Consider the following 121,896-nt stretch of genomic DNA (forward strand, 5'->3'; position numbering starts at 1 on the left):
ACATTGACTAAAGTGGACAGGATGCTGGCTTCAGTGAGGCTGACCACATGCTCACTAGATCCCTGCCCCTCATGGCCACTTAAAATGGTTGATGAGAAGATTGGGGTCCCTCTCTGATCAACCTCTCCCTCTCAATAATCAACCTCTCCCTCTCAATGGGAGTTGAAAGAGGCAGTGACAGGTCTGCTGCTGAAGAAACCATCTCTGCATTCCCGGGAACCTTCCAACTACCACCCCGTCTCACTTTTAGCAGTTTCTAGGGAAAATGGTGGAAAGAGCTGCTATGGACCAAATATCAGCATTTCTGGATGTAGCTTCAGTTCTAGATCCATCCCAGTCAGGGTTCTAGCATGGCTATGGGGTGGAAACAGCACTGGTTGCCCTGATGGAAGACCTTCATTGCCAGCTGAACTGGGGTAAGTAAGCGCTGCTTGTGCTACTCAACCTCACAGTAGCATTTTGCTTAATCTACCATGAGTTCCTAGCTTACCACCTCATCAACACCAGGATATGGGTGATAGGTGGCCAATGGCTGATCTCCTTTCTCTGGAGTCATGGACAAAGGGTAGCAATCTGAGACAAACAATTGAACCACTACCAACTCACATGCCAAGTATCGCAGGGGGTAGTCCTCGCTCCAATTTTATTTAACTTCTTTAAGTGCCCTCTTGCCCAGCTAGTGCAGATGTTTGGATTTGGATTTCTGACAGAAATGCTGATTTTATGAATTTAGGCAGATTGTGAGTGGCTGGGCAGGAAGAAATGTGCCAGTGTTTGTCTCTTGTAGCTTTTCCTTGCATACCCAGGGAATTGTTAATTGCTGCCGTGGGATGGGAGGTGAATTTCCTCCAGGCCAGGCTGGATTCTGGAGATCTTAGGTAAAGGAATCACTTGGGCATGAAATTGGAGTCACTGTGGATGGGCAGGTAGTTGTGAGCATTGTGCAGGGGGTTGGACTAGATGACCCTGGAGGTCCCTTCAAACTCTATGATTCTATGATTCTAACATCTGTTGGGCCCCCAAAACCCCTCCTACTCAGATATGCCTGCTCCATAGTGTACAGCTGTAATGTTACCTGTTACCTGTGAACAAATGTTCTACTGTTGCTTAAGTTATGGTTATTGTCGAGGATGCTTCATCCTTGATGATGTAATTAGTTACTGTACTTATATTGTATTCTGTTGTATTATGCTATTCATATTCTCTAAACCGCCCTGAGCTGCAAGGGTGGGTGGTATATAAATGCAATAATCAAACAAACAAATAAGTAAATTGTAATCATGTGCTTTGATACCAGTCCTTTTAAGCTTGCAATGTCAGTGGCACTGAGTTCTGCTGAGTATTCTGCATGTGATAAGTGGTTGTGCTGGCCCAAAACCCCCAATTGGATTTCCTGTGATATCAGTCATTTTAAGTTTGCAGTGCCAATTAAGCACTGGGTTCTGCTGGGCATTCTGTTCAGTGAATTGGTTGTGAATTACCCCCATTTTCAGCTTGTATTTCAGGGATTCTCAAGTCTGACCTTAGTTCTCTTGTAGTTGCATCACCACAGTGATACTGGGTTCTTCTGGTCATTCTGTACATTGAACTGGTTGGGCTTGCAATCCCCTCCTTGCTAGGATCATGATTCTGTAGTTCACATCAGGACTGTTGAACTGACTTTACTACAATGACTGTGTGTTCTGGTGAGCACTAGTACATTGCACTGGTTTTGCTGGGCTTATACTCCCTTGCTGGTAGAGTGATTCCGTACTTCACATCAGCCCTATTGAGCTGGCATTGTACAATGGCATTAGATTCCGCTGTGCATGTGTCCCCCGCTTGTAGAGTGATTCTGTGCTTGGCAGTGGATTCTGCTTACCACCTTTTGCTTGCACTGGTACTGCTGGGCACTCTGTACATTGCAGTGGTCCTGCTTGGTTTGCAAAAATGTGTGCCTCTACCTTCAGTTTCTACTGCAGGGTCTCTGACATAACCTTGTGGGGTTTGCATTGCCACAGTGGCATGGTTCTGCAGGACTTACAAAAATACCCCCACCTTCAGTTTCTAATTTAGAGATTCTCTGGGACTTCTGCAGGGCTTCTATTGCCATTGCTATTTCTGCTGTTGATTTTTCTCCATTAGAAACTGTAAAAGATGCGTGTACTGTGAGGTTATAACACAGCCCCCATAAGTCCAATCCTCAACAAAACCTTCACATTCAGCCTTGATTTTTACCATCCTGAATGATTGTGTGTAATTTGAAATATTGGCGATTAGACTATTCACCCTATTTCCAGATCATTTATAAATCAATTAAATAGTATCAGCCCCAAGACAGATCCTTGTGAGACCATATGGCTTCCTTCCCTTCATTGTGGGAACTGTCCATTAATTCCTGCTCTTTGTTTCCTGTCATTTAACCAGATTTGAATTAATAAGAGAACCTGTCCTCTTATCTCATGACTGCTAAGTTTACTCAGGAGTCTTTGGTGAGGTACTTTTTCAAAAGCCTTTTATAGTCTAGGTATATAATATCTACTGGGTCACTATTGTTTATATGCTTGTTCACTTTCTCAAAGGACACCAAAAGGTTGGGGAGGCAGGATTTCCCTTTGCAGAAGCCATGCTGATTTTCCCTTAGCATTATTCCTCTAGGTGTCCAATTAGTTTCTACTAGTTTGCCTGGGATAAATGTTAGGCTGACTGGCCTGTGATTTCCTGGTTTCCCTCTGGATGCCTTTTAAAAATTTGGTATCATTCTCGCTACCCTCTAATCTTCTAGTACAGCAGCTGAATTTAGTGATATGTTGCATATACAGGTCAGAAGATTATCTTTTTCACATGTGACTTCCTTAACAATTCCCGGATCTGAAGACTTACTTGGTTTTTAATTTCCCCAGTAGTCTAGAACTTCATCTCTGGTCACCTCAGTTTGGCCTAGTTTTTCAGTTTTTCAGACGGCTGTAAGCATGTCCCTCTTCTTAAAAAGAGAGGCTGCGGCCCACACTTTCAACAGAGAACACAGAAGCAATCTCCCCCTCCCCCCCAAAAAAAAACCCACTGAGCTTCTCTGCTATCTTCCCATCTTCCTTTAGCAATCCCTTTATTCCTTTGTCATCCAGAGGTCCCACTGCTTCTTCAGCTGGTTCCCTGCTCCAGATATATATTTTAAAATGTTTGTCTTGATGCTTGGTGTAGTGGTTAGGAGTGCGGACTTCTAATCTGGTGAGCTGGGTTCGATTCTGCACTCCCCTACCAGCTGGGTGACCTTGGGCTCTCCAAAGCACTGATAGAGCTGTTCTGACCGAGCAGTGATATCAGGACTCTCTCAGCTTTACCTACCTCACAGGGTGTCTGTTGTGGGGAAAGGGAAGGTGACTGTAAGCTGCTTTCAGACTCCTTCTGGTAGAGAAAAGCAGCATATAAGAATCAACTCTTCTTCTTCTAGCAACTGACTCCTCAAAATCTCGTGTGCCTAATTATTGCCTTACATTTCTTTTGCCAGAACCTGTGATCCCTCCTGTTCAATTCATTTGAACAGACCTTCCACTTTTCAAAATAAGTTTCTTTACTTTTTCTAGCTTCCTTGACTTGCATTGTTAACCATGCAAGCCTTCTTTTAGACTCGGCAGTGCCTTTCTTAACCTGTGGAATGAATTCTATTTGGGTTTCAAGTAGTGTGGTTTTAAATAGTTCCCAAGCATCTTCTAGAGATTTGACTCTCTTGCATTTCCTCTTCAGCTTTCCTTTTACTGTTCCCCTTATTTTTGTAAAGTTCCCTCTTTTGAAATGAAATGTTATGGTTTGGTACTTTAGGGGCAATTTTCCATTGACCTGAATGCTGAACTAAATAGCATTGGGGATTATTATTATTATTATTATTAGATTTATTGCCCGCCACTCCCTTGCGGCTCGTGGCGGGTTACAACATTCTAAAACCCCATAAAATCCAGTTAAAACAACTACAGTCCAGCAATTATTAGTTAGCAAGCTAACCCGGCAAGATTGGCTAATCCACTACCCTTTTCCCCTACTAGCAGGTGGAGAGGGGGTATTGGTGGTACCCATCTCTAATCCCAATCCCAAGTCCCGAGTCCCGGGGGGGGGGATAGATGTTAGCCTTGGCCTCAACCGTAAACCTGGCGGAAGAGCTCCGTCTTGCAGGGCCTGCGGAACGATGGAAGATCCCGCAGGGCCCGCAGCTCACCCGGGAGTTCATTCCACCAGGCAGGGGCCAGGACTGAAATGGCCCTGGCCCTGGTCGAGGCTAGGCGTGCTTAGAATCATAGAATCATAGAGTTGGAAGGGGCCATACAGGCCATCTAGTCCAACCCCCTGCTCAACGCAGGATTAGCCCTAAGCATCCTAAAGCATCCAAGAAAAGTGTGTATCCAACCTTTGCTTGAAGACTGCCAGTGAGGGGGAGCTCACCACCTCCTTAGGCAGCCTATTCCACTGCTGAACTACTCTGACTGTGAAAAACTTTTTCCTGATATCTAGCCTATATCGTTGTACTTGAAGTTTAAACCCATTACTGCGTGTCCTCTCCTCTGCAGCCAACAGAAACAGCATCCTGCCCTCCTCCAAGTGACAACCATTCAAATACTTAAAGACGGCTATCATGTCCCCTCTCAACCTCCTTTTCTCCAAGCTGAACATTCCCAAGTCCCTCAACCTATCTTCATAGGGCTTGGTCCCTTGGCCCCAGATCATCTTCAGCTTCCCTAGGGCCGGATCACTATTCCCAATTGATGTAACAACCTCTACTAATCCTTGGCATGTGCCGTCTATAGAGTTATCAGTTTTCATATTTTGCATTTTTAGTATTTGTAGAATACCCTGCCCCAAGACATCATAGTGAGGGATGTTATATACATTAAATGAATAAATTAATACTATTACTGTCATGTCATAGATTCAAGTGCTAGTTGTGTTGGTCTGAAGTACCAGAACAAAGTTTGAGTCCACTGGCACCTTTAAGACTAACAGAGTTTTATTCAAGGTGTAAGCTTTTGTATGCACAGCTCACTTCATCATAGAATATTACTGTGTTATGATCCATTGTGTGAAAATAGAAGCACCAAGATTGTCAGGGAGGGGGGATATTAGAGTTAGATCTGCAGTTAGCATGAGAAAGCTGGTATTTGTTCTGGTGTGTAGTGGTTTCTCAAGGCCACATAGCTGGAAATAAAGAGTTTATTATTTGTGCTTGTGTTTAGATTTGGCTACACTTGTCACTTAGAAAACCAGTACAATAAAAGCATGCTTTACTTTGGCAACCATTCTCTTTGTCTTGGCACATCAACCTTGGTATTATGCCAAACTGCAAGTAGCAAAGTTGCCAGTTCTTGCATAGATTTAGGGACTTAAATAGCTCCTTATTTCTTTAATCCCTAGCCGTTGAATATTGGCATCATATTGGGGTCGGGGGGAAATTCTGTAGAAATAGGTATTGTGGGTGAAGTAAGGGAGCAACTAAATTTGGCTTTCAGATGCAGGGATTCTCCCTTCCCTGATTACTTTGCATAATTATATTTTCACAGGGCTTACTCAAAGATGGTTGCCATCTGTTATGTTTGAGGTTGGCTGCAGCTGCACCCTGACAGATTCTCTTTTGCCTCTCATACACTGTCTCCAGTCATTCTTAGAGGCCAGCTTGTTGTGAGTACAAAAAAGTTAGGCTTAGCATTATCATTTTAGTACAATATCTAAAGTAGAACATTATGAACACAAAAGTCCTGAAGGTACCAGAGATGGCCACAATCGGGTGTGTCAAGGACCGTTCATGCACTGGAGGTTTCATGCCAAGCTGCAGGCTGGAGTTTTAATCATGGCAGGTTGGCCCACCTCTTCCTGCACCCACATGGGGGTGGCCTGGTGTACCACATCCACCCCCGATTTGTGCTCCTGCACGGGAGCTGGGGCAAAGTTCCCAGTGCGTAAACGGTCAAGGTGGGTGTAGGCCTAAATAGATAAAGAACAGTTTTCTCTGGGGTAGCATATTCTTCCTTGTTACCATGGCACTCAGCAATGGTGGCGTCCCAACACAAGTCCATGGCACATCTCAGTGACATCACTGGGGTACAAAGCTTAGATATCAGAACTCCCACAAAGTTCATTAAACCACATGTATGATCTAGATCAGGGGTAGTCAAACTGTGTCCCTCCAGATGTCCATGGTCTACAATTCCCATGAACCGCTGCCAACAGTTGCTGGCAGGGGCTCATGGGAACTGTAGTCCATGGACATCTGGAGGGACACAGTTTGACTACCTCTGATCTAGAGTATATGCAGAATTTCTGGGCCTCGCCATCTGATATCAAAATGTAGGCAATTCCTATTTTTATGACAGCCATCAGTTCCAATAAGTTTGAACTGTGGCTTAACTCAGCAGAAGTGTCCTGAAATGAAATAATGGGCTGATGCTGCAATGTTGTATGCCTCTAAAGAACTTCAGATAATTGATAGGTATGAAAAATTTAGACATCAATTCCGGAGGGTGGGGGTGGGGGAGGAATCAAGCATGCTCCTCTAAGAAATGATCAGCCAAGGTTCATAATGTTTTGTGATTTCACAAGACCCATTGAGAAATTCGAAACATTCCAGTTTGAATGTAAACAACAGCAGAAATAGTATTTTAGCATCTGTACACACAATTTTAACTTCTGGTTAAAAAAGAAAACATTGCCAAATCAAAACCACAGCTTATATACAGTGTAATACAAAACAGTTTAAAATTAATTCATAGGTTAATTTTCCTGAAATTGTCACTTTGCAGCTGTTGAAATGAATCATAAATTCAAGCCAAAAGACATGTATACACAGGAGACATGACCTAACCACAGTTAAGAACTCCAAAAGCCTTACTGATTTCAGCAAAAGAGTTATGAATGGGAACTCATCTCACCTCTTGAGATCTGTGGGCCTTATTCAATATCAATCTGTGCATGTTTACTCAAAGTCCCTTGAGTTCAGTGAGGCTTACTCCTAGGATCGAGGCCCGATCGAGGGCTTAGACTGCAGTAACTGCATAGCAGAGCACAGCAAATTGCTTGACTTTGACAGGAGTTTACTAATTTTTTCATACCTCTGAGGTGCGCACTGCACAATATCTATACACAACCTGAATAATTTTCCTAGAGGAATTATATGATAAACTGAGATGTGATGGTGTGGGAAGGAATTGCAGAGTTAACATGTGAAGACCAATCTACCCACAATAAGAGAACACACAATTCTGTTCCAAAAGTAGCACTTCTTGCAATTCTTATATTGCACTGAAGTACTGAACCAGGAAGTTTCTCCACAGATGTGTCTTTAGACTTCCTCTGACAGCAGCAAGCATATGAGATGGCATCAATCTAAGTAATGCTGAGTAATTATTTTGGATTTGTATACTTGTACCATTTTTAACACTAGAGTGCCATTTCTGTACATGGTTACTGAATGCTTAAAGACTGCCCTCCTGTTGCAAATTATTATCATTTTAATTCTGTGAAATGGATGGATTCAGCAAGCATGTATCTGTATGCCATAGCATGTTCTCCCCCTTTCAAATAGTTTCACATAAACCTCTCCCCACGTAAACAAGACCAATTTGTTTAACAAATATTCTTTGTCTAAAAACGAAATCATCTGTTTCCACACTCCAATATTTTAGTTAAGAGACAGGAGATGCAGCACCAGGGTGTCCTTCCCAAGTGCTGCTATTTGTAAGTCCTTTTACAAGCAGTTCCTTGTACATTTTCATCCGGATCTCTGGGCTTGACAAAAGCGCCTTTATCTGATTCAGTGTGGATAACAGGGCCAACAGTTCTTTGTGCAAAGCTTCTTTTACAACATCAGCTTCATGGCTTTTCCCTAAAAGAAAAAGGTGGCACAATTTTGCATACAATTAATTGTTGTCTAAAATAATAGAACCAAAGTATCAAAAAAGATGGCATCTTTTGAGAAACACAGTTTATCCATATGTGCTTCTTATATAAAATGTAATGTTTACTCAAAAATATATGATTTGTGTATGCAGAAGTTATTTCACAATGAAACATGATGATAGGGTATCAGGAACAAATTCCCATTTTGTAACACACTGGATAACAGCAGAAGTGACTGATATTTGTAACCACAATTCTAGCAATATTTCTTTTTCCAGTGCAACAAAAATGTCTTCATTTCAAATACACTTCAAGTAAACAGTTATATTCTGCAATTCTGTGCAACAAAATGAATGGCATCGTTTTCAGTTTGGCTATCCCATCTTCCTTGGTGATTTGTTTTCATCACATAAGCTCTGTTCCCTTCAAATGCAATGAAGAGATTTTCTGCAGCTGAGACTGACTGAAGCGGACCTCTTTGCTGGTCAGGTCTGTTCATCCCTCCCTCTCTTTCTGTCTTGTCTTTCTTCCAAGGATTCAGTAATGTTTTTATTCTTAGCAGCATTGATATCCAACTCATGAAGCTCTGCAAGATAGGACCTCCTGTTCAGATGAGGTGTCTGATACCAGACAATAACAAACTCAAGTTGGCCGTGGCAATTTGCCAGAGCTGACCTAAAGGGCAAAGACATGGATATTTGTGGCAGAGTCCTGCCTCTTGGCTCCCAAAGTACTCATTTGCTATTGTCGTTCTCACTTTCATTGCTATTGCCAATGGCTGCCTCCTCAGTTTTCACTGGGCTTTCGCAATCAGTCTGCCTATTTTTGTTTTGGGTTTCTTCTAGATACTGCTGCACCGCCTTGAGGACTGCATTCTCCACCAGTCTTTTGCTGAGGCTCAGCAACTCCGCATCATCTGGCTCTGGCCCTCTCTTTTCACCTACACACCACAACAGACAAAAATCAGTAAACCAGTACAGGTGGAGAAAGAGCACTCAATACACAACTATTAGGAACAACTCTTCAGTCCTCCTTACCCACCTCGTCTTGAAAAGCAAGCTCATCTGAGGCCATCTGGGCACTGGCTTCATTTTGCTAGCAGGCTGCTTAAAGGGAGCAGGAAGGAGCTGCCAGGAGGCAGCTCCTTGGCCATAGCTTTCTGGCGCTTTTGTTGCTCACCTGTTTGCCAAGTCCCCAACTGATGGTCACTGAGTTTTCTCCCCGCTCCACTTATAGCACATTAAGCCATACATATTGGACCCATGGCATAATCTGGGAGCAAGAAATGCTGTAGCATTGCTAAAGTTCAGTGTAGGTGGGCATAAGCCGGGATGGTAGATCCGTGTAAATCCTGAAAATCTTAACTAGCAGTTGTTGTTGATGTTTACTTCATAGACCAGTTACATTTCCTCAGATGACTTGTACCGAGCATCAAGTTCCCACAGACCCCTCCTAAACTAATATTAATTTCGTATTAAATCATTATGTATTTTGTAAGTCAACGACTCACAAAAGAATCCATACATAGCTGGCAACTGCTGTAATAAAATTTGATTGCATAAAACACGCTATTAGCAGTGTTTTCTTTTGATGACATAGTGCATAAATTTAAAAACCAACCAGTCTACTGAGCATAACGAATCTGTATGCTAAAATTTGAATCCTATGACACCTTTAAGAGTAACAAAGATTTATTCAAGATGTGCATACACAATTCCTCTGAGATTGTCTAGGGAAGTGTGCATACATATGAAAGCTCACGCTTTGAAGACATCTTTGTTGGTCTTAAAGGTGCTACTGGACGGAAATTTTGTTGTGCTACTTTAGAGCAATACGGCTATCCACGTGAAAAAAAAATCTGTACTCTGCAACACTGTCCATGTATCATCTCTGATTTTCACACACATTTCATGAAATGTAATGGTGTACAGGGCCCTTGACTGCTCATTTAAAGCTGGGACTCAGGAAGACAGAGGGAGGGAAGGGAATAAGAGAACCACAGTTTGTTACTGCAGTCTTTGTAAAATGATGTTACAGAAGACTTGATACTGAGCTACTCATACTATAAGCAGATCTGGTATTTCCCCAGACATGTTTCCTTCTATGCACTCAACTCATGATACACTTTGGTTCCTACAATAATTACAGACAGAACTAGCCATCAGAAAATGAGTAACGCTACAGAGAAAGAGCACCACCAGTCATGAAAGGAGGGCAGTGGGGTAGGAAGTATACTTGGGTGTTCAAGCAAATGTAGCTTTTTGTTCTACATGATGTGAAGGGGGGGGGGGAGGAGAGCTAGTGTTAAACATCTTTTCCCACCGCTAGAAGGAAATTAATCATCCTGCATTCCTTTACCCAGCAGGTTTTGGGTTTTTATCTCTGATCAAGGCTGCAGAATCTCTCCGTCCTCCTGTCTGCCTTTTAAAATGAACCTTTTCACTACACCCAGTTTCCACCTCTCTTGCCTTGCATGGAATTGTGAGCAGACCCTTACTCCAAAGTAACCTTTACTAACAAGCCACTGTTCTCTTGACCAAGCCTCGCTGCAGGGTAAGGGAAACAGTTGGCTTAAAACACCTATCATCCACCAACACTGCAAGTGAGGGTACGCTCTCTCATGTAGCTCCATGCCCTGCTCCACTTTCCATCTTCTGATGGTGTCCCCTGAACACACACTTCCCGCAAAACTAGCACATTAAATGGTTCTTGTGTGAGCAGCCCTGTCAATGCATTCCACGGTATCCATCTTTAAATAGGACAGGGTCCTATTAAATAAAAGAGTAAGGCCACATGGGGAGGAGTTAGGGCGGGCCCTGTCCAGGATAAAAACTCAGAGGGCCCAATCAGGAGCTGCAACGGCTCCTGATTGGGCCCTCATAGTGTCCATCCAGGACCAAGCAGCCAATGGGGAGGCGCGCAAAGTGCCTTCCTATTGGCCCCTCACCAGGACAGACCAAAATTCCATTCACCCAGCCCAGTCTGGCTGCCAGTCTGCTCCTGACCACCAAAGGGAGAGGAGGTCAGTAGGGCTGCCAAGGGGGATGAGAACAGAGGCTGCGCCAGCCCTTTTCGCCCCAAGGCTGTCCTAACTGTCACGTCCAACTGTCACTTTGCCTCATAACCCTGACAGAGCTGGCAGGAGGCCCCCCCCCCCTTTCAGGCCTGCTGCGAAGGAGCCTCTGACAGGCCCTGACTGAGGGGAGGGAGGCATTTTCCTTCAGAGAGCAATGCAGGGGAGCCTGAGGGCCTTCCTTTTTAGGAGGGGGGGCTTTCCCCTTCTGCCAAACAGTTGCCTGACAGGGAGGCCACAGAAAAGCCCCTTCTCACTTGAAATACTGCTCTTCCCAGAGGTTAGACACAGCCAAGCCATGTGTCTTTCTTCTTTGCAACTGTCTGCAGATTTGAGGCCACTGCACAGCGTTATTCTGCAGAGGAAGCTGGCTCTTTTGTCTCCTGTTTCATCTGCACAACAACCCTGTGTAGTAGGCCTCAAGTCTTTTAATTCAACAACACCAGAGGGGCATTTCGGTGAATGTGGCCTAATTCACACAAGAAGGGAAATGACGCAGAACTGGGGGGAATTGGTTGCCATGTAATCTTCCCCTAAGAAGAGTCTCCAGTCTGATTTCCCCTTCACATATCTGAGGACATGGCTCTGGAAAGCTCATCTGTAACCACTATGCCACAATTCCCAAAGGTCAGTCCTCTCCCACACTCAACGAATATTCCACACCACAGGTTCTTGACACCCATATCTCCACACCCATGCCCTCATTTGCCACCACGCCACCACAACCTCCCACACAACACACACATTCAACCCCATGCCCTTACAGACTGGACAACTCCTCCCCTTCCTCTTCCCACTGCCAAGCTCTAGCGCCCGTTGTATTCTTGGAGACAACGGGCTTTGCCCCTAGTTTGGTATAAAAGAAAATTTAGTCTATTAAAAAAAAGAAAGAGCCAAAGATAAAAAATATAGGATACAATTACACAAGCCATACAACTATAATTATTCATCAGGTGTTGCCACATGCTTTTATTATGGCAGTGTAAACCACAGCAACAATAATCAGACCAAAACATTCAGATCTTGGCTCTAACGTGCCTTCATTGTTCTAAAATTCTGCTTCCATTTGCTAAGCACTGACCCCCAACAGTAGACATGCTTTCTTTTAGTAGTTAATATTATATGAAAAGCAACAACATACTTCTTAGGTGGCCAGATCTATGGATTCAAATTGCCTTGTTTTCAGCATACTTATTTAGAATTATTCAAAAACTGGGATTACTAGCTTGTTTGTTTAACAGATTAACATGTCACAGATGGCCATATGGGTGTGAATGAAGAGAAAATTAACAGTAGACAAATAATATTTTAAAGCTATGTTTTTCTACACATGCCTAAAGCTCTAAATTTAAAAGTCTAATACAAGAACTTTAAGAGCACTCACCAAGTCAGAATATTCTTAACGCCTGTTCATTCAGCTTTCCAGCAGACTGTAAAGCCCTAGGGACACTATTAAGAACTGATAGTTCTAGATCTAAATCAGCATAAGTCAGAGGGCCCTTAATCAGATCATAATTGTGTGGTCATTGCATACTCTTGCCCATGTATGTAAAGCCATAAGACTGTCTCATTATGGCAGAATGACGTGCCTCAGGAATGCATGATACAATAGATTTGTAGTTATCAATAAGAAACATATGGCAGATTTAGCTTATATTCTGATGAAGAGCACTGATGTTGAAATATTGTGACTCATCTTGGAGCAATAAGGACTTATGGTTCATTTATTTATTTGATTCAACTTTCAAAAGTCAGTTTAATTTACTCTGTCTCTCTCCCTCTCTCCTGTGTGTATCTTGCAGCAGGCAGTTTTATGTGATTTGTGCTTGTGTACAGAGGAAGCAGTTTGTACAGTTTAATCCTGTACCTCCAGGCTTTGTTGCAGTAAAATAAGTGAATCACAGAATCCTTATATCTAATGGCCAAGTGCTGAACCCCATCACCCAAGGATATTAAAACTCCATAGGGGGAGGGATGGGATTTTTAGCTGCCATGTTAATTAGTAGATTGATATTTTAATGGGAATTTTAATGGGATTAGTTGTTGTGACCCGCCTCGAGCCTATCGGGAGAGGCGGGAAATAAATCTAATAATAATAATAATAATAATAATATAAGAGGGCCAGTCACAACTGCAGGTTAGGGTTCTGCAAACTGGTAGTATAAAAAATCCCTGTAAAAAACAATGTCTACATATATGCAGAATCGTTTTTTTTTTAAACAGAGTTCAAGTTGTGGAAGAAACACAAAATTGTGCCCAAGACTGCTGCAGTGGCAAACTCAACTGCCAGAGGATCCAGAGCAGGAGCCAGCAGAGGGAAGAGCCAGCAAAAAGGATGGAAGGCAAAATGAGACAGAGGAGGCTGCAGGTGGTGCAAGGGGATATGATTTGCCTTCTCCCTTGAGTCCCTTTGGTCCTCTTCTTGTAGGTACTGCACTAGAAGAATCACAGTTTTCCTTAATATTAAAAGCTGTAATTCGAAGCTTTCCGCAATTTCATCCAACCTACTTTAATTAGAAGATTTTTCTTTTTATTTGGTATAGACAACTTCAAAATGGAATTTTTGAAGACAGGGTGGAATATAAATCCCAAAATAAACATTTTTGGTTCTGCTCTCCCTTATCCCAAACACAAAGTCCTTTGGCATTCTCACCCTTAGTCTCCATCAGCTATTCTGCTGGGTGTCATTAACACAGCTGTCCAGAAGATGGTTCATTAATACGCAGGGGAATGAAATGTGACTGTTTCTGGAAATCGAGTGTAAAATGAGAAACATTCACAACTATTCTAGAAGGATGCTGCTATGGAAGCCATGCTATGAGTGATCCTGCAACCTGCTATACTATATCCGTAGTGACCTAATGAAATATATCTGTATGCGAGGACACTGCCATTCGTCTACCCTTTTTTTGTCCATGCAGGTGATTGTATGAGTGGGAAACATACATAAAACTCTGCCTTAAATATGTATATGCCTAATAAGGAAAGCACACAAGTACCAGTCTTGTTCAGACAACTGATGCTGCAATGGAATTTGTTGTCACAGACAGACGGTTAATTGATATAGTTTTGACTAACATGAATACAAGGTCTTTATAGGGGCACAGGACTGATTAGTATGATCTGCCCTCAGAGAAGGATGGATTTGAGTAGTTTCCTGGGGACTGGGAAGATTTTCCTGATAATAGGACTTTTCTGCTAACAGCATGGCAGATTTAGTAGAAGGCCTGATGTGCAATTGATACCATTGCTCCTAAGCATCTTCTTTCTCCCCCTGGAGCTTGCTTGGCTGCCTAGTTCACAATGGAACCAGGGCATCTAAAGCATTACAATTAACGGAAGAAAATTCAGACTTTGCATGACCAAATGCACTTGAAAGCTATTCTGTAGCATTAATGGCAATGAAGACATGACACATTCTGCTGCCACTGCATCTGCACAGAACCATCAAATGATCCTATTTAGTACAGTAAGAAATCATTCAGAAGTTGGCCCCTGGGACAAAACAGTTCTGGTGACCAATATGCGTGGCATTTTGCAGATAATTTTACTCAAGTCTAAGTCAACTTGGACTCCGCATTAGTAACAGTTACACTGAATGTTTCCGAGATTACTACTTCACATGGATAATTTTCAGTTAACTTGTCCATGGGACGTGAATAGGATACTTGGGAGAGATGAAGCTTATCACCTGTACATTAGACTATGTCCTTCATGCCTAGTGAAATCAGCCAGGAAGTGACTGACAAATTAGACCGTGCAAAATATTACTCATTCACTTCATGAATGCACAAAGCCTGCATAGGCATCCTTTGCTGAAGAGCTCAGCACAACATGAGGAAGCAGGTGCAATACAACTTCAACAGTGTGGAATGAATTACACTATGATGCACTGGAGATGTGAATTATCAAGACTGGTTATTGGTCCTTGTCTTGCAAGCTCTGTCTGTATTTAAGCAGAACAAATAGCTCTAGTGACAAAGGAGTCTCTGTCTTATGCTTGCAACATGAATCTCCAGAGCCAGCTGGATAGAGGTGGTTCAGTACTCCTTGTGTTGCTCGATCTGTCAGCTGCATTTGACGTAGTCGACTACGGGTTGCTAGTCTACCACCTCGCTGGAACTAGTATTTGGGGGACAGCTCTTTAGTAGTTGGTCTTCTTCCTCCAGAACCAGACGGTGGTAGTGGAAGAGAATCAATCACAGTCTTCCTTGTGGTATATTCTCCCTCATGCTATTTAACATCTTTATGTGCCCTCGGGCCCATGGTCTGGAGTTTGGGCTAGATTGCCACCAGTATGCTGATGACACCCAGCTCTATCGCTGGATGGAGGGCAACCCTGATTCCCAACCCCCCCTCCCCGTATAATTTGTCAGTTGTTTGGAAGCAATGATGGTTTGGCTCAAGCAAAGCCAGCTGAAACTCAATCCTTTCAAGATGGAGGTCTTGTGGCTAGGCAAAAAAGGCCAGATGAGGAAGCATGATTGCCCTGCCTGGGCAGAGTGTAATTGAAGATCTTGCACTCAGCCAGGAATCTGGGTGTGATCACAGATGCCTCCTTATCAATGGAGGCACAAGTCACAAAGATAGTCTACCAACATCACAAAGGTGTTCTACCATCTACACCAAGCATGGCTACTAGGACCCTTTCTGATCCCAGAACGCCTAGCAACAGTGATCCATCTGATGGTCATCTCCAGATTAAATTTCTGTAACTCACTCTATGTGAGCCTTTCCTTGTCCTTGATATATACAAAATGCAGCTGCTAGGATTCTCACTAGAACTTTGTGGATAGCCCATATCCAGCCTGCACTGAAGCATCTGTACTGGTTGCTGGTTGAATTCTGGATCAAATTCAAAGTTTTGATACTTACCTTTAAGGCTATTTACAGTCTGGGCCCATTACATCTTAGGGACCACTTAATTCCCTATTCTCCTCACAGGGCCTTGTGCTCTGTGAGTACTAACAGGTAGGTAATTGCTAGCCCACGTGAAATCTGTCTGGCTTCAACCAGGGCCTTTTCAGCCTTGGCCTGGAGGAATGAACTCCCAGAAGAGCTGCGGGCCCTGCTGGAGCTAATGCAATTTTGCATGGCCTGTAAGATGGAGCTAATCCGCCAGGCTTTGGGTTGAGGCCAGACTGCTGATTAAGGAAGATCATGGGTTCCGTCTCTGTCACTCTCCAATCAAACCACCATGCCCTCCTGGGTTGCTGGTGGGCAGATGGAGGAAAGCTTTTAGGGGAGTGGGTGGGTATGAGGGGTTACTGTTTTAAGTTGTATATTTTAAATCTTTACTCAATCTTCTTGTCAGCTGCTGCAAGCTGGCTGTGACAAGAGCGGTGGCATACAAATCACTCTATCAATCAATCAAATAAATAATACTGACCTTGATGAATCAAGAGTATGATTCAGTATAAGGCAGCTTCATGTGTGTATTCATGAGTGTATTCAAGTGTACTAAAATGCAGTAACTACTAACAAATACAAGAAACCAATATAAACAACAGCAGCAACTATGCCATATCAAAGCAGAGGCTGTGGCTCAGTGGAAGAGCCTCAGTTTTGCATGCAGAGGGTCGAAGTTCAGTTGCTGATTCCTCCAATTAAAAGGACCAGGCAGTAGATAATATGAAAGGCCTCTACCAGAGACCCTGAAGAACCACTGCCAGTCTGAGTATACCCTGATGGTTCAACCATCTGATTCAATATAAGGAAGTTCCACATGTGCAGGAAGCTCAAATAAATTATAATATATATATGTAGCCTCCAAAGGAAACTAACCCATTCCACCAATGGGAGGGCAGTATATAAATCTAACCTAAATAAATAAATAAGTAAAATATGGTTTTGCAGGATGCAATGTTGAATACAAGAAAAAAGAATGAATTAGATCTAAAGAATGAAGTTGCACACAAAGGTTCTCCTCTGCAGACAAAAACTGTTCATCTCACAGAAGGACACCTTTGTCAATCCAATTCTGAACAGTGGAGGGTAACCCAAAGTATTTCATTACAGTAGATACAGTTAGGAAATCAAAATCAAAGGATATTGTCCAAAGCAATGGGAGGATACTGGCGTACAAGCTTCAACACAATGACTGGTTTCCCCAGAGATGGTTTAAAATCTTTAGGAAAAATCTGTTTTTTAATTCCATACAAATGTGTTTCTTCCAGAATATTCTGGCCTGGGGATTGAATTAGATGAAACCATCTAAATTGTAGTGTATATGCTTTAGATCGGTGGTCCCCAACCACCAGGCTGCGGCCTGGTGTCGGGCCACAGCTCCCTCTCCCCACCCCACCCCCGCAGTAAGAAACTTCCCAGGCTGCAAACAAATCAGCCACAAAAGCGTCCAATTAGCTTGCGACCCGGCAAGCTTCTTTTTTTTGGGGGGGGGGGAGAGGGAAGCAGGGCCGCACATGCGCATTTGCGGCTGCTCATGGTGCAAACGCACATGTGTGGCCCGGCTGCGCATGCACGGCCGGGCGATTGCCCTCCCCACCGCAGGCGGTCCGCCACCTTAAAAGGGTTGCGGACCACTGCTTTAGATCAGGGGTAGTCAAACTGCGGCCCTCCAGATGTCCATGGACTACAATTCCTATGAGCCCCTGCCAGAAAACACTCACTGGCAAGGGCACATGGGAATTGTAGTCCATGGACATCTGGAGGGCCACAGTTTGACAACCCCTGCTTTTGATAGATGTGTAACCAGTTCAGAATTTGTGATTCAATGAAAGCTTAAATGAAGTAGTTGAGCATAAAGTTTTAAAAAGAAAACATAACGTGAATACAGAATGAATGTTTTAAGTACAGAAAGAACTCCATTCAGTTTCCTTTACCATACATGGTGGGTTTGTCAAATTACATGCAATTACATGTTTTCATATGGATGAATCCATCAACCCAATTTCTACTACCTGTAGGCTATCATAGCAGCACTGCCTCTCCCAGCTATGCATTGGTTTACTGTGCACTTTGAATTTTATATCTAAGGTCATCTAGGTTAAAAACAGTAATTAAGGAAAGTTATTATTGTTGTTAATATGTTTTGTTCTGTTGGACCCAGGAATACAAATCGGAAAGCCTGCAACTAATGGTAATCGGTTTTACCACAAACTGGTTCCGCTAGCAAAACTAGAAGAAGAAGAAGAAGAAGAAGAAGAAGAAGAAGAAGAAGAAGAAGAAGAAGAAGAAGAAGAAGAAGAAGAAGAAGAAGAAGAAGAAGAAGAATTGGTTCTTATATGCCGCTTTTCCCTACCCGGAGGCTCAAAGCGGCTTACAGTCGACTTCCCTTTCCTCTCCCCACAACAGACACCCTGTGAGGTGGATGAGGCTGAGAGAGCCCTGATATCACTGTTCTGTCAGAACAGTTTTATCAGTGCCATGGCGAGCCCAAGGTCACCCAGCTGGCTGCATGTGGGGGAGCGCAGAATCGAACCTGGCATGCCAGATTAGAAGTCTGCACCCCTAACCACTACACCAAACTGGCTCTCAAAACTAGCTTTCATATTGGGAGAGAGGGAACTAAAGTAGGAACAGCACATTCAGCATTTTATGTTTTATTATTATAAGGATGATGGAATTTCTCAGAAATGTATCATATTTAACTGAGATGATTTTAGCTGCAAATCACTTTTATCAGACTCTAATAAGCACCCAAACACAGAATGAGGGAATTCAAGGACAGTGGTAATTTTATATACAAGGCCGGTGGCAGTCAGCTTGCACAGCAAAACAATGCAGGAGATGATGAAAAACAAGATATTTTTTCTTTTTTAAAAAAGCATAGAACTTGTACTGTGAATATTGTATTGCTTCATTGAAGAGGGTCATCAGATATTCTCATCTAGGCCAAGGAGAGCTAATATACTGCTAGCAAGGAGAAGAGTAGAAGATTTAAGGCTAATCATTATACAGACTAGAGCTAGCCTTGTTTTAAAATGTATGATAAGCTATTGAATTAGGTACAAATTAGTTTTTTGCCAGTAACTGGTCCTTATAGAAAAAGATAAGAGGTATAGTTCCTATCAAACAAGAACAGCTGAAGAGAATGTATCATTAATCATTAAGGAAGAAGTGGCAATAGCAATAATTTTTGATCTAGTAATAATTAACTTGCATCTGTATAAGACCTAGGATACAAACTGCAAAGTCATAATAAAAATGTAGCTGTGCTTATCAGTGTTAGCACAGTTGCTCAAGGCTATGGTTTTCTCATTTGTAATTGTAGAGTCTCGTCTAGGTTTTGAGCATAGCCTTTTACAGTTTGTTTTTATTTATCCTGATATGTGTGCCAGAAGTTTCTAGTTGCCTCCTGCCAGCTGATGAATTCTGCTTTTATGCCAAAAGAAACTGCTATCTCGTATGTAGCTGTTGATGAGGCTGCTAAAGGATTCACTTAAGACAAAGCTAGCTACAGTTAGCACGTTTGTGACCTACTTCTTCTATTGTCTTGTGGGTAGTGATTCCACTTAGGCTTTCTTTATGGACCCCCATTACATGCGATGCTGACAGACCAGCAGTGCCATCCTAAGCAGACTGGCACTCTTCTAAAGCCACTGACTTCAATTGACTTAGAAGGATGCAATTCTGTTTGCAATTTCACTGTCAGACTCCTTCTAACCTCTTGGTTGTGTGTAAGGAGTGCTTACTGCACTGCCAGTTAGGTTCTCCATTTTTTGAGGGACATCTTTGCTCTATTTGGCAGTTTGTTCAGTAACTTCCCTAGGGTCCAAATTAATATGATAGGTGTGGGTACAAGTTGGTTTCCCAATCTGACATGCATTATCTGCAGTCAGACAGCATGTGCAGGAATTTATTTCCCGGACTCCACAGGGCCCAACTTGGATGGGGGGACACAGCTCAAGAATGGGGGGAGGGGGAAGAGAAAGAGAAAGGGCTTCAGCCTCTGCCTCAGAACCATTTTCCTGATATGAAGCAGCCCCATTTGGACATTATTTGTCCTGCTGGGAAACTGCATTTGTAGTTTTAATGGATCCTCAACTCTACCCATGTCCAAACATATTGCGTGGTCTGGACCAAATCCATTTTAAGATAGTACCAAACACGAGACTAAACACTCCAGCCTTCAGCTGAGCTATAGAGCAGTCCTAAGCAGAGTTATACCTAATTCCTGCTTTAGAAAGGTACAACTCTGCTTAGGGTTACACTATTAACAGTTACCTGTAGCATGTAGTGAAATTAGTTTCCCTAAACCCTAATGAAATGTTTAAATCCTGGGGGGAGAAGATATGGCTTGTTTGGGAATGATTTTCCAATAATTTACCTCCCTCCCCGATTCCTCAGTCTCTTAGGAAATTATTTTCTAACTCTAAATGCAGCAGTATGTGAGCATCTGTTCCTATGGTGGTGCAGCTTCATAAATAACAAACCAAGGGGCAACTCTCACTGCCGACTTACTACACTGTATTTACTAGAGAGACTAATTTTTCATGCTATCGCCTCACTGATCAACTTCTTGGTGCAAAAGAGCAAGCATTTCAGCAGACAGGCTTGCTGTACGTGGGTACGGAAACATGTTCCATGTTGAAATTACTACTTTTATACACCTGTTAAAGATATTGCTCTGCTCCCCACATTTAGCCACTTCATAACTTCAGTTTCCATCTCTAGGTCACAGGTGAGTTTTAGCTCTCTCTGAGCTTGATCTTCTAGTACACTAATGTCCAAGTACTGTCTGCAGCAATCAAATCTCAATAGATATACAGAGTTGCAAATAGCCTTAGAAAGTAATGTTCCTACAAAGGGCACTGGGAGTTCTTCCTTGATTTTAGTAAACAAAAGAGGTAAGCTACAAAAAGAAGCAAAGTGGATTCTCGTCTTCTGTCTTAACCACCTCTGGTTTTTGTTTGGTCTTTTGAATACCATGATAATTAAAAAATAATGAAGGGAACCTTGGGAGACCAACAACTGGGAAACCTATGCATCTTATTAAAAAAAAACTGCTTGCACACAATGGACTTGTGATGTCCATAAACTAAATCAGGCATATACTAACCATGCTTTAAAAAGCAGATTAAAAATAATGCTGCATACTGAGCAAGTGGCTTTTCTTGCAGTAGTTTTCACTCTTTTTTATCAAGCAATACTAACACAAACAATATGCCAGTCATTATTCTCCTGTGTCAATTTGTCACCTTTAGCCAGACATAACTCTTTTTAACATCACTGGAAATGCTGTAGGCTAGGCAGCTTCCTAAATCTCTGCCCCCTCCCTGGAATAGCTTTCAGAGTGAATACTAGAAAATAAAAGCAGCTTTACTGCTTGAGACGACAGTCAATGCATGGTACAATTGCCTGAAAGATGTTCCTGAAAAACCCTTCTAGGAACATGGCATGATGAAGATATGCATGCCCAGTTGTTTGGTTATCTCCTAAACCTGTAATTCAGAAATAATCAACATAAACAATCAGAGGCTGATACCAGAGTACATCTTAATTGGAACTGTTTGGATGAATTTCAGTTGCTGTAGGTCAGTGACACAGAGGTGTGGACTGCCCACTCTTTTCTGTGCTCTTGCACATCTTGGCTTATTTCAACTTGTCAAGAGCTGTGACCAATTAGGACCAGGAGGCATTTCATTGAAGGAAAATTCAAATGGACAGCTGTGTTGGTCTGAAGTAGCACAACAAAATTTGAGTCCAATGGTACCTTTAAGACCAACAAAGATTTATTCAAGGTATGAGCTTTTGTGTGCACGTACACCTGTCTCAGACACTGGAACAAGGATCATAAGAGTATAGATATAAGGGGAAAGCCCAATACATCACTGTTCATAAGGGTAACCATGACGGGCAGCATTCTGAGAGTCAGATTCCAAGGGCTGAAATAAAAGTACAAATTTTCACTAAGCAGAGGCAGAGTGAGATGCTGCTCTGAGCCCTTTGGTCAGCAACAGCTGAGAGGCAGCCGATATTCTAGCTGTATGCTGGAGAAATTTCATTCCAATTCTGATTCAGAGAGCAGCCTAACATAATCTTTGCTGACCATCTACTTTGAGGAGAAACTTTAGTTAAAGAACTAAAGACGCTACTGAAAGCTGTTTGGGTAGCTGGGGCACATAGTTCGCAGTGGGAATTCGGGCAGTAAGGTTAGATTCCCAATTCAGGCCAAATTGGAAGGAAAACTATTCTAAGGAGAGGAAGATCCCTGATAAATTAAAAAGAGGAAATCAAGTGTAAGGATTTCCTCAGGCTTGTGGGGGGGGGAGTATTTTAGACTCCTCAGTAATCTGTGGAATATTGGTACTTGTAGGAAAGGAATAAATGTTGGTAAATAGCCAAGAGTGCCTATCTTCTAAAAGTCAGGAAAATTCAGTGAAACTCAAAAAGACTTCATTAAAAAAAAGAAAAACAGATCTGTTTTGGGACAAACTCAGTAACAAAAACTCAGTTTAAAAGAAAACTTAAAATCCGAAAGAAAAGCCTATGAACTGAATATGTGATTTATATAGAAAAAGCTTTAATTCCTCAGACTACCCTATTCCTCTTTGTACAACAAAATTGTTTGTTTGTTAAAAATGTCTTAGTGTCTCTCTAAGACAGGTTAAAGAAAAGAGGGCTCTTACAACTTCCTAAAATGTTCCAGATTGAGTATAGCCAAAAAGATCTGACAGTCACAGTCAGGCACTGAACTTCATTTTATAACTAAGAAACCACACTGCAAAGGAAGCTCAGACTGTGAGGGAACAGCTTTATTATTATTATTTTTTGGAGGGGAAATTTTCCTTACAGTGGGGAAGAGTATAGGGGTCTGTCATAGTATCCTAATGAAATATAGAAAATATAATTAATAAAAAGTGGACAATTCAATCTGAAGTAGAGTTGCATCCTTCTAATCTTTAATGTTTTAATTATTATTTGTAAGCCTCTGTGAGTCAAGAGGAGGGAAGGGGTATGGATATTTTAATAAATGTTAATTGAAGTGATGAGTTTCCTGAAGTCAATTTAAAAATGTCACTTTCTGTTTAGGAATAAAAACAATATTCTTACAATCTTACAAATGTATTTAACACGTTATTGCACACCAAGCTCATTTGCCTACTCTACATTCCTCCCCATGACACTGAGCTTCACTGTCATATTACAGTACTAAGTTTCAGTCGAGTGGCACCTTTAAGACCAACAAAGTTTAATACTGGTATGATAGACTGCACTTTTCAAAACCTTTACTCTGATCTGGTTCAGCCTCACTTGGAGTACTGTGTTCAGTTTTGGGAACTGGAGCGTCTCCAGAGGAGGGCAACAAAGATGGTGAGGGGTTTGGAGACCAAGACGGATGGAACAGAGTTGTTCTCTCTTGCCCCAGAGGGGCAGAGCAGATCCAATGGGATGAAATTAATTCAAAAGCAATTCTGCCTAAACATCTGGAAGAAGTTCCTGACAGTTAGAGCAGTTTCTCGGTAGAACAGGCTTTCTTGGAGGTGGTGGGTTCTCCATCTTTAGAAATTTTTAAACAGAGGCTGGATAGCCATCTGACAGAGAGGCTGATTCTGTGAAAATTCAAGGGGGTGGCAGGTTACAGTGGATGAGCGATAGGGGTATGAGTGTCCTGCATAATGCAGGGGGTTGGACTGGATGACCCAGGAGGCCCCTTCCAACTCTATGATTCTATGAAGTACTGTACAAACAGCTGAAGGACTATGAAGGGTCAATTATTCAAAGAAACAGAAAGCCTTGAGTGACAGGCCACTCCAAGTGATTTGATTGTTTAGCATCAGCTGAGCAGAGAAAGACTTTAGACCTGAACACTGAGAAGTCAGTCTGATTTCAGCTGCAGCTGAGAAGAACTGAGTGCTGACAGTTTCAAAATTCAGCCCTGACTGAGAGCAGTTTAATACAGACAGGAGAACTGTGGGAAAATTGGCAAGGAAGGCTGGAAAGTTAGGTCCCCCAGAGAGTGTTAAGATCAAGCGAGCAAAATCTGCTCAGGATCCCTAGCCTTGGCCTGGTGAAATGCTGTACCTAATGAGATCAGAGCCCTGCAGGATTAAAAACAGGCCCGGAAAATAACATCTGAAATACTGACCTCCCTAACTGAGATTCCATCTAATTCACTAAACCCTCTCAACACCAGTTCCCACATTCCCTTTAAGGGTACATATTTAAAATTGCTTTTAATACCTAATTTGCCTGTTCAATATTATTTCTCATAAATGTAACTTTTTACTGAATTTTTAAAAATATATTTAATTAATTAATTATTATATTTTTATACTGCCCTCCCTTGCGGCTCAGGGCAGTTCACAGGAAACATGAAAACCAATAAGACATATACAAAGTGAATTCGGTAACTGCATCAATCCACAACAACAATAACATCAGTAACAATGAACACGGAATATTTACTTTTCCTTTGTATAACTGTTAACCTTTTGACCATAACCGTGAAGATTGGTCAGATTGGGAGGGGGGTTCTGGAGGGCCCAATAGATGATGTCGGTTTCACTGGCTTCAACCAAATGCTTGGTGGAAGAGCTCCACTTTGCACGCTCGGCAGAACCGGGCTAGCTCCGTCAGGGCCTGCACTGAGCCAGTTAGGGAAGGGAAGCATACAAAGTAATAATAATAATTAGTAGCAGTAGTAGTATTAGAAGAAAAAACAGATAACTGGGCAGCTCAGTCACAAAAGGGAAAGAAAAATCTTGCCTCTGAGGGAGGAAAGTGGATAGGGTGTCATAGCTGGGTGTAAGCTTTTGTGTGTATATCTACTTCTTCAGGTACTGTTCTTGACTTTATACAATGTAATCTGCTTTGAGACTCAGTGAGAAAGTCAGACAATAAATATAAATTCAGTAATCAAAAATGTTCCCAACCAGGCAAATGCACAACTCAGGTATGAGACTGCTATTCTCTCCTCTTTCTTACAGCACTGAGACAGGCAGAGAATGAAGCTGGTAATCCTTCATTTCCATAGCTGAAGAAAGGCAACAAGGTAGATGGACAGTTCCTTTGTTTCCTTGTTGTTAAAGTACACAGAGAGACAACTTGGAAGAGCAGCAAAAGGGAATCAAACTGAACCCAAACGCAAATCTTTCCCTAAACTAATAAGTACCTGAATCAGCCTTCACAGAAAATGTTCGCTGAATCAGAGAGCCTAACAGAAAATGGCGTTATTCTTGTGCGAACTAATGTTTGCTTGATCCAAATAGACCTTTGTTTGTGTACATAAGAGACTGGCTGTTCTAGCTGTTCTGTATTTGCAATTATCGTTGTGTTCCCTTGCCTCTGTCCAAACACACATTTGTTTGACTGGCAACTGAGGCATGGCTTTCATCATCCATATGCCTCTCCATGATTCCTTGTAGTCTCGGGCATGCACCTGACTTCCTTCAAACTAAGGGGCTTATTATTTTTGGCATCATTACATGGCCACAAGGTGGTACTAATATTAATGGAGGGGGGCAAGGGGGTCGAGTGGAATTCTACAATGCTGACTGCTGATTTTGGTGGGTTTTTTAAAAAACCTGAGCTTGTTTCTGCCAGCATTCAAGTACAAGTGTGCATCTATGACTAATGCCATGTTTTGTACAGTATCTTCCTGTTCTCAACCCACATAGAAGCCAAAACATAAAATACTGGCACACAGCACCTTCCTTTGGCATCCTTTGTGTAAGCACAAGGGAGTATAAACAACAATAACCACCCTGACCATTCTAAACCTATGTGTTTATTATTTATTGAAACATTTACATTCCTCTTTTCCTTTTTGGTCAAGGCAGTTTATGGTAATAGTTAAGACATCCTCAACTGAAACCAAGGATACCATAAAAGCCCCCCATCCCCCCTCATTAAAAGATGTCTATTATTCACCCCTCCCTCAAAACCCAGGCAACAAGGCAGACCTTGCAGCAGCTCTTGAATATCATCAATGAGTAGGCCCCTCTCACTTCTTCAGGGAGCCCATTCCACAGAGCAGTGATGGAAACAGTCCAGGCTCTGACTGATGCCAGATGGCCATCCTAAGTGGTGGGACAACCAACAGCTGTCTGTCTGATTACCATAGCTGACACACTGAGGCATATGTAAGGAGATGATCCTTCATATAGGTACATCCCAGTTGTGAAGGGTTTAAAGACAATAAGCAGCCCCTTGAATTGAACTTGGAAACTGCCAGTCAATGAAGCTCTTTCAAAATGAACCACAGATGTTCCTTGCTGCTAGCCCCTGAGAGCAATCAGGCTGCAACATTTTGGACCAATTGTTGCTTCCCGGATGTCTTCAAGGGCAACCACATAGAGCACGTTGCAGTAATCCAACCATAAAACATGGATGAGTCTGGCCAGATCAGCTGAGTCTAGGTAATGAGAAAGCTGGGCAAGATGGTTAGTCATGTTTGTCTGTAGCGGTGGAAAAGAGCAAGTGTCCAGTAGCACCTTAAAAACTAACAGAAGTTGTGACAGGCTTTCATGAAGAAATGAACAGTGATTCACAAACATTCATACTCTGCCACAAATCTTTGTTAGGCATTAAGGTGTCACTGGTGTCTCAATGTTTTCCACTGAGAAAGTTAGTGAATCAGTTGCAGTTGATGGAAGGATGTCAGCCTGCTTTTCAAACAACAAGGCAGGACCCATGACCACCCCAAGGTTTTAACCTGCTCTGAAAATGCCAATGTTGCCCCATCTAGGACAAGTAAATACAATCTGTGGTTGAAAAACAAGTAGATGCAATCTGTGGTTAAAACACACTAACACGAGGACAGAACAGGAACAAAGAAGAGGGGCAATACGAAGACATGCTTGCACAAAAAAGCATGACACTCACGGGTATCAAGGCTAATACTGTATTCTGCTTGGGCCCTGAACAAGAAAGGGCATATTTTAAAAAAACAGGTTCAGATTTTTAAAAAAAAGTTTGGTTAAAGAGACTGTATGATCACATCCACTCACTAACCTACAACTAGAGTGAATCATATGTACATAAATTAATATTGGAGAATGTTTTTATACATTTTAAATTTTCCCAGGCCTTTTTTAAATTTTTATTTTTTTGCTCACTTCTTTAAGGTCTGGGTCTTGGAAGGAGCAAACAGGAAGGAGACCTACTGCTTGAAAGCTGCAGTCCTCTGTAGGCATACTGTGAAGGGAGGGAAAAGGAGGTGGTAAAGGACAGCATTTCTGTATACTGTGCTGAGTGCCTGGCATGCTGTGCTCAGGCTCTGTAGCTTTCAAAGCTGTTGTTGAAAACAACTGAAAAATAATCTTTCAGTGCAGAGTCTACACAGAGGTTTATTTAAAAAGTGAAGCACCTTACAGATAGTCTGCATTCATGGCAGTGAGGCCTGTCAGGTCAGCTGACACAAACATGTGAACTTATATTTTGATTCTAGAAGTATGAGATGTTAGTAAGGAGATGACTGGTTCTTGATGTTAGTATTTATTTTTTACAGTGACATACAATTTTCTTTTATCTATTTATTATTGGATTTATACCCCTACACTTCCCTAGAGGCTCGGGGAGCTTACAGAAAAGTTTTAACTATATAATTAAATAAAATATTAATTTAGGTTTTAAAATTCTAAAATTAAAATGCTTAAAATTATTAACTAATCTGATTGATACCAATCCAATGGCTGTCTCCTCTTTATGAGGAACTTTAAGATGGTTACTAAACTGAGCGGGGCTTTATAGAGTTTTTGAAGAGTTTGTCTGAGGGGTGGACTTTCAAGCAGAGGCCAGCATATCCTTGGGGTTATTTCTCTTGTGGCGCAGGGTGGTAAGGCAGCAGAAATGCTGTCTGAAGCTGCCTGTCCATGAGGTTAGGAGTTCAATACCAGCAGCCGGCTCAAGGTTGACTCAGCCTTCCATCCTTCCGAGGTCGGTAAAATGAGTACCCAGCTTGCTGGGGGGTAAACGGTCATGACTGGGGAAGGCACTGGCAAACCACCCTGTATTGAGTCTGCCATGAAAAGGCTAGAGGGCGTCACCCCAAGGGTCAGACATGACTCGGTGCTTGCACAGGGGATACCTTTACTTTTACCTTACCATAGGCCTGCTGGAATAGCCCTGTTTTACAGGCCTTGCGGAACTGGTTAACAGGGCCCTGATAGTCTGGGACCAGGGATTAAAAAGCCGTGGTCCTAGTTGAGGTAAATTTCACCTCTTTGGGGCTGGAGATCACAAGCAAATTCTAATTGCTAGATCTTAGCAGTTTTGGGGGATGTAATGGAAGAGATACAACAATCTCAGACTATTTGAAGGATAACACCAAAATCTGGAACCTGAGCCAGGCTCCAATGAAGAGCCAGAGGAGATGGAAGAGCAATGGCTGAATATGTGCTCTCCACTAACTGGGTCCCAGTAAGGAACTGAACAGCCGCATTCTTGACCAGTTGGAGTTTCCTGAGCAGACTCAAGGGCAGCCTTGAGTATAGCAAGTTACAGTAGTCTAATCTGAAGGTGACTGTTCCATGAATCATGGTGGCCAAGTTGGATGCCAAGCGGTAGAGTGCAAGTTGTCATGCCTAGCAATGGCCGTAATATGCCTAGTGAGCAATGTTTGTGATCTGGGTCACCACAGATAGGGAAGCATCCAGAATCTCACCCAAACTCTTGACAGTGGTGTCAATTTGAGCCTGCCACGAGGCAGGAGTTGCACTGCCTCAACTGTGGCATGTCAACCCAGCCAGAGGACCTCCATCTTAGCTGCATTCAACTTCAGTTGACTCTGCTTGAGTCAATCCACCACAGCTTCCAAACATCTGGTAATGAATCTGGGAGCACATATATCCGTATCTATCAGCAAGAATAGTTAGATGTTATGGGCATACGGGTGGCAACCTAACTTGAAACTCCAGATCAGCTGGTCAAGGGGGCACTTGTAGATGTTAAATAATATTCAGGAGAGAATGGCTGCCTGCAGGATCCCGCATATCAGGAAGCTCCCTCCTCTTGTACAACTCTCTAACCTTGGCCTTAGAGAAAAAATTGTAGCCATTTGTGGACTATACCTTGTACACCCATGTCAGCTAAGCATTAGGCTAACAACACATGATTCCACTCATATCTTTGAATGAACCCTTCTGCCAAATTAAGAATTCTTTATAAAAACAGAAAAAATAATCATGTCTTGAAGCTACAGTGCTTTAAAATACTGTATTTTAGATAACCATTTCACATGATGCATTTTTAGTGACTATATCTACATCAGTGTCTGATAAATTTTAATATTTGAAGAACCTGTGAGTCTTTTGTAGAAAAACATGTCAGAATGAGTACTGCAAAAGAGAGCGGATTTTGGGAATACCTTGAAAAAGCAGCAATTTTTCAACTATTTAATTTATTGCTGAATATTACCCCCACAGGAGGTACCATTTTAGCTTTCTGCCTCAGGCACTGTCTTCAGCTGTTAAGTCACGGGTCTACTTTGTGGTAAAAATAGTGAAGAAATATGATTGGCCATGACAGCTACAGTACACAGATGACCAAAAATGCATATGCACCCACTTAAATTTTAGTGTTAGCAGGACCCCAAAAGAAAAACAAATTCATTACAACAGTCATACACTAAGGCTCCTTTCAAACAGCCTTTGTAATCCATTTAGGTAACTGGTTGCTAACAGATTTTTTGTGTCATTTCAGACACAACCATTTTAACAACCATCTGCTAACTGATTTAATTTACCTTTTCATACAAAGCCACTTGCATCTGCTTAGCAAAGCATGGCCAAACTATTCTTGATGTACACTACTTTCTTCTGTTTTTACCTTTTCTTTGTACAGAATTGCAATATTGTGCTGTTTAAAATGTCTGCAGTGTTTCCAATAGAACCGCACTTTCTCCGCCACCCTTCTGCGATCCTCCTTGAACTTCACTGCTATAGCAGCACCATTGAGATACATTGTGAAGTACTATATTGGTCTAACGCTATAGCGCTCAGCATAGAACATTTTTAAAAAGTTTGAGGCAGATCACACAACAAAAAGGACTGGTGGCACTGTTTGAAATGGCCAGATTGCTTCAGAGATGGCTCCTTATTGGAATGAAATTCACTGTATGAAATCCCCATCCCTGTCTTGTTTTACTTGGAATCAGGCCAACAATTGATGACAACCAGATTAGAATGGTCATGTGAAGGGTGTGTGTGTGACAAAATAAGTTAAAATCAACCATGCCTTTAATGTTATTAATAAGTATACCTACAAAAGTCTAAAATTTTGTAATTGCTTTGTAATAACTTAAGTTACAATTTAGATAATATGTTTGTTAGATAAAAAAACAATTTTAGATAATATATTTTATAATATATTTGGCTCTCCTTATTGCCCCTCCCCCTACTCATATGTGTGCTGACCATGCATGGGTTCTTTCAAAAATTTACACGATAGTCAAAAAAATTGGTCTCTTTAGCAGGAAAAATCATATCACATGGAAAATTCCTGAATAGAGCAGATTCACTTCTCCTGCCACAGTTCCGCATCTACTTTCTCTCAGAATGTATCTTTCAGTAATGTTTCCTCCTCAGCCTAAACATCCAAGACCCATTCTTCAATGGCTATGCTCTCCTGCAGTAAAACACAACAGAAGCTCCTTGGGCTGCCTGGCCTCTTGGGACTCATTCTGTAGTTCCCATAAAAAAGCAAGCAGGAAGAGGCTCCTGGCTGTTCCCTTCATGCAAAGCACTTTGACTGCTTTACACGGTGCCATTTGCCAGTTCTTATCTAGCCTTTTTTATACTTCTCCCTGAGCCAGCTATCAAGTGCAAATTCCAGGCTTCCCTGTTTGATGAATGAGCCCTATTGGCTCTGGCAATGAGGTACCAGCTGAGCTCCTGCAGAGGTGGTGAACCTGTATGTGGAATGTACTACTTCAGACTGTGGATAGAATGCCTTCCATACTTAATATTTCCCTATGTATAAAAAATGAGAAAAGTTCTAGCATAGACTTCTCTCAGAATTGGTAGTTTTTTAATGTATGTTCCATTTTATTTTCTTTAGCAGACACCTGCAATCTGAAGTGGTAAAGCCCAGACTTCAGTTTACCACTGCATTGAGACCAAGTGCACCTAGAACCATGAGACCTTGCTTCCTGTCATCTTTGCTCTTTTTATGAGCTTGCTTTGTTTCCTGTCTTGATATAACTTATATTACCACAAGACTTCCTTTCATGTCTATCCCCTTGCAGTGGAAAAATCAATTAAAAAACCCAAAGGTGCTCTCTCTCTCTCTCTCTCTCTCTCTCTCTCTCTCTGTATAAGCTGACATGGCTACCTGATGAAGTTTGCAAGGTAAGAGACTATAGAGGTGGTTTGCCATTGCTTGCCTTTGCATCACAATCCTGGCATTCCTAGGTGGTCTCCCACACTATCCAAATACTAGCCAAGACTGACCCTGCTTAGTTTCTGAGATGCAACAAGATCATGGGCCTTCCATGTCAAGGCAATGGTGTAACACAACTTGCCTATATTGCTTCCATTTTTATTCATGTCCTGTGAAGTTCTTCATATCCTAAATAGCAATGTTTGGTGGGAATATAGTCTAGAAGGAAAATTCAACTGTATCTCTGGCTCCTTTTGAAATGTAATAAACCTAAAAGCTGGAAATTATATTGCTGGTCACAACATGCAGATTATTATGTTTATTGCCAGGCTCTACATATTATATAACTTATATAGAAGTGATGTATGGTAGAAAATCAGAACAACATCTTTCTGAAGTGAAAGTATTATGTTGTCATGACCACACCACCCAGCCTTCAAGACAGCTGCCTTCCTAGAGAGGAACCTATCATCCATGACTAAGCCCTTGCCTTCTGTACGATGATCTGATAACAGCTTGTTAAATTGCTGTTCCCTAGGCCAGTATCCTCATTGGCCAAATATGACCTGAGCCTTGATTGGTTATTCTAGTTATTCCGAGTTTTGTGCCAGCTGATTTACTTGTATAATGATGCATCTGCACTCGAAATCCTGTCAGTCCTCAGACATGGCCTTCCCACCCTTCTTCTGATTTCAAATTCTTGCCATTCCTAACCTAGTCTTGAATATACTCTGGCTAGGAACCCACCCTCTATTCTTTCTCTCTCCATTCCTTCCCAAGCCGCACTCCACATTGGTTCCTCCCCTGATTTATCTGGATACTCTTACTCCTGCTTGAAGACCACAGCTGGTACAGATGTTCCACCCCTAATCTTTTCTAGCTACTTTCCTAAATCCTTACCTACACTATCCTCCTCCAAATGAATACTGCAAAAAGTGTTCCTGCTTCAGTTACTTACAGGTACACTGTTTAATATTATCAAAAGATAAAAGTTTGGAAGGCAGATTTCAAAGGCATTTTACTTTCACTGAGAGAGGCTGAACTGCATAATTTGGGGGCGGGGACTGTCAAAATTAGACTGCTTACTTTTTTATGAGCTAAATTATTGCAGCTAATTTTATCTGAACATAGACAGCTTCCTGACAGACATCTAGAAAATACAAATAAGATGCAACAGAAGTGGATTTCTAAGTCTAAATATACAAACTTCATCATATGAACCTCATTAAAACTAAATTTGAAAACAATTTGACAGGCATCTGGCTTGATTTTCTGACAGGAAGGCTAAAAAGATTTCAGAGAAAAAGTCCAATGTAAATATTTCATTCTGTGGCCAAGGTTGAGCCAACATCACATCACATTCAAGTATATAATTTGTTTAAGGTTTGATCATTTTAGTGAGATCAATTAAAATGTGTTCATATGACCAACCCCCACCCCTTCTTTGATACAACTTACTTGAATTTGAATTAAAATGGAAAAATAGCTAACAGTTTTTTTCCAAATAGGAAATACTATTTCTCGAGTTGCTAGGGAAGTAACATACTGCCATATATTATGATAAAAATAATAGTGATTGCTTTTCTCATCCTTCAAATACAAATACAAAATCCTTAAGTATTCAGACCTCCATGACTGCTGCTTATTGCTAGTAAGCGGTGCCTTCCATGGATGTCAGACTCTAACATGCAAATGCTGCCCTATCCCTATACTGCCCATCTGATAAGTTAAAACACACACACACACACACACTCACATACACCAAACACTGCCCTGATCTGCTGGTAGACTGCCTACCTCTAATCAGCTATGGTAGCAGAAATAGCCTTCCATAATTCAGTTAACAAATACAGTTTCTCTCAGTTTACTGAGAAATCTAACATACTGAAAATACATGTACACCAAAGCAAACACACCATTTAACTTCTATCAACACACTCTCTCAATCTAATTCTAAACACACCCCAAAGAAATAAATCTTTCCTCTCCCAGCTGTAAACAGCACTCTAAAACAGCTGAATCCAGGCTTCAGGAAGACTCCAGAGCTGCACAAAAGCAGCCAGACTTACTGATTTTCTCCTCCTCTCTGATGAAAGGATAGCAGCAGAGCTGGCCCATGGCATCTACTGCTTTATTTTCTTCCTTGTCCTCTCAGTGTACACCCCAAACTGCAAATTGGAGGTTGGTCTAGAGTCTGAAGGGAAACTGTTCATTCTACTCAGAGAAAAGCAGAGAAAGAGGCACTCTCACAGGGAGGGAAAGAGAAAGAGAGCGAGTAAGCTGCCTTGCTGTGATGAACGGAAAAGGCTCCACCTCCTTGTCCTCATGTAAATGCTTTAGCTCTGATAGTTGAAAGAAACAGAAGTCACTTTTATTATTGGGACTTGGTAACAGTAATGCAATTCCCCAAAGATTATGCATTTGATGGTGCACTATCACCATGCAACACAGCTGAATAATAACTAGTTTAATAGGTTTTTACCAACTAGGATTGCCAACTCTGGGCTGGTAAATTCCTGGAGATTTGTGGGTGTATCCTGGGGAGGGTGGGGTGTAATGCCATAGAGTCCACTCTGCAAAGGGAAACTAATCTATGTCATCGGGATGTCAGTTGTATTTCCAGATCTCCTGGCTCCACCTGGAGGTTGGCAACTATAGCATAAGTTATAGGTAGAGGACAACTGATGCTGCTTTACTCATCACGGCATCCCTATGTGGCATCCCTATGCCTTAGCTGTTACATTCCTGCATAACTCTCCAATTTAAAGGCACATGGGGCCCCATATTTCATAGCTTTCCTTCCTCAAATCAAATATTATCCTGTTAGACTAGCAATCACCATTAAATAATTAGATTCTCCTTTGTCATTCTGTAATTAACAACAGAAAAAAAAATTACAAGCAAGAAAAGGCTCACTAGAGCTTGCCTTGGGTTCATGGGTACAATGGTAACATAAATTGAACAGTTAGTGATAAGAAGAAGGAAAGGAAACCTATAGATTAATCCAGGGGTAGTCAAACTGCGGCCCTCCAGATGTCCATGGACTACAATTCCCAGGAGCCCCTGCCAGCGAATTGTAGTCCATGGACATCTGGAGGGCCGCAGTTTGACTACCCCTGGATTAAGCAGTTCAATCTTCATCCAAGATGGCATGACTTACATTTAAAAAATTCAGTGTAGACAGGCTTGACGAACCTTTGAGGAGGGGGAAAATGATGATGATGATGAAGAGTTGGTTTTTATACCCCGCTTTCCTCTACCCAAAGGAGTCTCAAAGCAACTTACAGCAGTTGCTTTTTCTTCCTCTACCTACAACAAACACCCTGTGAGGTAGATGAGGCTTAGAGAGCTCTGACAGGACTGCTCCGTGAAGGCAGAACAATCAGGGCTGTGATGAGCCCACAGTCACCCAGCTGGCTGCAAGTGGAGGAGCTGGGACTCAAACCTGGCTTGCCAGAATAGAAGCCACCACACTTAACCAGTATAGCATGCTGGCACCTACTACCTCCCAAGTGTGTTGTTCTGCTGAAATGTGAATATATGATCCATTTCATTCTGTCAGCAATTCCCCTATGATGGTGTGTGGGATGTGTGAAGCTATGCTCATAATCTGTCATGGGCCATAAAGCAGCACTGAACCATCCATCCACCCAACTTCTATACTACTTTCCCAAACCTAGTTCAAAGCCGTTTTCAAACCACAAAAATATAAAACCACAATGAAGAGTTTGGCAAATGCCTTTTGAAAAAGAAAGAGCTTGCAGCCTTACTTGAACATTGAAAAAAGGGCTGATTTTCTAACATGTTTAGGGAAACAGCTGTGAAAATCTAGTTTCTATTTTAAGAAGAAGAAGAAGAGTTGGTTCTTATATGCCGCTTTTCCCTACCCAAAGGAGGCTCAAAGCAACTTACAGTCACCTTCTCTTTCCTCTCCCCACAACAGACACCCTGTGGGGTAGGTGAGGCTGAGAGAGCGCTGACATCACTGCTCGGCCAGAACAGTTATCAGTGCCGTGTTGAGCCCAAGGTCACCCAGCTGGATGCATGTGGGGGAGCGTAGAATCGAACCTGGCATGCCAGATTAGAAGTCCGCACTCCTAACCACTACACCAAACTGGCTCTCACTACACCAAACTGGCTCTTAAATAACAACACTGGGTCAAAGTCATAGTTTTCAAGGCTCCTTACAACACAGCTAAACGAATCATAGAATCATAGAGATGGAAGGGACCTCATGGGTCATCTAGTCCAACCCGCACAAAGACAATACAAATAATTAAAGTACCAACTAAAATATTAAAACCACTGTGATCTTATTAGAAACCGCTGAAGCCATCATGTCTTTATAAACCTCCAATTGGGCCTAAACAGATTGCTTTCCCAATCCTGTACCTGGAAGTAGGTTTATTCCTTCTCATGAAAACTTTAAAATATTTCCAGGTCTTTAATAGGCCAATGTCCTATCCTGCCATTCTTCCTCGTACTGACTCTCCAGATGGGACCCAGGGATCCCTGGACTTACAGGTCATCTCCAGAGCAAAAATATCAGTTCTCCTGGAGAAAATGGATGCTTTGGAGGATGGACATTGTACCCACTGCAATCCCTGTCCTCCCCAGGCTCCATCCCTAGATCTCCAGTAGTTTCTCAACCTGGATTTGGCAACCCTACCCACCACCAGTGCCCAAACAGGACCCAGCAAGCCTAGTCCAACATTCTACACTTTCTGCTGCTCAGGCATCCTCAGACCCCTGTGGAATCCTCCCCCTTTTGATCATATTTTTGCACACCCTCCATGAACACCTGGAGAAGCTGTGGCCTCTGAGCTTCCTGAAGAACCTTCATGACCTGCTCATGGCCCAGTGCCAACGTATAGAGAGTGATTGGCCAGCCACCTCTTGATGGAGCAAAAGCTGGGCAGACAGAACATATTTGACTGGCTGATCTTGATCAAGACAGATTTGGAGGTTGCCCTTGGCAATAAAGACTTTCTGGCCAGGCTGCAGGAGATGCTTGAGGAACTTGACATACGTGCAAACCATTGACTTCCACGATTGAAGTTCCAACACAAGTGCCTCACCTGCACCTAGGCAGAGACTACTGAAACTTGGGAGTTGTCCTGTCTCCAGCACTCTTAGCAATGCACAGAAAAGCTAATGTTTAAGCTGCTCTTGGATTCTGCAGCTCATGCTACCCGGAGGTTCTGAAGTGGCCCTTTTTTTTAACTGATTGGCTTTATTAAAGGTTCCAAAATTGGTTAAAAAAAGAAAATAGCTGTGCTCTTTCTTATAGGGATTATTTTATTTCAGTATCATCAATACATAAAAGCAGGGGGCTACCTTTAAATGTTTAATTTCTCAAAATAATGTGAGCAGAACACAATGTCTTGGCAATATTGAAAGCTGTTCCATTATCATTGTGCTGCCAAACCAGGGACAGAAATCAGATGGTGCCCTCATGAAAATACTGGAGTTGTCTTTTTAAAAAACAGAACACTGGGAAGACAACAGCAGCCTCCTAAATTACCTGATATGACAAGATTGACTGTAAAACTGTAGCAGGCACGTTAACAGATTAATCTCCATTTTGTAACAAAGCATGTCTTATCTAAGCAGAAACTGTCAGCCTGTCTAATCACGAGTAAGGGAAAAACACATGACCCATATTCTAAAGTACAAATGAATTAAACATGACTGCTTAACACAGATCTAGAGGGCATAAGTAAAAACCAGTCATTAAATCACAAGAGAATATTTCTGGCAGTAACTGGTTTCATTCATCCTTTTCAGGGTATCCAAGGAGCACATGTGCACATATTAATATACAAAGCAAGCTGCCAGGGGGAAAAAAGTGCGAAGAATGTATTTATATATGTACCACTGTAACTGTCTAATGAAAAGCAATGAATCCAAATATGATGCTTAAAAAAGTGGATCTTTGCTGTGAGCATGTATAAGCATGGCATCCAACTGATTTCAGTGGGAGAAACAAACATTAAGTTAAGCGGATGTGAATTCATTAGGCTGGGCACAGGTCTTCCTTGTTGGTGCCTGAAATGTGAGTTGGTATACTATGGTGCAGCAGTTACGCTCACTAGGAAGACTTCCCTGTCAAATCCCCAATTGTGGGCTGGGAGAACTTTCATCCACCTCTCTCCTTCCTTCCCAATGTATGGAATGGAATAAACAATAATGATTGAATTATTTTTAAGTTGATTAGATTTAAAACTATGGTTTTTAATGGGTTTATATATAATTTATTTTTTCACAATTTACACAATTACACAATACAACATTTACACAATACAACTAAAAGGGGGGAAACAGTGGTCATGGGTGAATTCAATTACCCAGACATCTGTTGGAGGACCAACTCTGCTAAAAATACAAACTCCGTTAAATTCTTAACTTGTCTTGCTGACAGCTTCTTTTTCAGAAAGTAGAGAGGGGAACCAGGGGATCTGCAATTTTAGACTTGATCCTCATCAGTAGGGAAGAACTGGTAGATGAGGTGGAATTAGTTGTCACACTTGGTAGCAGTGACCATGTGCTCTTGGAATTTTCAATATGGGAAAGAGAAAACCTTTACGTAATAGTACGTAGAGACTGGACTTCAGGAAAGCCGAATTTAACAGACTTAAAGAATTTAAGAATTTAACAGACTGTTGGGTAGAGTCCCGTGGTCAGAAAGACTTAAAGAAATGGGAGTCCAAGAGGGCTGGGAGTTTCTTAAAAGTGAAATACAGAAGGCTCAAGTCACAAACAATTCCCTTGAGAAGAAGATGGAAGGAGCCTAAGGAAGCCAAGGTGGCTCCATAAACAGTTGTCAAATGATTTGAGGAATAAAAAAGAGTAATTTAGAAAATGGAAGGAAGGCCTTATTACCAAGGATGAGTATAAACAAATAACCAATCATTGTAGGGACAGTGTTAGAAAAGCTAAAGCTCAATATGAGCTTAGGCTAGCAAGAAATGTTAAGGTAAAGGTAAAGGTATCCCCTGTGCAAGCACCGAGTCATGTCTGACCCTTGGGGTGACGCCCTCTAGCGTTTTCATGGCAGACTCAATACGGGGTGGTTTGCCAGTGCCTTCCCCAGTCATGACCGTTTACCCCCCAGCAAGCTGGGTCCTCATTTTACCGACCTCGGAAGGATGGAAGGCTGAGTCAACCTTGAGCCGGCTGCTGGGATTTAACTCCCAGCCTTATGGGCAAAGCTTTCAGACGGCTGCCTTACCACTCTGCGCCACAAGAGGCTCTTGTGAAAGAAATGTTAAACATAACAAAAAAGGCTTCTTTAGTTATATTTCAAGTAAGAAAAAGAATAGGGATATCGTAGGACCACTGCGAGGACTAGATAGTAAAATGATAACAGATGATGATGACGAGAGGGCTGAACTGTTTAAATCCTATTTCTCGGTCTTCTCTTGTGAGGGAAATAGTACTCAGTGTGGCAAAACTGTAACACAACATGGGGGATGGGAATAGTGGTGTAGGATCACTGTTGAAGCAGTCCACAAACATCTAGTTTCTTTAAATGAAACAAAGTCTTCTGGGCCAGATGAACTGCATCCAAGGGTACTAAAGGAACTTGCAGATGTCATCTCTGAACCTCTGTCCATTATTTTTGACACTTCTTGGAGAACAGATAAAGTGCCAGATGATTGGAGGTGATTTCTCTTCAAGAAAGGGAAAAAGGAGGATCTGGGTAACTATCAACCCGTCAGCCTGACATCTGTAGCTGGCAAAATTTTGAAACAAATAATCAAACACTAGGTCCTTGAGCAGCTGGAACTGATTTCTAAGACTCAGCATGGGTTTCGCAAGAAGAAGTCACGTCAGACCAAAGGGGATATAGAGGATGGAGAATTATTCTCTCTTGCCCCAGAGAGATGGACCAGAACCAATGAGATGAAATTAATTCAAAAGAAATTCCATCAAACATCTGGAAGAAGTTCATGACAGTTAGAATGGTTTCTCAGTGGAACAGGCTTCCTCAGGAGGTGGTGGGTTCTCCATCTTTGGAAATTTTTAAACAGAGGCTGGATAGCCATCTGACGGAGAAGCTGATTGCCAGGCCCGGCAAGCTTCTTGCTTCGGGGGGGGGGGGGAGGGAAGCTTGCCGGGCCACAAGCTAATTGGCCGCTTCAGCGGCCAATTTGCTGGTGGCCTGGAGGGGCAGGGAGAAGGAGCCGCAGCCGCCGCACGTGCAGACTGCGGACTGCCGCACTGCCCCAGCGCAAACATGCACACGTTGCAGTTTTGCGCTGGGGCTGCCGCGTGTGCACGGGGCCCCAGGCCGCCCTCTCCCCCCACTCAGAAACAGTGGTCCGCGGCAGCCGGAAGGTTGCGGCAGCCGGAAGGTTGCGGACCGCTGGACTAGATAACCCAATGAGGTACCTTCCAACTCTATTATTCTACTCTATGATTCTATGATATGTCCCCTATGATATACTCCACCCTGAGTCAAAACAGAAAGGAGGGATAATAAATTGAATTATAAATAAATTATAAATAAATAATGCCAACCACCCTCCGTCTGTAACATGAAGATAATATGGGACTGCCTTCCAAAATTGTTGTAAAATGATTCCTCAGCAGAAATGCCACTAAAGACCCCAGACCAAGATTCCCTTTGGGCTCCCTCCTTCATACCACTCAGAGGGGTAAGGTGGGGTTTTAATGGCTTTATAATGTAGCTTATAATGTATGTTTTGAATTGTTAGTCGTCTTGAAGGCTTTTGTATGGCCTGGAAGGTGGGATATAAATTGTGTAAATAAACAGACATACTAAAATATCATTTGAAAAACCAAGTGACTTGCCCAATTTCTTTGGTCCCCAGGGTGACCCCAATCCCAGGAATTTTGTTCCCTGACCCCTACTTCCTCAGTGTCCCAATTTTCAAGTTGCAAGATCCATCTGTGAAGTCACATGAGCAATCTAAAACAGTGATTCTTATTCTACTAACCATGCAACATCCCCTTAAGCACATTATGTTAGCAGTGAAATGCCCCTACAAGTAGCAAGTATAAATAAAATCAGGATATAAAAGCTGCAAGCTAGGAAACTTTATATCAATAGGTATATTTATAATATATTCATATGATACACAGATCTCAGGCATACAGGCAATAAGACTCTTTAATGTAGGGACCAGGAAGAGAAACCTATGATCTGGGATTTTATCCTTAGGGTAGGATGAGCAGCAGAAATAACTCTCTGCCACTGACTGTCAGAAGTCATTGCAAGTGGGAAGAAGGAGCTACTTAAAACCTCAGATGCCCCCATTTGTTCTTAAAGTTCTGGATGCCCCCCAAGATTTGTAGATTGCAAGTAAGGGTCTGTATGGCCCACATAAAGAATAATTTATCTTAAGTACAATACAGATACTGATTATTACTCATCGCTTGTCCATTTTTCTTTATCTTCATCTGTCACTGTTAATAATATTCTAGTTTTGTCCAGATATTCATAATGCCATATGTTTTTGTGGTATAAATATATCTTTCTCTCAGGTAATACATAAATAACTCTCCTCAAGAAGGAATTAGTAACCTAAAGACCAAGATCAGATACTATAATCAGCTCATTAAATATTGTTCCGAAGTCACAGACTGATGGCATATTTTATTAAAGACAATAATATTGTCTATTCTTACAGCTGTAAGATGGATAGTTGTAATATCCACCCATCAGGATTGTACATTAAGATAGAAGTAAGGCCAGCACCTAATATTTTAAAGCATTTTTCTAGTTGTGTCCATCACCATTATTTGTTGGTCTTTTGAGAAACCACTCTTCTGTTCTTAAATCTCCAGGTACTTCCTGTTTAGCATGTGACGTGTTGCATTTGGAAAGACATTTAAAAAGGGGGGAAATTACTTCTGAAGATCCTTAACTCTAATACATTTCAATTAGGTTTCCAGACTGGTTTTGAAACTGGCCTTGGTCATCCTTCCTGATGACCTTTTGACAGGGCAGACCATGTGACCCTGTTGATTCTTCTGGATTGCTTTGTTACCTTGGATACATTATACCATAGTAGCCTTTGGGACTGGCTGGGAGCACCAAGCTCACATTGTTATGTTCCTACACCTGACTGGTTCTAGAAGTTGGAGCTGAAGCACAGCTGTTTAGCTACATGCCATTTATGCTGTGGACTCCCATAGTATATAATACTATTTCCCATCTATGTGAAACTGCTGGAATTTGGAGCAGTTGTACATAGATGGTAAATGGCATGGTAAATGGACTCTCTATTCTTTCTCTTTTGCCTGAGCTGGGCAAGGAAATGGGTGTTCTGAGCCTGTCAGAGGCAATAATGTGCTGAGGGCCAGCCAACTCAGTTCAGGTATCACTGAGACTCTTATTGATCAATTGTACATTAAGCTGTAGATTCAGTCTTAACTGGATGGGGCCATTCTCAACTAGCAGGGCATTTCTGCACGTGGGGAATGTAGTGTGCCAGCCACCGAAGGTAGGCAGCATATTCCAGCCCCTCCGGATGACATCACCTACCTCCAGCAGCTCGCTCACTATATCTGCCATTTTAAGCTGTGACCGGGGAAATCCCAAAAAGTGAATTCACCACGCAGAAAAGCACCCTCCTCCCTCCATTCTCAGCCAAGTGAAAGTGGCAAACCCCCCCCCCCCCCGACATTGTAAACAGCATAATTCTCGTTAGGCGTTCTTACCTCCATGCAGCCTTCCTGTTCTCTTTGGTCTGCAGACCCCCGTCCCGTCTGCTGCTCTCTTTCCGTCCCCAGCCCATTGTGGAGGCAGCACCCGGCGTACAATGTGCTGGGGAGGGAGAGAAGGCGTCTAGGACGACTGGACTGGCATGGACTATCAGGGACTGATAGAGCAGCTGAGGGCCAATCAGAGGCTCTTCCCTTTCCTCCTCTGTGCCACTTCCCAGAACTTTCCATGAAGAGGAGGATCTGTCAGGAGGTAAGCCAGGGAGCTGGGTGGGGGTGTTAGGCTGTGCTCTAGCCTGCCTTGCCAGCAGGCCTGCCCATTTCTGATGATAGCTCCCAGTGTTAGTTTTCAAGTTTTGATGATGCTTTCAGTTTTTTCTGTCTTTGCTGTCCTTTTGTTTGGCTGGCTGCACCACAATCACAATCCTGGTATTTTTCCCCATTTAAACAACAGATGTGCACAACTGCCCAAACCTGTTCATATTCTATTAGCCATCCTCCATACTTTACATGTGCAACAGTAATAAAAAAGGCAAATGCTATGCTTGGAATTGTTAGCAAGGGAATTGAAAACAAATCAGTCAGTATCATAATGCCCTGTATAAATCAATGGTGCGGCCTCAATTGGAATACTATATATAGTTCTGGCTACCAAATCTCAAAAAAATATATTATAGCTTTGGAAAAAAGTGCAGAAAATGGCAAGGGGATGAAATACTTTCCCTATGAAAAAAGCTTAACATTGTAAAAGCTCTTTAGCTTGGAAAAACGAGAACCAAGGGGTGATAAGACAGAGGTTAACAAAATTATGCATGGCCTGGAGAAGGTATAGAAAAAAGCACTTTTTCTCACAATACAAATCATGGCCACTCAATGAAATTAATGAGCAGTGGTTTAGAACAGATAAAAGGAAGTACTTCTTCACCCAGAGTAATACCCAGTGTATTCCACCCATGTGGAATATACTGCCACAGGAAGTGGCAGCAGCTACAAGCATAGACAGTTTCAAAAGAGGATTAGATAAACCTATGGAATAGAGGTCCATTGTTGCTTATTAACCCCAGCTGGGTTTCACAACTGGGAAAGTGTCTGCCATTTATCACTAACTTGACTTGATATTTTATTGCCCCAATGATTTTGTAAATTACAATTTAACCCATAGCACTGATTGGCTTTTACAGCAAACAATAATCATGCTGTATATTTGGACTTATGATGCTGTTTACTAATTTCCTACTATTTTAGCTGAGATGTTATTGTTATTTGTTATACTGATATGTTATATTGTTATATTGATATTGTTCCATGTAAATGTTCTATATGTTTTATGTAAACCGCCCAGAGCTGTAGGGAACAGCGGTATAAAAATCTAGATAAATACATAGCTAAATACATAATTTACTTTCTCCTTATATCTGTACTCTTATGATCCATGTTGCATTGTCTGAGGAAGTGTGCCTGCACATGAAAGCTCATGCTTTGAATAAATCTTTGTTGGCCTTAAAGGTGCCATTGGACTCAAATGTACTACTTCAGACCCACAGTTATCCACTTGAATCTATTAACCCCAAAGTAATGGAATACTACAGGACAGTGATGCTCTATATGCTTGGTGCTTGAGGAGCAACAGAAAGAGGGGTTCTGGAGTTCTGGCACCACTGGTGGATTTCCTGATGGCAACTGGGGTTGGCCATTGTGTGACACAGAGTGTTGGACTGAATGGACCATTAGCCTTATCTAACATGGCTTCTCTTATGTTCTTACACGACAAACCTGTAGATTATGGTTATGGATATTAGGTGGAACCTGTTATGAATATCACGTGCATCCATGTTTATGTCCATTCATCCCCTAGATAGAAATTTTGTGATTGCAGGACTTGTGCAGATCTTATTGCTAAGTGTCAGGAACTGGATAGACCCCCATCAACCATGTCTTTATGAATGGGTAACTCTGTTTTTGGTTATTTTTCTATATTCATGAAGTAGAATGTCTTGTCTTCAGAGATGTGGGGAGCAATGTGGCACAATGTAGATACCCAATAGGTTGGGGTGGGTTTAATATATCTGCTGATGGTTCTCATTTTGTTGTATTGAGTTGGACATCAAATTTGTGGACATGGGAGCTGTTGAGCCATATTGAAGCACCATATTCCACAGTACTATATACCAACCCCAAACCAGAGCATCTAAGTTATGCGGCAGACAACCCCAAGTTCTACCACTTAATTTTTGACGAACGTTGTTTTGTGTGCATATTGCCACTATGTTGGTAAGACAGTGTCTAAAGCTCAAGGTCCTGGCAAGGGTGGTCAGAATTCTGAGATCCCTACTCAGTATTTCCTCAGTCCTTTCCACTGATTTGTTCTTTCTGCAATCATGTTATTGGCATAAGCAAACATAAGCAGACCAGGCCCTGAGGTAAACTGTTGTTCAGTTTCTTCTGCTTGTTGATTGGCTGACCTATAATTACTTGGAAAATTCTATTACTCAGAATCAAAATAATGTTATGCAGGATAAAACATCCCTCCAGACTGTGTCATATGTGGTAGTCAATTTGACGAAAACTGTGAATGTCTTAAGACACTTCTAATAACCTGCCTTAGTGAAAATTGTTAAGCTAAGAACCTATTCTTCACAGCTACAAGGTCGGAATCCTGCTTGTTCTACAAGGTGAATGGATGTTGCAAGTTTAATTAATCAGTGTTTAAATAAGTATCTGCTTTGTTTAAAAAGTTACATATTTTGGCTGACTTTTTAATATCTCAAATCATCACACAGTAATTTTCATAATAAAACACTGGAATCCAGTGAGATTTTTCAAGAAATTAACCTTTTATCACTCTTCCACTAATATATACACAAACACACATAGAGCTATAGCCCCTCTTTCTCTCTCAGCCCTATCTGATGTGCAGAAATAAGCTTAAAGCTTCCAAGAGTCACAAATTTTGGAACTCAAATCCTCTAGGTTTTTATGCACAACACAAAAATCCTAGCATATAATTTTTGTTGCTGATATTGCATGTCATTAATATATGGTATAAGGGGGGAGGGGTGTTGTGTGTTTTTAAATGAAAGGATTTACAAAACAGTGCCACAGTGCTTTCAGGAGTCAAAATTGATATTCAAAGAGCAATTTCTTATAGAGAGAACAAGGTTTTTAAGCTGCTAAAAGAAAATATTTTATAAGTACATTAACTAAATCAAACTAGCTTCAAAGGCAACTCTATCTTAGCCCTTTCTAAGTAGATAGCCTCAGACCCGTACACCATTTCAAATCTATTTCAGGTTTTAACTTATATATGCTAGCATATTCCAGCATCTTAGTATAGCTGTCATTTCTTTGCCCTCAGTTGTAACCTGTTAATCCCTTCATCATATTGCTTTTCCTCTTTTTCCATTTAAATTAAAACGGGGGGGGGGGGGCGAATGAACATCTTAACAGGGAAAAACAGAGAAATGTTGCATATCTTTATAGTGAATTCTTTAAAATCACTGTTTCTGTCATGTATACATACAGTAAGTCAATAACAGACTTGAATGGAAGTTTTAATTATTAGGAATAAGAAGATTCTATGGCCTTACTTAAATCACCATAACAGCTGGTAAATTACCCAGGTACAATCCATATATTACTGAATTCAATAACGTTTGGTCTGAATTATTATGGCTTGTACTTTTCCTGCCCTCCCCCAAAGTTGTCTGATGTGAAAATGAAAAAAGAAACCATTTTAATGTAAATATTTGAGTGAGGCTTTTAATTTTTATGAGGAAATCCTAGCTCTTTGTACTCCCATTTGTGACATAATCCTGCATCTTTTCAAATTGTGATATGATTTAAATAATAGCATGTGAGGTACATTTGAGCTAAGCCTTAGCAGCAATTGGTAAACTTCACAACTGCTAGAAATCTGATGAAGAAAAATATTTCCAGTTCTCTCAGGAGAAAGTGTTGCTTGCTTAAACTTAAAAGAATTAAGTTTATTTGGCTTGGAGCATGTGAAGAAATGCATTTTTCTTTGGAGGTTTGAACTGAGCAAAATCTTCACTTTGCGTTTCAAAACGTTTTTCTCTCTCTTGGGAAAGAACAGGCACAGGAGGGGGGAAGTCAATTCAATTTCTTTCTAGCCTCACCTCAATCACCCTTTTAGAAATGCTAATATGTCTAGCAAGAGACAGTGAGATGGCCAACCCCCCCCCCACTAGAAAGGTAACATCTATCAGGGAACAGAGATTTGGAGGAATTATGTGCTAGAAAGACTTGAGGGGGAAAATACTGGCAACTTTTCCAACCTGCCCTGGCCTGGTCAGTGGGATTAGAAAGAAAGATGATAAAACTCCTGGGAGCAGGGAGGAGGACCTCTTTTGTGTTGATTCCTTTGAGATAAACAGAACTCTTGCCTGAGGTTTGTAGGAAGTAGCCATTACCATGTGCTGGCCCCTTGGGATGACATGGTAGAATAGGGCCTGCAAGTCAAATCAGGACTGTTTTGCCAAAGAGCCTGCAGAATGTATCTGTCAACAATGTTTTTACATTCACCAGCAGAAGACCTCCACCAATGGAGGTGTTGAAGGGAAGGGAAACACCAGTGTTAGCTGAAAAACTGTGTAGGATTCATTACACAGAGGAAATACTACATTTTAAAGCCATGCTAGGTTATTTACACCCGTGTGGTATAGTTATTAAGAGCAGTGAACTCTAATCTGGTGAATCAGGTTAGATTCTTCATTCTTCCATATGAAGTCTGCTGGGTGACCTTGGGCCAGTCACCCAGTTCTCTCAGAACTCTCTTAGTTCTACCTACCTCACAAGATGCCTGTTGTGTGGCAGGGAGGGGAATGTGATGCCTTCAGGTTGAGAAAATCAGGGTATAAAAAGCCTATTCCTTCTAGTGCAGGTAATGAAGAAAACATCTTTGGATTCATGGCAGAATTTTTGCAAATGGAAGACCATCTATACAACACAAACCTCAGATTCACTTCTCATGCTGTTCCTAGGAGTCCTCCATCACTCTGGAGCAGCATTTCAAAGATCATTTGGGACTGCAGTGTGTTTGGGAAAGGGAGTTACTCTGATGATGTACATCTCTCAGTTGGCAGAAATCACCATTGGATCCCAGATCATATAAGCATGAATTAAGGTGAAACTTCACAGTATATCCAAATACATATAAATGTAGCCCAACTGCAATTTTTTTTATATTGTAAGAACAAGAACAAGAGTTGATTTTTGTACTCCGCTTTTCACTATCTGAAAGAGACTCAAAGCGGCTTACGATCACCTTCGCTTCCTCTCCCCACAACAGACACCTTTTGAGGTAGGTGGGACTGAGAGACTTCTGCGAGGACTGCTGTGAGAACAGCACTCTCAGGACTAGCCCAAAGTCACCCAGCTGGCTGCATGTGGAGGAGTGGGGAATCAAACCTGGCTATCCAAATTAGAAGCCGTCACTCTTAACCACTACACCAAGCTGGTTCTACAGAAAGTTTGTAGCAATATAAATGGTTCTCCAGTCCTCCGTTTTTATCCTCACAACAACCCCGTAAGGCTGAGAAAGAGTGGCTGGCCTATGGTCATTCATGGCAAAGCTTCGTGATGGAGTAGGAATTTGAACTTGTATCCCCTGACCACCTGATACTAACCAGTATGCTAGGCTGGAAGTTGTTTTTTTTTAATGCTCAAAATTTGGAACCTTGCATATTGCTATGACTCACTGAGTTAGGGCCAAGTTCACTGAAAACCCATGTATTGAATCCAGTGAATACAAGGTTCCCCCTTCAACCATGATGTGCTAATCCTAAAAATACTTTTTGTTCCTATGCTTTGAAGATAAAAAGACATAGATATAATACAGCTAGCTAAAGAAACATTTTTCCCTGCTGCCTTCTAGATAGTGTTGGTTAGAGATGGTATCTAACTTACAGTATTAAACCCAAAAACATTGGGATAGCTATGTTCGCATCATTTCTGAAGTACTGACCTGTACAACTGAGTGTCTTATTTTAGAATACCTCAGAGGCCTTTGACAGCCAGCAGAGCAGAATCTTTGTGTAATCATGCAGCATTTTCTACAATCTATGGGGAATTTTGATAGTCATCAGATGTTGAACAAAATAAAAAGACTCCCTGGCATTTCAATAGAAAAGAAAAATGCATGTCCTGTGCCTCTTTTCCACTTGCTTCAGAACCACTGATTAATTCACACTGAAGGAAAAATTAGAAATAATATGTCGACTTGTATTATGTGACATCTACTTATCACCATCAGGAGTCCCAAAAACAAAGTTGCACTTACCTGTAACTATTGTTGATTGAATATCTTCTGTACAGGCACACATGGGGGACTGTGCATGACCAGGGCAGCCATTGGAATGTAAACTGTTTAATGAAAACAAGAGTGGCTTGCACTCTTGTCAGAGGGTAAAAACTCTTTGACACCTTATCCCCTTGAGCTTTGGGGGTGAAACACTGGAAGGCCTTATATGCGGGGACTTTGTACTCTTCACCCAAACAGAACAGTCATAAGTCATGCTTATCAGTTGGGGTCATCTTCACCTCACAATGAGTTTTTTTTTTAAGGACTTTCTGAGCCATTCTAAACTCAGAAGCCAAAACCACCTCAGGAAATTGGGGAAGGAATTCCTTGCAATGCGCTGGAGACTACACAAAGACCACCTTCTCCTTTGGTGGCAAAATAGGAACTGAAGGGGCGAGTGCTGCTGTGCGGAAGCATGTGGTCCCAGGGCGGGAACAAGTTTTTTGGTTCTGGTGTACAGTGCCCCCAGAGGCTTTTACACTGATGGCAGGCCTTCTCATGTGCAGTCCTCATGTGTGCCTGCACAGAAGATCAAGGATGAATTTAAGCATATAAGAAAATTTGTGATGGATCAGAGAAGATCTAATCCAGATTCCTGTCTCATACAGCTGCCAACCAGATGCCCAGGACAGCCAACAAATGGGGCTTAGAAGTCCAAGCCTTCCACTTATGTCATCCCCAAGGTTTATTGCCTCTGAATATGAAGGTATCCTTTAGTCATTATGGCAAGTAGCTACCAATGGACCTCTCTTCTCTGAACCTAAATTCTTTTACAAGCCATTAGGCCAGGGTCCCCAACATTTTTGAGCCTTCAGACACATTTTAAAATCTGCATTGCCAATCAAATCTCTAATGGCCCACCAGGAGTCTTATTGGAGAAAAACTCTACTTTGTTTCACACACACCTTTTGTTTAAACTGTTTTTAATCCAAAAGAGAACCTGACATCTTATCCCATGATGGTTACGCTTATGCATGAGTTTCTGGTGAACTGAGCTGTACTGTCCACATCCCACTAACACATATTTCTGACATTGGCTGCCATTGGCACAATACTACTCAGGACAACATTTCTGGGTACAGTGGTCTAGAAATATAATAAAAATGATATATGGTGTTTTGATACATTCAAGTATACTTGTTATTGCAGACAGAAAATGGACATGTAAAAGCATTACCCGCAGTGACAGACCAAAGATAGATATGGGATTGGCAGAAACATCAGACTAGTTCTAGAACTTAACTTCAGTAGTAGTGTTTTGAAACAGGAAAAATAGACATGGACTATGTAGCAGTACAAATTCCTTACTTGCGCCTCATTCATGGAAACAGACAGAAAAAGAGAGCCTGAGAATCTGCAAAAATAGGTGTCCAGTACATGGGATTTTGAATTTATTAGCATTATCTCCTCTAGAAGAATGTGCTGAAAAGTACTAACAAGGGAGGAAGCAAGAAACTGGCTCTTAGCTAGGAGCGACTTAACAAGATTAGCAGTTCACCTCTGCTTGCAAGTAGTTGCGGGCTGGGCATACCCAAAGGTGCAACTTGAAGGACAATTGCCTTTGGGGGGGGGGAGAGAGAGAGAGAGAGAGAGAGATTTGCACTAGGGTTGGGCACTTAGGCACCGGAAGCAGCCGGTCTCTCCCGACGCAGCTAGTGCCACACCGTGGGGGGGGGGGTCGTGAGCATCAGCGCACCAGCAGGCGCTGAGCTCCACGTAATTTGTACTTTATTCAGAAGTCTTCTTTTCTATGATTGTATTTTTTTCCTGGATTCTAAACACCTTTGGATCACCATTGGGGAGAAAACTGACATATTAAACAAACTGAATTGTTCAGACACAGTCAAATTTGAGATCAAATAAGTTCCAAAACTATCTGTACCCATTCAGAGCCACCTAGCAGAACTTCTCTTGAAGCGTGAGCCTCAGAGGTATCTATTCCAATGAAATAGATAAACTGTCCCATCTTCTATGCTGTCAGGTGTTACAAGCAGTCACCTGCCAAGCAGGTCATTTCACCTACCTACATCATATTCTTGTATATTTTTGTGTGGAGTGCTTATGATAAATGCTGAGTGATAGCTGTGAATCAGGGAGACCTGGGGATAAATCTAATTGCATACTTGCAACAGTCTTTCTGAGCAGCCCCCAAAGCAACTGGTCTCAAAGGACAGGAAAACTGACAGCTGCATCAAACACCTGTTATTTGAGACACCCTGCTTGTCTACCTTTCTGTGTGAATGCCAACAGCCCACTATGAGGGAGAGGAGTTAAGCATAAAACAAATCTGTTTACAGCTAAAAATAATAGCTGAACCACAGCAAATGTTATCTTTACACCTATCTCCCTGAGTCATCAAAATAATTAAGCTTCTAATTGCAGCGTGTAAAATAAATATTGTTGTCTCATATTCTCAGATCTGCTTTAGATTCTATACTTAGTTCACTGTATAGATACCACAGAAGCATGTTTGGCATTTGTCCTAAATGCATTAATGAAATACAGGGCCTGAGGACAAAATAACCATATATACTGTCCTGTGAAAAATACAGTAAATCAAGAGTTGTAACTTAATAAGAACTTTATGACTACTTGTAACAGTAGGAATGACATGTTCCATTTTGAAACTTCAGGTTCTTTCTTTATGGCCCTGGCTTTCTTTAGTTTCAGTGACCAAGTGGTGCATTTGAAAACACATTTAAGTGATATGACCTTAAACCACTTTCTTTGAAAAGTGCAGAAGCCGTAAAACCCTGAATCCTTCCAGTGACCTTCTAGTTTTATTCTAGATTACCCTAAATTTCAGTCCCAGAGCCTAAGGGAGTAGCACAGGTGAAGAATCCCTCCCATGCAACCCTCCCCCCAAAACTCAATCACTCTCAACTTTGGAATAGAATGGCCACAACTTTTATTGTTTACAGCTGTAAGAAACCTTGGCATAGCATGGAGCAGCCAGATCCTGGCATCAACTGACCTGCCTGCCAGTCCATGTACCCTGGGCCCACCGCCTGCTAGATGGCAGGATGTCTGATTTCACAATGATTATCACCACTAAGTTGTCTCTCAGGGTGCTTGAGTGTAAGGGTAACTTGTTGGCAGCCGAGATGGGTGTGGCCTTTGAAAGTCCTCACCCCAAGATCTCTTAAGGGGATTCCCCAAACAATAGGAAAATGGGCACACAAGCTGGTTTCCTCTAAACAGGTCCAGCCCCATATTTGGTGTAGTGGTTAGGAGTGTGGACTAGTAATCTGGCGAGCTGGGTTTGATTCCGCACTCCCCCACATGCAGCCAACTGGGTGACCTTGGGCTCACCACAACACGGATAAAGCTGTTCTGACCGAGCAGTAGTGTCAGGGCTCTCTCAGCCTCACCCATCCCACAGGGTGTCTGTTGTGGGGAGAGGAAAGTGAAGGTGAATATAAGCCGTTTTGAGACTCCTTCATGTAGAGAAAAGCGGCATGTAAGAACTAACTCTTGTTCTACTACTACTTATACCATTCCCACTCTACTACTCCTACTTATACGACATATTGTTGTTGTTAGGTGAGAAGTCGTGTCCGACCCATTGCGACCCCATGGACAATGATCCTCCAGGCCTTCCTGTCCTCTACCATTCCCCGGAGTCCATTTAAGCTCACACCTACTGCTTCAGTGACTCCATCCAGCCACCTCATTCTCTGGCGTCACCTTCTTCTTTTGCCCTCAATTGCTCCCAGCATTAGGCTCTTCTCCAGGGAGTCCTTCCTTCTCAGGAGGTGGACAAAGTATTTAAGGCAAATCTTTTGGCAAAGAATTATCACTGGCTGTATTTGGATGTATGACACAGTTTACTAATGTAACAGAATGAATATTTGCTATATATTCACATGGTCATGTAAGGAGTTCTTAGTCTGACGAAGAGTGCTTGCACTCGAAAGCTCATGCCCTGAATAAATCTTTGTTGGTCTTAAAGGTCCTACTGGACTCTGATTCTATTGTGCAAATGTATGAAACACTCTAGCCAACATCCACCTTGCCAGATCCCTGCCTGAAATCTTGCTAGATATTCCGACCTTCTCTCTCTCTCAGCATACTGAGTGGCTGCTGAAACCTGACTCTATGGTTAAGCCCAATAGTCAAAACAGAATGAGAGGTATACATTAAATAATGAACAAAAGACTTGAAAAAACTGAAATAGCAACAGTCTTCCAATAATAGTTCTCATAAACTGTGGAAAGGCTTCACCTGCCAGGAATATCAGCATCATTTAGGGGCAAGAACAGAAGAATTCTAGGGGCCTACCCTCTTAATACTAGAAAATATTTGCCCCAGAACTATGTTTTTAAAAATAACTATAAGGGACCCTTTTCCACACACTGTAGGAGTCTGACCTAACAGTTATGTAGTCAGGCCTGAGCCAGTTAGGGCAGCTCACTGCATACCTGTTTCTCAATCGGATGTAGGTCTTGGCCTATTGTTAAATGCTGGCCTGTTATCTGAGTCACAAATACAGAATCTGTGTATGTGTGTTGGGGGGGGGGTGATGCAAGAGAATGTGTGTGAAGGCACCTTCAGAGGAGTGCAGATCCCTGAATTAGAAATCCACAACCTTCATTTTAAATATAATTATTTCATTACAAAAACTATTTTTATCAGCTGATGTGCTGAAACACCACTCTCCACTCACCTAGCATAAAGCAAGACAAAGAGATGCTGTTCCATTCCTTTCAAGAGATTAGAAAACTAGTATGGTGTACAGGACTAGTATGTGGAAGATCCAGGCTCGAATCTCCACTTGCGCCATGGAAGCTTGCTGGGTGACCTTGGGCAAATCACATTGGCAGCCTAACCTACCCCACTACATGGTTGTTATGATGATAAATCTAAGAAGAGAATGATGTAAGCTGCTTTGGGAGAAAGTTGGGATATTATTAATGACGTAAAATAAAATAAGTGAACAAACAAGGCAGGCAGAACAGCTACTGTTCCCTGTTCTGGCCTTGAGCATTTTTTCAGCTGCTCAGGGATATATTTTGTGTCACAATGAAACAGTAATCACGGGCAGCAAGGTTATGTATACATACTTGGCCATGTAATTAAATGAGACTTATCACCAAACATGCATAGGACGGTGCTGTTAGTCCTCACAAAGGCCTATATTGGTGCTTAAGCTAACTGTTCTTAGCAGTTTGGTTAATCAGCAATATTTTGCACATAAATAAAACTGAACAAACATAGTGTTATCCTTCAGTTCTGGGTACCTTAAAAAGGGTCATTTGACAAATTAGATAGTACATACAGAATTTCTCTCTTTTCTAACTATTAGTACAATAATTACCATAGAATAATTCACAACTATGCAAAGTGTTTTACATTGTTTCTCACTTTAAGTCAGTTGTAGAGTTGTACAAAATGAAAAACTGAGGGAAAACATCTAAGCTTGAGGGTCATTCTGATTCATGAGAATGATGCCTGCACCTCAATTTTCTTAGTTCTCGTTTTCATATCTGGCACGCCTCACATTCTGGGCCTGCTAGTCAAATGTTGCTTAATATTTGGCATGTTTTAGGTAAACTGTTGAAAAAGCGGAATTACTCCTCCCATACAGCCTTTTAACCCCTACAGATGATCGGCTTTTGGAGGCTGTTTCCCAAAGAGCGTAATCCGGATGACAGTCTTCAGTTCAACGGTTAATCTTTTTCTTGAGATGGAATTCTTGCAGTGCAATCTTAAACGGAGTGACACGCTTTTCTGTAAATCTGTTTAGGATTGTGCGGCTAACATGTATGCAGCAAGAAGCTACTGGGTGTAATGTTTCATCGACCAAGTTTTCTAATTTATGGATTTTAAAAAGAAAACTTCACTCTATCGGAATGCTTATGATAACAAACTGGTATTGTTCCCATTCTTGCATGTAAAAATGGTAGCCAATGGATATTTTCATATTCTCTGTTTTGTGGTTATATGTCTTTCAAGGCAAGCAAGCAGGGAGCAATTTTCTCTGCTACAAAAAAAACCTGACACCTTTTCACATACACTTACCTGTAAGTTTGTATTATATTTACATGAAATTTCCAGCACTTACATTATAATTGAAACAACTGGAGACAGATTTTTAAAATCCTAAACAGAATCTCAATAGTGCAATTGAATACTATTAGAAATATCATAGTAATTTGTTTGGGCTCTACTTTTAAGCCACTGAAACAGACAACGAAGCTCAAATTCCTAATCACATCAACTCCTGAAGAACTGATTCAGTTTATACTTTCTCTGCTCTGTTTTTATAATCTCAAAGGGTGTTTTTAAGTGCTGTTTTCTGATACCTTCCGCTGTTCAGTAACTTCTTTTTACAGGTCTGTTTTTACCTGTATGTATTTTAAATTATGTTCTGAGCAACCTTGGACATTTGTAGCAGAAAATGAGGGCCATACATATTTTAAACAAATTAAATCAATAAATAAAAGACTATAATAACATACTAGCCCTTGTGGATCAGATCAATGGTCCTTCCAGTTTGGTATTGTCCACTTTAATGGCTAATCAGTTGTCCTGCGGGAAAGTCAAGGTGTAGAGGCCATGGCCCTCACCTGGTGCCTCCCAACACTGGAATCCAGAGGGTTGCTGATGACTATGAAGGATTATGAGTGAGAATACAGAGCTCTCGAAGACGTGCATGTGTCCCGGAGCTCAACTGAAAAGAGGCTGTCACTAGGAATTCTGCATCCAAAGAAGCATCTTCTGCAGGGCTCTAGTGTGTATTGCATCTAGAAGGAAACAATCACCTGAGGATGATTCTGAGAAAGCAGCCATAGCAACTGACTCTGCTGAGTCCCAAGAACCAGAGACATGTCCTTTATCCTATGCTTTGGCTCATCTTATTCCCAGACCCCCGGAAGAAAGATTCTGACAAGCCTGAGTAGAAGTTTCTTTTTTGGGGGAAAGGACTGCTGCCCAAGTCCAACTAGAATAAATTTCTTTGGCACTCAATGAAGGGGAGGAACTGAAACCGTTTCAGCTGTCCAGACTTGCTACCTAAACACTTCTTTCTCACCAAATCTGTATATTCTTGCATCAGCCAATGCTACATAACTAGGCAGCTCTACTACTATATTAGCAGCTGTGACCTGGCTCTCCATCTTTGCCTGATAAACACCTCTGCTAACAATCTGAAACAGAACTCTGAGCTTCATAGAATATTGGGAGATGGATAAAGATTCAGATTGAAAATAACTGGTTTTACTGAATGTTCTCATTTTTGGTTGCCAGCAAATTATAATGAAATACAAAATATGGACCAGCTATAGATATCAATAGTAAGAGTATCTTTCAGATTTTTTCCTCCATGTCTGGCACAGAAGGGAGGGATATAGGCATATCTTGCATGGTAACAGGTCCTTCAATCTTACTAGATTGAATTAATCTAGTAGAGGAGACACTATTTCAGTCTGAAGTGTTAGATGATTAATCAACAGATCAAACTGATTAACTTACAGTCCTTGTAATTATAAATTCAAATAGTGGCCACTATTTTCCACTTTAAAAAAATCTAAAGACTGGGATATGGGCCTTTTTAATGTGAACAATCTTCAATGCCTAGCTCAGAGGCCTCATATTTGAAGGCTGTGTTCCTGGATACTAGTTGTCTGCAGAACTCGCAAAGAAATCAGCTGACATCCCATGTTCCATGCTAAAGAAACAGTAGATCAATGAGTAAGTGAAGGTCAATGCTTCCCAAGCAAATGTAAGAAATATATTGTACCTACCTACAGTAATAGAGGACTCACAGTGATAGTAGCCATTAGCTTGCTTTTTTTTAATCATTGAACAAAGATCCAGACGATTTAAGAGTTCATCTCCAAAATAATGGCTACTGAAGTTCTCGTACAAAGCTGGATCAATTCTTTTCACTCCCTTCAAAAATCCAAAGAAAAGCATGAGGTCAAATTAAGTATTATTAATAATAGTAATAATCCTGGGAGTATAGCACTTGCACTGTGCAATTAAATGTATGGATTTCAATAGTCCTTTCCTACGTCCCATTGAATGTTTCAACAAAGTGACATTTTATAATAAAACTTATTTTGCATACACCACTTTTGCATCAATAGTGTACATACTTATACAGCATTGTCTGCCATAACCCTTTCTTCTGTGGTATCTGTTGATAATAGTACAGCAGATCCAGGAATGGAAATCTGTTAAAAATCATTGATTGCTTTCATGGATGCCTACCAGTATATTTCATTCATAAAGTGCCAGCACTGATGCAATTTCACTTGTATAAAATAAGCAGCAAATTATACAAGAAGAAGTATTCAAAATTGCTCTCATAAAACATTCCTCTTTTTGTTTATTAACAATATATATTATATTGTTCCAGTATATGTGAAAAGTAGTGCCAATATCTATTTTTTAATTATAAAAGCAAATGAAAGAGTAAGACATTAAACCTAACCTTCAAAATCCAATGAATTCTCTTGCTCAATAATTACTTTTAATCTTTACAGACTAACAATTTAACATGTATTTTCCTTCAAATTTTAGGTTTACATGAAGATAAATTTTGTTTGACAATGTAATATAAAAGGTAACACAAAGATGATATTTTCAGTTCATCTTTGTGTTGGGGGTAGCTGTGTTGGTCCTTGAATAAAACTGTGTTGGTCTTAAAGGTGCCACTGGACTCTAAATTTGTTAGGGTTCCTTTAAATTCTCATTATAGTATTTGTCAATCAACAGTGAAAGATATTCACACCGTTTTTTTTTAAAACAGATATTTACTATGAGGAAATATAATGGAGACTAGGCTAAGAGATAAGCAAACATCACAGAATGTAGTAATAAAACTTTAAAGACCAAGTTTCATCACTCTCCAACATTTTAAAATTCTTATAATAGCACTGACATCTAGTGGTTAATCACATGAACTATGTGTTTTCTTCTTTTTGTATACACTTGCTGTTCACATAAAATGTACAGAGGATAAAGTTCAAATATAAGCAGCAATGTCCCCTGTCACACAGTGTCATTAAGAAAAATAGATGATTGATACCAATAAAGGTTGATGAGTCAAGAAAAATATGCTGTGATTATTCTACATTGATATGTGACACTTAACAGAACAGGGCCATAAGCATCAGAGGCCTTTTTGAATCTGAAAGTTTATATGACTGTTTTCAAGATAAACGAATGAAGTGTCTGAAGCCAAAACTTTGACTTTCAACTTTGACAAGCTGGCTTTATATTTACAGGGAGCATCTTATGTGGGGAAGTAAGTCAACATTCAATCCCTCCACCCCCCATCTCCCATCTGAAATGGTACCACCCAGCAACAGATCTCATGAGGAGGTTCTGCTTTTTGCCTGGGAAGCACTTACTCAAGCCATTTTTCTCTGCCTGGGAGAGGGGCTGGGATGTTTTTTAAAAGAACAGGTGGGAACCTCATTCACTCTTCGCATCAGTGAAGTGGTCCTTTACTCTGTTTAAAGAATGTTTTTATTTCCCTGTGTAATTTTAGATAAATTAATTAAGAATTGATCTAGAAAAAGTTTTTAATTTAAGATCAACAATCCATGTTAATTACATTCATAAACTGGTGATTAAACCAAAGTATATACAAGACATTCTAAACAATTCCTTAGATCTGTCAGCCTCTATATCTATCTCTAGGGTGGCCTACTAATAAAGCTCTTTCTCAGGATGAACTCTGAGGAAGCTGCCTAGGAAGAGTGGAACCTGGTAGCTCGGGCCCAGCTCAGTGTGATCGCCTGAAGAACATGGAAACTAAAAGAAAAAAGGCTACAGCATACAATTTGATTGGAACATGAAGACAAAATGTTTTTTTATGGGGATTTACACATTGTGCACACTGGGCGGGAGGAAATGAAATATGTCACTGTGTGAGGACTTAAATAATATTTTATCTGTAAGGGCAGGGAAGGTAGAATTATTAATTAAGAAGTAAATAAATTGTGAAACAAGATTTGAGGAGAAAGAAAGGATCAATAAGCATAAGGATTGTCAAGGCAAGTAGAACAACTTAAAGCAGGTCAGCATAGGGCAGCAGTGTTCCCTAGAAGCTCAGAAATCAGAGCCAAATAGAGATAACACATTTTTAAAAAACTGTTGTAAAGAATTTGAGTTAGCAGCGCTGTGAAAGGCAGAACCAAAATAATTCATAAAATCAATGCTTCAAATTTTCGAAGTGTTCAGACCTGAAACTGAGGTAAAATTAACTTGCAGGTGAAAGATCTAAAGAAAATGTAGGATGTATTGAATAATACTTTAAAATATAAAACCAGTTGGGGAATAGCAAGGAGTCATAGGTGAGGATGGGGGGTGGGGAGAAAAACTATTGTGACATTTCCCCTAACTGAAATCTGCCACTCCAGAGTATTAAACATATTTGGACCTTGAGCAGACCAGTAAATGGACATACTCAATCCTCATTATACTGTTTTGGGAGAGGGGTAAAGGTGGTCTTTAATTTATAAAATTATTTTTTCTGCATTCCCAGAAAGTTCCCTGAATATGCAGAAGCCTTTATCTTGTCTGTTGGTCGCTGTGCTCCAAACAGTCACTATCATGAAATTCAGTGCCAGAAAAATAAAGCTGGGGCCAGTGATGAGGTCACAAGTAGAGTAATTCTCCCATCTCTCATTTTAGAATACGAATAAGCTGTTAGGGACTTGAGCAGCTCTATTCCCCCATAGTCTTTTATTCTTTCCCCCATTATCCAATAATGAATTGTTCTTAACATTCCAATGGAAATAGGGAGTGTTCAGTCCTCACTGGGCCATTTCTGAAGATCTTTTCTAATTTTAATGGACCAAGCAATAGTTTTCAGCGCACCTAGGGTCCTCCAAGTATGCAGAATAGTGGCCTTGGATTTGGGTTGGGCTTTTTGCTGCTATCATATCAGGCATTTGATCATTAGGTTTGCAGCTAAAGTGAATGACAACTAAGCAAAAATACAATATTTAAAGAGGTGCTTGTAGAAGTTGACATTCCCAACCTTTGGATCTCCCAAAGCACTGCTCTGATACAAAAGGCCACTGAAAACAAAAAGACATGCAGCACAGTAAGGATGAGTTAGAGTCTCTTTTGCCAGTGGAAGCAGAGCTGACAAATGAATTGATTTCATAATTCCCCCACCACACTATTATTTTATATTTATTTATAATTTGATTTATATGTTTCCCCTCTCCAAATGGTCTCAGGGAAACTCACATGAATAAGTTAAAATCCCATACAAAGTTTAACTACCCCCTTGTGCCATAAAGCGTTCCATTCAGGTTTCCTAATCACTGGCCTCATGGTTTTGGAGGGAAGCTGATGGAGGAATACGAAACTGTGGGACTATCCTCTTTTGCAATTGACCATGTACGTTTTATTTGTAATCTTAACATGATTGGTAATAATCATGGATTTGGAGTTTGCATTTGCTTTGTGCTAAGTGATAAGCCTTCTCTTGTCAGAGAAAACGTTCTTACTTAGTATAAGGAAGACATAAGATTCAGTCCAATATTTGGGTAAGCCTAGGGACAAAACTAGAATGTACTAAATAAATTTAAAATAATAGATATATTCTCAAATGGTGACAGTTCTAAAGAAACCCTTGAATAACACTCTCCAACAGCTAATATAGTTCAAGAGCAAAGTTCTCATTTTAGCTTTTAGCCCTACTCTATAGCAACCTATAGAGCCTCTTTTGGCGCAGAGTGGTAAGCGGCAGAAATGCTGTCTGAAGTCCATGAGGTTGGGAGTTCGATCCCAGCAGCCGGCTCAAGGTTGACTCAGCCTTCCATCCTTCCGAGGTCGGTAAAATGAGTACCCAGCTTGCTGGGGGGTAAACAGTAATGCCTGGGGAAGGCACTGGCAAGGCCACCCTGTATTGAGTCTGCCATGAAAACGCTGGAGGGCGTCACTCCAAGTGTCAGACATGATCCAGTGCTTGCACAGGGGATACCTTTACCTTTATAGCAACCTCTACCCAAATATATTGTCTAATTATGTTAACTATTCAGTACTAGAGAAATAAGTTTAATAAAAGTATCCAAGACTCAGTCAGAAATTATTCAGGAATAAATTTAACCAGGATTAAATCCCCCCCCCCCAGAAGACATCATACAGAAGACATCATAGGTATAACAGTAGTTTTTGTTCCAACTATGTTCTCCTTTGCAACTTGTCTTTTTTGTTCCCTCTCACAGGGTGGTAACCTGTTCCAGGACTTCATCACCACAAGCTCCAATGTTCTGAGACAGATTTTCAGTGGATGTGGGATGTTCTTCAGCCTTCCCCATATTTAGGAAGGCATGTAAAACGGTATTATTTCAAAGGGCTTGCCATTAATTTTATTATCTTGCTGTATCTATTTAATTTGGATTAATGTGTTTTATCAAACTGAAGCAATGTGCTTTATGCTTTAGAGTTTCTTGCACAGCAGTTTGGGTTCACAAGCTGAATTGAGTAAAGGTTGTGAATAAATATGTTAAATAAACATTACCTAAAATGTCTAGAGCCTCTTGTGGCGCAGAGTGGTAAGGCAGCCGCCTGAAAGCTTTGCTCATGAGGTTGGGAGTTCGATCCCAGCAGCCGGCTCAAGGTTGACTCAGCCTTCCATCCTTCCGAGGTCGGTAAAATGAGTACCCAGCTTGCTGCTGGGGGGTAAACGGTCATGACTGGGGAAGGCACTGGCAAACCACCCCGTATTGAGTCTGCCATGAAAACACTGGAGGGCGTCACCCCAAGGGTCAGACATGACTCGGTGCTTGCACAGGGGATACCTTTACCTTTACCTTTAAAATGTCTAACATATGGTCTCATAACAATGTCCAACTCATTGTCCCACAGAAAAGTAATATCTGAAGTTGTTTTTTAAAAGGTTCTTTAATTACCTTTAAGGATAATATAGATGGTGATATTAGCAATACAGAATCTGATCCTATCCCCTTATTTGTATAGCTTCACTTCAAACTGTGAACATTCTTCAGTGTTAAACAGAACAATTCAGGTAAGGATATCTCAATTAGCATCATCTTCAGAGAAGCCTATTTAATTTCTGTGAAAATTAGTTTCCTTCTTGAATTTTACAGTACAATAACCCTTCTGATAAGAGCCTCTTGTGGTGCAGGGTGGTAAGGCAGCAGAAATGCTGTCTGAAGCTGTCTGCCCATGAGGCTGGGAGTTCAATCCCAGCAGCCGGCTTAAGGTTGACTCAGCCTTCCATCTTTCCGAGGTCGGTAAAATGAGTACCCAGCTTGCTGGGGGGTAAACGGTGATGACTGGGGAAGGCACTGGCAAACCACCCCGTATTGAGTCTGCCATGAAAACGCTAGAGGGCGTCACCCCAAGGGTCAGACATGAGTCAGTGCTTGCACAGGGGATACCTTTACTCTTCTGATTCTCTAGAGACATTCTAAAGTTGTTCAAAATTATTTTTATCAGCTAGGGCAGCAACTTTCACCAGTGCAGGTTGCAAAGAAGGAAGAAAAGAAGGGAGAACTAATTATCACCCCCCCCCTTTGTGATATATATGCTTGTGCATGCTCTCTATACAAATATGATGAGCCTCTTGTGGCGCAGAGTGGTAAGGCAGCCGTCTGAAAGCTTTGCCCATGAGGCTGGGAGTTCAATCCCAGCAGCCGGCTCAAGGTTGACTCAGCCTTCCATCCTTCCGAGGTCGGTAAAATGAGTACCCAGCTTGCTGGGGGGTAAACGGTAATGACTGGGGAAGGCACTGGCAAACCACCCCGTATTGAGTCTGCCATGAAAACGCTGGAGGGCGTCACCCCAAGGGTCAGACATGACTCGGTGCTTGCACAGGGGATACCTTTACCTTTACCTTTATACAAATATGTATAGACACCATTCCCTCTGTGGTACAATCTTCTCTCTCACATACATGAAACATATAAAGAAAGCAAGGAATGCTGAGAACAGTTAATTGTGTAATTGAGTTTGTTTTGTAATTTTTATTTAAAATGTGTTTTGCTAATATTAGCAACACTATAAGCAAAATTAATCAGTATGAAAAGGAATTCATGAAAAGGTTCACCTAGGTTCAAAAGACGTAAAAATCTCAGCTGTCTTAAAACAAGTTCTAGCTAAAGAAGACCTGCTTCCCAAATTTGAAATCTTGCCTCAGTACTGATACTAACAATCAGATATATTCAGTTACTGTTATAAATAGGCTGTCTATAAATTCCCCCCTCAAAGGATTGGAAGTCTGTGCAGCAAACTAGGAAAGGTAAAAGGAAAATCCATATAGTAATACAATTCTATAGAATCCATAGAATGGATGAATACCTAATGAAATGACACTGATGTGAAGAAAATGGCTGATGTATTTATTTATTTATATATTTATACTTATATTTATATACCGCTGCTCTCAAATGTCTCAGGCGGTTTACATAATTCACAAGTACAATCAAATCTAGGAGAAAGCAATTCTGTGTACGGAAAGCAGTATCACAGGATGAAGCACTAACAAAATATTCTTGTTCACACAGCCTTCCCACACAGAGCTGACAAAAATGAGTGCCACAGCTACGGCCGCCACCTACTGCCAGTCTCCACCAATGCCTCTGTCTGACCAAGAGAGTGACCAAGGGCAGTCTAAGATCTACATGTGTGTGTTGTGGTTTGCTGGAGACCTGGGAATCACTTATTATGACACTGGAGACTGCTCAATCTATTTCATGTCTGACACACCAGACAGTGAAGACCTCAAGCTCCTTCACAAAGTAATTGATGAAGTACTTCCCCAGTGCATATTAAGTAGTGCTAAGCAAGATTATGCCTTAGCCAAATTCTTAAACAATATAAGTGCCACCGAGGGGGACAACCAGGAAGGAGGAAAACCAGAGGTTGTCTTCTATCCAAATACAGATTTTAGTTTGGAAGTAAGCAAGCAAAGGATTCTGTCTAAGCAATTCCCCTTCATTCCCTCTCACATGACAGCAGCTGAGAAAATCCTCTATTTGTCCTCCATTATACCTTTTGAGAGCCCACTCATCATACGAGCATTGGGAGGACTATTAAAATTTCTTGACAGGAAAAGGGTTGGAGTTGAATTGGAAGACAGGAGTATTGGAGTGCCCATTCTGGCATTTAAAAAGTTTGTGTTGACAGATACAGTACATATGGATCAAGACACTTACAGTGTGCTGCAGATATTTAAAAGTGAAGTCCATCCTTCTGTATATAAGCATGCTAGTGGGAAAAAGGAAGGACTCAGTTTATACGGAATTCTGAACCACTGCAGGTGCAAGTGGGGAGAAAAGCTGATGAGACTCTGGCTGATGCGGCCTACCCGCAACGTGACAGAGTTGAACAAACGTCTTGATGTCATCCAGTTCTTCTTGTTGGCTCGGAATCATGAAACAGTTCTGACCTTACAAGAGTGCCTCAAAAATATTAAAAATGTACCGATGATTCTTAGAAGAATGACTCTTTCTAATACAAAGGTAAGTGACTGGCAGGCACTGTATAAAACTGTTTATAGTGCCATATGCCTCAGAGACACATGTCGCTCCTTGCCCAGCACAATTGAGCTTTTCCAGTCAATTTCTCAGGTCTTCACTGATGATCTGCACTACATTGCCAGTCTAATCAGCAAAGTGGTGGATTTTGAAGCTAGCATCTCAGAAAATCGCTTCACTGTCAGACCAAATGTAGATCCTATCATTGATGAAAAGAAACGGAAGCTAATGGGGCTCTCAGACTTCCTCACCGATGTGGCCCGAAAAGAACTGCAGGACTTAGATAAGAAGATTCCATCCTGTAGTGTTATTTATATTCCCTTAATAGGATTCCTGCTCTCAATCCCACAGCTGCCCACAATGGTGGATAAGAGTGAGTTTGAGATGGAGGGTCTAGATTTCCTGTTCTTATCAGAGGAAAAGTTGCACTACAGAAGTGCCAGGACCAAAGAACTGGACAGCATGCTTGGTGATCTGCATTGTGAGATAAGGGATCAGGAAACACTACTCATGTACCAGCTACAGACTAAGATACTGGAAAAGTCTGCTGTTCTTAACAATGTGATTGAATACATAGCACAGCTGGATGTGCTCCTGTCCCTGACAGTGATGGCCCGAGAGAATGGATATACCCGACCCCACTTTTCTCACTCTCAGATCATCCGCATTAAAGATGGAAGGCATCCACTTATGGAGCTGTGTGCAAAAACCTTTGTTCCAAATTCAGTGGACAGCAATGAAACCTCTGGCTGGATCAAGATCCTCACTGGGCCCAATTCATCCGGAAAGAGTATATATTTAAAACAGGTAGGCCTCATCACATTTATGGCTCTGATTGGCAGCTATGTTCCTGCTGCTGAGGCTGAGATAGGGGCAGTGGATGGAATCTACACAAGGATCCACAGTAGAGAGTCAGTATCTCTTGGACTGTCCACTTTCATGATTGATCTTAACCAAATTGCCAAGGCTGTGAACAATGCCACTGAAAGGTCCTTGGTGCTCATTGATGAATTTGGCAAAGGTACAAACACAGTAGATGGCCTCTCCCTCCTAGCTGCCGTGCTAAAGTATTGGATCAGACAAGCAACCCAGTGTCCACACATTTTTGTTGCCACTAATTTCCACAGCTTGATACAGCTGAGACTTCTGCCAGACACTTCCATTGTGCAATACTTGACCATGGACACCCACCAAGATGGAGATGAGCTTGTGTTTTTTTATCGGATCAAAGAAGGTGTCTCCACTGTTAGCCATGCAGCTAATATTGCAGCTTTGGCTGGCATGCCTCCTAAACTAATTGCCCGAGGTGTAGAAGTATCAGATTTGCTCCGCAATGGGAAGCCTATTGCACGTACCGACCATTCTTCTAAAGAGAAACAGCTGGAAAGTTGCAAATCTCTAGTGGATAAATTCCTTTCCCTAGATCTTGATGACCCTCAGCTGGATTTAAAAGAGTTTATGAATCAAGAGGTGTTGACATCTGCATCTGCCATTCTTTAACCTATTATTAAGAAGAAAAGGCATACACTGAACTGCCACCTAGCACCACTTGTAATTCAGACTTATGCAACTTGTGATTCACCAAGATGAATACAGTCCACCAGCCACATACTGTAGCCCATTTCTCCCTATTATTTCTCTACCTAGCAGGTTGCCAAACCAGGAAATTTACCATGGATCTAATGAGCAACCTTCCATTTGGTTTAATGGGTCATAAGCTTGCATTCTACTGAACTATCACCTAATGTTTCATGTTACTGCCTATTACTTGTACATCTCATAAAACTAATTCCTTCAGTAAAAGTTTTAGATTTACATTTTTATGTCAGCACATATTGCTTAAGCAATGTTAAATTTTCAAATGATTAAAAACATGTTGTTTATTGAAAACTCTACCTTTAGAAGCACTATAACACATGACAAAAATAATTGTATTGCCATGTTTTCAAAATACCTATTTGCTATGAACAATGACAAACACTGAGAATAAAATAAAATAATATTTGTGAGTTTATTCCACTGGTAAATAATGAATTGTTGTGCAACTGAATACTTGTTACCATTGAAAAAAGAGTTTTCTATAGCTTAGAGGGACTTCTTTCTTTTTCCATGGTCTTCTAAACTCTAACGGAAGGAAGAAAGAACTAGGATTCTGTATTAGGTCAAATAGGACAGACCGCCGGCCAAGGGAGCCCCCACCTACTTTCCTCCCCAATGGGCTCCCAAGAGGTTTATGCCATTCTCCTCTATTTTATCTGCACAACAACCCTGTGACAGAGCAAGACTGGCCCAAAGTCACCCAGCAGGCATCCATGGCCGAGTGGTGATTTGAAACTGGTTGAATGGATGTATGAAACTGGGTCTCCTAGATTCTAGTCTAATTCTCTAATCACGGCACAACACTGGGTCTTTGCTTTCCTACCTTCCCTCCCCATGGCAGCCTCTTCCTGGGAAAAGTCTGGCCAAGTGGTGCAGTAAGCAAGTCACTCATGTGAGATTTGTGATGGCCACTGCTGGACTTGCTAAGGCTGTTTTGAGCCCAGGCAAATTGTGTGGCATCATAATGCAGTAACCATCTCAATTAGTCTCCTTTTTGTGTGATGATGGAGCCAAGAATAGAACATCATCAATTTCAATTTCATCATCATCAACCTTAAAGTTATGTAGTCATTACTTTTGTCTTCTTGATGTATAGCTGTAATTCAGCTTTGGCACTGTCTGCTTCAACCTTCCGCAGTAGTCATTTCAAGTCTTCACAATTTTCTAACAGTAACATGGTATCATCTGCATATCTCAAATTGTTAGGGTCCCTTCCCCCAATTCTAACTACATCTTCATCTAAGCTTTCCTTATATATTCTGCATACAGTTTGAAGAAATAGGGAGATAAAATGCATCACTGTCTTACACCTTTGCTAAATGGAAACCATTCTGTTTCTTCATATTCTGTCCTAATAGTGACCTCGTCTGTAGCACAGATTGTACATCAAAACAATAAGTTGCTATGACACACGCCCATTTCTATTAAAACCAACCATAGCTTTTCATGATACACACATCAAAAGCTTTGCTGTAACCGATGAAGCACAAGCTGATTTCCTTCTGAAATTTTTTGTATGCTCCAGTAAGTCTTGTATGTTCCCTAAGATTTGTCTTAAGAGTAAATAAATAAAATGGTTCACAGATAAACTGAAGGCATAACAAAACACAACAAAATAAGAACATATAACTTCTTTGTAGAACATACATATTTATTGTGTCTGGCCACTGCAAAAGCTAAAACCTATGGCTATGGAAAGAGGACAACTGAGACATTTTCCTTTGCTTTTTATTCCCCTTACTAGTAAAAAAAGCCCATTGCAAGCAGAAATGCAATGGGCACTAGGACACAGGGAGGTGCAGATCTCTCTCTCTCTCTCTGTGTCTCTCTCCCTCTCAGTGTGCCTCGCAGCAGAATGTGTCTCAGTGTGCCTCGCAGCAGAATGCATAGCAGGTAATTAGGGCTGGTTTGTAGGAGGGAAAGAGGACTGGTGTGCAGTTTGGGGCAGCTCTCTGTCTCCTTCTCCCTCTGTCGCAGCACAGGAGGCTCTCTCTGTGTCTCTGTCAGAAGCTTGGAGCAGCCCTCTATTTCTGTCTCTCTCTGCCTCCCTCACAGCAAGAGTGATAGGAGGGAATGAGGGCTCGTGTTTGGTCTGGCAGGGCTCTGTGTGTCTCTGTCTCTGGCGTGACTGAGAGGAACGTGGCTAGCGTCCAGGGAGGGAAGGCGGGAGCTGTAGGGGCAGGGCCAATCAGGGTGCAGCCAACATTGCTGGCTTCACCCTGATTGGCCTATTCCAATTTGGATAGCCGGACATGTCCCACCCTCCAGGCTGTTTCACAGATATATAGATAGAGAAACCATGGATAAGGATATACAGTTATTGTGGAAGAGTAAGTAACCATACCTGTTTTCGAAGTTTTGGGGATTTTGACAGCTTCATGAAGGTCAAGTGAGGCTTAAGAGTTGTCTCATCTCCTGTGAGGATACCCTTTTCCTTAAATATCTTCTTCACAATCTCTAATGAAAAACAGGAAAAGAGACTCTCAGATATCCAATATTGCGCAAGCTAAAAAAGGGAGCCACATATGAAGAACATCTTTTCCACAATGGGGGCGAAGGGAACCAACAGGAATTATTCTTTTGTTGTTCTCATCAAAATCATACCAAACCATACAGTTTCTAACTGCAATTAACCTACAAAAAGTACATAAAATTCACAATGGGGTAGGTTCCTCTTGCTATACCAATAAATGCCCCTATCTGCCCTACCAGTCTTCCCCTGTGGGGAAGTACAGTGCACTTTCCAACATCCATCCTCAATTCATGTTGGGCAATGCTTAGGATCAATGAGACTGACCATCAGTGAGTGCAGGGGCCTCCAACCTTTTTAAGCCTTCAGGAACCTTCGGAAGTCTGACATAACATAGGTGTATTAAGAAGTGAAACAAACCACAAAATGGCTGGCACAGCTAACTTTCAGTCACACAGAGAAGATTCTTGTGCTGTGAAGGCAGCTGCTGCCAAAACAATATTCTTAAAAACCTGTTCAGCCAATCAGATCTCCAGTGGCCCATCATAAACCTGGTCCACCTGGTCCTGCCCACTTCCTAAAAACACTTGGCGGATGCCAGGAAATGTGCTGATGGGCTCTATAGCACCAACACGGACCATGCTGAGAATCCCTAAACTAGCGATATCCTAAAATATGTGTCACCATTCTCATTACCTGTAATAAACCAGCATTCAATGTCAAATATACTGAGGTTCCACAGCAGTAAATCAGTGTGGAAAAGACTCCCTTAGAGTACAATGCTTGACAAATACTGACTTGGGAAGTGACCACCTGCTTTTAGAATCAGAATTTTTTATACAAAAATGATCCCACTGATAAAAAGAAAACAAAGCTAACCATATTAACTTATTTCAAAGTAAATATCTGTTTGTTTCTGTTTTATGCCCATACAGGCTAGGGGAGTAATGATGACAAAGCTCAGGCAAAGCTGTTTTCAGTTAAACAGCCTTCTTACATTAGAGATAATGGGCTACATGCATACTTCATTAACCTCCATGGAGGCACAATTGAGATACATTTGGCCTATAATATTAAAAATTCATTTCAAATAGATGTTTGCAGAATCTCAAAATTAACTAGAAAAGAAATCAGCATTTATATTAGTATCACTATGGCCCATTATGCACGGAGGGGAAGGTCCGCATTCGGGGTGGAATGGCGTCGCCTAAAATCACCGATAACACATGGTGACGGCTGCAACCGGCCTCAGATTCGGTGCATGCCGCCGAAAAAGCAGTGTTAGCAAAACGCGGAAGAAAGCAGAGCTTCCGGGCAACCAGGGTGCAACCAGAAGCAGCGCTGGAGTTACCGCATGCATAATCGGTTACTCTGGGTTTTGCCGCCGTTGCGTCCTGTCCTGTACGTAAGCGGTTTGCTTCACTTCTTCCCCCTCCACGTTTTCCATGTGACCCGAAATCGCCGTTACGGCGGCCGTGCATAATAGGCCAATATGATGAATGGAACGTGTCAATGAGATGTGTGATTTATATTTATTTATGACTAGTTTTAGTTAACAGTAAAAACAGGTCATCTGAGGGCTTTCAGGATACATAAGCCTATATCAATGACACAATCTCATGTGTCCACGGCAGTTCTTGGCCTTGCTTGCAAGGCCTAGTCAGCTCACAGACATTTCTAAAAATAGATAATGGGAAATATGCATCCCTACACTAAGGAAGGTAGTTTGTAGTGAAGGAAGATTCACAAAAATGCCTGGCTGGTTTATCTACTTAGCAAAACTGTGCCACCATGAAAAAATAAGTTTACAGAAGGTTTTGAGGGTGAGAATATCAATTTTATTTAGGAGAGAACTGAAAGCAAAGTTGTGTCAATCTATTTTCACTCAAGCAGTACTATTCAAGTTTACATATATCATTTGTCAACAATACATCATTGACAATTGAGGATTAATCTGGCTAGCCCCCAAGAGCAGTGGCTTGCCTGTTGCTGAGAAGATTTTAGGTTCTGGGTAGTGTTCTGAGGAGCTACTATGGTCTCCTGACACTACCCCAAGCTTGGGAATCATCAACTCCCCTCACTGTTTATGGATGGCCTAATATATAGTTTAAAATCTTTAAATGTCATGTAGAGGGTATGAGGAATGAATGTTCTTCATTAAAGATCCCTCTCAAGAGGCAACTTTGCAAATGATCCTTCACTATTCCACAAAGACAACACATCCAGATTTATTTGGAATGTATATGGAGCTTCATTGCTGCTTCTTACAAAAGGGACACTGAACAAAAATTTTACCACACATTAATGGCACTTAGCTGGGCCTCTAATGGTCAGATAATGCTGTACTAGGAGCTTAAATCCATTCCACCAATTCATTAGTTATTCAGTTTTAAATTATGTTTAAGTGAACCTCTTTATTTTGTTATATATTTCTAGTTCATTTTTTTTCTTTTCAATGGAAATTCAAAACAGATAGCTCATATGCCCACCAGTCAATTCTCTTTTGTTTGCACTTCAAACCTAGTAACCACAAAGCACAAATCAAAACTGTTCAAGAGTAATAATGGAACAGAAGGATCAATAAAGAATGATTCAGAATTTTTTATGATCAATTCTGTATAGAGACCACATGCTGAGAGGTAAAAAGCCATTTCAGATGGGATGAAAAACACATTATCAATGACTGCTAATATCATTAATGATGTACATTTCCATGTGTACCTGTTTACTCAGGAACTGTATGTTACTATTCTCCCATAAATTCATATTTAATCTGTCAAAAACTCCCATTTCACCCTTAAAACGTAAACTCTGTATAACCTTTCTCAATACCATTAGAATTGTACTGCTAAGCTTGCTTTCATTCATTTTAATAATTAATTTTCTAGACAGCCACTTTTTTGGTTGTTCTTCTAGTAAAATGAAAACCTGCAGAAACCATTTACTCACTGACGTATCTCATTATAGTCATGAATATATTTAATATTCCATCTGTTGTGTAAAAGCACACTGAAGTATGCATGATCACATCATAAAATAATACATATTTAATAAGAAAGACTCGTGAGTTGCTCCATTTCTGTCCTGTTTTATTAATACAAAATGCCAGCCTAAAAGAAAGTCCATATTGCTTTCTGAAAGAAAAAATAGCAGCTTGAAGTCAGACCATCATTTAAACCCAAATGTAGGTATTCCATTATTTTTTATTTAGCAATGTGATAAATACCTCTACACTTCTGAAACAAGCCTATAGAAATGGTGAAATCATAGGAATTTTTTTATAACTTTGTAAAATTATAGAACTAAAAAAGTAAAAATTGAATCCAAATTAAACCATTTTACTGAAAAACAGCCATAAAGTATATTTATTGAAAGTAGCACAACTACATAAGCTACCAAATTGCTGCGTATTTCAGAGCTGTGTGTGTACACAATTCAGATATAACATGGTTTGATGCTCAGTACTGAGATCATGTCATCCTTTTTCCTCCCTATTCTTTTTCCATGCCTGCCTCCATCTTTTATAAATATATAACATTTATTTATATATAAGTTTCCCATTCAGGAAACCCTTCTAGGACCATCAGGAAACACCAGGGTTCCACAAAACCGTGGTTGAGAAAGCCTGCTCCATGCAGAAGCTTAAACTCAAAGATTTCAAGTTTTGTCAAAAGCATTGTTTGCTATTATATCAGAATGTTTTCCTATTTGTTTAAAAAGAAAAATTACACCTCACATTTCTGTTTTCATAAGGAACACCAAGACAAAATAAAATAACATCACATATAAACTATTAAAACTTAAGCAGAACAATGAAAACTCAGGGAAGTAAAGAGAAATTACCAAAGGAATGCCTAAAGAAACAAAACAAAAAAACAGAAGAGGACAGATAAGTCTCCCCAGCACAGAGTTAAAGAGTTTTGTTGCCCTGATTGAGACAACCCTCTCCCATGTTGCCACTTGTGTAATGCTAGAACACCTGAAGCAAGGCACTGGAAGTCACCCACAGTGATTGGATAGGTTCATAATGGCATAGATATGTTGGACCCAACATACCTATGGGGACCAGCACCATGAATTGTGCCTGGAAACTAATTGGGAGCTGGTACAGATGTGATATGGTTCCTATGATCTACTCCAGTCAATATTCTACACCAAAAACATTTGTCGAGGATAAGCCCACTACACACTGTAGTAACTGAATCCAAATATAACCAGGGCATGGAGCACAGTGGCCTGTCCTTTACTGTCTAGGAAATACCACAATTGCTTAACCAGTTAAAGCTTGTAAAAGGCACATCTAGCCACAGCTGCCACCTGCTTATCCAGCAGCTTGGTGTCGTGGTTAAGAGTGCTGGCTTCTAATCTGGCGAGCCAGGTTGGATTCCGCACTGCTCCTCATGCAGCCAGCTGGGTAACCTTGGGTTAGTCCCAATATAGCTGTTTTCACAGAGCAGTCCTGAAAGAGCTCTCTCTGTCTCAGCTATCTCACAGGGTGTCTGTTGTGGGGAAAGGAAGGGAAGATTATTGTAAGCCACTTTGAGACTCTTTTGCATAGTGAAATTGGGGTATAAAAACCAATTCTTATTATTCTTCAGCAATATGTGTGGTCCAAAGAAACCCCGTTTAGTCCTTCTAGAGGAGTGTCACCCCATCCAGAATGAGCGACAATAAATTCCAGGCCAGACCTTGTGGTCACCAGTAATACTTCCATCTTGTCAGGATTAAACCTCTGTTTATTAGCTCACCTCAATTCCACATCTGCCTCCAGATACTGTTTCTGAGTTTCTACAGTCTCCCCGAGATTAGTCAGATGTGTGAGAAAGTATCATCCACATATTGTTAACAACCCAGCCTAAATATCTACATGACCTCACACTGGGGTTTTGTGTAGATTTAATAGCAGAAGGAACAAGATCGAACCTGGTGGGTCCAGAGAGGCCAAGGGGCATGACAGCAGTTCCCAGCACCACCTTTTGTAGCCTACCCTCCAGGTAGGACCAGAACCATAGCAAAATGGTGCCTCTCAATCTAGAAAAACAGTCCAAAAAGCTACCATGATCAATGGAATAAAAAACTACTGAGATATCCAGGAGAATCAACAGAGTTGTACTCCCTCTGTCTATCTCCCAGGGTCACGAGTGCTATTTCAGTTCCATCATTCCTAAACCCAGACTCTTAAAGATCTAAATAATTTGCCTCATCTGGGACAATTTGAAGTTGTCCAGCCACCTAGATAAAGAATGAAACATTAGAGAATGGTCAATAATTATTGACATCTGGGGACAAGATGGGCTTCTTTAGTGATGGGCATTATTACAATGTGTTTCAAATTTAGGACAATCACCCCCTGTCTCAAATTTTCAAGAATCCTGTCTACATCCTCAGACTGAATCAATGGAAAGGAACAGGTGTCTATGACAGACCATTTCCACACTAGCAATATCATTCAGCTAAGCGTTTTTAAAGGGATGACTTTTTCCAAATTTCCACACTAAAATCTGTCTTTTTAGACCCAGACCCAAATTGCCCACTCACTTAACCCTGCATCAAAGGAATCCTTAGATACACCGATTTCAGTTTTTGAAGTGGGTTCTAATTTGGGGCGGTTCAGTGGGGAAATGATAGCACTCAGGGTTTTTCTTGTCTGTGGCTACCATTGTTCCCCACCCCCCTGAAGTGTCCCCCTTTGTCATCAAACCTCCTTCTCCCCCTTTTCGTCCAACTTTGCCATTCTTTTAAAATGCTGACTGTATTACAATGCTAGTTCTTATCTGATTGGCTCCTAGGAGAGAGAGCTCTTGACTGCTGCCATTCCCCCCCACCCCAGCAGCCATTTTTTTTCTGTCACCATGTCTCCCCCCCCCCTTTCTTTTTTTCTTGAGATGGCACTTTTATCCATGCTGGAAGGGTCAGTGAGATCGGTAATTCACCAACACTATTCTGTCAGTATGCTTCAACAACTGTTAGTTTCATAAATACAGCATTAAACATTTGTGTTTTCTGTCTGGATATTGTTAACACATTTTTCCCATCATTTTTTTGAGTGGGCTTTGTGTTTTCTGAGTGGTCTCTACATTATTAACATATCTTGGCCACAACTGGGGGGGTGCCGATGACCATACCGTGGAATATGTTTGGCCAATCAATGCTTGTGGTTAGAACAGAGCTTTAATACTGCTGGCGATGTGAGAACTCAATCAGGCATTTCACTTTCCAGAAATGATTTTTGTGCTGCATGTATGGGGGGGGGGGGAACAATAAATGGCTGAAAGAGCAAGTTGCCACGTTATACCAATACAGTTGTCACTGTGATATCACAGCATAAAAATATTAGATGACCAACATCACAGTACATTTTAATCCCCACTCAAGTCAGTTCTGTCTGTTATTATGTCTCAGTGTTGTAACATGATCAGGGTCATTTTTTTAAAGTTTGAAGGCATTGTGATTTCTGAATGGGGGAGATGTTCTGAGGTAAAAAAATTGGTGGGGGGGGCAATGAATAGGTATTGTCATTACATAACAATGTTGGGCATGTGAGAAAGCAGAAAAAGGATGCTTGGAAATTACTATTTCCTGTCCCTTGGCTTAGGGGTTTAAAAAAAAACAAAAGGAGAAAGGAAGCCAAATTATCACAGTGCAGAACACTGGGGAACTATGGTGAACACTAGAACCAGGGGTGATCTTGAAATAAATGCAGGTTGAGTCTTCAGTGCAGAAATGGTCTCAGTGAAAAATGCTTTTTTCCAATTAGGCAGCTGAATCAAAATGCCACATGATCTCAGCTGACACTGAAAAAGATGCAATATATTGATCTATGTCAGAAAAGTATCCAAACTGATTAATAAGAATATAACACAGACTTACCTCTTCTGATCACTTCTTAATCTGCATTTTGGTTTAATTACATTACATCCAGTAGACAATGACAAGCTTCTAAATGTACTCAACTTATCTACTTTTGACAGCAATTAAAGAGTCAGATTTCTTAAATGCCAAAGCCCCATTTGGTTTGAATTTGAACTTTTACTTCTATGTGAACCAGTTCAGAGGCCTGCAGCCAAGAATTATGCACAGCCTGCTCTCAAAAACCCAGATGCTGACAGTGCCATGTAGAATACTACATTATATTGTTGTCTAATTAAATTTGAGCAATAATCAAAGTTTCTGCTGGCTAGCTTTAAGGTCTGTAACTTCCTGCCACTGCTTCTGTTTTATGTTGTGCTGTTCTTTCTCCAGAGTCCTCCAGAAAACTAGTGAAACAGACAAACCTAAAATTCCTCTTACATAGCACAAGGCTCATTTCAGGATCAGAGCACTATCTTGCACACTTGGGTCAGAATCAGATGATATAGAGTACATGTGGCTGTACCTCATCCCCCTCTTTCCCTAGCGATGTTGAACAGAAAATATGTGGTGTGGTGTCACTGGCAAGTTTCCTCAGACCCCTGAGAGGCAACAAATGAACTGAAGCAGATATAGGAAAACTCTCAGCCACAGCACAGATTTTCTTTTATGATACTGACTAGGGGAGCCGGGCACAGGTTGAAAGGATGGGGCTTTTGGCGACAGCCAAATTTGGTGGCCACGGATTCAGTTTATTCTAGTTTCACCCATAATCAAAGAGAAAATAATGAACAGTGATTTTTTTTTTAATCCGGATGTTACTTTATGGGAGAATGCTGGTCTTCAGCTGGCACCACTTGATTTAAAGTGGGTTGCACCAGCAGCGTCATAATCACCTTTCAATGAAAGAGAGTGAAGGAGACAAGTACAGGAAGAGAGATAAAGAATGCTCAACAAAAGAGAAGAGAAAGCAAGGAAGAAAAGCATTGAAGGGAAAAGCCAAGTGGGCTCCCTCTTGTGGGTTGAGGTTAAAGTTAAATTCTCAGCAGAGGGAAAGAGATACAATTTAGAGTCCAATGGCACCCTTAAGATCAACAAAGTTTTATTCAAGGTATGAGCTTTCATGTGCATGCACACTACCTCGTAGACAGTGAGGCAGAGTATGTTGCACTGAAGAATTTTTTAAAATGGAAGACTATAAAGAAATCACAAGGGGTACATTAATGTTAATAAGCAATTAAATTATGAAAAAGGAACTCTTAAAAAGGAATTTTATGAGATACTGCTCTGCAGTGTGCACACAAAAAATGTTACTGGAGGAGTAAATTAATGTTTCTAAGCAGGAACAGCAGATTCCTTTATAGTTTCAATGCTAGAAAGAGATGAAAAGAGCATGCCCAAGTAAAAACCCTGAAAACCCCACAAAACAAAATCTCCAGCCTAAAAGGGCAGCTGTCCTAATACGTAAGTATGTGCCTCATTAAAAGGTCTCCAATAGCTTCCAACTCAATTGATTGTTTTCTTGTACTCCAAACGACGCTTAGTGAAGATACTATGAAACTACCAGAACCAATAGTAAATTAGCAGCTTCCACTTTTATTTCTTCTGCCTTACTGGTACAAATTAGTCTCAACTACTACCTAACCTCCTGTATCTACACAGCTGATAGCAACCAGCAGTTCTATCAGAATTCCTGCCAAGAAATGAGCAGCATGGTTAGCAAACTTTCCTAACTACATAGGATCTAGGAATGGCTGACATAACACATTTGCAGCCTCCAAGGCTGTTTCTGCTGTTGTGATTTGCCACTGTGTTCTCACTATTGAATTCTGAATGCAGACTCTGAATTTGTGTCTGGCATTCTGCATTTGTGGTTTTCTCGATGACTGGTCAGGAGTCCATCCGTGGCATGTGTTTTGCACTTCCATCCGGAGAGTAGGTGGTCCCACCTTCTGATCTACCTTGCCCCCCTTTTTTTGTTTGAGGATGTGCAATAAAGCACTTGCATCCTAACACAATCAAAATAAGGAAAATGCCTCCACTTTTTCTTGGTCACCCTCCACTTCAAGGAGTGTTGCAGGGCACAGACTCAAATGCAGGAGCCACAAATATCTTGCCCATCTGGGCAAGTGTGGCCAGGCACTGGAATCTGCCTCCTGCTTGTTGCGTACATACATACATACATACATACATACATACATACATACATACATACATACATACATACATACATACATACATACATACATACATACATACATACATGTGTTCCACTTAATATTCCTTGGAGGAGGAGTTAAGGCCTTGGAGGCATTAAGATCCACTTAAGGCCTTGGAGGAGGAGTGTGTCTTATGACTTGAGCTTAACAAACTTGAGTGCACAGGAAAAATGCAAAAAAACCCCCTAAGAGATACAGAAGACACAAACTGACAATATTTTTTATCAAGGACTGAATGCCAATATTCCTTTTATTTCTAGAAAGTTTTACAAAAATATCCAACGCAGTTAGTAGGCAGAGGGCTGTAGTGCCAAGTTCAAAGGCTTGCTGGGCCATGGAATTCCCTTTGTGACCTCAAGACAATCTCTCTCTCTCTCTCTCTCTCTCCCTCTCCCCAACCTAACTCACAGTATTATTTTCAAAATGAGGAGAGACCATGTATAAAACTGAGGAAGAAGAGCCAAAAATAAGTAATATTTTAAGAGCCTGGTGTTTTCAACAATCTTCTGATTCCTGCAGGGAGAAAAATGGATTCTACAATTGTCACAGGGATAAGAAAAAGATGAATGGAAATCTTTGTGTGCTATATTGAGCTATGCAAAAGATAACTGAGCTAGCAATGGCCTTTGCAACTCAGAAAAAAGCATTAATATGAGTCACACAATATCCAAGCATGGTAGGATTCCACATTCCTCAGAAGACAAAAGATCATTCACTGCCTCTAAGAATGTCTAAGGAAACCTTTCCAAAAAATGGTTGGAATTTGGGGGACAGCTTAAAGGACAATGACAAACCACAGACATTTGTTCAGCACTGAGATCTTTTTGTTAAATCTCTTTCAAGAAAAGATGCATTGAACGTTGTCGGCTCTTAGTTTTATTATGGCCCATTTCCTCAAACTAGATCTAAATTTGAGATCCTAGGCCCATGGGGAACCCGACATGGAGCCCAACCTCAGGATTAACTGCAGTGGAAGCAGAGCACTAGACAAGATTGGAATCCCTCACTCTTATCACTGTTTGTCGTGGTTCGGTCCTTGGTGGCTTGGGAACCGGACCGAACCCCGCCATCAGAGGCGCCCGCGATCACGGAGGTAGGGCATGGTGATCATAGGCAAGCCGGCAGCTGGGCGCCTCACCCGATCGTTGAGGTGGCAATGGCCGCTAAAGAACCTCAATGTCCCCCTCCACCTTTTGACAAGGGCCCGGAGATGGCCCTTTGTTCCAGGAAAATGGGCCATCAGGAACCCCGGAAAACCTCGCATATGTGCATGAGTCATGATTGTATCAGCATGTTCCCTCCGCAAGTACTGGGTGGGGCAATACAGCCTAAGGAGGTGGGTTTTGTATAAAAGGGAGCTTCCACCTGGAGTTCGGTGGAAGCTCTTACTCTATACCAGCGGACTCCACGTTGCTGAAATAAAGCTTGTGCCTGTTGTATCGTTCACCAGGCCTGGCGTGACGTTTTCTTCAAAGGGGCACCCTGTTTTTTCAGTTAGCAAGCGGGTCCCCGACATCGTAAGAGCTTCCCACCGAACTCCAGGGTCGGCATCGCATCCGAGCGCTTATCGGGACGGATCCAGAGATGGCGTTTTCAAGCAACGGGGCGGTCTCGACCCCCACGAACCCCGGGAACATGAGTTTAATGTCCCCGGGAGATTTCCTCCGAAAATCGGGGGGCCAGGAGCAGCTGTCCGGGACCCCGAGACCCTCGGCAGCGGCGGCCAAGGGAAGGCGCCGGGCCATGGGGTTCCCAAGCACGGCGGGGAGCGCGCCGAGGTCTGGGGGGTTGGCCCCAACCTGGGACACCCAGCTGAGGCAGGCGCTTCGCCCGGTAGGACCTGAGGAATCCCTAGAGGACCTGCGGCGGGCCATGGCGGACTTGGCCAGGCGCTTGCAGGCAGCTGAAGCCCGTGAGCAAGCTCGGGCCGGGCCCGGAGGGACTGGTAATACAACGGCGGAGGGGATCGCGTCGAGTGAGGACGTCTCCAGCGACGAGGACGAGCCCGGCACTGGTGAGCGGGCCCCGGACCCCGACCCGGAGCAGTTTTCAGTCCCGAGTAAGCGAGACGGCCAGCGGAGAGGCGAGACAGCAGAGGATCTCGGGGGAGCGGGTGAGCCGACGGGGCGGCGAGAGCCGGACCAACGCAGGAGCGACGTGCAAGGCAGGGAGCGGCACGGCGTCGTTGGGCAAGTTGGTAGCCGGTGGAGCGGAGCAGGACGAGACGGCGGACGCCGAGAATCCCGGATCCGGAGGGGGTCGGACTACTCTCCAAAACGTTCCCCCCCAGAGCTTAAGGCGCGTTTCGACGGGACGCCGGACGACCTCCCGCAGTTCCTCCTCCACGCGCTGACGCATGCCCGGAGGTATGGAGACCGGTATGAGGACTCCGAGGACTTGGTCTGGGGGGTGGCCTCGTGTCTCCAGGGCAAGGCGGGTCAGTGGTACCTAGGGTTGGCCGAGCGCGGCGACCCGGCAACTCGGGACCTGCAGGACTTCGTGGTCGCGCTCCGCCGACGATTCCAGGACCCCCAGGCTGAGGACAAGGCAAAGAGTCGGATCAAGGGACTTCGACAGGGTACTAGGGGGGTTATGGACTATATAGACATTTTCCGGAGGGAAGCAGGCAAGGTGTTCTCCTGGAACGAGGAGACCCAAATCGAGTACTTCCGGGAGGGCCTTAACCCGAAGCTCAGGGAATGGGCCGTGATCAAGGGGACGGAAGAAGATCTGTCTACACTGGAGGGGTGGTGTTTTGTGGTCGCCAAGCTGGAAGCCAGCCTGGGTTGGGCCGCCGCACCCCCCCGGGAGGCCAAAGGCGGGTCAGCCGAGGCGCCGAGACCGGGCCCCGACAACTCTCGCCCCAAACGACCCCCGAACCCCGAGCGGGAAAGGAGACGCCGGGAAGGTCTGTGCCTGAAATGCGGGGGGTCAGGACATTTCGCAGCAGCGTGCCAACGGCAAGGGGGGGAGGACCGCGGGCTCTCCCAGGGGGGAGGTGCGACACGCCCCCAGCAGGCACGCCGGGCGGAGGACCTCCGCAACGAACCGGGAAGCGCCCAGGCGACGGGAAACGGCCAGGACCTGCTGTAGACGGCGCCGGGCAGCAGGTCCCGCGGTGCGAGGGAAAACCCCTACAGCATGAGGCGCGACCTCCGAACGTGGTAATTTTAGAGCTCCGGAACCCGGAGAACGGACTAAGTTGGGTGGGGGAGGCTCTTTTGGACTCTGGATGCGACCACAGCATGGTCCACCCCCAGATAGCCCGGGCTTTGGGGCTACCGAAGCGCATTCGGAAGGTTCCCCTGGTTTTCGTCCAGATGGACGGCAGCCCGATTCAGGGGGGACCTTTCGGGGAGGAGGTGGGTCCTATCGCCATCCACATAGGGGACCACCAAGAGCTGCGGTGGCTGATCCAGGTCCCCGTAGCGGGATATCGGGCGGTGTTGGGCCTGGATTGGCTGAAGGAACACAACCCCGTGGTGGACTGGCGGGCGGGGACCCTGAAGTTCGACTTGACGGTGGGTGCACGGCATCGGGTCCCCCACGAGAATTCCAGCCACAAGAGGACGGCGGCGCGTCCCAGGGGAGCGGCGGCGGCGCAGCAGGAGATACCAGAGCCCGAGGTCCCGCCAGAGTACCGAGACCTCGCAGCCGTTTTCAGCGAGCGGGAAGCGGACGAGCTACCCCCACACCGCCGCACGGACTGCGCTATCAACATCCCAGAGGGGGCGGTACTACCCAAAGGGCGCATCTACAAGATGAGTGAGGGTGAGCTCAAGGACCTCCGGGAGTTTTTGGGTAAAAATCTGGCCCGAGGTTTCATCCGGCCCGCTTCCAGTCCCATGGGAGCTCCAGTCTTGTTCGTCCGGAAAAAGGATGGGTCCCGACGGCTGTGCCAGGACTACCGGGGCCTCAACGCCATCGCAGCGGGGAACGCTTACCCCCTCCCGCTGATCCCGGATTTGCTGGCCCGGCTGGGCAAAGGGACTCTGTTCACTAAGCTGGACCTAAGGGAGGCGTACTACCGGGTACGCATCCGGGAGGGGGATGAGTGGAAAACAGCGTTTAACTGTCAATTGGGACAATTCGAATTTAAAGTGATGCCGTTCGGTTTAAGCGGGGCACCTGGGGTTTTCATGAGTCTAATTAATGAGGTGTTGCAGGACCTTCTGTTTCAGGGGGTGGTTGTTTATTTGGATGACGTCCTGATCTACAGCCAAGATCCCCAAGAGCACGTGACCCTGGTGAGGGAGGTGTTAAAGCGCCTGCTGGCAAACCACCTATACGTGAAGCTGGCTAAGTGCGAATTCCACCGTCCCTCCCTGGACTATTTGGGCTACCGCATCTCAGCCCAGGGCATAGCTATGGACCCCGAGAAGGTGCAGGCGGTGCTGGCCTGGGAAAGGCCCCGCACCCGGAAACAGCTACAAAGCTTCCTGGGGTTTGCTAACTTTTTTAGAGGCTTCATCCCCAGATACTCCTCCGTAGTGGCTCCCCTCACGGACTTGCTAGGTACCAAGGGGAGAGGTCCTCGCGCCACGCGGCCCAGCGCAGCGCTCGGCTGGAATGAGAAATCGGAGGCAGCGTTCCTGGCCCTCAAGCAAGCTTTCGCGTCTGAGCCCACGCTACTGCACGTCGACCCAACCCAGCCGATGGTGGTACAAGTCGACGCCAGCGACGCAGCAGCCGGGGCGGTTCTCCTGCAGCGAGACAAGGCGGGACAGCTGAGGCCGGCGGCCTACCTCTCACGAAAATTCGCCGAAACGGAGCGGAACTGGTCTACCTGGGAGAAGGAGGCGTTTGCGATTAAGTTCGCCCTCACCGAATGGCGGCATTGGCTGGAGGAAACAGAGGAGCCGTTCGAGGTCTGGACAGATCACAAGAATCTGGAGGCGCTCCGGCAACCGCGATCCCTGAACGCCAAGCAGATGAGGTGGGCGGAGTTCTTTTCGCGGTACAATTTCAAGCTTGGTCACATCCCCGGCAAAGAGAATTTCCTCGCGGACGCCCTCTCCCGTCTGCCGCATTATGGGGAGGGGTACGCTCCCTGCACCAGGTCCGTGTTTGGTGAGGAGCAGCTGGGACGGGGGGTCGTCACTAGGCGTCGGGCCAGGGAGGAATGGGAGCCCGACCCGGCGACCGCCCCGCTCCGAGACCGCCTAGTGGCAGCCTACGGGACAGACGAGGAGCTGGCTGAGCTCCGGGACTCTTTGATTTTGGACTCCGGTCTCTGGCGGAGGGGGGAGGCTGTCTACGTCCCGGAAGGGCTACGACGGGAAGCCCTCAGCCTCTGCCACGATGCTAAGACCGCCGGGCACTTCGGTTTCGTAAAATCCTGGAAGTTGGCCCGGCGGCGGTTTTGGTGGCCCAGTCTGCGGCGGGACACAAAAGCTTACGTCAGTGGTTGTCCTGTCTGCCTGACCTGCAAGCCGGGGGTTGGCAAGCCGAAAGGTCTGCTGCACCCGCTCGAGGTCCCGACCCGGCCGTGGTCAGTGATCTCCATGGACTTTATAACAGACTTGCCTCCCAGCAAGGGGAAAACGGTGATCTGGGTGGTGGTAGATCTATTTTCCAAACAGGCCCATTTCATTCCTTGCGCCAGTGTCCCCAGTGCTTCACAGTTGGCTCGGATGTTCCTGGATCACGTGTTCCGACTGCACGGGCTGCCGGACAAGGTGATTTCCGATCGGGGCTCACAATTCGTGTCCCGGTTTTGGCAAGCTTTCCTGCGCCTGTTAGACATCGAGCAAGGGCTGAGCTCCGCTTACCACCCCCAGACGGACGGGCAGACCGAGCGGGTTAATCAAGTACTGGAGCAGTACTTGCGGTGTTTCGGTTCCTATCATCAAGACACCTGGGTGCCCCTGCTCCCCCTGGCCGAGTTCGCGTACAACAACGCAGACCACAGCAGCACGGAGATGTCGCCTTTTGCCGTCGTCTACGGGACAGACCTGAGACACTTCCCGGAGCTTGGAGAGGTCCCCGCCCGGGAATCGGCCGACCTTCGCGAGTGGGGGAAGCGTGCCGGGAGCTGCTGGAAGTCGCTGCAGGAGCAGCTCCACAAAGTCAAGGCAGCGCAGAAAGAGGACGCCGACCGGAAGAGACGACCAGCTGAGGAGATCCGACCGGGGGATCGAGTTTACCTTTCCACCCGGAACCTACGGTTGAATTTGCCCAGCAAGAAGCTAGGCCCTCGGTTTTTGGGGCCTTTCGAGGTCTTGGCCCCGATCAACGAAGTTTCGGTCAAGCTCAAGCTCCCCAAGAACCTCCGGCACATCCATCCCGTCTTTCACGTGAGCCTTCTAAAAAAAACTCCGGACGGTGACGTTTGGCACCCCGTGTTTTCCCCGCCAGCGCCCGAGGTCCTGCCGGGGGGGGAGCACCACGAGGTGGCGGATATCCTGGACTCTAGACTCCACAGGGGGAAGTTGCAGTACCTCGTGGAATGGAAGGACTTCGCTTTGGGGGACCGGGAATGGGTCTGGGCAGCGGACGTCCTTGCGCCCCGACTCACTGAACGTTTCCACAAGCGGTATCCTGGCCGTCCCGGGGGGTTGGAGAATGGACCTTTGGGGGGGCAGAATGTCGTGGTTCGGTCCTTGGTGGCTTGGGAACCGGACCGAACCCCGCCATCAGAGGCGCCCGCGATCACGGAGGTAGGGCATGGTGATCATAGGCAAGCCGGCAGCTGGGCGCCTCACCCGATCGTTGAGGTGGCAATGGCCGCTAAAGAACCTCAATGTCCCCCTCCACCTTTTGACAAGGGCCCGGAGATGGCCCTTTGTTCCAGGAAAATGGGCCATCAGGAACCCCGGAAAACCTCGCATATGTGCATGAGTCATGATTGTATCAGCATGTTCCCTCCGCAAGTACTGGGTGGGGCAATACAGCCTAAGGAGGTGGGTTTTGTATAAAAGGGAGCTTCCACCTGGAGTTCGGTGGAAGCTCTTACTCTATACCAGCGGACTCCACGTTGCTGAAATAAAGCTTGTTCCTGTTGTATCGTTCACCAGGCCTGGCGTGACGTTTTCTTCAAAGGGGCACCCTGTTTTTTCAGTTAGCAAGCGGGTCCCCGACACTGTTGCTCTTGCAATTCACTCAGGATGCATTCAAGTATCACATTTGATGTCACAACTTAAGCCTTCCCCTCACTGCAGACTGCAATGAAGGATTCTTCATTTAAAGCTACCTCCAGCTACCCATGACTTTCGCATGAAGGCAGCTAAATCAGAGTTTATTTTCCCTCAACAACCCAGGATATTGAACCTGGATTAAGCCCGGTTAAGAATTCTGGTGTGTGGGAAGAAAACTACTTCTAGTTCAGCTGTGCATCTGTTTTTGTATGCTGTGAGTAGTCAGTTAACAGTGTAATTTTTATTAGACTTACATCGTTCTAAGTACACTGGAAATCAATGGGTATAGAAGGATACAATTTTGTTTGGACTACACTATTAGGTTCTAGCAGAGATTTATCATACTCTGGGTGAGAGGAGAAGGTAGAGGAAGAAGGTGCAAGGTACAAATACATACCTGGTAACAAACACAGCTTGTACACATTAATGCTCATTGTGAACCTTTCTTTTGTTGTACTGTAATTTCACGTATGAGGAGGCTGTCAGATTTGCTTGCTGGACACTTTATAGCAATATTAAACTGTTACCTGCAATCTTTATGAGTGTTGCTTCATGATCACTCTCACCCAACTTCACAAATAAAACTTGATTTCTAAAGTGATCAATTCCTTGGAACGATAAATCCAGGGGCTTCTCTTGCAGGAGTTCTTCTATTAAATCTTTACTCTCCAAGAAAGCGCCAATTGCTCTATCAGACAGGAAACACACACAGATCAGACATGACACAGAGGTCCTATTTGAGACTGTGATTATTCTTGCCATCCCACTGTCAAACCTGCTTCTTGAAAACCTGATTCCATGGCCGGTTTTAGAAACACAGTTAAGACTATCACTGTGCCTAACAAAAAAGTGGCTGGCCTCATACCAATTGTGAAGACATGAAAGGAAGTATAGGCATATAATAAATATATTCAGAAGTAAATCCTATTGAGTGGGATTTATTGTCTGGTAGGTGTGTTTAGGATTGCTGTATTAATGTTAACAATGCTCTTAGTACCTTTGAAGCAGAATTCTTTTCTTTTTTCACGTAACTACTGGTTATGATTAATTAGTTACTGACTTTGTCACTAGATGGCAGTCACTACCTGGCAAGCAGGAATCTTCAAAGAGCTCTATGTTTGGATTAGATCCTATGAAACACTAGCATTAATGGATTAGATCCTATGACTTTGGGTTAGCTCCTATGAAACACTAGCATTAATGGATTTTCTTACTTCCCATTATCACATATGCTGAGGATACCTTAATAATCTATTACAGAATACTGAGCAAGCAGAAAACTGGATGAGGGTGGGAGGTAGGGGTGGATTTCCAGGGTACACATTCCATTCACATTCCTGGGCCACTGGCCAGTGCTTTTAGGCATTACCATCTTCTCAAGCGAACATGAGTGTGCACTGGGCAACACATCCAACACTGTCTTGTGTCCCCACATTGTAAGAGACAGCAACAAAAAGCAAGCAGCCTTTCAGTAAAGTTTATTAGCTATTACTGATCTTCTTGCTGAGGACTTTTTGATAAGCTCTTCAAGAAACCCATTTCTTTCTACTATGGCAGCACTTCCTTCGGCCACTGCAATTAAAAGAATTGCCACTGGTTGCATCTCAGTTTCTGCTGGCTTACATGGGGACCTGGGGGGAGGGTATCAGAGGAGAAACATTTGGCTTACAAGAGAAAAGGAGCCCAAGGACAAAATTGGGAAGGACAGTAGCTCCTTCCAGCACAGAATGCCTGAAATACACCTGTTTTTAAATTTCTGGCAGACTAAATCAGCCTACTTAACATGTTTTTGACACTTTTTACTGACCATGAAAGAAAGAAAAGCACACCAGAATTATTCACTAGGATGTCTGTACTACTGGCAAATGCTCAGGTAAGAGACAACTTCTTTGTTTTGTCTTTTACATTCTGAGATGGAAACCATTTTGCCTTCCACTTATGTTTGCCTACCATTCATGTGCTACTCTCACTCAATTTGTCTTTTTCATCAGGAAACTGTCTTGTACACTGAATTGTCCAAAGATCCTCCCCTATAATTATCTCTATATTAATTCAATAGTTGAAGACACAGACAATGCTAACTTCAAAATTATTTAATGATTAGGCATCTTAATCTGGAGTTCGTGGTTTTGGGTGCCTCCAAAGAGTTAATATTCTATGAGAAATATATTTGAAAGGAAATAATGGAAAGAGATGGCAGGTGAGAGCTGCTTCACTTCACATGCCCAGGAACATCCAAAAGGACCAGATCAGTAGTAAGTTCAGATGGTAATGATATGTTTTAAATATTTTCCCAGTTTGCCTCTGTGTCACTAAAATTTTTCACTGCACGTAAGTTTATACTTCTGCATGAACCTATAAAATTATTTAATAACCCGAGGAAAGATCAAAATCTTAAAACCACATGCATTCTCAAAAGTTTCAATTATTTTATTCTGATAATCTCCTTCAGCACTTTGAATTGCTTAGTTAAAGAAGAGTTCAATTCATCCAGTGTACTCAAGCTACTCTTCCCAGTGATTTCAGTTCTAATATAAACCAATAAATAGGCTGTGACCCTCAATTCCTATTAAAATTAAAGCAAGAATGCATAAATGAGGGTATCACCATTTTTTTAGATAATCTTTTATTGAGACTGGAGAAGACACTGAAGTCATGTCATAAATATGTGCCACTAAGGAATCCATGATTTCCATTTCTCTGAAATGCTGCCACTTACAGATATTTGGAAAATAATCCAATAAGATTCTTGATATGTGTGATGATAGATAGATGAGGGACTCCAGCACACTGAGAACAAGGGAAATTTTGCACATGGATGAGAAACAACACCACATAAGTTTGTTCTATTTATGCCAAAGATAATTAATTTTTTGCTGAATACAAGGCTAGCTGGTATCAGGAAGTATACCATTCAGACAAAGGCCTAAGGAATACTCAGAAAGGAATCTGAGCATGAATTCCATTTGACAGAGACATGACAAAGTGACATTTTTGGTGACACATCTGTAACAACTGGTATAATTCCCTTTGGAAATCTTGTATGGACTGAGCCCAACCACTTTCAATAGCACTTTTAAAATGTATATGGTTAGGATAGCTTTTGAGCATGGGAGCACTGTAGGATTGGCAGCATGTTTCTATATAACTGAAGCTCTACATTGCAGTGATTACATGTACGAGCGCCAATCCCATCAAGTGTCCAAAATGCATGCCTGTTTCCCAATCTACTTCTGTTGGCACAGGAAATAGTCAGGCAAACTAGGTATGGATGATTTCCAGTTACTGATACCAAGTGAAGTACTTAATGTGTGATCCATCATACCTAAGTGCAACCCTTGTCCCTTGGAATTTATGGTACCTAGAAAGGATGGGGCGGTTAAATGGGTATGGGAGGAAATAAATGGTTCTCTGAAGGAAAGGGTAGACCCCAAGTGCTCTGAAAGAAGAGGTTGTGAAATCCCCCCTGAAGAAGTTATCCCTGAACCCAAGTAACCTAAATATCACCCAATGAATAAGGCACTCATGAATGTATTGCTGACTTGGTCTTTACCTATAAGCTGTCTCAAGAAGGAACACATATTAAAATTTAAGTTTGTGATGGATCCCAAAATCTATTAAATATTCTACCAAGCAATAATCACCGAAAACATACAGTGAATTATTTAAGAATACAGCTGACTGTGGCAAGTGTACTACGGAATGCAAAGAAATGTCCGGATTTGAAGGAATGGAAAAATAAATTAAATGAATATGCAAAAATCGCAAAATTAACATTTTTATACATAATAGAACGACCTTGGAATTTTAAGAAATTCTATTCTAGATATATAGAAATATCATAAATAAAACTAAATGAAATAGTAGATGATAAAAAGATTTAGGCAACTTATGCTTTATAATAAAATATCAGATATGAAGATAAATAGATAAAATTATTTCATTACAAGTTAAATATTAAAAAGCAAATTTAAGTAAATTCTATATAAATGTATGCTTTTGAATACAAATGATTATAGCATATGTTTTGTTTGTACATTTTTAAATTTAAATTTAAAATTTTGTTTTTAAAGTAGCACAAAATTTTATAAATACATTCTTGAGATTCGCTCTTCCTTGACCTTGTGGAAATTTGTCTCTGAAGCTAATTTGCTGCAGCAGTAACATATGAAAGTGGTTTCAACATCGTCATTTTTAAGTGGGAGCATGACTGCTTATATATTTTGTCTTTTTAAATTGTTGGATACTACAGTTAACTCAAGAGTCTTCTAAAAACAGCCAGGTGACTACAGTCTAGTGTTGTAGTGGTCCAACTGTGGCTTTCCAGATGTCCGTGGACTACAATTCTCATGAGTCCCTGCCAGATGCTGACAGGGGCTTGTGGGAATTGTAGTCCACGGACAACTGGAGAGCCACAATTGGGCCATCTCTGGTCTAGCATCTAAGCAGTGCACTAGACAACGGCTGTATCTTAAAGATAGCTATCAGGGCTTGTAATTTACTTATTTTTAATTAATGAAGGCTGAAACATTCTATCTTCTGAACCTGGAGTTTGTACATTCCATTTAGCTTGTCATAAACACAGGACATCAAGCCCACAGAAGTGCTACATCTTTTATTGATTAAGCTATTTGAAATAACAAGTGAGGAAATGTATTATCTCATTTTATTTATCACAAGTAGGAACAAATTTTTGCCTTCAGGAAGAAAAAGTAAAAACCTTTAGGGTGTGTAAGGCAAATTTTAAGAGAGGTTACGAAAAAACGATGACATTTAATGACTAGACAGTGCACTTGTCAGAAAGGAGGAAATTCATTCCCTTGTTCATGATTAATTTAAAGAGCCCAAACATCTAATTCTTGAGGCAAGCTGCAAAACCCTTCCCCTGGCGTGCTCAATGGCTGTTAATTCAAGGCTTTAAGGACCACAGCCAAATTTCCAGGAAGCCAAATAAATGGAAGTGCTTTAGCTTTTAGCATGCTTATGTTGAAAGGGTCAGATACAATCTCACTACAACCATCCTTGTCCATTTCTCGCCCATGATCTACTTTCACTAAATTACAAAGGCATTAGCAGCAACACTGAGAAGTCAGAGTAACTTAAGGGCAAGCTGTACTTTGCTGAAAGCAAATGTGTCAAAAGCAATTTCAGTCGCATCCTTTTCTTCAAAGCATGCCCTGCTGAAAACCAAAAATGGAGGTGGTGTACAAAAGGTGCATGTGTATAGTTCAGCAGTTCACTCATCATATTTGTAAGCCTAATCTTATGCTTGTTTACTCAAAAGTAACTCTTGCCAACATCAATGGGTCTTCCTCCAACGTGTGCACTGGAGTGCAGACCTCGTGTATTAAAAATTCTCTTTGATTAACAACCACCAGCTACATTAAAATGACAAGCACATTATGGGGATGGCAATTTTAAAAGAGATCAACACCCTTTGTTAGATGTTACATTAGTACATGACAGGACCAATACCAGCTTTTATAAATGGGGCAAATCGCCTTCCATCATGTAAACAGTTGGGCTTACATTGAAATGAGACAAAACTACTGTTACCATTTGCATGACATGGAATTTTGGATCAGTATTAACAACATTTTTTATACTGGTATTGCTGCTTCTGCCAACTGGGGATAATCTTTATACAACTAATAAAATTGGTTGTAATGTTTGGGTTCCAAGCTGGTGTTTTAATGTCTGTTTCTCCTGTGCAGTATTTTAAAATCTCACCCACCTCCTCTTCACCTCTCTGTGAACTGCTGATTAGTTCACTGGAAGAGATTTACTCCTATCAACATGATCTAGAAACTATTCTGAATCGTTTAGGACAAGTATGCTATTCTTCCAGGCAAACTGCTGTGCTATCACTTGTGCATTAAAGTCAGGTCTTCCTAAAAGCAGATGTTCGATCTCCACAAATCTTCACATCATAATGTTAAGGACTCCTTTTTAATGCTGTAATGCCTTCTCTACCTCTGCTGGTGGCACTTCTATTATCCACCATGTTTTCATTGTTAAGATTCTTAAGATCCAAAAAAGATTTTTGGCTAAGGGTGCTACCAGATGGGGCTTTTGCTCTGGTTTGGTGACTGAACTAAAGCAGGGATTTTTTAAAATATGGGACACATCTTCTTGTGCGCCTCGTTGAACAGATATAAATATGGATGTGATGTCCATAGTACTGCCCACAAAGCACACCAGAAGATGAAGAGGGGCCTAGGCAGCCACTGCATGACCAGCAGGGCGGGGGGCAGACAGCAGCGGAAAAGGTAAGCAGAAAGAGGAAGGGAGTGTGTGTGTGTGTGTGTTTGCTTGGGAAGAAGGGAAACCAACAAGTAATGGGGGAAACAGGAGGAGGAGTCTTTCTATGTATGTGTGTGTTTGCGAGGGAGGGGGGGGGAAGAACCAAGGAGAAGGTTGAGAAACCAACAGGTAAGGGGAGAAACAGGGGGAAGGGAAGGGTGTCTTTGTATGCCTGTGAGTGTGTGCCCACGTATGTGTGTTTGCCAGGGAAGAACAGGCACCTGACCAAGTAGCCCCGGAGCAGATATGTGTCCCACATACCCTCTGAGGGTCAGGCTATGAGTAGATTTTTTTTAAAGCATCCACAGATGATCACTGGCCAATCAGGCCCCCTGGATCCATGCCATGGCAATGCACTCTACACAGGCCTCCCCTTCAAAATCAATTTGGAGACTCCAATTTGTGCAGAATGCTGAAGTTCAGATATTATGGGGAGCCAGGCAGCAAATGCTGTTTAGACACATTGTGCAATCACTAAATTGGCTGTCCATTCATTATTGTACGCAGTTCAAAGTATTGGCTGTATCATATAAAGCCCTTCATGGCCTTGGACCCTTGGATTTGCAATAACACCTCTCTAGCTATGTCTTGCCATGACAACTTCACATATCTAAGCAGTGACTTCTGCAGGTGTTGCCCTGCAAATCAGCAAGATCAACAACCGACTGCTTAGGCACCTTCTCAGCAGTGGCCCCCACCTGTGGACTGATGTGCCTGAGAAGGTCAGAAAGGCTCCCACACACCTAGCATTTTGCAAACTATGTAAAATAGGAGGGCATTTTGATATTAAAAAAATAGGGCAACATGGTAACAGTCAAAATACATTGTGTTTGTACTTATATAATTCCATGCTCTGCAGTATTCAACATGCTTAATACATGCTTTGTTCAGATGATAGCTCCGTTCTCCGTTCTCAAATTTCTGCAGTCCTAATCCTATTACAATGCTTGTCAAATTGCACCAGTTTACATTGTGACATCAGCCTTCAGTCTCAGTGAGTAAGGTGAACAATAAATAATGTAAATAAATTGCAGCTACTATCCAAAGTTTTCTCATATTTTGCTGTTTCCAAATCAACTTTTTTATGATCTTTCCCAAAAGGTCACGGTAAAAGTAGGTTTGCAACCATGGAGATTTCAAGACGCATTCTTCTGAACCTCTCACCCACAACAGCACCATTTTACTGCCATCTGACATTCCCATAGCATGTTAATTTAATTGTAAGCCGCCTTGGGGCGACAAAAGTCATGAGAGGCAGGATACAAATCTAAACATAAAATAAATAAATAAATAAATAATTGAGAGCAAGTTTGGTATAGTGGTTAAGAGCAGAGAGAATCTGGAGAAGCTGGTTTGATTCCCCACTCTTCCAGCTGGGTGACCGTGGGTCAGTCACAGCTCTCAGAACTCTCTCAGCCTCACCTACCTCAGAGGGTGTCAAGGGGAGAGGAAGGGTAGACGATTGTAAGCTATTTTGAGTCTCCTTCAGGTGCTGAAAAGCAGGGGAACAAAAAACAGCTCTTCTTCTCTTTTTAACAGTTTAAAAATAATCATCAGTACTTACTATATTTCTACAGTGATACAAGAAGTAGTGGTTTTATTCTAAAAGCCAGCAAAATGCCCTCTGGTGGTTTGGGCTACAAGGGTGAAAGTAGGAGAGAATGGTGGACACAAAGATAGCAGAGGAACCCCATATTCACAATGAGCAATGATAGGACAAAATGAAAGCATAACTTTGTGGAAGCAACCAAAGACAGGATTTACTTTTGATATCAAAACCTCAGAATGGAGTCTGGTTCCGAAGATACATGAGATTATACCCATCTGCATAATTGTTGTTATTGCTTTTTAAAGTTAAGTGTTTTAAGTTATATATTTTAATTTTAATCTAAATATAACTAAATCTCTAACTGAATGATTTTAAATTGTATTGCTATATTTCATATGATGTACACCATCCTGAGCAGACTCCCTGGGAGGGCAGTTTCAAAATAATCAGATAAATAATCATAAATTTTAAAAAATGTACAAACAGAGAGACATAACTTTGCCATTCAAGCAGGCAGGTTTTAGTTTTTTTAATTACACTGAAGTTAAAGTGGCACTGTCTATTGGTCCCAGCTGACACACTACTTTCATTGTACAAGATACAGCAAGTGGTTCATAAACAACTGCCTGCAAAGCAAACATATGGCAACGGCAATTCCTCCCAGAAATCAGGGAAGCAACATAAATGTTAGTTAATTTTCTTCTTTGAGGTCACATATGATCAACCATAATGATGTGTACAGTTCTGGAGGCCTTACTTAAAAAAGGACAAGGGCAAAATGCAGAGAGTGACAAGGATCCAGGGTTTGAGGAACAAGACTTATGAAGAAAGGCTGAGGGGCTTGGGAATGTTTAGGTTGGAGAAGAGAAAGCTGAGAGGCAGCACGATTGCTCTCTAACTATCTGAAAGGCTGTCATTTGGAGGAGGGGTGGCAATGGTTTCTATTGACAGCAGAGAATAGGATCCACAGTAATTGGTTTAAACTACAGGCAGAACAGTACCAGCTAGATATCAGGAAAAATATACATAGAGTAGTTCAGTAGTGGAATGGGCTGCCTAAAGAGGTGGTGAGCTCCCCCTCACTGGCAGTCTTTAAGCAGTGACTGGACAGATACTTATTATGGATGTTTTAGTCTGATCCTGCATTGAACAGGGAAGTGGACTTTATAGTCCCTCCCAACTCTATGATTTCATGATAGGACAGGAGGACTAGTAAAAATGTGGGGAGGGGGGCTAACGACTGGAGATATTTGCAAAGCAACCTATGCCAGATCCTTAGCACTGGTGTATAGAGAACACTATCTCCCATGTAGCACGCAGCACTTCCCATAGAAGTTACCAGCAGCATGTCATTGTATAGAATCCTTAAAATAAATAAAAGTGATATACATGAAGCCAGGGTGTTTCTTCTTCAAAGTTCCACGCAAAATTAAGCAATTTTGAAACATGGTAAGATTTCAGTGTGTAATGCTTACTTATCAATTGCTTCTTCGCTGGACAAATATATCACTAAGAGAGTGACATGAAAAGAGCCATAACGAATCATCGCTTTGGAAAGTCTGCAATCCTTTTTTATTATTGAATCCTGAAGAGCCTTAATATCACGCATTATCTGAGAAAGAACAGGAAAATAGGGGAGATGTAAAAAAATTAATAAATTGCAATGTGCAACAAAAAAGAAAATACAAGAGTTTCATTCTGCGTAAGCCCTATTGAAGTGAATGGAAGTTGGGCAACAACACAATGCAAGGTCTTGCACAACATCCATTTTATTTCAACCATGACTTCCCACCAGAGTGAGCTTCCTTTCAGACTTGTTCAAGTGTACAGGCATGTTTAGACTGCTTCAGTAAACACGAAATCACTGGAAATTAATGAGTAATTAGTGGATAAAGGGACATCTTGCAGTCATATCTCAGTAATGCCTGATTCCCAGCTGAAGCATGTCAAATGCATGCCACTCTTGCCTGGTAATAGGCTTTCACAAACATTAGCTTACAATTAAACTAATACAAAGGGAAGGGAAATACGTAATCTTGGCCATCCATTAATTAATTTCCCCTTACAAATAGAAATGCACAGTAGCAAAACGTAAAAGAAGAGACAATCTTCATTGGAGGAAAGGGTCAATTCCTATCCCTCTCTTTGGAAAAAAATCCCCAAATCATACTAAGAAATTTGTTCTGCGTCAGTCTAAGCGGCATAAATCGTTGGAAGAAATAGGTTGGTAATTTTTTTGAAGATGTTTACATTTTAAAAACCTCATGGAGAGTAGTCTATTTTATAGGCATTTTCAAAACAAAAGATATATAGGAACCATTTCCCATAAACCATAATAATATTAATCAGAACCAAAGAAGTCTCATATTGTAATCCTTAACTCAAGAGAAACCAATGTTAGCTTAGAAGTAAAGAATGAGTCTTATCTTTGTCAAATATAAGTTTTATGCCTCCAAAACATAAAAGATGGGAAGAGTCTGAATGCTCTTAGAGAGTAACTCCACCCAGGCTCTGATCAGAGAGAAAATGGAAATAGAACGGTCCCAATGAGAAGAAAACATGTGTTTGTTATGACATTATAAAGGAAAAATCCTCAAGAAGCAGAGAAAAAAGGAGTACATTCGTTATATAAAGTATGGGTATGACCTGGTTAAAAGAGTGCAGTAACTTCTTTCAGAGCAGAGACAGGGTATGAGCAAGTGCTATACTCTTCCGAGCGTCAAAGAATTGAGGCTTTTGAACTCTGGTGCTGGAGAAGACTCTTGCGAGTCCCTTGGACTGCAAGGCAAACAAACCAGTCAGTCCTAGAGGAGATCAGCCCTGACTGCTCTTTAGAAGGCCAGATCCTGAAGATGAAACTCAAATACTTTGGCCACCTCATGAGAAGGAAGGACTCCCTGGAGAAGAGCCTAATGCTGGGAGGGGCTGAGGGCAAAAGAAGAAGGGGACGACAGAGAATGAGGTGGCTGGATGGAGTCCCTGAAGCAGTAGGTGCAGACTTAAATGGACTCTGGGGAATGGTAGAGGACAGGAAGGCCTGGAGAATCATTGTCCATGGGGTCATTATGGGTCGGACATGACTTTGCACCTAACAACAACAACATACCCTTCCCAGAACAAAAGAGGATGCATTTTCAGACAATGTCCTTTGAGCTCAATTGATCCTTTATATAAGTACTAGGTAAAGCATAATTACTCACAATCAATTACTTAACAGAGAATTACTAATTTTCACACTTTGGGGCATAACATAAGGCTGCCAACTCTGGGTTGGGAAATTCTTGGGGATTTAGGGGGTGGAGTCTGGGGGTGGGTGGGAAGGGGAACGATCTCATTGATAATATATAAAGTCATAGGGTTCACCCAGGAGAATTGTGGCCTGGAAATTAGGTTGCCTGGAAATTCTGAGAGTTCTCCTGGTCCCACCTGGAGGTTAGCAATCCTAGGCATCAGTTCTATCAGCTCCACTTACCAGCACTTTCAACATTTTCCCCATTAATCAGTGTATCACGTTCTCTCATATCTAACTGGTAGGCCTCCATAGAGATAAAGATGCCACACACACAAAAAAAGCCCTGGCCAAAAAAAAGGAGGAGTACATTTATTTGGTAGATTCCCCAGAGATGCAGAAGGATGTGACCTTATTTATAAACTACAGGAAATCAGGAAATAAAACCATTTAACTGCCCTGCAGAAAACTGAATACACTTCTGAAAGAATTGAATTGGGAAAGCAACAAAGGGTCTAACCAGGCAACATCTTTGGAGTTCTGTGTCATGAGAGCCTAGTGCTTTTAAAAAGTCATTTACCAGCACATATAGATCTGATTTGGAGAACCAAAATAGTGCAAATATCAGTACCCAAAGCCCAATTTAAATCAGGAAAATACTGAGGAAATAATGTATTAAAAACCTACTCATCCTATGGTCCCTTGCCAAATCAGGCCCTCCATTCATTGGACATAACTTTCAATAATGCTCAGAGCTCTTGACACAGAAGTCCCCATTAATCTCTGATCAGTCTGCTCACGCCCCAGAGAGCTTTAGAGTCTTGGATAGGGAAATTTTGATGGGTATGTCTGGAGTTTTCAATTTGCTTATCCCCTCTACCCCTCTACAATCTGTTGGCTGCCCTCCAACTTGTTCTTTGAAATGTCGGATGTTATTCTCCATACTGGAATAAGAAGTTTTCACTGTAATGTTAGAAACCAATGTCTGTTGGATAGACTGTAGGAATTCTTATTGTTGTCACTGGAGTATAATTTACCTCAAAGGGAGTCATGGCTATAATGTTAAGGCCCAACCAGTTGGCTTACCAGGTTTTCTCCATTCTCAAAATACAAATTAACGTACATACATAAATCACAGACAACTAGCACAACTCCAGCTTTCAGGGAGGGAAAACCTGATAAGTCACAGTTACTGAGGTTCCAGACTGCCCATACTCCCTCTAACTGATCAGTTTTCAAATGTGACTAGCAGCAATCACAAGAAAGGCTACCTTGAAGTTTAGGGTGGAAGTTTAGTTTATTCATGTCCAGTTCACCTGGGAGGGTCACCAGGCTGGGAGCTTGGACCTCCCCTCAGGCCCTGTCTGTCCAGATCCAATGCCCAAAGCCACCCTGAAATGCCAACAGAAGCCTCTGTGGTGAGCCAACAATCTGTTGACCACAACCAGGAGAACAGCCACAGCCAGGAGGGTAGCCCCAGCCACAAGAAACACCGTGGCAAGCTGAGGACACGCTGGAGCTTGCACAAAGCAACTGCCAAGTCCCAAAAGGGCAAGCAGCCCAGGGGACAATTCATTGGCCCTCCATTGATGGTCAGACTCACCCAGAGGTCCCAACAAAGAGCTGAGCAGAGGGATGGTGGGACGGCAATGGAACAGCGGGGAGCAAGGCCAGAGTTAGGGCCAGCACGCAGACGAACACAGCTGCCTGCTTGGAAGCAGAAAGATGGTTGTAGGCAAGGAGCAGGATGCGCAACAGAGGGGAGGGACTAAAGTAACCTCACACGAGAGGCTGGGGGAAGGAAGTGCTATGAATGAGAGAAGGGATAAGACAAAGGAAGAAAACACAGGGTGGTGGGTTAAGGAAGGAGATGGTGAGGGGGGGAGAATGAGACAACGATAAGTGGTAAAGGGAAAGCAGAGGAGGCAAAATGGAGGCTACAGGTAGCCGGCCTGAAGAGGCTGAGAGTCAGGAATGTGACAGGGCCCACCAGTGGAGGGAGATTGAGGTTGGAGACAGGTATCAGGATGAGGGAGACGAGAACAGCTCTGAGAGGTCCTCTAACAGTTCAGGGGATAATGTCAATGCCCTTTCCCCCTCCAGTCTTTTCCTTCTGTGCCCCCTCCTAGTTCCTCAATAAACAATCCAGGAGGAACAACTGCCTTTAGGTGTCCCAGCCTTGTCCTTTCAGACCCTGATGGAGTCCACCAACCAGCAGGGGCCCCACACTGCCAGATGATCTACCCCAGCCAACAGGCAGCATCCCATCAGTATTACCATTCATAAATGATCTAGAACAAGTTTGCAGGTGACTCCAAATTATTCAGGATGGTGAAAACCAAGACTAACTGTGAAGAGTTCAAAGAGAACCTCCACAAACTGAGTCAGTAGGAGACAATGCGGCAAATAAAGTTCAGTGTTGGGAAATGTAAGGTGAAGGACATTGAGACAAAAAATCCCAACTATCAGTATAGGCTGATAGGAAGTCAAGTTGAGATGACATTAAAATAACTTAGTTCGTATAATTTTTGTTTACATGCATGCATTGTCTATTAAAAATATTCAGACATAAAAAACTGAAAAACCTCTCTACATTAATATTTCTACACAGACCAAACAATAAGACTGATCCTTTTAAAAATCAGTTCAAACCAAGAGTTCTCTGCTGGTAGAACTACACAAGATACCTGGCAAGCTTTCTATGAAGGGTCTTCCAGAGCATAAAAGCTCTCAATAAGAAAGCCTCCAGCCCGCCCCACCCCACCCCACCCTGCCATCAATCTTAGTTCCCTAAATGAGGAAACACTAAGTAAAGTTGCAGCTGGGAGCAGAATATATGAGTGCATGTGTCTGCTTTATATTAGTGAGGTCACTGGTCCATCCATTTCAGAATTGCCTGCTTTGACTGGCAGCTACCCTTTTGAGTCTCAGGCAAGAAAGGCCTTTCCCCAAAACCAACTACTTTGACTCAAAATGCTAAGAACCAACACTGGGGACCTTGTGTACGCAGGGCAGATGTTCCACCATAGAGCCGCAGCATTTCCTCTTAATTATATATGACAGATGCATAATAGACAATGTGTATTGGCTGTAGGCTACAAGAAGATTGTTGGCCTTTTAAACTGTAACACACAGCTGAGATTCTTAAAATTGGAGTGGGGTAAGTTACAATTCCCGATATTTTTGAATGACAATATGCATTATTGTAACTTCTATTTATTTGCTCAGCTTTCTTCTGTAGCCTTACTCAATAAATATAATCATTTTATATAAAAGGAAGTTGTATAATGAGGTCTGCTTTGTAAAGGCTATTAAATTGTTTAGCTACATTTTTCTAGCCACTAGGAAATGCTCCCTTTTAAAGTCCCTTCAACCATTTGGCTCTTCACAGTAACAAAGCAAGAAAAACTGCTACATGGGGAAAAAACTGCTACTATAGTATCACTGCAAATGCAATTAACTATAGTTAATGTATAACGATGATGATGCATGTTGTTTAAAGGAGACATTTCCTGAAATACGCTAAGTAATTCAATTTAATTGTCAGACATTTCAATAAACTTTAAATAAATAATTCAATACACTTCAAAAATCAAATTGTATTTGAAATCTGTGCAACAAGGTTATAGGAAATTGAGAATAATGTTAAAAGAACATGCAGTAAAATCAAAAAGATTCTCTGATGCAGATACGCACCACTGCTGATATGGAGGGATGAAGGGGAGGGGGGACAAAATTTGAGAGGACCAGGTTAGTGGGAGGGCCCCTGAAGCCAGCTTCCAACTGAATCCATGAAATCCATTTTTTAAAGTATTTTTTCCTATTGTAGTTCTGACTGCAGGCAGTATAGGTGAAAGACACAGTCTACTAGGAGGCTGTGGGAAACTCAGCTCCTGCTAAACCCATCAGCCAAGCCAGCAATGGAGCAAGGCAAGACCAGCCTAGACAAGCTACAGTCCTTGACAGGATGCAGCCTTCTTACAAGATCCTTATATCCACCAGCCTATGGTTTGTTTGTTTTTTCATTTTGTTTCATCCAGTTCCTGCACAGGGGCAGAAGATCTTGCAAAGGGGCAATAGAACGTAAAGGCAACATAATAATAAAAAGCCCTTTTGCTGTCTTTCCCTACATTTCTCTGATACTTTTCCACAATGTTCCTCTTCAGTTCGATTTCTTCATTACTTGCCATTCATCAATCGTTACTTCTAATTTCTCCCCCTCCCCCAAGCAGCTTGAGACACGTGAATCCTTTTATCTTTATAGATGCATGGTAATAGCCAGCTATTTCTGAAATTATGATATCTGGGTTGAAACACAGTCATATGGGAGAGCCCATCATGGCCCTTGGCAGTATCGCTGATAGGTGCAAGGCAAGGTCTATGTATGCACTGAAGCTTTTAATTCTTTTTTTTTTAATATAGATTTTTATTTTTCACTTAAGATGAAAACAGAGTAAATATATAAGAGATACATTGGTAAACGTTATATAAATTATACTCTAAAATTGTTTTAGTACAAAACCCCTCTTCTATCCCCCTATAGCTTATCTTCTTAGATAATTCAAATAAGGACCCCATTGTTCTTGAAAGACTTCTTCTGTTTTCCCATTAACTATCAATGTCAGTTTGGCCATCTTGGCCAAGTCCGCCAATTTGGTCAGCCAATCCTCTATTGAAAGTAGATCTTGTATCTTCCAAAGCTTTTAATTCCTCATTAAACAGGAACTCTCTCACAAAACACATGGAACTATTTCTAATTCTTATCAGGGTGAATAATTTTCAATATGACACAAAAGATAGTTGAGGTGTATAAAACCTTTTTCTAACCCCTCTTCAGATACTTGTAGAGCCCTGTGTCCCCCAAGGATTCATAAATGTATGGCTCCTTCCTGCATGCTGAGTTCTCTATGCACACAGAAGTTATTGACTTGTCCCCATAGTTGTACTCTACAGCTACAGATGCAGATACTCATGTATGCACTCATCAGGATTTGTCACATACTGGCCATTGTTTTAGAAGACAAAAATTACTGCAGTGTAGATTAAATATGAACACAAATTTAGGAAAGAACCACCCATTGTAGCAAAGCAATACAGCCCACATTTCAAATATCCTTTTCTAAGCACAGCATGACTTCTCAATTATCTTTGTTCCTTCCCTTAAATGCCTTCCCATTTCGTAGAAGAGACTTAACATGACTGAATAGGAGCAGAGAAACTACACTGGGTAGATTATTGTTTGCCCCAAATCTTTCTACTCCTATTAAAGTAATCTTGGATATTTTTTGCTATTAAAATAGGAAAAATATTTCTAAACATTACTCTTAAGCTAACAGCATGCCTGTGAAAATAGCACAAATTATTGAGTTTATGACTAAACTTTGGTTTTATTGCTCTCAAGGCATTTTTCCCCGGTTAGGAAAAAAAAAAAAAAGCTCACCTTTGGATTTGTAATCGGAAGAGAAATGAAATAATTTGGCCGATCTTGTTTTTTCTTTTTTTTCTTTATTAGATTCTCTCCTTCGTTCTCCATCACTGTAGTTCTCTTTCGTTTAACATGTGATTTAAGTGTGCAGTTGTCTGGGTGAAAAAGAAAAGAAGCGGTTATCGTGTGCATGTGCAGATCAAACTACATCCAAATGTTGGCTAGTTATATACTATATTTTATATTCTTATATGACTGTCCCCATGCAACTGATGACAAACCAGGTCACCCTCACACAAGGACAGGTAATCTATCTAATTGGAATTTCCCACTTATTTAGAAACAATGACTTTGTAAATTAACCAAAAGGTAAACACAATTGCCTGATGAAAACTAATATGGTTCAGGAGCAGAGAATGTTGAGAGCAGCTGAGAGTCATTTAAAGAAAATGAAGGGGGGTGGGAGTAAGGAGACATCAGACTGGTCAAGCTCCACAGAGCTTCTAGAATGCTAGAGAAAGACCCTGGTAGATGGAATGGGGTTCTCCTGCAACTTTTACAGCTAAAACAGCTTGTATTTATTTTTTTTATAGTCACATGTATAGATTATTTAATTCATTCATTCATTTGTTCAATTTATATACCACCCCTCACTGTGATGTCTCGGGGCGGTGTACACAGAAACAATGGGTATTGAAACATTTACAACAATATGAACGAGGAAACATAAACAGTCATTATAGGCAATATCAATCACAGTTTAGGAACATAGTACATTTGGGTGGTTACAACAGTTTAGAGGGGAAAACAGTAGCAGCTAGGGAGTGTCAAGAGTTTCCTAGCAATGGGAGCAGGCTGTAGGAAGATCCCTGTCACTGGCCTCACCTCAAAGCCTGGCAGAAGAGCTCTGCTGTTTGAGTTCCGATAGGGCCTTTATTTGATTGGGAAGCTAATTCTACCAGGTTGGGGCCACGGATGAAAAAACTCTGGTTTTGGTAAAGGCCAGGCGGATTTCTTCGGAGCTAGGGGTTACTAGGTGGGAGTAGATAGAATGTGTTGCTTCTTGGGGAGTATAGGAAAGTAAATAGTCCTTGAGATACTCAGGACCCTAACCCCGTATGGCCTTGAAGGTGTGTACCAGCACCTTAAACCTGATCCAGTATTCAATTAGTAGCTAGTGCAGCTGGTGGAAGATCAGGGTGGACTCTCCACAATGTTCAGGTGAGAACAAGAGCAGCTGCATTTTGAACAAATACTCAAGTACTCAAAGTACTCAAGTACTCAAAGAACTTTCCAGAGAACTTGCACAGCCCTTGTCCATCATCTTCGGAACCTCTTTAAGGACTGGAGATGTCCCGGAGGACTGGAAAAGAGCAAACGTTATTCCGATCTTCAAAAAAGGGAGGAAGGATGACCCGGGAAACTACAGACCAGTGAGTCTGACCTCTGTTGTGGGGAAGATAATGGAGCAGATATTAAAGGGAGCGATCTGCAAACATCTGGAGGACAATTTGGTGATCCAAGGAAGTCAGCATGGATTTGTCTCCAACAGGTCCTGCCAGACCAACCTAGTTTCCTTTTTTGACCAAGTAACAGGTTTGCTGGATCGGGGAAATTTGGTTGATGTCATTTACTTGGATTTTAGTAAAGCTTTTGACAAGGTTCCCCATGATGTTCTGATGGATAAGTTGAAGGACTGCAATCTGGATTTTCAGATCGTTAGGTGGATAGGGAATTGGTTAGAGAACCGCACTCAAAAAGTTGTTGTCAATGGTGTTTCATCAGACTGGAGAGAGGTGAGTAGCGGGGTACCTCAGGGTTCGGTGCTCGGCCCGGTACTTTTTAACATATTTATTAATGATCTAGATGAGGGGGTGGAGGGACTACTCATCAAGTTTGCAGATGACACCAAATTGGGAGGACTGGCAAATACTCCGGAAGATAGAGACAGAGTTCAACGAGATCTGAACACAATGGAAAAATGGGCAAATGAGAACAAGATGCAATTTAATAAAGATAAGTGTAAAGTTCTGCATCTGGGTCAGAAAAATGAAAAGCATACCTACTGGATGGGGGATACGCTTCTAGGTAGCACTGTGTGTGAACGAGACCTTGGGGTACTTGTAGATTGTAAACTAAACATGAGCAGGCAGTGTGATGCAGCGGTAAAAAAGGCAAATGCCATTTTGGGCTGTATCAACAGAGGCATCACATCAAAATCACAAGATGTCATAGTCCCATTGTATACGGCACTGGTCAGACCACACCTGGAGTACTGTGTGCAGTTCTGGAGGCCTCACTTCAAGAAGGACATCGATAAAATTGAAAGGGTACAGAGGAGAGCGACGAAGATGATCTGGGGCCAAGGGACCAAGCCCTATGAAGATAGGTTGAGGGACTTGGGAATGTTCAGCCTGGAGAAAAGGAGGTTGAGAGGGGACATGATAGCCCTCTTTAAGTATTTGAAAGGTTGTCACTTGGAGGAGGGCAGGATGCTGTTTCTGCTGGCTGCAGAGGAAAGGACACGCAGTAATGGGTTTAAACTTCAAGTACAACGATATAGGCTAGATATCAGGAAAAAGTTTTTCTCAGTCAGAGTCGTTCAGCAGTGGAATAGGCTGCCTAAGGAGGTGGTGAGTGCCCCCTCACTGGAAGTCTTCAAGCAAAGGTTGGATACACACTTTTCTTGGATGCTTTAGGATGCTTAGGGCTAATCCTGCGTTGAGCAGGGGGTTGGACTAGATGGCCTGTATGGCCCCTTCCAACTCTATGATTCTATGATTCTATGATTCTAAATGTTAGTTTCCAGACCAAGGATATGGGATTCCTTAGCAAATAATCCATTTCTAAAGGTTGGACATATTAACTTAATTTTAATTGTCTTTTATTATACCTTATGTCTTATAGCAGTGGTCCCCAACCTGCGGGTCGCGGCCCGGGCCGCGAAGGCCATGGCGCCGGGCCGCAGCTCCCTCTCCCCGCCCCCCCCTGCAGTAAAAAACTTCCCAGGCCGCAAGCTTGCGGCCCGGGAAGCTACTTACTGCGGGAGGGCGGGAAGAGGGAATCAGGGCCGGGCCGCGCCCGCGCGGCCCGATCCGCGGGCGTGGCTCGCGGGCGCGGCCCGATCCGCGGGCGCGGCCAGAAGCGTGGGCGCGGTCCCCGCGGGCGCGGCCCGATGCCCTGCCGGTCCCCAGCCTAATAAAGGTTGGGGACCACTGTCTTATAGTATAAGGTATAATAAAAGAGTACCCAGCTTGCTGGGGGGTAAATGGTAATGACTGGGGAAGGCACTGGCAAACCACCCCGTATTGAGTCTGCCGTGAAAACGCTGGAGGGCGTCACCCCAAGGGTCAGACATGACCCGGTGCTTGCACAGGGGATACCTTTACCTTTTTATGCCTTATAGTATTCTTTGCATGCTAGATCAGAGTAAAACTGACACTCCTCACTAATTTTAACTAGGGATCTTTTTTCATTTCTAAAAATGTGCCCACCAAGCAGGCATATCACAGACAAGATGAAATGTGTTGGGTAAATTGACCTTCCTGCATGACCATCAACTGAGTAAAAAAAAGTACAAATACAGATTCTAGTCTCCTTACTAAACTACCAGAAATCATTCTGTAATTCTGTCATTCTGGATTATGCTACCCTTACTGGGGTCCTCGCTTTCTTCCTTAGGTATACTTCTAGATTGCTCATTAGTATAGATCTCATTTAGATTTATGTTCTATTAGAGCTTGGTTGATTTTTGTGACTTGACATAGATTGGTGTTCACTTGGCATGCTCTTCTAATTGTATTATATGTTATTAAAATGATTTACTAATTACAGATCTGACAGGGTGTCAACCAATTGTATAAAGAACTTACAATATGCACACGTTGCTATCACAATCTTTGGATTAGCTTATTAGTTTAGATGCAACACTGGATGGCTATTTGTGGAAGGACCAATCATATACTGTACCAAGTTGTATAAGAAATTTATTTGCAGGCAGATTTTAATTGGTGTATATGAATAAATGCATTTTCTCCGTGGTTTAAAATGAGCATTTTAACACACACGCCCAAGAAGTCAGTCTAATTGCTCTCAACCTGCATGCAAATGTTAAGGGGTCTAGCTAGAGGTGATTAATGAGTCTAAGCAGGAGACAGGAAGGGATTCCTGGAAGAGGCTCTTTGAACCAGCTTGACCTGGGCAGTGGGTGGAGAAAGGTAATAAAACTCCTGGCAGCAAAGGAGAGGGTTCATTCACATAGATTCCTCAAGGGGAACACATATCTCACCTGAGACCTGAACAGGCAGCCATTGGCCATGTGATTGCCTGGAGAACCGGAGCAAGCATTAAGGTAATGAGAATGTGACCTGTAACTTTTTAAGCTAGAGGAACCTGCCCTATATTTTAACATCTGATAGGACATGTTTACTGAGAGGGGCAGAAGGATTACATTTTTACCCAATATCTTTTGGAATGCCTTGCTCAATTTGGTGTTGTGCTAAAAGTATGCTTGTACATTCTTTTTAATAAATACGTTATAACTTTTGATTCTTGTAGTGGTTCTCTGTACCATATAGACCTCTACCATCTTGTGCACACTACTGCAAAGGTGAGCCCTAGGAAGGGGTACCCTGCATGAGTGGAGGAGGGGAAGAGAGAAACCTCTCCAGGAGTTCTGAATCCCTTGGAGAAGGCAGGATTTTCAGGATTCTTAAAAGTAGAAACAAGCAAATAACCTATAGTTCAACCAATACCTTCTGAGTGTAAACTGGAATCTGTGATTTATGTATTTTTTGTATGGAATGCAATAATTTGGCCATTTTGGAGAGTCTGGTTTCAGAATTCCAAAATCTGCATTTGAGACTGGAAGCAGATAGGTTCTGTCTCAGAACTTGTTTATTTATTTCTCCGCTGGAATACAAACCAAAGTGAGTTTCATAGGTCTAATTTGAGATCTACACTTACCACCAAATTCAGTTTCAATATCTGCTTTGGCAAACGGCATTTCCATCATCAGACAGCGTATGGAATCATCAAGACTGCTCAACTCCTTTTTTTGTTTCTTCCTTTGCTTTTTCTTCCGTTCCTCCCTATGCCATCCATCTGGAATACATTTAGAACAATGAATTGGGTCTTAGATTTCAGGGCTGATGAAATCATCACCAATAAAATGCTGTTCCAGACTCACAGCTCGCCTACAAGGCAATTCTTCAAGCACAACAGCAGAAAGCTGCACAAAGCATTTGTTTGTTAACCTCCATGTTGCAGTTTTACATTGCATTTTTAACTGTCAATGTATTTCACTCAGCAGCCACTTCACAGAGCCTTAGTTTCCAATTTGAAAAACAGGAATAATGCTGACCTCACCATTTTACAGGGGATTTTGTTTCTGGAGTTGAGAGTAATGCAGGCTATATTCTGATTTTCAAAGCTTTGCACCGATGCAGCCTCTGCCCTCTATGCACATAGAGAACTAATTTAGAAGGCCAAATGGAGCTACGGCTCTTGAATTTATCTGAGAGTCCTCTGAATACTCTGACTGTAATGAGAAGTAACGTCAATTAATGGACAATTTCTAAACTGTAACATTTAAAAGAGAACTGAAATATTCCACAGGTAAAACCTCTCTAGATTAACAGCACTTAACCTGTTCTGGAGCATTCCAGCAAACTGTAAAAGAAAGTCATTGGTCAAAAGGGAGCAATCCTAAACAGTTCCATGCTATTCAAAGGGGCTTACTCTCAGAAAAGTCCCCTGAGAATCACAGCCATAGCTTTGATTTTAGCATATGTGCCAGAATTGTTTTGTTCAGGTCTGATCCAGTACATTTCTGAAGAATTTTTTTCTTACAATGAGAAATATGAAGAATGTTTATATGGCAATTATTTTAACACCATTAAAGAAAAGGCTTTAAAAAAAAATCCTGAAAATTGACAGTTACTGAAGTATTTGTATCTGTTGTACTTTCTCAAGGCTTCATCTGTCAGTGACTTGGCACAAATTGGTATTTAGCTTTTTTCCCTTTAGTAAGCATTTTTACAAATAAGATTTATTTCCTGCTTTCATGTTCTGTACTCATAGCAGGAAATCCAGGCGACAAGAGAATAGAAGGATCTCAGCGCTGCTAACTATCCATAGAAATAATTTTACTGGAGCTTTATGGATTTATTTAAGAATTAGTTAACATCAAAGTTATCTGCCATGTTATTCTGAACTCCTAAAATGAATAGTATAGGGTTTTTTTTTAGAAAACAAAATCCTTTGGTATCTTTCAAAAGCATGTTATTGTTAACATAAGCTACCAACTACAATTTCATGGGGGGAAAGCTCAAGGTAATTACATCTATGTACCTGAAGAAGGCTCATACAACACTTTTAGTATATTAGAAAATACCTCAGTACCACTGCATAACAGATTTTTAAGAGCTCCACTAGAAAGTAAAGTTATTCCATATCTAACACAAGGGCACAGTTGAATTTGACAACATGTATGTAGAGAAACCTTTGATGATAAATGCAGTGCAAAAACACTTGATCCAGATTGTGCTTCTATAATGTTTCCAGAATACCTCAATTCTAGTGTTAAGGGAAATAAATAAGTCACCTGATTAAGTGCCAGTTGGCAAGGGAACAACAAAATAATTGTCATTAGCCTCTGGAGATTGTGCAGAAACTATTACTGTTGAGTGAGTTAAAACAAATATGGGATTTAGGTATGTTATTTTCACTGTGAATTACATTAAAGCCAGGCCCTTCATGAGGCAGTGGGGGAAGTGCACCTACTGCACATCTACCATACTGCATATACAAGCCTCATGGGATCCTTTAGCAAACAACAATGGGGGAGGCAGATCTACTGGTCTACATGCAAAATACCTGTGCAAAACCCTCTCCCATTTTTGAACCACACATTTCAATTTTTAAGTTGTAATCCTGTTATAATACGTGCATAAAAATGCAAAATACAAATGTAAACATATTTTCAAACACATAAGTCATATAGGTACACTTGCTAAAGAGTCATAGTTCCCTGTTGAGCATACCCTCACTGTCAAATTCAGGCTGGTTCAGCATAACGTGTGAAACTGCTGGGCACCAGAAACAAAAGGCAATTGTTGAGTGACTACCCTGTGATTTATGTCCAAGGTGGAGCTCAAGATTTTTAAAAACAATTTATACCAATGAGAAAACAGCCCTTTTCCCTGATGGAAAGAAAGTAAAATACCCTGCATGTGCCACAAAATGAACATAACATGAACAACTTAATCAATCAACATCCAAAGAACCAGGCAAATGCTGCATAATGGTTTGCAGGAACAAGTGAAGCAGGAATTATCTCAAGGGAAATTAGCCAGCGGATGAGATAAACAAGTGAGTCACAGTGTTGGGCTTGGCTGAAGGTTACCAAATCCATGTGCAGCGTTTTGTAGATCAGAAAGAAAAAAAAAACTTCTGTATGTAATTTCTGTTGTCATTCACTGGCCTATAATTTGAAGCCATTCAAATTCATTCCATTATGGCTTGGGTACATTAAGGGTGTAACTCTATGCACTATTCGTACTAAAAAGCCACAAGAAACTCAATGGAAATTATTTCTGCATAAAAATGCATAGAATTAATTTGTACTTCTCAAAATTGCTCCCTGTTAAAATTGCTTTCCTTCACTCTTTTCAAATTAAGGATATATCTGAGTTGGACTGCACGGAAACTAGGCTATACTTTATGTTGGTGCCATCGAGTCACTTCTTCTGACTTATGGAGACCCTATGAATTAACAACCTCCAAAAACAGCCATTCATGTGTCTTGCAAACGGACAGCCTTGACTTCCTTGATTGAGTCAATCCAATAGCCTCATTTTGACCACTTTAGCTTCTAGGAAGAGTTCAGGTTTGATCTGATTTAGATCCCACTAATTTGTCTTTTTGGCAGTGCCTTTCTCCAACACCACATTTCAAAGGCATTGGCTTTTTCCTGCCAGTTTTCATCACTGTCCAACTTTTACAACTGTACATAATAATAGGAAATACTATAGTATGAATTATCTTGATCACCAGTGACACTTCCATACACTTAGGATATTTTTTAGATCCTTCATGGCTGCCCTACCTAGTCTCAATTGCCTTCTCATTTCTTGGATGCAGTCCCCCTTCTGGTTTTTGATAGAGCCAAACAATAGAAACTCTAAGGTTATGTTTTCAGCATCATTAGTACTATTTAGCATTAACAAAATATAAGCAATTCACCAAGGACAGTATTCCTATATCTTCAAAAGGTTCTGGACATCAAATGTTTTCAATGGAAGCACAATTTATTCCTAAATAAATTTGAGCCCTATGCAGAAATGTGTGTGGGCTTTGCCAGCAAGCTCAGCTGTCATGTGATATTGTGTAGTAAATCCAATGGACTCCACTAGAAGGAGCCAAAGCAGCTCCATGACTACAAAGACTCCATGACTACAATTATACCAAGCTCACAAACTTTAATAGTGTACATTTGGCACTACCCCAGGAGGATTCTACGAACTTCAGCCATATTGTTCTGCTGTTCTGTACCGCCTGCTTTGCAAGTATGGTGAGAGGTAAATCAGTCCTGCTCATTTTGGGGTTACCATCTTTACCAACATGACATACATTACTGCTCGGTTAGATTCCAGATGGACAAAAGGACATATTTCTTTACACAGTAAGTGATTAAAATATGGACTTCACATGAGATATAATGATGGTCACAGAAATAGAAAGCTCTAAAAGGTACTACTAGTCATGGTAACTGAGGCCAATGTCCACATTTGGGGCAATCAACCTCTTAATCTCAGTTCCTGGGAGCAACATCAGGTTGTCTTGGCCTCTGGGCCCTGTTGTTGGCCTTCCAAAGGCACTCCAGAGACTGGACTCGATGGATCACTGGTCTGATCCAGCAGGGCTTTTCTTATGTTCTCAATTTAACTACTACAGTTTGAGGAAGCAGATGCACGCATAACCCATATTTAGAACCTACTTTTCTAAATTAAATAGTCTTTAAAATATTTTGTTACTGAGGCAGTTGCTGGCAGCTTCTGAACAGCGGGCAACTATAAAAGCCAGCTAAATAGAAACAGCGTTGTCTAAACAGCCTCAACTGTAATGTGAAGAAAAGAAAAATTTAACTCCCATAAATAATTCATAGACAAAAGCTCATCTAAGAAAGGACAAAGACCAAGAAAGCACGTTCTCCAGGGAAGATGGAAGACTCATTTCAGCAGAAGAAGGAAAAGTCAGTAACTCATAGTTTGAGCCAGTGTGTACAGTGGATAGAGTGATGAAAAATTGTAAAATTCACTGAAACATCTTCCCTTCTCCTACCTTACTTCAAAGGATTATATGAAGATACAATGGGAGAAGTATCATTTTGTGTATACTGACAGAAGAATGAACAACCAAATAACTATCAGATATTAGGTTACCTGAACATCAAAGTGCCATTTCAAGATCATTGGAGCACATACTGCCAGAACACTATGTGAATTCAGCACATTTTGCCAATCCATCTTTAGTACAGCTTCTCATCTCAACCATCATTCCACAACACCTCAGTCTGGAATAATGTGTTAAGAACATATTTATATGTTCTTAATAAATAATAATAGAAATAAATTTTATACTCCTTTTTCTATTCTTTAAGAATATATTAGGCAACAAAAACAGATTGTAAACCCAGTGGATGGCACCACATTTTGTCTGAGTTCTGTGCTTCATCTACCAAATCACTAGTGCCAAATAATGCTTAATATTTGCACTACAGTTAGCAGTGAAACACTGCTAAGGATGTGAGAAGTCCTGATGATGCAGCATCTTCTTTCACACAGTGGCCAACCAGTTGTCAAGGAAGGTCAACAAACAGGAGATAGAGGTTAAGGCCTTCTGCTGCTAATGCTAGTATTCAGAGGTTTAAAACCTATGGAAGTGGAGCTTTAGTCATCATGGCACTTTGCCATTGATGGAGCCATCCTCCACATGATCTGTCTAATCCTCCTTTAAAGCCATCTGTGCTTGTGGCAATCGCTACATTCACTGACAGCAATTTCCACAACTTAATTACTTTCGGACTGAAAAGTACTTCCTTTTGTTTGTCCTGAATCTTCTGCCTATCAACTACAGTTACTGCTAGGTAACACAATTCACTTGTTCTCCTCATCATAATTACTGGCCACAATAAATGTGTTAAATCTTCAAGGTTCCACCTGATCCTTTGCTATCTGGGGAAAACCAGGTTTGTTACCTTCGTCTCCTGGAAGTGAGATAATGTATTACATGAATAGAAACGTACATTCAGATGGGTAGCCATGTTGACTGAAGTAGCAGAATCTAGTTTGAATCTAATAGCACCTTTAAGACCAACAATGTTTTATTCAAGGTGTGAGCTTGCGCACTTCTTCAGATAATGAAATAGAAATAACTAGACTACATATATAAGGAGGGAGTAAAGTAGCACCATGAAAATAGCCAACAAATATGCAGTATAATGAAGATGTTTAGCAGATTCAAGAGTCTGGTCAGAATAATAAGCTGAGTTTATAAAGTCATCAGGTTATCAATCCTTTGGGTTCAACTCCAGTTTGAAAAACACAGTAGAGGGAATAAAGTAGTCAACACTAGTGATTAATATTATGGATAATTATGCATGGCGAGGACCGCCACTAAAAGAGGTGGAAGAAAAATGTTTATCCTCAAGGGAAAATTTGCATCCCATGAAATTAGTTTTTAGAAGAAAGTTCCAACACAGATGAACCAAAACTGACGATTTCTCCCCCTCCCAGTTTCTGGCGGGGGCGGGGGGCAATGATGACCATCAGAGCTTTGCCTGCTGCTCACCGGTGTGTTGCTGTAACTGTCTGGTCTCGGAGGAAAGACCCCCGCTTCCTCCAGATTCTTCCCCCGCTGCCGCCGCCGCCAACTCTCCCAGCCTCTGGGACTCCATTTCGGGCTTAGCGCACTCTTGCACTGCCATGGTGGTCCTTCCGCCGCGCAATCCGCACGCCGCCCAGGAGCGAAGGGCGATCCTGTGAGCTGGCGCCGCAGCTGCGCCGATGGGGAAGCGGAGAGCTCGGAGCAGCCGGAGCACCATAGCCCGGGACCCAAGTCAGAGGCTACGGGAAGGCAGAGGGGTCAAAAAAACAAAACAAAAAGCCGAACAGTCGCCCGAGAGATAACGCTTGCCCTGAATAGGCGCGGTAGAGAAACTACAAGTCCCAGCATGCCACGCGGCGAGGGCCGCTCATCATAAGCGCTGGAGAGGGAGGGTCGGTGATCCCTAGGCTTACGCGGAACGCCGCGAGTCTGGTTATCGGTATAGTTCCACACGGCTGGAAGACCGGCGCGCGCAGGTTGTAGGCGACGCTGGCCAGAAACGGCCAGGTTCGTTCCTTTTGTTAACCCGTTAACTCCCGCACATTGCGAGGCTGCTAGACTTTTGCATCTGTTGGCTTTACTGGCTTGGCCTCCTCCGGGAAAACGAGCAGAGGAGCAATTCTTTTGCCTAAGAACCCTGAGCCTTGCCGTCGAGATGGGTGGCCATGCTGGTAGTTTTCTCCTTGCCAGTGTCTCGGGAGCCCTTCGTCAACTGTTGGGGACTAGTTTTTAAACGTATTATACCCCGTATTTCTTCCATCATTCATCCAAATGTTCCGGGGGGGAGGGGAGGTTCCAACTTTTTGTGGAACCCACTAAAGGCACTATACAGTAGGAGTAAACACAAGGTGTGAAAAGCAAACCTAAAGGCCCCTAGTTGCACTTGAGGTAGTACAAACCCCGGCAGCAAACTTCACACTGCAGGTGCAACTCAATACAATTCCATCCCCAAAAGAGTGGACTAAGTAGCATCTTTGTGCTTAGTCCCTAGTTTTCTACATGGGTGAAATGTTATGAGGCTAAGCAATAACTGAAAAAAATACATCCATGCTAGAAGCCTAAGAACAATTGCCTGCGAGAATGTGAGAATAAAGCAAACGTCTTAAAGGCACCTTAAAGACTAACTGCTATTTCAATATGAGTTTGTGAGCTATTGAGATAAATACTATTAGTCTTTAAAGCACCATTGATTTATCCTGCCATAGAGCAACACTGCTGCCCGTTTGCAATCATATTGGGAGTAAGCCCCACTGAATAAAATGGGCATTTTCTGTAAATCAGCAGCAGATATATTTGACGTGTAAAATTTGGCTCCAAACTGAACCTGGCCTTGATCTGATGAGTGACAACAGATGGAATCCAAAGTTTGTTCTGTAGAATGAATATTGTAAAATTTCTACCAAGAAGGCCACATATCCTTTCTCTTGTAATCTAGCATCTAGCAAAATCAATAAATGCCTTGCTGGATCAGGGCTGTCTCATTCTACCATTTGGTCTCTAACTCTGGCCAATCAGATGCTTCCAAGAAAGCATAGAACCAGGGCATTAAAATGAGGGGTGTTTGTTCCCCAGCATCTACTGTACTACCCTAGAAGTAGCTGTCATAGCCCCTGATAGATGTTTTCTCCCAGAATGTGTATAATCTTAATAAAAAATGTATTTACATAATGTTATTTCCCTGTTCTTTAGAAACTAATTGCCAGGAAACTTAAATGACTTTGTAAATAGCCTTTTAAATAAAGTTCTTGTATGAGTGATTTACAAAGAAAAATAAAGACTGATAGCAACCGTCCTCCCTGTAAAATGAAAACTTGGGAACAAAAGCTAGAAAAACCTCCATGTTTATATCTTTTGTAAAGGCAGCTGGGAGTCCCCCCCCCCTTATTTTAATTCTAGAACGTAAGCCCGCTGTAGTCGAAATACAGCGGGCGCTATCGGGGCGCATGAGCCAGGCGGGTGGCTCTGCGGGTTCCCGGGCCCTGTCCCCGCAAGCGTCTCCTCTCCCCCCGCGCTGCGGCCTACAGAAGGTGGTGTGGGGGAGGAGTCCTGGGCCTTAGTTGCCGGGCAGTGTTGTGGCGAGGCGGCGGGGGACGTGGAGGTGGGTGTGCGATGGTGCAGTCCCCGGTTGCGGCAGCAGCAAGAAGGCGCCCCCCTGGAGTGCTGGGCACAGCGGGGTCGGCGGCTCGGCGCAGGCGGAGGTGGGACGGAGGCCGCAACCACCCAGGCGCTGAGGTCTGCGTTTGCGTGGATGCGGCTGGTGTAGTGGCAGCGGCGCGGCCCTCTGTGGCTGGGAGCGGTGGTGTCCGGGGGCACAGGCAGACGGCGGTAAGATGGTCGTAGGGGGAAAGGGTTGGTGGGCGCCGAAGGGACAGTCAGGAAGTGGGCGGACACTGTGTGTGGGGGGGGGGAACCGGCAGGTGGCTGGGGCGGCAAGGGCTGTCGCTGGGTGCAGGGAAAGCTGCTTTCCTTGGCTACAGCGGCGTGGGGCCGGCAGCCATCCCCGTCCTCGGGCGACTCACCGGGTGGAGGGCTCAGCGTCGAGGATGGCCACTGGAGAGGACTGGAGAGTCGGCGTCGCAGCTCCTGATTCACTCCTCCGAGTTTTTATCCCAGACAGCGGCCGCCCACTCTCCTCCCACTTAGCCCTTAGCATTTTATTTAATACCGCAGAGCGGTTTACAGATTTTTTGGACCAATTTTTTCCTGAGAACTGCATTAGATAATCAGTGAAAGAAAATTAGGCAGTTTATAATGTTGGAAAAGTTAGCAAATAACATCAAAGTAATTCAAGGGAAGAAAAAGATTGAAGATTTCAATACAATTGGGCTTGATTTGGCAAATTACTTAAGGAAATTTTCAGACTGTAAGGTATGTGAACTAGTGTTGTAATGTGAGACTTGGAGTTATGATGAACAGTTGAAATGTAATAGATAAAATGGACACTGTTTACAGGATTCAAAATTTTCATGAAGCTACAGAGTTCTGTTGGGGTGAATTTTGTTTTTGGTGGAGTGTTTCTGTTGATTGTCTGTTACTTATTAAATAAAATTTAAAAAATAAAACAAAACTATGTAGGCAGTATTTCCTTTATGAACATTTTAAATGCCGCTGTATCTTTCTCTCCACCCTAGTCCCCAGTCCCAGCTTTGGGGGTTCTCAGATGAATGCAGATGCCTTTGTATTGTTCCATGTTGTTGGCTACCCTAAGATCAGAGTCGGCTCCATGCCAGACCATGTTGCTCAACCTACAGGACCAGCTCTATCCAGAGGACCAAGGCAAGCTCCTACAGCTCCAAGAGATAAAATCTTGAGCGTTAGCGGCTTCTGTACTCATCCATTCTCTTTTTCTTTCTTCATATCTTAATACTACATAATTGTCACATGACTACCATCTTAGTCTTTAATATTCTAGCGTATGTGAAAAACCATGCAGTTCAGTCAAAAAGTTCAACACATTTAATCATTAATTATCTTTGTAGAATGTGAGTGAAAAATCAGAAAGGAGGAAAGTGGAAAACAACCTTATATTTCCCCTGGGCCTAGTGTGTAGAATGAGGCGACATTTGGTGGTCAGTTATTAAAAAAAATAAGGTAGTAAATGGTCAAATTTGCTTTGACCCATCTGACCTGTCTGGCCAATTCACAGAACACAGTATAATAGGTCCAAGAAGGGAAATGTATCTTGACACATGATCAGAGGCACCTGCATCTTTATTGTAAGTTCATGCTGGGCAGAGTCCTATGTCTAAAGCAGAGCTGAGCCCATATGAACCTTGGCTCAGACTAATCTCTGGTAGTAATTCTTGTCTCAGGGATCCCATCTATAGCAAATTACTTCCAGACATCATAAGAAAATGAGTTGGCCACATCTGGCAAGCAAAATTCCACGAGACATCAGAATTACCAGGAAACATTGGTCTAATCTGAATATTTAAGGAACATTTCTTTCCACTCCATATAAGTGACTGGTGATGTGGAACTTCTGTTAAAGAACATATACTGCATAATGTTATGTTATTCAGCTTGCAACCATTTTGTGGGCAAATTTTACCCTCATTCTCCTAGAGCTATTAAAACTGCAGCTAGTTGCCATGCCAGAAATCTAAGGAAGGAGTTAATAAGAAACTGGAAAGGGGGGGGGGGAGAAATATTTCATATGGAACCAATTACAGGGTTTTTTGTGGGGTGGGGGTTGCAAGAGATGTTCTCTCCAGAAGAAGAAAGCTGGCTAATGGAAGAGATCTTTTTTTCTGGAAAAGTATTAACACACATTTCAAGTATCTTGCTGTAACTGGAGTAGCTTAGAAACATCTCTTACCTAGCAAGGGAATGGATCTGCTAGACAAGGTTAGTAAAAGCAAGTTCAGTAAAAGCAAGTTTTGGACAAAGAGGTGGTAAATACCTGCTTTTACCAGTATTTCAGCTACAAAAATTGTTTGGAAAAAATGGATAGATGTTCTCAGAACTCGAGCTGCAGTGTATCAGTGTCCGAACATTCTTTTAGAATGAAATTAATATTTTCACATTTTGGAAAAGCCATTTGAAATTGAAAAATATGTTTGTTCCGTGCTTCTTCAGAACTGGTATTCCATTACAGCAGTGGTCCCCAACCTGCGGGCTGTGGCCCGGTGCCGGGCCGTGAAGGCCATGGCGCAGGGCTGCGGCTCCCTCTCCCCGCCCCCCCCCGCAGTAAAAAACTTCCCAGGCTGCAAGCTTGCGGCCCGGGAAGCTTCTTACTGCGGGAGGGCGGGAAGAGGGAATCAGGGCTGGGCCGCGCGGCCCGATGCGCGGGCATGGCCCGCGGGGGCGCAGCCCGATGAGCGGGTGCGGTCCGCGCGGGCGCGGCCCTCTGCCCTGCCGTTCCCCAGCCTCAGAAAGGTTGGGGACCACTGCATTACAGAATGCTGTGAGACTCTTTGGCCTTGGATGGGTAATCTGCTTCTATTAATTCTATACCTGAAGCATCTGAAGTCCAGATTAAGCAAGACGGTATCAGATTTGTATGTTGAGAGTCAACTTGAGACCAAACTCCATGCCAATAATACAGAAAGGCTTTGTGTGTGTGTGTGAGAGAGAGTGAGAGAGAGAATAGCTCGGGTCCTATCATTATGCTTAGCAAAGTTAGAGCCTTCCTGTGTTGGAAGGAAGAGCCATTTCTGTTGCAGAAAGGAAGGCTTTCAGCATTGCTGAGTGGAGTGAAAGGGTATAAAGCAATGATTTTCAGGGGCAAAAAGGATAGGGGAGCTAAACATGTATTATCTTTTTCACCTGTCATGCCAGACACATTACTCCTACCTGGACACTCTCCTGATTTTGAATCCTGGCCAGGGAAAAAGATAGTTCTCCAGTGATGGACTGTCATGCAGAGGGAATTAGCAGCATGTGGAATGGATGGAGGTTAACACATTTTTGTCTTTTTTTGTTATTTATATATATCACTAACTTCAAAGCCCGTTCCTAATAACAGGCCTTGAAAGGGCCCTCTCCCCTGGCCAGGCAGCTTAAGGTGGCTTTAGGCCACAGCTCGTAGCCGGATCAAGTGGGGCGGGCGGAGGCTGGCCTGGGACAGAGCTCCTTGGGTAGTCAGCAGGCCGGGAGGCCCTCGTTAGCAGGGCCTCCACCACGTCCCTGTGCCCAGGGCCCTCTCCCCTTACCTGCTGCTGGCTCCAGCACGTCTGAGAGCAAAGAGGCTAGAGTCCAGGGATGAAGGCCGGGAGCTGCAAGGGCAGGGCCAATCAGGGCTGCACCCTGATTGGCCCTATTCCATCTTGGACTGCCAGATACGTTCCACCCCCAAGCTGTTTCACGAATATATAGAGGAACCATGGATAAGTATTTGTGTTGCCACTGTAATGTAGTGGTTAAAGATTTGGTTCTCCATTCCTCTACATGCAGCCAGCGGGATGACATTGGGCCATTAACAGTTCTCTCAGAGCTGTTCTTGCAGTTCTCTTAGAGCTCTCTCAGTCCTACCTACTTCACAGGGTGTCTGTTGTGGGGAGAAGGTATTTGTAAACCACTTTGGGACTCCTTTGGGTAGTGAAAAGGAATATAAAATGCTCTTTTTCATAACATAAAACAGGGAAAGTCAGAAATGATGAGGGAAAACATTTCCCAAAGATTCTCTTCAGTATAACTCAAGACAAAAGGCTGAGTTTCAGTTGCACCACATATTGGCCCTAAGGCCTATTTTTAGTGCTTGGACCATGTGAAGAAATAATAAGGTTGTGATTGCTTTGACCACATCTGGATTACATTCTCTTCTACTCAGTAACCTCAACCAAGCCAAGCCGCACCTATAAAGGGTGGGCTGGAGCAAGATGGGATAATTTTGCAGGCAGGTTTCAGTGTATGTGGAACAGTTACAGTTTGTGTTGTATTTTTCAGACACATCATGCACTCCTGCAAATTGAGTGCTTGCAAACTTCTTTGGATGTGTAATGCGCTAACTGGATTCACGGCAAACATTTTGCATGCAGATGCATACGTGAGAGCAGTTAGTTCAAACTGGTATTACAACTCTGTACAGAGGGACCTAGTTTTCATGAATTGCTTTTGCTGATCACAAAGGGAGTCAACTTACATTACTGTGACAGACTCTGTGTTACATAACAGCACAGAGGAAAGTGCTAAAAATCACTAACTGAGGGAGAGCCATGCAAAACTAAATAAAAGAGTTTAGAAAAATGAGGCCTAGTAAATGCCAGTAACCAGCTATATCAGAAGCTTGCTATAGAAATAGTCATTTAATTTTAAAGGGTGCATGCTCCCATATACATAGTATATAGAGAGAGACCTTACAAAATAATTCTGTTATCCTGTTTGACACCTCTAACATGCACAAAAATAAACTGTTACACCCTTCTGATTCCATTGTCAGTGGGCTTAGACAGGTGTGACTGTTTATTCATTATTTTTATCCCACCCTTCCTCCAAGGAACACAAAGTGATGCACATCAGTCTCCCCTTCTCCACTTGTGAAATACATTAGCCTTGCTCAGATTTTGCAAACTGGCAGCTGTGCCTTCCTTTCTTGAGTCAATCCATCTCATTTTTAGTCTTCCTCTTTTCCTGCTGCCCTCAACTTTTCCTGACACTGTTGTCTTTTCCAGTGACTCGCCTTATAAGAAGAACATAATATGAGCCTCAGTTGGTTCATGTTAGTTTCTCAGGAGTGTTCAGGCTTGATAACAAGAGTTACACCCCCTGACATGGAACTGCAAAATCTAGCAGCTTGTAGGGTCAGTGTGCATGGCTATGCCAGAGATCCCTCAAAAGAATAGCTGGAGCCCATCATTCCATCTGTCCTACACTTTTTAAAAATCCCACCTTGCTCCAAGAAACTCAGAGCAATAGCAATTGCCTTCTGAAGTTCAGTCATCCCCAGATGACAGTGCATGAACTGGCCACATGCCCTACCACACTGAATGAGTGTCATTGGACCAGACTGAGACATGCTTTGGATTTTTGCTAAATAAGTGCTTCAGGAGTATACATGGGTACATGGGGGTGAACAGAATGTCTGTAGCCAACATTGGATAAAGCCTTGGCTTTAATTTTAGGATATTGTTATTTTTAATTAAAGGATTTAGTCAAACAGGTGAGAGACATCCTTAATCATGGTTCCTCTTTATACACACAAAAGTACTCCCCACCCCCCACCCGGTACAGTCCATCTACATATTCATTAAGACACCTGAAACTGGGCGAATTCTCCCTCTGAGCACAGAGGACATTTTGGATTGGATGATTCTCACTGCAGAAGGGAGGACTAAAAGTTTCTTCCTATTCCTGTCTCCTGTAAGACTCACAAACCCCCCCCCCCCTAGTTTTTTCTCCTGCCTCACAGGGAGCCCAGCTAGGAGAAGGAATTCCTCCTATTGCAAATCTAAAAATCTTTATTCTTATCTACGATCTAGCATACAGTTTTCCTACTTACATTATGCTATTCTCTATTCCAAATTAAATCTTGTTAGCCTTAAAAAAAAACAAAAAAACTTTTCTCTGACAGCCGAAGCCACCAGAGCTGCTCGCAGCCACCATATTGAGTCACTAACAAGTGGCGTTTTTCAGGCATTTATTCAAAATAACCCAATAATGGCTGAGAAGGCTCTGTGAAAATGATTACCTCTTCAATGAGGATTTCTAGGTCCCAATTGCAATTGTGGAGTCATTGAGCCTGGTGGGCATGCTCAGTTTCAGTCTTCCCTGACCGCAGCAGGAGAGGGAGCAGCTAAGGCACACCAAAAGGCATGAGGAAGCCTCTGAGGCCACGGAGGCACAGCTCCGGCTTGATAGGCTAAACCTTTTCAGCGGCCCGACTTTAAGCTCCTCAGTGCAGGGACCAAGCCTTCCCCAGGCACTTTCAGCTCCAGAAAACACTCAGCCAGCTATGACCATTCCTCCAGATGAGCCTTCTACATTGGGACATATGAATGCCTATGGTCCCCAAATATCTCCCCCTCCTGAGTTTATAGCTACCTGGGTGTCCATATTGACATCTGTGAGACATTATAAGATGGATGTTTATAGTTCAGCAGATACTGTTTCGTGAAGGAGGGTGTTGGAGCAGAGTCATGGGGATGACAGCCCACTCTGGATGTAAAGGATTGCTCTGCCAGATGGAGAACATCTTGACTCTCCCTTCTGACATCACCCTAGATCTGATGTGCTCCTTTATTACTATTAGTAGGAACTATGATTGCTCTCAGGAATGTTTATTGGATAGTTAGATGAGAATTAGGAATTTAACCATTGAGAATCACTTAATCCAAGATGTCCTCTGTGTCTCAGAGGAGAAGGACCCTTTTTGGTGAGTATCCAATGGGCATTTCACAACCTCCAAGGTGTACTGGAACCGTTTGTATATTTAACCAAGCAAATAATTTAATCTTTGTTTGTAAATGAGGAGTGGCATTGCATTTAATTGTACTGTACTGATGTATCTTTTCAGATGTATAATCACATTCAAGCTATAGCACTTGTTGAATTTATCATCCACACAAGACTACGTGATCCAAAGAGCCAATAAAAAACATACACGGCCAGACCTAGCCTTATTCATTTCCTGGGAGTTTTTGTCAATTGCACATGGGAGGGATTATTATGCCTTGAGGCACAATGAACATAACTTACACTTTTTATAGTGTAACATTTGGATGCTGTTCCGGGATGCCATATTGCATGTACAAACTAAACACAAAGCAGGAAACTACTTTAATGGGATGTTTTAATGCTGCATTTTTGTCTCTGTGCATTGCCAAAGAAAATGTATAGCTAAATAAAACTATGTGAATTTCCGAGGAGTATTATCAGAAGTGGTTTAACGAGGCAAGATGTAATGCAGTGACTTACTGATATCTGAAACATTTGTGCATTCTAAGGCATAGCAAAGTCAGACAAAAATGTCTCTCTTGTAAAACACAATTTAAAAGTCTGTGGGTAATTTCAATGGAAATGGCCTGGCCTCTGTTTTTTCCCTAAACTAATATTCTGACTGAAATAGTGTAATGAAAAAACTGTGTCCAATAGTGGAAAAAAACAATATTCGCTATGAAGAAATAATGGTGGAGAGACGAGGGAGCTGTGTGTCTGTTTCCTTTCCAACCGAAAGAATGGTTTTCACATTTCTGTGCGTGCACACATACATCTTCACCCCCTCAGAAAAGAAAAGAAACCCTTAATTCACTGGGATCTTTATGTAAGTGAGGAATGCAGTACTGGATCCAAACTTTATGCCATTCCAGATGGAAGACATGCATATTTACTGACTACTAAAACAATTGTTTTAGTTTAGTTTTTCAGAAAACAAAGTAATAGTATAAAGGGGGCACAGAAAGGAAAAGAGGAATTATGTAATATAATTATCTATATCAAGGATAGCTATAAATTATAGAGTGTATAAAACAAAACATTATTTCTCCCCAACATCTCCTTCATAATTTTAAAGATATTATCTATAAAATACAATGGTCCTTACTTCTGTTGGGATACTTTTATATTTATCATATTAGAGTTCAAATTATATATAATTTATTCATTCAATTTATATTCTGCCACTCCCACATATTGGCTTGTGGCGGGTCACAAAACCCCATAAAAACAAATAATTGTAACCCCCCATTAAACCTAATTAACACCCCCCTACACACACAGTGACCAAACTCCCTGCCCCTTGCTCACAGACTATTAATCACCTCAGGAGGATTGCCAAACAGCCTGATGTTCTAATTAACTCAAGGGAGGGCGCAAATCTTACTCACCCTAGCCTCAACCAAAGACCTGGCGTAAGAGCTCAGTTTTACAGGCCCTGACGAACTGAAGCGAAGCGCCTGCCGATTGGTCCCTCCGATTTCCGCCCTGGAGCAACTGCGAGCCGCGCACAGCGCGGCTCGCAGTTGCTCCTTTGCTGGCGGCCTGACGTGCCAAGAGGCATGAAGCTCCTCTAACCGCTTCAGGCCGCAGCCCAACGAGCCACCGCCAGCCGCCCTGCGCCTGGCTGCCGGGGGCTCCCTTGCCTAGCGCCCGCTGTATTCA

The 121,896-nt window shown here is 42.3% G+C and overlaps 2 protein-coding genes across 5 annotated transcripts; one reads left to right on the forward strand and one right to left on the reverse strand.

The window, feature by feature from the left end:
• Nucleotides 1-4,957: 4,957 nt before the first annotated feature.
• AKAP7 (A-kinase anchoring protein 7) lies at nt 4,958-111,826 on the reverse strand. Of its 4 annotated transcripts, XM_077352846.1 has the most exons (9): nt 111,325-111,825; nt 105,439-105,576; nt 100,489-100,628; nt 93,295-93,431; nt 84,495-84,655; nt 67,638-67,750; nt 55,970-56,117; nt 8,615-8,797; nt 4,958-7,843 (listed from the first exon to the last, which is right to left on the reverse strand). In XM_077352846.1, the coding sequence occupies exons 1-9, from the start codon at nt 111,575-111,577 to the stop codon at nt 7,644-7,646; spliced, it is 1,473 nt and encodes a 490-aa protein (XP_077208961.1). In that variant the 5' UTR covers nt 111,578-111,825; the 3' UTR covers nt 4,958-7,643. The 4 variants fall into 4 exon arrangements, with proteins under 4 accessions (XP_077208961.1, XP_077208972.1, XP_077208966.1 ...); XM_077352857.1 differs by lacking the exon at nt 8,615-8,797 and having other exon boundaries at nt 111,325-111,824; XM_077352851.1 differs by having other exon boundaries at nt 4,958-8,797; nt 111,325-111,824.
• MSH5 (mutS homolog 5) lies at nt 57,284-65,466 on the forward strand. Its single transcript, XM_077352838.1, has 3 exons — nt 57,284-57,638; nt 60,419-61,221; nt 62,723-65,466. Exons 2-3 carry the CDS (start codon nt 61,123-61,125, stop codon nt 65,192-65,194), a joined length of 2,571 nt encoding a protein of 856 aa, XP_077208953.1. The 5' UTR covers nt 57,284-57,638; nt 60,419-61,122; the 3' UTR covers nt 65,195-65,466.
• Nucleotides 111,827-121,896: the final 10,070 nt, after the last annotated feature.

This window comes from Paroedura picta, chromosome 1 (genome assembly GCF_049243985.1).
Source record: "Paroedura picta isolate Pp20150507F chromosome 1, Ppicta_v3.0, whole genome shotgun sequence".
Taxonomy (NCBI): Eukaryota; Metazoa; Chordata; class Lepidosauria; order Squamata; family Gekkonidae; genus Paroedura; species Paroedura picta.

What these genes read in the sequence shown, in the direction of transcription:
- MSH5 (XM_077352838.1), top strand. Translation starts at nt 61,123, where the DNA reads ATGGTGATATTAGCAATACAGAATCTGATCCTATCCCCTTATTTGTAT. An exon ending in TGTTAAACAGAACAATTCAG is followed by an intron (nt 61,222 to 62,722) that starts GTAAGGATATCT and finishes TTGTTCACACAG; the next exon opens with CCTTCCCACACAGAGCTGAC.
- AKAP7 (XM_077352846.1), bottom strand. Translation starts at nt 111,577, where the DNA reads ATGGTGCTCCGGCTGCTCCGAGCTCTCCGCTTCCCCATCGGCGCAGCT. An exon ending in AGCGAAGAAGCAATTGATAA is followed by an intron (nt 84,656 to 93,294) that starts GTAAGCATTACA and finishes CCTGTCTGATAG; the next exon opens with AGCAATTGGCGCTTTCTTGG. An exon ending in TGAGTCCTCTATTACTGTAG is followed by an intron (nt 8,798 to 55,969) that starts GTAGGTACAATA and finishes TGTGGTGTGTAG; the next exon opens with GTGAAAAGAGAGGGCCAGAG.